At 35.6% G+C, this 122,180-nt stretch overlaps 2 protein-coding genes across 12 annotated transcripts; one reads left to right on the top strand and one right to left on the bottom strand.

Annotated features, from left to right (window-relative positions):
* The first annotated feature begins 31,158 nt into the window (after positions 1 to 31,158).
* On the top strand, positions 31,159 to 81,952 carry UBQLN1 (ubiquilin 1). 9 transcript variants are annotated; one of them, XM_074280147.1, is made up of 12 exons: positions 33,984 to 34,061; positions 39,540 to 39,674; positions 58,441 to 58,592; positions 66,934 to 67,049; positions 68,937 to 69,199; positions 69,960 to 70,118; positions 70,304 to 70,550; positions 72,428 to 72,570; positions 75,401 to 75,484; positions 77,194 to 77,309; positions 78,006 to 78,174; positions 79,893 to 81,952. In XM_074280147.1, the coding sequence occupies exons 2-12, from the start codon at positions 39,546 to 39,548 to the stop codon at positions 80,046 to 80,048; spliced, it is 1,734 nt and encodes a 577-aa protein (XP_074136248.1). In that variant the 5' UTR covers positions 33,984 to 34,061; positions 39,540 to 39,545; the 3' UTR covers positions 80,049 to 81,952. The 9 variants fall into 9 exon arrangements, with proteins under 9 accessions (XP_074136250.1, XP_074136247.1, XP_074136246.1 ...); XM_074280146.1 differs by lacking the exons at positions 33,984 to 34,061; positions 39,540 to 39,674 and adding an exon at positions 31,164 to 31,656 and having other exon boundaries at positions 79,896 to 81,952; XM_074280145.1 differs by lacking the exons at positions 33,984 to 34,061; positions 39,540 to 39,674 and adding an exon at positions 31,167 to 31,656.
* A 12,208-nt stretch (positions 81,953 to 94,160) lies between these two features.
* Positions 94,161 to 108,858, bottom strand: IDNK (IDNK gluconokinase). 3 transcript variants are annotated; one of them, XM_074280142.1, is made up of 5 exons: positions 108,724 to 108,858; positions 105,116 to 105,146; positions 103,140 to 103,226; positions 97,899 to 97,942; positions 94,161 to 95,435 (listed from the first exon to the last, which is right to left on the bottom strand). In XM_074280142.1, exons 1-5 carry the CDS (start codon positions 108,771 to 108,773, stop codon positions 95,087 to 95,089), a joined length of 561 nt encoding a protein of 186 aa, XP_074136243.1. In that variant the 5' UTR covers positions 108,774 to 108,858; the 3' UTR covers positions 94,161 to 95,086. The 3 variants fall into 3 exon arrangements, with proteins under 3 accessions (XP_074136243.1, XP_074136245.1, XP_074136244.1); XM_074280144.1 differs by lacking the exon at positions 105,116 to 105,146; XM_074280143.1 differs by lacking the exons at positions 105,116 to 105,146; positions 108,724 to 108,858 and adding an exon at positions 104,861 to 105,089.
* Positions 108,859 to 122,180: the final 13,322 nt, after the last annotated feature.

Here is a 122,180-nt window from a genome sequence, read left to right as displayed (position 1 = left end):
GAGACTCAAGTGAGAGTGAGCTTGAGCTCCAGACTCCTTGAGAAAGCTAGCTGGGACATTACACATCCCCATTGTAACTATACTGTGACAGACTAATCAACTGGTAAAATTTGAGCAGGGGGTTGGGATAGTTGTGGCTTAGATAAATAATACTATTAATATGAATAGGAACTCTGAGAAGGTGGAGGGGAAGGTCACCAAGTCCTCTGTCCTTCTAGGTGAGCAGGGAACAACAAATGTATCCTTTCCCTTAGGAATTGTTGAGTAGGGCTCTTGAAATGTGGGGTTCATGATTGCCAGTCCACAAAAGAGCTAGCAAAACTGTAGAGAAAAATTGAACATCAATAGCTCAAATTAATTGAGCCTAGGTGTTAGGTTCTTACTAAGTGCTAATGAGATAATGAGATATTAGGTTCTTACTAAGTGCTAAATCGGTACTTAACAATTCTCTAGTTCCAGCCATGACTGGGAGTTTTACTTGTGAACTCCTGGGGAGGAGCAAGTTCATTGGTTGAAGTAATTTTTACCAGAAGCCCTTGCGTTATCCCACGCCCATTCTCTGGGAGGATAAAAGAGGGTGGCACTCGAGAGATGGAGAGTCTTGTTTGGGCCAGACTTGAGGCGGCTCTTTGGAGGAAGAAGTCTCTTCTCTAGACCAGAGAGTGATCGGCAGTTTCTGGAGACGACAGCACAATCCACTTATGCTCCTGCCTTATATATTCAGAAGACAGTACAGAGGACACATTATGGAGCATAGGGGTATCATGGGATGGATTTTGAGAGTATATAGGCTCTTCCAGTGATCTCTGCATGTTACTGTGGGTAGGGCCAAGTGGAAATCCTGAGAATTACCCAAACATTATTGGGTCCCCAGGTAAGGGGAGAGATGTGTACGACATTTCTTTATTGAAGAAACGAAGAAAGTTAAGTACTTCTTTATACCATGTCCCTTTACAACAATCCTGTTTCCTATAAGAAAGCATATGACATCTGGCAGCTCATAGTGAACTCCAGTCTGAACAAAGTCATTATACCTGTCATTGCAGCTGTTCCTGACCTTGTCAATGTTGTCAACCAAATAGCCCAGACCTAGGATGTGGGATTATTGACTTTACCAATGTTGCTTGTTTTTTCACTCAGGAAGAAGTCACCATCTTTTCCCAGATCTACCCGACCTCTCCCTCATTCAGATCAGATCAATCATTTTTCAGTCATGTCCAATTTTTTATGACTCTATTTGTGGTTTTCTCTGAAAAGATATTGCAGTAGTTTGTCAATTCCTTCTCCATTTCATATTACTTATAAGGAACTAAGACCAATTTAGGAACAGACAGTTCCTAAATTCCTAGAAACACAGCTGTAAATGTCTAAAACTGATTTTGAACTCAGATCTCCCTGACTCCTAGAAGCTTCTACCCTCCCTCAAGCAGCCACACGATGGTAGAGCCCCAAAAGAAGCCTGGGGATGTATATATTAAACTACTGCATCAATGACATAGTTGACCATCTAAATGAATCCACGATGAAGAAGCCCAACATTAAGTCAAAGAGTAGGAAACCAACCTTAAAAAAAAAAAAAAAAAAAAAAAAAAAAATCCAAGCTCCAGTAGGTCAGGAATATTTTAGGAAATACAAGGGCGGAGAAAACCCGGAGGCCTAAGGTTTGCACCACCTATATACCTCTAGATAAGACACTCCATCTCCTTTGTTAGGAATGTTCTAACTGAGGGAAGCTCAATGACTACTTACTAAAGTTATTATTAAGGGGATTATCCTGTTTCACCTAAAAGGTTTGATTCAGATCCCTTCCTATTCTGACAGTCTGATAATCCTATTTTTTTTTCTTTTAAGAAAGAAATGAGATTAATTTTTCAATAACATTAAGAGAAGCTCCTTTCAAGAATAAACTCTCCTACTATTTCTTCCATGCAAAGGGATTTCTGCTTAATCTTAAGAAAGATGCAGAAAACCAGAAGTGAAGAGATTATTTGTCTCTAGGGATCCCAAAGAACCAAAATTAAGGACTGAATATATGCAGGAAGCAAGGTTAGTTGACTAACAGAGTGACAACAGAGAAGCCAAACAAAAGACTTCTTTCTAAATGTACTCAAGGAGCCCCGGGTGAAGGCAGAAATCTGACAGAGATAACAACGTAATAGGATAAAATCTGACTACACCCTGGCTACAGGGGAATCAAATTCTTTCCTATTTTTTGTTGGAACTCTTTCACTACAAAACAGAGTTGTAATGGGAGGGGGAAAAGAGCAAGACTAGTGAATGACATGCCAGGGTTTAATGAAATGTCATCAAAAAGGAAAAAGGTAATTTCTGTGTCTCAGAAAGAGAGGAGCCTACTGGGGAATGGGTGAGGAAGAAGACTAAAACTGGCAGGTGGGAGAGCAGAGGTAATGGAGAGGAGGAAGGAAACCTTATTTTTGAGGTGGGCCACTAATGAATGTTTCTATGGGTGAAAAGAGATCACCATGAAAGAAGGTAAGGACTCTATCTACCATCATGTGGCCACATGAGGGAGAGTAGAAGCTGCTTTCGGCTCTGGCTCTGAAAAACATCTATTTGAATTATTTTGAGTTAGTGGTCGCTGTCCCATACATGGGATAAGAAAGGAATCAGTCAAAGAGGGAAAAATCTTTGTATCAAATTTCCCTGATAAAAGGTTTGATATCAAGAGACATTACTTATATACATACATTACCTATATACATATATATATATATTAATAGCTATTCAACAATACATGAATAGCCATAAAATATGGATAAATAATTCTCAAGAGAACTGCAAAGTACTCACAACCATATGAAATAAATTGTTCTAAATCATTAATAAGAGAAATGCAAGTCAAAATAGCCCTGAGGTTTCACCTTACATCCTGCAAATTGGCAAACCCCGCTAAAATGACAAGTCAATATCAGAAAAATTGTGGAAAAATAGACACTAAATCAATGTTATTGGAGCTATGAAATGTATAAGCATTTTGGAAATCATTTAGGAATTATGCAAATAAATTGACTAAAATGGTCATAATCTTTGAACCAGAGATTCCATTACAGAGCCACTAATAAGAAAAAAGTAAGAAAGCTAAGAATCAGAACAAATTAAGTGCCCATCAGCTAAAAATGGCTAAACACATTGTGGTACATGAATGTAATTGGGCTGTTTAAAAAAAAAAATTAATGTGTGTAATGAATACAGAGAAGCATGGAAAAATCTAGATGAACTAATTAATAAACAGTGAAGTAAACAGCTAAGAAAACAATATATAGTAACTACAACAATATAAATGAAATAAACATTCTCATCCAAAAAATAAAAAATAAAATATAACAAAATTATAAAGACCAAGTGGGATGAGAACCTATACCTTTGTGGTGGTGGCAGGTCCAAAGGTGTTATACAATCTGTTTTCAGATTTTTGCATATGGGATGGCTCTTTGGGACCAGGAGGGAAAAGAAAACATGAGATACTATGGTAATGTAAAAATAGAAAATATCAATAAAAACATTTAAAATCTTAAAAAGAAGTAAAGGAACTCAAAAAATTTAAAGGAAGATACAAATATTTTTCACAAATCTAACTTTTCTCCCTATGACAAATCATATGTTAAATCTTGTATTTACATTGCATCATTTTTTGAGATCCTTAAAGTATGAGTAAAAGTTATGAGACATTAAAATTTACTATTAAGGTATTTTATGGACTATTTAATTGTAATTCTGCATAAAACCTGGGAAAGGGAGAAAATAAAATCTTAAGGTCATTTCTAGAGCTGTGACTACTTGATTCTCTGGAATATCATTTGCTCTTTAGTGAAGAAGGCAAAGTGTATTGGTGGTGGTGGTGGTAGTACTAGTAGAAGTAATAGCATTTATATATGATTGTAAGGTTTGCAAAATGCTTTATCTCATTTGATTGTCACAACAATCCTGGGAGGTGGTTATTGTTATTAGCTTCAGAGTATATAGTTCACATGGCTTGTAAGTGTTTGAGGCAAGATTTGATTATGGTACTTGACTCCAGGTCAAATGTTCTATACCACTCACTTGTCTATCTACCTACATTACACACCATGTCTTCAGGAAGATGTCACAACCTGCAAGTGAATTGGAACTAAGTGAGGGAGGGCCCTGCAAAAAGTCAAGATCCTCTTTGAAAATAAAAGGCAAACAACAACCTGTGTACTGTACCTGTCTCACTGGAGACCCAATTGTCCAGTTCCAGTTGAGCAATTCAGCTCCTTCCTTCCTTCCTTCCTTCCTTCCTTCCTTCCTTCCTTCCTTCCTTCCTTCCTTCCTTCCTTCCTTCCTTCCTTCCTTCCTTCCTTCCTTCCTTCCTTCCTTCCTTCCTTCCTTCCTTCCTTCCTTCCTTCCTTCCTTCCTTCCTTCCTTCCTTCCTTCCTTCCTTCCTTCCTTCCTTCCTTCCTCCCTCCCTCCCCCCTCCCTCCCTCCCCCCTCCCTCCCTCCCTCCCTCCCTCCCTCCTTCCTCCCTCCCTTCCTCCCTCCCTTCTTCCTTCCTTCTTTTCTTCCTTCCTTCTTTTCTTCCTTCCTTCCTTCCTTCCTTCCTTCCTTCCTTCCTTCTTTTCTTCCTTCTTCCTTCCTTCCTTCCTTCTTCCTTCCTTCTTCCTTCCTTCCTTCCTTCCTCCTTCCTTCCTTCCTTCTCCCTCCCTCCCTTCCTTCCTTCCTTCCTTCCTCCTTCCTTCCTTCCTTCTCCCTCCCTCCCTTCCTTCCTTCCTTCCTTCCTTCCTTCCTTCCTTCCTTCCTTCCTTCCTCCCTCCCTCCCTCCCTCCTTCTTTCCTTCCTTCCTCCCTCCCTCCTTCCTTCCTTCCTTCCTTCCTTCCTTCCTTCCTTCCTTCCTTCCTTCCTTCCTTCCTCCCTTCCTCCCTCCCTCCCTCCCTCCCTCCCTCCTTCCCTTCCTTCCTTCCTTCCTTCTTTCCTTCCTCCCTCCCTCCCTCCCTCCCTCCCTCCCTTCCTTCCTTCCTTCCTTCCTTCCTTCCTTCCTTCCTTCCTCCCTTCCTTCCTTCCTTCCTTCTTTCCTTCCTTCCTCCCTCCCTCCCTCCCTCCCTTCCTTCTTTCCTTCCTCCCTCCCTTCCTTCCTTCCTTCTTTCCTTCCTTCCTTCCTTCCTTCCTTCCTTCCTTCCTTCCTTCCTTCCTTCCTTCCTTCTTTCCTTCCTTCCTCCCTCCCTCCCTCCCTCCCTTCCTTCTTTCCTTCCTCCCTCCCTTCCTTCCTTCCTTCTTTCCTTCCTTCCTTCCTTCCTTCCTTCCTTCCTTCCTTCCTTCCTTCCTTCCTTCCTTCCTTCCTTCCTTCCTTCCTTCCTTCCTTCCTCCCTCCCTCCCTCCCTCCCTTCCTTCTTTCCTTCCTCCCTCCCTTCCTTCCTTCCTTCCCTCCTTCCCTCCTTCCTTCCTTCCTTCCTTCCTTTCTTCCTTCCTTCCTTCCTTCCTTCCTTCCTTCCTTCCTTCCTTCCTTCCTTCCTTCCTTCCTTCCTTCCTTCCTTCCTTCCTTCCTTCCTTCCTTCCTTCCTTCCTTCCTTCCTTCCTTCCTTCCTTCCTTCCTTCCTTCCTTCCTTCCTTCGTCCACATAGGGAACTTTGGGTAAATTTTGATTGCTGAAATCTAGCAAAATATCCTGGGGTTTGTGGACTAAATTTGTTTTTTATGAATCATGCCTTAAACCCAAAACATTCTGGCTTTCATTAATTGACCAACATTAGTGCAAGCCTCACTTGGTTATTGTTTGGATTCTAATTCAGAGTGAGTATAAATAGCAACTGTTTCTGTTTTAGCCAGAAATTCCTGCCTTCTTCCCCTCCCAGATTAATTTTATTTTTTTGACTAGGTAAAAGAGGCATTCTGTTAGAAATATGCTACAAAGATTAAAAAAGGACTCAGGAATGTATGAAGTAAGTTAGTTTATTTACTGTTTTTGCAAGAAAGGAGAGGTCCTCCCAGAGGCAGTGCCTGGGTAGATCAGTGCTTATAGAATGAGCCTTTTATTTCCTACTCTGAAACTCAAGGACCCTCCCCTCTCTGTTGCCCAGTTGACTGGGGATGATGAAATGAACAGACTTTTTGGTCCTCCCACTGCATAGTCCTCTTTGTCATGTTTCTCCTCCTTTGTCACACAATCCATGTTCAAAAATGGCAGAAAATTCCTTTGTGGAGAAGTTAATATTAATTAATTCATTATGCATAAACGGTCAGTGCTTGTAGTTACCTTTTACCCTTTCTTATTTTGTTGTGATTTTCATCAGTTTATCAGTTCAGCTGCTCAATATCTTGTTTTGTACAAGTAACTTGATCAGCTGATGTGACCTTTCTCTAATTCTTTGTCCCTGTGTGAAAATACATCTCTATGGATTGCTTACAATTCTTTGTCTCATTTTTACCTAGCCTTTATTATTAAATGGATGCTTACCTCAGACGAACTGAGACCTATTAAAGACCAAGACCTCCCACTTTATCCAGGGTTTTCCCTAGTCATCTTGATCTATATCTTTTTTTTCCCCCTGATGCAATTGGGGTTAAGTGACTTGCCCAGAGTCTCATAGCCAGGAAGTGTTAAATGTCTGAGGTCAAATTTGAACTCAGGTCCTCCGGACTTCAGGGCTTGTATTCTATCACTGCATTACCTGGCTGCCCCCAGCTTGATCTATATCTTGTCACTGGACCCAGATGGCTCTGGAGAGGCAAGTGAGGTTAGTGACTGAACAGCCCTCCCTCACTTAAATCCAACTCACTTGCAAGACGTGATCCTCTTTGAGCATAAAGGAGAAATAACAACACACACATACACACATACCATAGATCCTTGTCAGTGTACACACATATACCTAATAATACTATTAATTATAGTAGAAACATCTGACATTTTCCAGGCTATGAAACAAACCGTCTATAATAGTTTAGAAAGGAAATATGCCACTTGAATAATTGATGCTATTTTTAAGTAGTCATATGACTGATGCCAATTGTATGATCCATAATTTGAGGGCTATCCAGAATCAGATCTTCCTGACTCCAAATCCAAGATTTTACCCACTGGGCCATGCAGTAGGAAGCAAAAGCACTATGGCAAATAGTTGACTGGGGACGATATTAATTTGGATTTAATAGATCAAATCATTAGCAGTTGTATGTAGCATTTACAGTAATAATTTCATTTATTTTGGGAGGTAATTGAGGTTAAATGACTAGTCAATACCTGAGGCTGCATTTGAACTCATGTCCATCCAACTGATTCTAGGACCAGTGCTCTACCCACTATGCAACCTAGCTGTCCCAAATTTATAACAAATTTCCAGTCCTACAATCTATCAGAATTAAGAGATCACATACAATTAGGGAAAAGGATTCTCCATCGCTGTTTTCCAAGATTCAATTCTCTTTTAAGATTTACAGATGTGATAACCATCTAATTCCTCAGAGTTTAATGAACTGTTCACTCAGGCACCCAGTACAGAGTGTCCTATTTTATCCTTCTTGAGAACTATCCCATCTGTATCTCTGGTGGTGCCTGGAGAGTGATATCACATGGTAGTCATACTAAAAGCTTAACTTTAACCACTCACAGATTTACAATCTCATTTATTTGGATGTTCACCCCACCAGATGCAGATTGCAACCTATCTATACCTGTCTGTCCTGTGTGACCCATTGTGGTTTAATATAGTTGACAGATCACTGGTCTTGGAGGCTGTGAAGCTTGGGGTCAAATTCCTAGCTATATGACCCTGGATAAGCCCCTTAACCTTTCTATACCTAGGTTTCCTCATGTGTTTAACAAGGGGGTTGTACTCAGTGGTCTCTAATGTCCCTTATAATTCTGGTCTAGGATGTTACGATCTTGTCTAGGTCCTCCCATAAGTTTGCCATAAGGGGTTCATTCAACATACTAAAAAGTCTTTGAAATTCCCTTGACATGAGAGAAGAAAGAGGGCTTAGTTTTTCTGTGGTTCTTGGCAGATACAGGTAACTATCCTAATTCACTCAGTTTCTACTTTCTTGTCTCTACAAAAAAGGGCTGCTGCAAACATTTTGCATAAGTAGGTCCTTTTCCCTCCTTTAAAATCTCTTTGGGAGATAGGCCTAGTAGAAACACTGTTGGATCAAAGGGTATGCACAGTTTGATAGTCCTTTGGACATGGTTCCAAATTGCTCTCCAGAATGGTTGGATCCATTCATAGTTCCACCAACAATGCTTCAGTGTCCCAGTTTTCCCACATCACCTCTAACATTCGCCATTATCTTTTCCTGTCATTTTAGCAAATCTCAGAGGTGTGTAGTAATAGCCCAGAATTGTCTTAGTCTGCATTTCTCTGATCAATAGTGTTTTAGAGCATTTTTTATATAACTAGAAATAGTTTTAATTTCTTTATCTGAGAATTGTTAAGAAGAGAATTTTCCAATGAAAATGACATTTTATGTTTGGTTGTGGCTGATGATACTAATAAGCAGGTGAGCAGCATTGATTCATCTTTGTGTTATAGAATCCATGACTTTTGCACCCTTATGGAATCACCAGCAGCTGGTTATAAGTCTTTGCCCTATATTATAAAGAGGTTCTAGAGACCCAAGTGGAATTCCTACTCTAGGCCTGGGCAGTCTTCCTGACTGGCAACCGCTTAGATGGCAAGTTGGTTTGAAAATAGTAAACAGGGAAAATTATTTCAACCCAGAAGGAGCAAAATTTCTGTTTGGGAATGAAGGGAATTTTTACTTTAATTACAGCTTAATTCACTTTATCACAATGAAGATCATGACATTGAGAGGTAGATTCTAAATAGGTCAGTAACACTCACTTTATCTACACAATTTTGGAGACAGGGAATTAATGTAAATAATTTTTATAACATACTTCCTTATAAAGAGTTATTAAAACATGGCATTACTATGAATTGTCATTATTGAGAACTTGGTTAAAATTAGCCTAGGTTTCACACAACAGGGGATACAGACCTTTCAGAAAGTCTTATTTTATCATTTTGCATTTCTCTCTTTTAAAAAAGTTTTTTCAAAAAGCTTTATAGACATATTGATGAGGTTGAATATAGGCGTGCACCAATTAATAAGGTTTGACCACCAAATGAGGGAATTCTGAGCAATTCATATGTGAAGAATTCACAAGGGCCTTTTCCTTGTCAAAAAGTGCATTTATTTAAGAAAAGAAATAAAAGAAATTATTTAAGAAAAGAGGTAAGTGAAGATCTAAAATAGACACCAGGAGTAGTAAATATGTATAGATTTGGGAGAACATATAGTTAGTAAAGAAAGGGATTTTTAACAATTAACAAGAGAAAAGACAAGTTCCTTATCGAACTCACAATTAACCAGGAGAAAGGGAATACCCATAAAGGGGGAATATGCTATTAACTGGCAGGCTAAATCCACAGAGAAGTTTAGTGTCCTAAAAGAGTCATTTAGCTATAGCAGGAGAAAAACAATATGAGGCATGGAAGGGGTGGGAGTGGAGGTGAGAAGAAAAATACCAAAGAAGCAGAATGCCTTGGTGGGCTAAGCCAAATGGGTTTCAACAGAGATTTATAAGGGAAATTTAACCTTGGGAGTTTAACATCATAACTTGGCTTTCTGATAGGATATAGTAAGGGGGGAAGGTTCCCAAGACCTCCATAGGGGGTGGGACTGCAAGGTTGAGCTGATTCCCTCAGTGCCCTTGCCTGTTTGCCTCAGGGAGTAATCTTATCAGTATTTCAGGATTTCTCTGACAACCCCATCTAGTTACCTAGGACCTCATCATATCTTATTTTATTTGATCCTCATAACCCTGAGATGGAGTCTATATATGTAAAGTATAAATGTAAAGATATAAATATAATTATCTCATTCATTTGGCTGTTTTATTAAACAGTATTTTTAGAAATTCTTTTATTTTACTGTTTAAAAACATTCATTTTGTTGGGATATGGGGCCTGAAAGAATTCAGTCTTGACAGTCTCCAACACAAAGTTTGAGTTTATTTGGGCAATTACTTGAGATAAGAGGTGAGGTACCTTAAGGAAGGCAGCAGCAGTCCAGCAGAGTAAAGCTAGTGTTTATTTAGAGGAGAGGGGGGTGGGAAATGGATAATTGGGCAAAGCAGGAAAATTCGATTATCTCAGAAGTTTGGACAATCTTGAATAAGGTACGCATGAGAAAAGCCCTTTTGTTCTACTGAGAGGAGGGATATATCACATAACATTTCAAAACCTAGCCTCATTATGCTTAATTTTTCTTCCCATACCCGCCTTCCGGTCACTCTTCACATATTACATGGCACCTCCCGTTTTTGTGCCTCTTCCCTGAGAGGACCCCTCTGTGGGGATCTCTCTCCCCCTTTACCTTAGAGAGCTCTTCCTTCAAAACCCAGAACAAGGACTACCTTGAAAGCTTTCCTGATACCTAATACTATTCTCCTCCCTTAAACTTCCTTATATTGACCTTGTATTGATTCCATACTGTACTTACTAGGGTTTGGCACCTGTCTAGACCACCTAAAATGAAGTTGCTTATGTGAAGATGCTTGCTATCTGTTCCTGGGAGAGAGAAGAACTGGCGTTTGTGTGGACATTCTGCATTGGATTACCATGTGATTGGTAGCAGATTTTTCCCCTTTGTCTCTGAAACCAGAATGGTTTTCCCCTACTCCTTCCTTCCCTTAGGTCATTTGGCCCTGAGAGAAAAAGATTTTGCTCTTGTTTCTTTGCCCTTGTTCTAAATGAGAGTAGTAGAGTACTGACCATGAGTTCCTGAGATCTGGGGATCTTGAGCCCTGGATTTCAGCCTGCTGTTTCCAGCAGCTACCTGGGAAAGCCTGATCTCAGAACTCTTCAGATACAAAATAGTATGAGGAGGAATTATTTCTCCCTCTCTCTCCTCCCAGGGAGGTGAAATGTTTGAATGTTTGTTCTTGCTTTATTTTTGAAACAAATAATCTTTTGTAAAAGCTTATCTGACAGTTGTTAAATGAAACTGAGGTGCTAATCATTGGCCCTTTAAAATGGGTAGAACACAATCAGTAGCATTTCAAGCAAATGACTGAGAACAGAGAGCCTACTCCAAACTCCCTCAGAATACCAGAAAACCCTGAGGGTCTGGGGAGAGGGAAAAGGATGAAACAAACCTGGTTCTCAGACTGTGGGGATAAAGCAAATCCACACATTACTACACGGGATTATGTAATGTAAGCTATCTGAAAGAAAAGATGTTTAATTTTAATTTTTGTTTCTCCAGGCTCTAACACAATGCCTGGCACATAGTAGATATTGATTATTGATTAATTCATAAGATCAGGAAATTGGAACAAGGGTAGCACAGCTATTGCCACAGTGAGGTATCTATCTTTTTTTTTTTTTTTTTTTTTTTTTTTCTTTTCCAGGCAGTACAGATTCTACTTTGGGGAAAAATGCAAAATGTAATGTGTTTTAACTGAATGAAATGACTCATACTGGAATTAATTATATTTGATGGGGGTTGAGGTCCCTTTAAAATTCCTTTCTGATTGCCCAACCCCCATGGCTGACCTTGATTCACAAATCCTGGTCAAAGGCATTCTTTGAATATCAGGGCCCAGCCCTCACTATCTGCTCAGCTTCCCCCAGCCCCCACTAGATCTGAGCTAATTGAAAAGCCCGCCAGAACTTGGAACTGCCCACAATCTCCTTTTAGGTATAAAAGGGCCAAACTGGAGCTCTCTCTTTGCAGGAGCCCTCCCCCCAACACATGGTATCCTTCCAGCCATGTAAGGGTTCCTGCCCACCCAGAGGCCACCCCTGGCCCTGGAGTCTTTCTAACTGAACTTTACTTCCAAATTTCTACAATAAACCTTTTATTTATCAATCTACGTTTTCAGGCCTGTAAATTCATTTACAGGGGACACTGCGCCTCATGGGATCTTTGCGCCGACCAACGGGGTTCCCCCTTTCCTTTCTCTCGTCATATTTATTCTCTTATGTAACTTGCATACAAGAGTGTTGTATATAAGATCACAATTATTAGGCCATCTTAAAAAATTCTTTCCCTCAATTTTTATTACCTTCCTGTGTATTTAATGTTGGCACACTTAATTTTTCTTTGGCTTCTCAGTTAACTAGATTAAGTATTGGTACAATTAGTGACAGATAAACAGAGGCCTGAGAGAAAGTCTTATGTTTATTGCAGTAATATAACTCAACTTTGCTGGGATCATAGATAATTTGTGAGAAAATATTTTCCTAGTTTGAATCTAGCTTAATTTCAACCTTAGGAGATTATAGTCTTGCAAATACAACCTTTATAGATACTTTAAGTGATAATATAAAGCAATTTTATTTGGAATCTGCTTCAAATATATTGTCATGCCCAGAGAAACTGCTGTCATGCAAAAGGGGCTTGCCATTTCCTTCTTCAGCTCATTTTACAGATGCAGAAATTGAGACACACACAATGACTTACCTAGAGTCATACAGCTAGGAAGTGTCTATCCCCTGAACCACCCCGTGAGTATATAGATGATTCAATTAAGAGACAGCTAGTGGTGAAGTGGATAGAGTGCTAAGTTCAAATCTGTCTTCAAAGTAACTTCCTAGCTGTGTGACCCTGGGCAAACCCACTGTCATCTGCCTCAGTTTCCTCCCTTGTAACATGGGGATAGTAATAAAACCCACCTTTCACACATTGTTGTGAGAGTAAAATGGGATAATATTTGTTGACTTCAAACTGTCATATAAATGTTACCCATTATTATGATGAGTATTAGCTACCTTGAAAGAAAAACTTCTAAAATACAGTTCTTGAAAGAAGCCTATTGAGATATTATATGATGCTGTTGAAATATTGATGAAATGCTGAATGAATTAATGATCACTTGGGCCTTTGCTTCATGATGCAGACAAATTTATAGATAAATTCCTAAAGTTAGTTTTTTTTTTTTTTTTTTTAAAGCAAATGGAGATTTTCTTTGAATTTAAGTATAAAATGATAGGAATGCCCTTCATTTTATATTTGTATGCCTTAGTGCCAAGGTGACTTTTTTCCTGTGGCTAGAAACTCTCATAAGTCTTGTATATCAAAGAGCAGAAAAGGACCCACCCAATTTAGTACTTTAAAAATCAAAATCCTTCATGAAAAAAAGGGAAAATTTTTAAAATTTTGGATGTTCCCTACCTGCATTTTGTTCAACTTATGAGAACATTGTTCTTTGCTGTTTTGCTTCAATTATGCTGAAGGTTTAATTATTTCTGCTGCTCTAAATACTTTGAGGCATATAGATTTTTTTTTAAAAATTGATGCTACTTGTTAAATGATTCTTAGCTTTTTGAGGATGTTGGTATTGCTCACATAATATATCACTGGGACAAAGCTGAGATAAATATCTGATGTTTAGGACTCATGTTAATTTCTCTTAAGGTGACAACAGTCATGAAATCCTAACTTAAATTTTCTGTAACTTCTCCATTTACCCCCAAAATCAGGTCATTGGGGTCATTAACAAGCTCAATATAACCAGAAAGAAAAATGGTGTAGACCAGGGCTTCTTAAATGTTTTCCACTAATGACCCCTTTTCATCTGAGAAATTTTTACATGACCCTGGATATATAGGTATATTTATTTATTTACACAAATCAAACATTTAATGATAATAAATCATAATTTTGTGATCCTTACATTTAGTTGCCCTCTATGGAATCTCAAATACAATTTAGGAAACTTTACTGTAGACAATTGAACTAGCTACTTGCCAATGCTTGGGTCTAGTAATTTATATTTATTATATCATATAGTAAGCCTATATTTAATTTTTTTAAAACAAGTAATGAGCAGATCTTTGGTGGCTATTGTTTTATAGACTTCCAGGTCATTTTTCTTCCTCAATGAGAGTTGGGTATCTGGTTCACAATGTTTCTCTCTTTCCCAACTTCTGCTTTTATACTATGTACTTTTATATAGATATATTGATTCTCTCTCACATATACCTTAACTATTCACTTCCTCAACCTTCTATCTTCCTTCTCCTCTACTTCAGTCACATACAAAAAGGATCATATCCTTGAGTATCACCCACAAGTATACCACCCCATTTTAACTTTGTTAAATCAGTTTAACTCTTCTCTTAAGTTCCTGACCCCTTTATCATCTTATCAATTGTGCACTGCCAGTCCTTAATTTTGGATGACTCTCACCATCCACTTCACATCCTCCATCAGCTTTTACTCCTATACATACGCTGTTGAACTTAGGTGAAGAAAACCATGCAATTGCTCTAAGTCCACTACAAATTTATGCTACATAACCTTAACTGGGCCTTCACTTTGGTTAGGCAAGCCTTTTATATCTTTCTTTATTAACTTATTATCTCATTCTCTACATCAGCTTTTCTAAATCTTTTCATCCTTCCTCACCCCTCCCCATTGCTCCTTCTTCCCTCAACCTTTCAGCTGAGAGTCTTGCCTTTTATTTACAGAAAAAATTGAGGCCATTTGCTATGAGCTTTCTCTTATTTCTTTTTTCATCTCTCAACATTCAGATGCCTTCTGTTACTCTTTCTCTCTTCACCTGTCTCATATGAAAAAGTGCCCTTACCCCTTAGAAAGGTTCACTTCTCCATCTGCAAAAACTATCCCATTTCATTCTATTTCTTCCATCAGATTGTCTTTTCTGTCATCCTTACACTATTGTTTTGTTTTGTTTGTTTTTTAATTTTCTCCAGTTATATGTAAAACATTTTTGGGGGGTTATACATGTACATTCATTTTTTTTTTTTTTTTTTTTTTTTTTACGAATTTCCATATGAATCATGTTGGAAGAGAAAAATTAGAACAAAAAGAAAAAAAAAAAAAACAGAAGAAAAAAAGTGAACATAGCATGTGCTGATTTACATTCAGTCTCCATAGTTCTCTTCCTGGATGTGGATGGTATTTTAAACCCAGTTTATTGGGATTGCCTAGGATCACTGAACCGCTGAGAAGAAACAAGTATATTAAAGTTGATCGTTGCACAATCTTGCTGTTGTGTACAATGTTTTCCCGGTTTTGTTTGTTTCACTCAGCATTAGTTCATGTAAATCTTTCCAGGCCTTTCTAAAATTATCATTTTTTATAGAACAATAAATAATATATTACTTTTGTATACCATAACTTGTTCAGCCATTCCCCAATTGATGGGCATCTACTCATTTTCCAATTCTTTTTTTTTTTTTTTTTTTTTACCACAAAAAGAGCAGCTACAAACATTTTTGCATACCATTTCCCCTCTTTTATGGTTTCTTTTGGATATAGAAGTGGCACTGCTGAATGAAGTATACTATTGTTTATTTTCAGTCTCTTTTTTAAAAAAATTAATAATTTTTATTTTCAAAATACATGCAAAGATAATTTTCAATATCCACCCCTGTAAAACCTTGTGTTTCAAATTTTTCTTCCTCCCTTTCCTCCATCCCCTCCTCTAGACAGCAAGTAATCCAATACAGATTAAACTTGTGCAATTCTTTTAAACATATTTCTACATTTATCATGCTGAACAAAAAAAAAAAAAAAAAAAAGGGAAAAAAGTGAGTCTCCCTTTTTCTTATTGGCTCTTCATGTCTGTGTCCCCATCCTCAACTCTGCTCCTTCCTTTACTGCTATCTATTGTCCTATATGTCTCCTTTACTCTTTGTGTCCACTTTACAATGTCCTTCTACAATAAGTACTTCATGTTCTCTCTGACTCACTTCTTAATCTCTTACAACACATCTTCTGACATCATTTCACCAATACTACTCTTTCCAAAGTTATCAGTGATCTCTTATTGCCAAATCTCAAATTGCCAATTCTCAATCCTCATTCTTCTTGACCTCTAGCTTTTGCATTGTTTATCACCCTCTTCTCTTTGATTTTTCTTCTCTCTTGATTTTTGGAATACTAACTCTCTGGGTCTTTTTCCTCTTTATAAGACCATATTAATCATGTTGTAAGAAAAAAAAAGAAACAGTTTGCAAAAAAATTGCAGTTTGCAAAAAGGAGAAAAAATTTTTAAAAGTAAAAATAATATACTTCAATCTGCATTCATATTCCATCAGTTCTTTTTCTGGATGTGGATAGAATTTTCCTTTTTTTTTTTTTTAATAATAGTTTTTTATTTTCAAAATATATGCTAAGATAATTTTCAACATTCACTCTTGCAAAACCTTTTGTTCCAAATTTTTCTCCCTCCCTTTCTCCCATCCCCTGCCCTAGATGGCAAGTAATCCAAATATATGTTAAACACTTGCAATTCTTTGATGCATACTTCCACATTTATCATACTGCACAAGAAAAATCAGATCAAAAAGGGAAAAAATGAGAAAAAAAACAAGCAAACAACATTAAAAAGAGTGAAAATACTATGTTGTGATCCACATTCAGTCCCCACAGTCCTTTCTGGCTCTCTCCATCACAAGTCTATTGGTATTGGCCTGAATGGATAGCATTTCCTGTCATGATAGACCAGGAAAGTTCTTCTCAATTGCTTTTGATGGATTCTCATCCAGATCATGTCAACTAATCATAGTTATTCCACAGGTATTCTGTCCTGAACCCTCTTCTCTTCTTCCCTTATATTTTTTCACATGGTGATCTCATCAGATCACAGCTGATAATTTTCAAATCTACCTATCCCTCCCTCATCTTTCTGCTGACACATTTCCAACTGACTTAACATGATATCTCAAACTGGTTGTTCAGTAGACATCTTTAATTCAACATTTCCAAAACAAAACTTATTATCTTTTCCCCTAAACCCTCCCTATCTCCTATCTTCTTCCTTACTATAGAAGGTAGGAGATGGGGACAGTTTAGGGGAAAAGATAAGTGAATAGTAGGAATTAAACTTTTTTCCTCTTGGGATCCTGAGGTTCCCCGAGAAATTTTTATATGACTCCAGATACATACATATGTAAGAAAGGTATACAAATGAAACACTTACTGATAATAAGTCATAATTTTATCATCCCCACATTCAGTCACAAGATGGGAATTTGAACCACAGTTTAAGAAACTGGGCTATAGAGAACACAATTCTCTCAAATCCCTCAGGCTTGCAACATAGTGCACTATCATATGAAGTATGATAATGTTATGAAATGCACTGGAAATACCTGTATTGGTAGTCAAACATCAGGTTTTTTTTTTTTCCTCTCTAAGTAATGCTAATATTTTGAAAGTACTTAGCTTTGACTCTTGTTATATCCAAAGCCATTTATAATAAAACACAGAGTTGCCATATAGCAATAAGCAAGAGAGAAGCAGCATAGTATAGTAGATATGGGGGCCAGTCTTAGAGTCAGGAAAATGTGGGTTCAAGTCTCACCTCTGACACAAACTGGTTAAGTCATTTAATCTCTCCACAATGCTTCAGACAGATCACTAAAACCATAATTTGCTGAACAGTTACAGAGATGCATTTGTAGAAGGACTTTGCTTATCTGGAGCTCCCTATACTCATAAGATTACAAGTTCAAATTTGGAGAAAATTTTGCCTATGAGTTCTATTACATAAGCATGAATGGATTAAAAAGTAGAAAGCAAAATAAAATATAAATAACTTCTCACATTTACTTAAATTATTTCTGAGATTTTTTTTTTTTACCTTGTGAATAGAAGATGACTATGAAGCAGAAGGGGGCACCAAATTTGGATTATGATCAGATTCAATTTTACCATTTACTAGCTATGAAAGTTTGGTGTCACTTTATTTCTCGGAGCCTCAGTTTTCTTATCTGTAAAATGGTTTTTGTGATTTATCACACTTTTGCTATTTGATTAAATTGATTTTTTTTTGTGCTCTTATTTTTTCATTGTATTGGCTAAAAGTTTATCAAGTTATGAAATTTTTTTTTTTAAATCATTTTTGGTTTAGTGTTCCAATGGGTTTTTTGGTTGCCACCTTATCTATTTCTCCTCTAATTTTAAATATTTTTTCTTTTCTGCTTAATTTGTCTATTAATTGGCTAATTTTAAAAATATATATTCAGCTCATTATTTCTTTTTAAAATTTTTTATATTTTGGGGCATCTAGGTGGTGCAGTGGATAGAGCACCAGCTCTGAAGTCAGGAGGACTTGAGTTAAATTTGGTCTTAGACACAACACTTCCTAGCTGTGTGACCCTGTGCAAATCACTTAACCCCAATTGCCTCAACAAGAAAAAAAAAATTAAAAAAATTATATTATATACATGTTTTAAGAATGTTATTTACAAACACATGCACACACACACACAACCCCCTACCTGAGGATAGCTTTAGCCACATCCTGGAAATGTTGGGTTTTTTGCTGTTTGCCATTTTTATTTTCTTTCACACAATTATTGTTTCTATGACTTATTCTTTGATTCACTCATTAGTTAAGATTTCATTCTTAAGTCTTCATTTGGATGTATCATTTATTTATGCTCTTTGAACTAATTTTTATTGTTTTATGAGCTATACAGGATAAATTTACTATTTCTGCTTTTTTATATTTGTTTGCAGTATCTCTGTATCCTGATACATGTCAGTTTTTGTAAAGGTTTCAAGTGGTGATGAGAAATACATTTATTCTTAAGAGTCCCAATTTAGAAGACACTAAGTCTTTTAGCTTTATCTTCTTTAAGATTTTTGTTTACTTCATATTTTCTCTTTATTTTTCTGTTAGATTTATCTAACAGCTGAAAGGACATTGAAATATTCTGCCAAATTGTCTTACGTCTATGTCTTATTGTTCAGTTAATGTTTCCTTTATGAATTTAGATGCTAAGGCATTTGAAGCATATAAGTAAATATTGATACTTGTGTGTTTCCTTTTAGCAAAATATAGTTTCTGCTTACATTCAGTCTTTAACTGAGTTTTCTATCTCCCTAGACTTTTGATAAATTGTCTTTTTCCCTTATATTCCCTACTCTTCACTTTTTGACTCCTTTCCTTCAATGACAGTTTTTTTGGGGGATAAATCTCAAATCTGTTTCAACCTCCTTCCATACTAGGCAATTCTGTTTTATTAGTCTCATTCTCTTCCTTAAATGATTTCTGGGAGGACAGAACTGTTTGTTTTTTCTCTTTCAGGCTTATTGGAGTGTTATACAGCCACAGTCATGTGTACAATCCTAGTTTTTTTCTGTTCCTCAGTTTTCTGGCTGAGCTCCTTTGTGCTCCAGGACAAGCTTCACTCTTTTGGTTTGTTTTTTCTTGGCATTGAGAGAGCAGTTTATTTTATTCCAAATATGTGGGTTGGATTATGCAGCCCTGCTGGAATATGGTGGACAGTTGGGGAGAAGGTGCTGAATGAGCTTGTTAGGAATTAGGGATTAAACCTTTGCTGTTCATTAACTGAATTATTACTTTATTAGGGTTTTCATTGTCCTGGGTCATGGAGACAAAATAAATTGCTTTATCTCTTGCATAAAATTCCTATTTTAGAGAGATCATGAGGTTTGGATGAAATGTTTAGTCTTCATCTTGTTGGTCACATGACCTGAAAGTTTCCTCTTTTGCAAAACTGGGACAATAATACTTTCATTGCTTCTCCCATAGGATGTTGTGAGAATCAAATATAAAATTAAGGCCCTTTCTATACCATAAAGTACTATATAAAAATAAACTACTACTGTTCTTTTTCTGATTGATCTTCACTTGCCAGTGGGGTATGACATGACTATTCAGACTTGGATGAAGAGGTTGGGAGAATATATAACGTAGCTCTCTGCTGGGCTCAGAGGAATGATGTTATAGTCCATGGCCAACACTTCTCTCTGCCACAAAGGCCACACAGCCATGAATCGGGTCTCTTCGAGTGACTGTTGCTCTGCATTTATTTGTGCCAGTGTCTCTCCACTTGTTTGGGCTTCTTCTGTCTCCAGCTGCTGCCAAATTGACACTGCTGTGGCTGATATTTAGCTCCAGTTATTGATAGAAACATCTGTATCTCCTGAACTCACAAGCTTACCTAGATACTTCCAATCCAGAATATATACTTGCCTAGAATAAGAAAACACAAAGAGGGAGAGATGGCTATGTGCTCACAGCAACCAAAGCCACGTGGGTGAGGAGGTGACTTGCTTGGTTCTTTGGAAGGCAGCCCAAGGCAGCTTCTTCTTCTTTACTTTAATTCAAATCAAAGTAAAAAGAGGGCAAGCAGGACAGATGGGAAGGTTACCTCTTTTGTATGTACACTGTATCCCGGTTCACCTGTCAATTGGGAAATCGTCCAGTCATCACAGAGTACACATGCCAGATTCATCATGGGCAAGAAGTAGGTTTAGTTTAAGCTTTCATGTAGTAGATTGGATTGGGACTATGCAGGAGATAGCTATGAATGCTATAAGGACCAACCCCATAGGTCAGTCCACTTGTACTACATAGGAGAGGACTTCACACTGCTTTTTTTTGTTAATGGTATCCTCAGCATCAAGTCACACAATAATATATTACCTATCTCTCCAGGCCAATTTTTAGAAAAAAATTTACCCCATATCCTACGTTAGATGAAATTAGAGATGAAATCAAGGATTTGCTAGAGTCTTAAGAGGGAAAAGTTGAGGCATACTAGGCCATAAAGCACTAAGTAAAAAAGTTTCACTTAATATAAATTGCAACAATTTTACCAGCACACTAAAATAATCCTAAAACAAAATGGCTAACAGCAAGAAGGTCTTTCTCATTAGACCTTGATGTACTTAGAAAAGAATAAGATATAAGAAGACTGGGAAGATGGGAGGGATGGAAGTGGAATAGGTGATAACGGTATATAAGAAGACTGGGAAGATGGGAGGGATGGAAGTGGAATAGGTGATAATGGTCTCTGAATCCCAAACAGATGATTTTGTAATTGATCTTGAAGGTAAATAGGGAGTTAGTAGAGTGAAATGGATAGACCAATGCTTCTCTCCCCTCTTCCCCTCTTTTCCCCTTCATAAATGAATGAATGAAAGACTGAATGAAGAGATTATTAAGTGCTTCCTAAGTGTTAGGGACTCCGATAAAGAATGGGGAGACAAATAGAAGAAAGCTCTGGTTCACAGGAAACTCATACTCTAAGAAAAACAACACAAAGGGGAAGAGTTAGTGGCAGTGCAGATCAAAAAAGCCTGTGTCCAAGTTGATATTTTCTGCCTCCTGTACAATAGCATGTTATCTTTAGGCAAATACTATAATATACCCATTTTTCTCAATTCTTAATTTACCATGTTATAAAATTCTAAAAGAATACTTTTCACCTGATCAACCTCAGAAATAGCATAATTAGTTTGTAATTATTTTTGTCCACTGTCCCTAGAAGTCCTCCTAAAGTGAGAATAGTTTGCCTTATCCTATTTGCTTATCTGGTTATAATATATGACCTGGAATATATTAAGGATGCAACATTCATTTATATGTACAATTGATGTACAATTATTTGTACCAAAATAAGGATGAAAATATGATTCATTTTCCAAAATTTTTAAAATGAAGGATTCCAGATGCAGACATATTTATAGTTTATGATATTCTCAGGTAAAGGTGGCTTGATCAAAACACTGATGAAGGAATGTTCAAGAAATCAATAGAATAATGTAATCTTAAAATAAAAAATATCTTGAGAGGATTGGCAAAAGTGATTCCAACACATATATAAATATAAAGGCAAAGGCAATTAGGTAATAATCTATCTCAGGGTAACTTTAGAACAATGTTATATAGAGAATTAGTGATATATTTTAAGAAATGTTAAGAACGGCTACTAAAGAATAATTCCTATAAGTGGGAAACAGTTGGAAATTTTTGAGTAGGCAGATGCATAAATATTGTAAAATACTGGTTCTTGTCATGACATTTAACACTTAACAAGTGATGTCAATACATCACCATGTATTATAACGGCCTATGTAGGCATGTTCTCTTTTTATATGGATTGTAAGGCCCAAGAGAAGAGACTATATTCTATATTTTACTATATCCCTGTCCCACCCCCAACAATAAATTGGTCTTGCTCAATAAATACTTGACTGATTCAGTTCTTTTGTGATTTGTTCATTTCTTGGTTAATTTGTTTTGACAGGGTGAACTTTATCACATTAGGTTTCATAAAATTGGATATGGTTATATTTATTTCCATAAAATACCCAAATAAATATAATCTGTGTAGTAACAAAATCTATGCATCAGTACAGTATAGACCCTCATTTGTTGAGAATTGTTAAAGTAATTGTCTTTTGGAAAGATGAATGACAGAATCATGAACTAGATGAGCTTTTGAAAAGATAGCACAGCTTCTTGTTACTACTGTGCAAGGGGTCTTACTTGTAGTGTGGTAGATGAGTAATGAATGCTTGCTGAGTTGAATTAAAATGGCCTTGTTTTGGATATGTATATGCAATAGCATCTTCTTCTTTAAGGCCCTTTAAACATATTTCTAACCTCACAAAACTCTTGCATGCTGCACTATTGACTTTTTTTGTAAATTGAAAACCAGAAAGAGAAAAATAGAAAAAGTTTAAATGTAATACATTTTTTAAGAGAATGATAGGGAAAACAGTTGTAAAAGAAAAAAAAACCCACAAATCGATTAACTCTGAATTGTTATTGCCTTTGTGGCCATTCTATTTTGAGTTGGCAATGGTAGAATTTTTTTTTTGCATCCACAATGCTTAGTAAAAGGAATTAGTAATGTAGAAAAAAAATTTGTTTTGATATGCAAGTATTTAGAAAATCTTGGTTCTAGTCTAGTTTTGCAATAATGTGTGATCTTGGGCAAATTATTTAACATCCAAGGACTTTTAATTTCTATACCTGCAGAGTAGGGATAGTGATCTTTAAGGTTCTCTCCAGCTCTGTGATTCTATAATATGTTTGAAACTCTAGAAGTTCAATAATGGTAACAAACATCACTATATTCTGATTCTATATTTTGTTTTGATTTAAAGTGAATTAGACAAATAGACTAATGAAAAGTGATCAGTCCCTAGTTTGTGCTTTTTATTTGATTCAAAATCTAGATCATTGCTACAGTACATATTATGATAGCTATTTGAGTCAATCCTTGTAGCCAGTGACTGTTGGAAAGGAATGCCATAAGATGATATAGCCAAAATATTTTCCATATTTATATTGAAGATTTGTTGATCTGTATTTGCAGAAATCCCAATCTAATTCCTGTAGCTTTCCAACTTTATTACAATTCAACAAACATTTATTGAGTATGTAGTCTGTGCAGAGCACTATGCCTGGTGCTAAGAAATACACAGAGATCAATAAAACATGATTTAGTGTCTTGGATGTAGAAAGGCATTCAATGAATCTTGAGCAATTGATTTCCTCATAGGACTGGACTTCTGATGAGTCAGAAACTTAGCTTAAGTCAGTAGGAGAATAAATCACAGTTTATACTTTACAATACATTGCTATAATTTTTTTATATCTTCCTATTGCTTATTCTCATATTTAAAGGGTTTCTGCAGTACTTTTATGATATTGCTATAGTGATGGACATAATAGTCTTCAGCAGGCATGGATAACTCAGGAATAGAAATGTATAAATATATACATATATGTGCTTGGGGTTAAATATGGAGTCTTTATTTTGGAATTATTTATTCATTGTAAATTACACTAAAATTTTTCTGTCAAACATACTGGAGGCAAATTGACTCATCCTTATGGAGCACATGAGGGAGCCTGCAACACTTAAGAGACCCAGGACTGAATTCAAAGGTCTTATTACCGCAGAACCTATTGCCATGAATAGAAGTTGTACCTTTCTTGTTCAGCATAACCAAACCAGCTATGAAGATGCCGCCATCTTTGCCTCAGCCTCTGTTACCATGAAACATCACTCAGTTTTTTTCTTGTTGTCCTGGAGTCAGTTCAGTTATGCCTGACTTTTTGACCATATTTGAGATTTACAGACCAGTAACTGAGGCAAACAGGATTAAGTGACTTGTCTAGGGTCACAAAGGCCAGATTTGAACTCATGAAGACAAATTTTCGGGATTCCAAGAGCAGTACTCTGCCACTGCGCCACCTCGCTGCCATCACCCGAGGAGGCTGGACTAGGTAATCCTCCAGAAAGAGTGTGAGGGCCAGCTACATGACAGCAAATTACCACAGGTGACAGATGAAGCTACTCGCCCTGGTGCCTCCCAGGACAGACTTAAAGAAAACAGATTTTCTTTTTCCTCCCAGGGGCCAGACTAGGCAGCCTGCCACTGACAAGGATACCCCTCCTCTCAAACCTTTTCCTTTCTTCACCATTTCTGGACCAGCCTTCTGTAGGACTAAATTTGAAAACCTCCTCACCTTGAAACCTAGTATTCTACTGTCATGTGTCCAAATAGTATTTACTTTTCCTTCACCAAACTGCCTGAGAAAAACACCTTCTATAATCATTAAATATTCAGATACCAGGGTACCAAGAAACAAGGTCCAAGGGGGACATACTGCACATATGGGTATAAGTTCAGACTATCTTCTGCATATGTATTATCTTCTACCATCTTGGAATAAGGTTAAAAATGAAAGGTTAGTTCCCTGAGGACTTAATTACCTGTTATTTATAATGTCTAGTTGACTGATCTTTTCTTCCCCCCATCTCACTAACCTGCCCATTGATGTTTAGCTAGAGAAAAAGTTGGTCCCACCCTGTGATAAGGGGAACTTGGAAGGTGAGAGCTCCAATCCATATCTAGGGAAACTTGCCCTATGGATAGCAAAATCCCATTACCCAGGGAGTCTGAGTTTCCTTTTGCTGAGGTGAAAGTCCCCTTCTCCTCCAATGATACAGCTCTTTCTCAATTCTAATCTCTAACTACCTTTCTCTTCCTCTCCTCTTCCATTATATACTCTTTGATCCATGTCATATTATTATTTTTTAAAATTCAAATTATTATTATTTTTTATTTTAATAATTTTTATTTACTAGATATATGCATGGGTAATTTTACAACATTGACAATTGCCAAACCTTTTGTTCTAATTTTTCCCCTCCTTCCCCCCCGCCCCAAGATGGCAGGTTGACCAAATACATGTTAAATATGTTAAAGTATAAATTAAATACAATATATGTATACATGTCCAAACAGTTCTTTTGCTGTACAAAAAGAATCGGACTTTGAAATAGTGTACAATTAGCCTGTGAAGGAAATCCAAAATGCAGGTGGACAAAATTAGAGGGATTGGGAATTCTATGTAGTGGTTCATAGTCATCTCCCAGAGTTCTTTCGCTAGGTGTAGATGGTTCAGTTTATTACAGCTCTATTGGAACTGATTAGGTTCATCTCATTGTTGAAAATGGCCACATCCATCAGAATTGATCATCATACAGTATTGTTGTTGAAGTGTATAATGATCTGGTCCTGCTCATTTCACTCAGCATCAGTTCATGTAAGTCTCTCCAGGCCTTTCTGAAATCATCCTGCTGGTCATTTCTTACAGAACAATAATATTCCATAATATTCATATACCACAATTTATTCAGCCAATCTCCAATTGATGGGCATCCATGTCCATGTGGTATTATTAAGGAATTGTTCTACATCCTTCATCTTAAGACTATTTTCTCTAAATGCTTTCCATTTTCCTGGATCTCTTTGAAAGATACCATTTTCTGGCCACCCTTTCTAGTACTGAAAAAGATGACCAAAAACCTCAAATAATTTAGCAGTACTAATCAATTAAATATAGTGGTATATGAATTGTTCTACAATCCTCATCACTGTGTATTTAAAAAAAAAAAAAAAAGGAAGATGCATTCTTACATCTCTTGTTTGGTGTTAAACTTTCTTATTATAAAAATACATCATAGTTTTAATTTTTGCTATTTTTCTTTCCATTTACATTGTTGTAGTTATTATGTATATTGTTTTGATGGTTCAACTTACTTCATGTTAGTTCAAATAAGTCTTCTATGCCTAACATATTCATTATTTCTTACGGAACAGTAGGATTTTAGAATAAAATATTTTTCAAAAATTTAAAACTGAAAGGAACCTTTAGCGTTCAACCTTCTTGTTTTACATCTGAGGGAATTGAGATCCATAGAGATAAAATTATTTGTCCATAGCCACACAATTAGTAAGCATTTGAAGTGAGATTTTAATTCAGGTCTTCCTGATTCCAAGGCCAGCATTATATCCATTATACCATTTTTATTGCCTTGAAGCAATCTTATTATTAGGTAATTTCAAAGATTGGACAAATTGACACATCTACCAAATAGTGCCCTAGTGTGTTTCTATTTCCATAGCTCAATCACTGACTATTCATATCTTTCTTCTATGCTCTATGGATCCTCATTCCAACTTTCACTTTTACAGATGAATTTCAAGTCCCAAAGCAAGTGCTCAACTCTACCTGGTGTCTCTATACCTGAGGAATCAAGAATTATTCTGTAATATCTAGCTCTTCATTTAATGTGCTTTACCCTTCAATTACCAGTTGAGAATCAGTCAGTTTGAAGTAGCATTTTAGGAAGGGATTTTTTACTTAGGTGATACACTAAAAATAGCTGGCACAAATATCTCCCTGAAAGTTCACCCTCCCATAAGTACATATAGAGTCCAGGACAAAGTGAAGTCAAGCATATATGGCAAAAGCTAACTCAGTAATTGGTTGCTACATGCTCTTTTCTCCCTTTTCTGGGATGCTCAAGAAGTTCCCCTAAGCATGGTGAATCCCCAAGCATCTATGTTAGATTCCTGATGCAGATGCAGTTAAGACCAAAGGGAAGATGAGAAGTACAAAATCTTCTAAACTTTTTGAAGCTCACAAGGTACTCCTCTGGTCAAATTCTGAGGGGATGCTTAGGTTAAAATTGCAGCCAAGACTTCTTCCATTCTCCCCCTTTCTCCATAAGAAGTTCTTTTCAATGGGGTTTAACTAAATATATTTGTTTTAAGCTTCAGAATTTATCTGTTCTTAACTAGCTTGATAATATAATAAACAACCTTTAGGGTGTGACCAAGATTCTTCAGCTTATCCAAATAACAATTCTTGTGCAGCCTCATTCCAGTTTAAAGATCTATGACAGAACTTGATTGGACTTTTTGCCATTTACTTTAAATGGAATGAGGTTGGGTTAATAATCTTCCCATCCTAACATTTGATAATTTGCTAGATGAGCTGAAAGCTTAAGCTTGTTTTAATTTATATATATCTTATTAGACATTTACATCAATCTTTCATATAGTGGTAAATAATCTTTTGTTACTCTTTTTAAGAAGTGTGTTCTTATCCTTTGACCATTTGTATATATATATATATATATATATATATATATATATATATATATATATATATATTCCCCCCCACACCCTGAGGCTGGGGTTAAATGACTTGCCCAGGGTCACACAGCTAGGAAGTCTGAGACCAGATTTGCTCGGGTCCTCCTGAATTCAGGGCTGGTGTTCTATCCACTGCACCACCTAGCTGCCCCTTGACCATATATATTAATTGAGAAATGGCTTTTGGTCATATTGATGAGGAGAAAAGCAGACAGCTCAGTATGTAAATGACCAACAAAACCTTACATCCTATGGAGAAAAATTCCTTTCTTATACAAACTTCAAAGGACTTACAGTCTCTGGAGAAACTTCTTTGTTATACAAACTTCTCCATATCCTCTGGAAGCAGAAAAGTCTTATCAGATACAAATCCTGTTCTATTATTCTGCTGTGTATAAAATAAAGATCTCTAGCTATGCCTCTTGCAATATGGCTTTTCTCTGAAAGCAGATATTGCCCTCCAAGACATCTTTTCCTAATCAATAAAGCCTTTCTTGTCACAGCTTTGAGTAGGCGAATTCTTTCACCACGGACCTGTCCTTAGCAATTTGGAGAGAGGAGAGAGGAGAGAGGAGAGAGAGAGAGAGAGAGAGAGAGAGAGAGAGAGAGAGAGAGAGAGAGAGAGAGAGAGAGAGAGAGAGAGAGAGAGAGAGAGAGAGAGAAGAGAGAGAGAGAGAGAGAGAGAGAGAGAGAGAGAGACAGAGAGACAGACAGAGAGAGAAAGAGACAGAGACAGAGACAGAGAGAAAGACAGAGAGACAGAGAGACAGAGACAGAGAGAGACAGAGAGACAGACAGAGAGACAGACAGAGAGAGAGAGAGAGAGAGAGAGAGAAACAGAGAGAGGGAGAGAGAACCACAGACCCATCTTTGCCTCGTATCGCACCCTCTTCAATATGTTTTAGTTACTTGCCTGTAATATTGGATATTACAGATACTTATTAGGGGTATTTGATGAAAATATTTTTTTTCCCTCATTAAACTACTTTATTATGCTAGATGGGTTATTCAGTTCAATACACTCCCCTTTCTTAGGTGGCTCCAATGTGCTAGGCACTGTGCTGGTCCATGGGGGCTATAAATGAGAAAAAGAAAGGTAAATGCCTGTGCTTAAAGACTTTATAATACACCGGAGAAAGACAATACACACAGAAGGAAGCTGTAGGTGTATGTGTGTGTGTGTGTGAGACACCAGAGAATATCCCATGAAGCTAAAACTAAATACAATTGCAGGTAAAAAGTGGAGTTCATCTCTACCTAGATGTTCCAATAGCATCTTGAACTGCACCATAAGGCATGCGATCCTGGCTCTAAGGCCACCATGGCTTGGGCTCTTTGTGGGATGCTATGAGGATCTCTTGCACATAAAACTGAGAATACAGAACAGAAACATCTTCCCCATCCTCCATCATAACCTCCCTTTCTTAGAGAAGAGATAAAAGAGGGAGAAGTGAGAGTTCTTCCTCTCACCAGGTCAACTCATTGGCCTGTGAGCAGCAAACAAGAGCTGCCAAAAGGAGAATGGCAGAAAAGAACATAGTCAAAGAAAAGAAGCCAATGGCTCAGGCCACCAGGTTTAAAGAAGAACCCTCACATCCTGATGGTAGGGGAGGCAAAGCTCTAAGGAAGCAGCCCACATATGTTGCAAGGGCCCTTCTGGGTCACCTCCACATTGTAGGAACTGGACAGGCCCAGACCTGCGTGGGTTATACTATCTTTCCAGACTTTTATAGTTTGCACAAAGCTGCAGCCAAGCTAGCCTACTAAATGTTCCCAGTAATCCTCTGTGCTTTCACTCTGTCCCACATGCCTGGAATGTACACCCCCTCCACACCTCTGCCTATTATTTTCTCTAAGACTCAGCTCAGATGCCACTTTTTAAAGGAAGCCTTTCCTCCTGACTGTAGTTGTCAGAACTCGTTCTCAAATTCTGTTTCATTTATTTATCTGTATATATTTTGCATTCCATGTAAAGTATATAAACTAGAGGCATGGACAGTTTAAATTTTATTTTTATTGTTCTTAGCTCTTTGCACAGTATCATACACAGTATAGAGCTTAATGTCTGCTGAATACAGCTCAGTTGAATAGAATTGAGACATAAAGATGAATAGGATGTGATTCGATGCCTTGCAACTGATGAGAGTTATGGAAGGGGAACCCCTTTTGGGTCAGCGCAAAGATAGTTGCATGATGGTGCAGGGTCCCCTGTAAAAGGAATTTACAGGCTGAAAACCTAGATTGATAAAAAGGTTTATTGTAGGGATTTGGAAGTAAAGTTAAAGGTAGAAAGACACCAGGGCCTGCCAGGGCCAAAGGGGGAGACTAGGATTTGTGAACCAAAAGATCCTAGCTTAAAGGGACCTCAACCCCCATCTTAAGTAGAAAGACACGTTACTGATCAATGGATCTCTTTATCCTACTTGAAGCAGAAACTTAAGTTTAAATTAGTAAGACTAAATAACAATTCATGTCTTTCCAGGGCACTGCTATTGTTCTCCTTCATGACTGGTTAGTCTCATATTCCAAAGGAACTCTGCAGCATTTTTATTGAATTGCTCTAGCAGCATTTTTATGGCAAGGTACAATAACTTGCAGCTACCTTCAGCTACAGTGCAAAGGTGCGGTACACGGAGCATGCTTGGCCGTAGATTGTGGTTTTTTTCCCCTTATTTTGTTTACTTAAGTTTTTGGAATGGCATTTTCATATTAACAACTCCTAAAATTGAGGAAATAGTTAAAAAAAAAAAAGTCAAGCTATTAGAATGTCAATTATGGTTTCCCAGAAGGAAAAAAAAATCCCATTATAAAGTCGCTCGACTATTTTAATATCCACTCTTAAATTTTTCATGAAAATAATCATTTGGACATTAACCCTATCTTCAGCACCGCTGAATGCAGCAGCAAGCTTCTAGCCATAAAACTAAAGAATGAAAACAGCACTAGCCTGAACTGATCCAAGCGGCTGGCCAAAGGATGGGCCATCTCGCTCCCCCTCCCATCCCAAACTAATGTTGGAGACCAGTGCGACCAGTGGAAACAGCGAGAATAAAGCCGCAGGAGACTCAGGCTGATGAACTGGGGCGAGCAGAGGGCACTTTTTCACACAAGTGGTCTGATCTGCTTGACCAACCGGGGTGGAGGGATAAGAAAAGTCCTATCAGCTGAAAAAGACAAGGAGGTTACGTAATATTGGACAGCAGGCGTTCGTGGCGTCTTCCTCCACGATCGCCTTGGAACCTTTCTGCTCTTTCTCACACTGGGGTGGAAGGGTGTCAGACACTTTAAAGAGTTTGCATTTCACCCTGGACACCCCCCCCCCCCCAGGCGTCCGTCTTGTGACGTCGCAAGCAGACAAGGAAACCGTTCGATTCTTCTATAGGGAATACGTGAAAAAGCGGCAGGACGGATATCCCCAGGTTTGGGTGGAAAAAGAAAAGGAACAGGGCTGGAGAAGAAGAGGAGTAAGGGGCATGAGATCGAAGTTACGGAGATCGGTGGGGAAAATCTCAGGGAAAATTTATGCGCAGGCGCACATTAACCTGCCGTTTCCCCCCTCCTTCCCTCCTCCCCCACCCGCCGGGAAGAGTCTCCTTTCTAGTAACTTCCCTGGCCCGTGACGTCACCTCCGTGCGACGCTACGGCGGCTGGTATTTTCATTTTTTTTTTTTACGATTGCTTATCTAAAGAAAAACAGCACATAGACACGCGCAAAAACAAATCCCAGATATCACCCTGTGTCCAGGGAAATTACTAGAAAGTTCTCAGCTCCAGTGATGGAGGAATTAGTGTGTCTAGTAGCATAGGAGGAGACAGGAAGGGAAGACAGGGTAGCAATATGTTGTTGACTAAAGTCCGTGACGGCCCAGAGTGACTCGGCGACGCCGGCTTCGTTTCCCAGCATGCCTCGCGCGGCTCCGCCGAGGGCAGAGGGGAGGGGGCAGAAGGGGGAGGAGGAGGGGAGGGAGGGGGCGGGGGATGAGGAAGCGGCGGCGACGGCGGCTGGTGTCGCGCAGCGAGTGAGTGTGTGAGCGGGATCGGAGCACCGAGCAGTGGCCGCGGCAGCAGGAGCAGCCGCCGAGGGCCGGGCCCGCGCCAGCGCCCCCACAGCACCTCATCCCGCGGGGGGGGGCTTCCTACCGCTCCCCCCTCCCCCCTTGGTCGTCGTCCCTCCCCTCCCCCCCACCCCCCCCCTCAGCCTCCGGGCCCGGCAGCCGCCGCCGCCGCAGCGAGGCCTCGCTCCTCGCCTGAGTCACCGCCGCCGCCATGGCTGAAAGCGGCGAGAGCAGCGGCCCTTCGGGCCCCGCCGCAGTAGACGGCGCCGCGACCCCCGTCGGTGACCCTAAGATCATCAAAGTCACTGTGAAGACCCCGAAGGAGAAGGAGGAGTTTGCGGTGCCCGAGACCAGCTCTGTCCAGCAGGTGAGGCCCCTTTCCCAGGCCTGTAACCTCCGCCTCCTGGCCCACCGACACGCTCGCCTGCGGAGGAGCCGGTGAGGCTCTCTTGAGGCCGGACACTACATAGGAGAACGCCCGAGTGAGACGGGGGTGTGGGGGACCCAACCTGGGCGTAATGGGGACGGCACGGAGAGTGGGGAAGACGGCGGCCTTGGTCTCCAGGCCCGCGGCCGAGCCTTGGGGCCGGGTTAAGGTAATGGCCTCGGAGCGTCCGCCCGCCTGCCGGCCTTTCCATTCTCGAGTTGCTTAGACCGCCTGGGGCCTCCCTCTCTAAGTCGGGAAAGAAGAAGGGGGTCCGCTTCTTCCCCACTCCCCGGCCATCCTCTTCACAAAGGAATCGGCCGGACTGACTTGGGGCTCGGCGCTGGGCTCGGCGGAGGTGGGGGAAGGCGAGGCGGGGGTGGAGGTTTGCTGCGCTCTTGACTCCCCGGGGTAGCTGCGGAGCAGAAAAGTTTCATTGTTAGGGATGAGTGTTAAACCTCCTGGGTTCAAGTAGGCTTTGGGGTGAGGAACACGTGTGCAGTTCTGCCTTTTTTTGACTGCTGAAATTGTTTCCACCTCCCCCCTTAACATTTTTTTTTTGTTCGATGACGTAGAAATTGTACCCGGCCAAATTTGAGGAATAAATACTACCGGGCTATTAGAAAAAGGTGAATAATTTTCTTTCACCGGTGTTTTGTTTTTTAAAAACATTTTTTGAGCTTAGATGCTGATCAGAAGGATGACTTTTTATTATTTTATATTATTTAGAGGTATGAAATCAGTATAGACTGAATAGGATTGGATAAACAATTTAAAATCTGATCTTCTATCTCTTGGTGTTGGGAATAACCTAAATTGTTTGGGCCCCACCAATTTGCTTCCGGTCACTTTTTACTGAAACTTAAAAAAAACTATTGAAAAAACAAATCTTAACTTTAATTTTGGTATATAACCCCAAAGCTATACTCCTTTCATTTACTGATAAAGGAATTAGTTGACTGCTTTTGAAAATATCTTTGTATACATATAGCGGAAAGTGTTAGGATCTCATAACCAGAGGTTTATGAGGTATTGATTTAGGCTCCCAACTGTATTCTTTACTTTGGACCGGACAGAATCAATATGAACTTTAGTGCAAAGTGTGCCACCTATTGAATCTCCAAATTACTGTTTGAAGCCCCAGGATTCTCTTTCAGTATTCTAGCTTCACTTCCCTAAGTTTTGGCACTCTTCAGGTAATCAAAAAGGAAAATTCTTTTACTACAGTATTATTTGACAGCTAAAATTATATAAACAGGAAAATCCATGTTAGTCAACTTTTTGAAAATTGAGCTATGAGGTTCTTTCCTTTTCAGTGTTAGGGCATACATTAAATTAAAACTTTAAAATTTGTGAACCTTTATATTTTTTTCTTGTACTGGAAAGCCAGTGTTAGCATGGATGAATATCCACTGATCTTTTGATAGTTGTCTAGACTACAAATGACATTCCTTTTTAGATTTAAGAATTTTAAAGACAGTAGAATTCTTTTGAAGGTAAAATTATTGTACAAGTCATATACTTTAATATACTTGTTCAATGAAAACATCCTTTTTTGGTAGAGCACATAAGAGTATAATTTGCAGCTACATAATGTAGCAAAGTTTTCTCTTGGGCCATCTTGAAATTTACATTTAATTATTTTAAAATATATGTCCTCAGTTTGATATAAATTGAGCTTAATCTTTTTAGGCTTTAATGCCTTTTTGTGTATTGGACTCTAGGAGTCAGTGTAGTGTAATTTAAGTTGTACTGGATTTGGAATCAAGATCTGAGTTCCAGTCTTTATTCAGTTTGAAAAATTTGCATGTTCACCTGTATCTCTGTACACAGCCCATCATTAATTGTTATACCCATTTTACTAATGAGGCAACAAGAAGTCAATGACAGATTTGATTATCATTAGGCAAAGAAACTGAGGCCTAGGGGGGTTGTGACTTGGCAAGATCTCATAGATAGTAAGTTTCCTAGTTGGGGTTCAGACTTGTCTGTCCTTTGACCTTAAAGCCAGTACTCTTTCCAGTTATTTACAATAAATGGTGCGTTAGGCAGTTTAATTATTGGAGTGAAGTAAACATTATCAAAAACATTGTTTGGCTACTTCGAACAATTAGAATATAAATTGCAGCAAAGTGGAAATGGCTATCTGCCACAGGTTTTTCTATCGTTTTTTGTTTTTTGTTTTTGACATTAGGGAGACAATCCAAAAATGAGATTAAGAAAGAAGTTAGGATCATTGCAATTCAGCAAATATTTATTAACCACCTACAATTTACAAGGCAACTGGGGATTCAAAGACAAATAAGACACTTCTCTTTCCCACAAGGAGCTTACATCTAGTAGAAAAGGTAAGACAGGGACACAAATGACTTTAATACAAAGTATCATATGATATGTTCATGGGAGAGGGACAAAAGTGCAATTACAGATCAAAGAAATTGAAAGAAATGATGCCTTATAATTTCTAGGTTTAGATATGATATTTTTGGGTGTTGTCTCCTATACATCAATTTTTATCATGAAAATTTCTTATTTTGGGGTGGGAAAAAGCTCCCATAAAAGGAACCTTTAAAACTTTTCACTTTTATTAAAAATGATTATATCTAACTTATAATTCGCTTGACATTAATGGTTCTACATAATCCTTAATGTGTTTAGTAATTTATTTTGCATTTATAAAATAGTGTTATCTCTACATAATCTTTAATTTAATAGTTTATCTTGTATTTATAAAATAGTGTGTTGGCCAAGCTGCTCTTTTCCTTTAAAAGGTAGCAAAGGCCAGAAACTATTTAACTTTCTATGTGATGCTATTTATTGGATAGTGTGAGTACTTAATGTTTTTTTTTTTTTTTTTTTTTTTTTTGGATGATGGCTTTTACTTTTTGTGTTCATTAATATGGATGTTAATTTTCACTAAAAAGACAAGTGTGTTTTTCAGTGAGTCTGGTGGAATCCGAAATCATTAGTTTTTTGAATGTCAATTCTCAGTATTCAATAGTTTTATATTCCACAAACCTTAAGATGTTTTGAGTGCTTTGCAAAGACAAATTTAATAAGATAAATGTAGTCTGTTTTTGAGTATGACTTCCTATTAATTGTAATGATTTGGGAGATGAAGTAGTTTCAGAAAAATTTTTCATCCCAGTTCCTAATACAGTATGTTGTACATGGTAGGTGTTGATAAATATTTGTTAAATGTCTTGTGAAAATGTTGACAAATTTTCTTACTTCAGTAAAAATAGATACTATATTTTAATTCCTAGATATAGAGCCAGAAGCTTAAAAGACCATTTTCTCATTTTACAGGCAAGGAAACTGAAGCCTAAGGAGATTAAGTGACTTACCCAAGGTCTCACAGATATTTCCTACTTGGGGTTCAGACAGGCAACAGACTTAACTATGAAATGTTTATGACCTAGAATTCAAACTTGTGCCTTAAATTTAAAAAAAAAAATGCCTTTGATAATTTGAGATGTCAGTTAATAATGGTATCATCTTTGAAACACCTTCTACCAAGATTGTTTTTTTAAATCTTTGGGTATAATTGGAAAATAGTTTTGTGTTTGCTTGGGAGTATTTTACCATTAACTGCTTAACTTTACTTATTAACTGCTTATAGTATCTTTGAAAAGATACTATTTTTGGCCTTATCCAAGAATCATGTCTAAACTAAAACAGTTTTTAATTTAGTTTAGCTTTGTCAAACCTAGCAGCTTTCAATTTAAAAGAATCCACTAAGATGAACTATTTTATAACAAGTTAACTGGACTGTTTTGCAAAAAATTGTTGGAACAAATTAAAGTCATTAGTGGTGAAAAAACTTTATTCTTTAGATGGGCTGTATTCATAGTTGCTAAAATTAGATTATTTTAGTTCATTTTTTTCAACTTTTACAGAAAAATCCCAATATATAGACTGCTAAACTTTTTTTCCCCCCCAGGTTAAAAAAAACCCTTTATCAAGTAAATTTAATATTTATGGTTCTATTCTAATCTTGAAGTATTTTGTGTCATAAGTCCTATTGTAGGACTTTTGCCCTGACTTTTGGGACACCTTATACATAGGAGGAAATCAGCTTTGAATGCTGGGTAGACTAGTGCTGGAATTGAAAAGACACTTTTGTGACCCCAGGCAAGTTAACTTTACTCTTTATACACTAGGGTACTCCTTCATATTGTAAGTTAAAAATGATGTTGTATTGAAAAGAATTTTCACTTTACAAATTACAAATCCAGATTTTTTTAAAAATTAAAAACAAGTGAGAAGTATTCTATGTTTTGATTAAAATGATGTAGTATTTTTTGTAATGTTTGATATTTTGCATCTCTATGATTTTTAAGAATATTTTGTGAGGAAAACTAGTAGCATTTTGGTTAGAAATTCAAATATATTGAAACATGGCTTTAGATCATTTTTAAATTCATAAGGCAAAAGTATCCTTGAATGTATGGTGAAAAACTATCAATTCTTAGTTAGCATTTATAAAAGTTAGTCTTAGAACCAGAAATATTTGCATACTACTGCTTGTTTCTTAACATTCAAATATTTATAAATATGTTGTGCCATAATAGATAAGAGAGTAGTTAGGTTTAAAAGATGAGTTTCCAAGTGAATTTTTCTGGTTTTTTTTAGCATATTTTTTTCTTGTTCTTGGTCAAGGTAATTTGTGCTTTGTTAAGGAATTGATGGTTGTTGACTGACAGTATGTTTCCTTCTAGACATTTCTATCTGGATGTATCATAGGCATTTCAAACTCAGCGTGTTGCTAAACAGCAGAACTCATTTTCCCCAGCCCCTTTAGCAGTCTGGTGAAATCTGTGGACATCTCAGAATGTTTTTAAATAACTAAAATAAAATACATAATATCACAAAGGAAACCAATTACATTGAAATGTATTTTATCAAAATATTTTTTAAAAAATTTCACACCATTCATTAAGAACCATTGGCTCTTGGATAAAATTCAAATTCTTGGTTTGGCATTTGATCTTTAATACTTCAGGCACATTATACCTTACTATTCTTCTTCCCTCTTTCCCGCTCCATTTTGTGTTCTAGCTGAGCTAAACCATTTGTACACATAGTTCCATTTCTGCCTCTACTCCTTGCTTTTGCTTAGACTGTTCTCTGTGATTAGAGTCACAGCTTCAGCATCTGCACTTCTTAAAAAGTCCCTAGCTCCCTTTAAACTACGGCTGAGACCTTTTCTGACCTCACCTCATATCCAGTAATCTCCCTATCCTCATTATTTGCAAGGTATCTTGGTAAACAGCACAGTGCCTGGTACATTTGGTATAGTTAAATGTTTGTTGATTATTGGAATTTCATGTAATTGAGAGGAATCTTAGCTGGGGGATGAGGAATGAGGATGGGGAGAATATTTTGTGCATATGGAAGGTTTATGGTACATTAAAATTAATTTAGAAGAAAAAAGTTTGCTTTCAAACCCAGAACTTAAATTCTTAAATAGCATACTAATAAAATAGGAAACATTTTAAAAATGCTTCATACTTGACTTTCTTAGCAAGTGGAGAGCCACAGGCAATGCAGTTTTTTCAGCCAGTGGTGGAAGGTTATGAACATTTTTTGCTTCACAAAAACAAAAAGTTGTGAAGGGGAAAACATCTGCAGAAAACTTCTTTGAGAGACTTAATTAAGCCAAATCATCACAAGAACAATTATAGATGAATTAAGAAAAGAATAGAACAAGCAAAGTAGAACTGGTTTTCTAGTATTTCCATCCTATTTTATTAAAAGCATTGATGAATATGGAACTTTCACATTTGGACTTTTGGTATCTAGTGTCATTCAATAAGCATTTATTTAAGTACTTAATATGGCTCAAATACAAAAGAGACAATTAAGCAAATACATACAAGCAATATATGAAGGATAATAGAAAGTAACCGAGAAAGCACTAGAATTAAGAGGACTTGGGAGATTTTCTCTTGGAGGAGGGATTTTTGTTTGGGCTTGAAGAAAATGAGTGAAGGCAGGTAGTGTGGAGAATATGGAGGCGTTAGCGTGTTCCAGGCATGGAGACAGTGAGCTTAGAGCAGGGGTTCTCAAACTGCGGCGCTGAGGACCTTTTTGCAGCCCGCCAGGTTTTGGCAAATGGGCTGAGGGGCAGAGACAGTGTGAGCTTTTGTTTTTACTATAGTCTGGCCCTCCCACAGTCTGAGGGACAAGGAACCGGCCCCCTATTTAAAAAATTTGAGGACCACTGGCTTAGAGTCTAGAGATGGAATATGGAGATATGGAGCATCTTGTTCATGGAAATGCCAGGAGGTCAGAGAAAATAGTCAATCCAGAGACATACTGGATTGAAGAGGCAGGTAAGAGAAATGTAAAAACTGAAGAGAGGGAGGGAACTTAGTTATGAGGGACTTTGAATGTCAAAAATTTTTATATTTTTCTTGGAGTACAAGGAGCCAATGACCCATATTAAGAAAGGGTGTTTTATGTATAGTTGGGCCTGTGCTTTAGGAAAATTACTTTTAGCTAATGGGGGATGGATTGGATTGTGGAGAGACCTGAGGCAGGCAGACTTACAGCTCTGGATGTGATATTTGCACTAGAGTGCAAAAAAGTGGGAGGCGTTAGTATTGGAGAGAAGTGACAAAATTGTTAGCAAGATTTAAAAAAAATTGTTGGAGGACCAGACAATACACAACAAGAAATCTGAGATATTACACAGATTTGAAGGTACTCAAAAAATTTAGAAATTTTTAAAATAGTATTTTATTTTTCCATATACATACATGGATAATTTTCAACATTTAACTTTGAAGTTCCAAAATTTTTCTCCCTCTCTTCTTCCAAGATAGCAAGCAATCTGATATAGATTAAACATGTGTAGTTTTTCTAAACATATTTCCATATTCTTCATGCTGGGCAAGAAAAATCATATACAAAAGCAAAAAATCGGGGAAAAAAAAGCAAACAAGATATAATTTTTAAAAAAGGTGAAAATACTATGCTTTGATATACATTCAGTCTCCATAGTTTGTCTCTGGATGGCACTTACCATCCCAAATCTATTAAAATTGCCTTTGAATCACCTCATTGTTGAAAAGAGCCAAGCCCATCACAGTTCATGATAGAATCTTATTCTTACTGTGTACAATGTTTTCTTGATTCTGCTCACTTCATCTGGCATCATTTCATTTAAACTTTTCCAGGCTCTTCAAGAAACTTTAAGATAACTGAGAAGATGCCAAAATCAGTCAGTAAGCATTTAAATGTCTACTATGTTCCAGACACTGTGCTAAGTAAAAATTAAAAAAAAAATTATGAATGGCATTACAAAAAAGTGAACAAGTACAATTGAAATTTATATAGTGGTTTAAGGTTTTATAAAGCTTATGAGTCTTATAAAGATTATCTCATTTGACTCATAACAAAACTGGAATAAATTTTAGTAGTAATATCCCCATTTTCCAATTGAGGAAATAGAAATCATTCATTCATTCCATCCTTTTTATCTGTGCTTTCATCCCAGTTATTATTCCCTCTAGTCTGAATTCTCATCTTTACCATTCTGAGTCCTTAGTTACCTTTAACGTTCAACTTTGGTGGCATCTTTTGGAAATTTGATTCACCTACTTATTCGTATTCTTTTGGTCCTCAAATTTTCTTATATTTAGCAGTTTTGTATTGTATTATGGCTATCCCTTCTTTTCCCCCCAATAAAATAAGCACTTTGAGAGCAAAGGTGATCTTGTATTGGATATTAAGTATATTACCTTTTACTTAAGCGCTTAATGTGTTTTTTGAGTTGATTTGCATTTTCTGCCATCTTGTGATTTTTTTTTTTTTTTTAGCAAGGAATGGAGAGAAGTATAAGGAAAAAAACTTTATGGGTGGACAAAGATAAGCTTGACCACATCATAATTTGTCCCATGAACCTTAGCACTATCTTCATTTTCAGGTTACAAAGAGAACCAAATGGGACACAGGTATATTTTATTTTACTTTTGAACATTTTACTGATGCATTTTGTATTTTTATATCATCATCACATCTTAATATCCTGCAATCCTCATCTCAGCTTTCCCATAAGACATTCTTTAGCTTAAAATAAATAAAAACCAAAGCAAGTAAAGTTTAAAACATCAACTGTAACTAACAGATTATGTGCAAAACTTACCTGAGTGAACATATGTTTTAACAACAGTTTCTGGACCCTACTGAGAATTTGATCTCAATTCTGTCATTGACAATTTTATGATTGTAGAATTTGTATATGTTTTCCTAGTATTCTCTTGTTTCTGAGTCCTTTTATATTCATCATTTCTATTGTACATCAACATTGTATTATGTTTATTTATGGAATTTATTCAGCCATTCTTTAATCTCACTATTTCATTTCCAATTTTTGCTAATTGTTGCTTTATGAATACATGGGACTGTCATTGACATTTTTGAGGTATTCTCAAGGAATAGAATCATTAGGCCACAAAATATGAACTAGTGATTAAATTTATTTACATATCATTAGCAGCATATTATTGTATCTGTCTTCCCATAACTTTTTTGGGGGTTGTTTCTGTCTTTTATTTTTGTGACATATTAGATGTGATATAAAAACCTCAGAGGAGTTTGAATTTTAATTTCTCTTTTTATGAGTGTTTTTCATATGGGTTAGTTTGCTTTTTTACTTTTTATTTTATTGTTCTGACCATTTATATTTAGATCACTTATGCTTTTGGAACTGATTGTATGATAATCATCTAAGCATGGATTCCTTTCTACTTTTCATAGCATTTTTTTATTTAATAGCAAATCTTTCTCTTAGTATTCTAGAATTTATCAAAATTTGGAGTACTATTTGTCTGTAGGTCTTGTTTACTGAGTTTGCTTTTCTATTTTTAAATTAGTATCAAATACTAACAATAGGTTAGTTAAACATTCAAACTGATAGTCCTTAACCTCTCAGTTTCTCTTTAAATGATTTCTCTTTAAAGATTAAAGTGGATTTTACCATTTTAAAATTGGAGGTATGGTAATGTGATTATGCTTCCTTTATTCCTAGTCTTTATTTCCTTTTAAATTCTTAACTTTGCCCAAATGATTTTTAAAAATTATTTCATCCAAATGTATAAAGTAGAGTTAGTATATTCTATTAAATCTGTAGTTTAAGGTAGTGCCAATTTTATTATTGCCATGGCTCAGCCTTGGAGAATGAACATTCTTTATTTCTATGAAGAATATTCTGTAACTGAAAATCTAAAATGCCAGTATAGTTTGGTCACTTAACTCTCAGATATTTCTACCCTTTATTCCTGATTTTTGTTGGTACTTTTTTTGTTGGTAGAAGTTTCTGGTGATTTTGTTGATTTTTTTTTTTTTTTTTTTAAAGAAATTTCACCTTATATAGACCTCAGTGGATGCCATATAGTCATATGTCATAGTACTTCATTGTCCTCTTCAACTCACATTCATCTTGATAGTCCCTAACCTCCCAATTTCATAGGCTCTTCAAATCCTTCATTTCGTCTCAGAAATAGGCATTCAGAGAGGATCGCACCCTGTGTCGGACCATTACCCACGAGTGATTCATTTCCTTGATCAAAATTTCTGGCATTTTTCTTAGTGGGAAATCTTGGCAATTTCCTGTTCTAATGAGATCACAGATACGGTTCCAATCACTATATAATATGGTTTAAATTCAAATCTTTTTTCATCTCAGTTGCATTTGACCACCCACATCTACTAAATATTCTCCACTCTCTGGGTTTTTATAACTCCTGGGTAATCTCTTACCCTTTTGATCATTCATGTCTTTTCTTTTTAACTGCATTATTTCTGCCAAAGGCACTACTAGTCTTCTAGTCTGTTGGCTTCATAAACTCAACATTATCCTTAACAACCCTGCACTTTTTTCACCCTAAAGATTAGTCTGCTGCCCAATCTTTCTTACTGTTCCTACTAACTGGAATATTTCTTCCATCTGGCTCCCTTTTGCTTTTTCATACAGCCAGTATTTCTCTGATTGCCTGTGATTTCCCAATTTACCTCTCTTCCAAGTTGTTCCTGTACCCTGCTCCATTCATTCACAAATTGGCAAAATGTATTTTTTTTTTTTAAGCATGACAATTTCATTCTCTAATCAGTAAATTTTAGTGACTGACTTCGTACTGCCTCTAGGATAAAATAAAAATTTTTGTTTAGTTCCAACCTATCTTTTCACCTTCATATTTACAATTCTGCTACACTGTTATCTAATTTCTTAAAACTATGGTTCACAAATTCATATGAGGTCTTGTAATCAATTACATGTGGAAGTTTTGAAATTATGATTTATTATTGATTGATTTGCATACCCATTTTTTACCTACATATTCGGGATTGCATAAAAATTTTTCAGGTAAAAAGGGGTTGTGAATAGAAAAAATTTAAGAAGCCCTGGTCTAGTTAGACTAATTCTTCCCCCTTTTGCTCAAACCTAGCCTTCCTACCTCCTTCTCTGCCTCATAGAAATTCTTTCTGCTTACAGGGATATAGCTTGAGCATTCCCTTCTTCAATGAATCCTTGTCTGAACTATCTGGTATTCTAGAAATACTCTCATTATTTATTTTGTATATATGTATTTATATTTACCTTGATACAATGTAAGCTCCTTAAGAGTAGGAATTGATTCATTTTTTTGTATCTCTTTCCTATGCTTATCAGTAGTAGTAGTAGTAGAAGAAGGTGCTTAGTAAATGTTTTATGTTCTGCTACTTTGTTTAAGGTATCAAACATTTGTTTTCTGAAAATCTAGACTTTTCTAAGTATATCACCTTCCCCTCCCCCATATAATTTAACCTTTTCTAATGATGAAGTTAGCTTTTTTTAAGTACTAAATTTTTTAGATATTTATAAATACATCTAATAGTAATAGGTTAGTGGCATTAACATATCCTATAATTTTAAAAATATGGATTTATTACATTCTTCAATCCCTATTTTTGAACACCTCATAAACACAAGATAATACCTAGAGATTGTGTCTGCCTGCTTCCCTCCTGTGCTTTTCTTTCCCTCTCTCCCTCCAGGATTCTAGAGATATAAAAACTCTTCTGTCCTCCAAAAAGAGCACCACATCATTTAAAAATATGAATCCAAACCATATATGCATAGAAGCAGTAGTTTAAGCTATGGAAAATCACTGAGGATCATAATATATTTGGAGCCACAAAAGTTATCTAGTCCAACCCCTTCATTTTACAAGGTGAAAAGATTAAAACTTGCTCAGGATTACACAGATAATAAAGGCAGCATTCAAATCCAGATCCTCTGATGCAGGTTCAACAACAAAGTCATTGGTGCCTCTTAGCAGTTTTTAGTAGAAAGTGTAGGGATGGAATTAGTATTGCTCTTAGTCAAAAATAGTTGGTGGGTGGTAAGGAAGTGTAGGTTACAATTCTCTAGACTCTTTTTTTCTAGAAGCTTTGTAATGAAAGGGACTTGAATTGGAAATAATTTGTTTCTGAGGCTTTGGAATTCAGAGCCAAATGCTTTCTCAATTAATGTAGAACAATTTAGGATATAAAATGACTTGTATAGGTGTTGTTTAATATAGGGGAGACCTGACCATGCTGGGGGGGAAAGAATCAATAGAAAAAGATATTGAAGAAAAGAAAGAGATAATTGACTTAAATAAGTTTCTCAAGATAATCTCTACATTTGAATAAGAGAAGTCTCCTCTTACCCGTAGCACCCCTCATCTGACATCTTTACATATATATTATTATTATAAGAGAAAATACTTATCCAGGTTATTCAGTGCCCCCTACATGGGGTGACAAAAGGGCATTTGGCTCTAGATTCCTGCATCCTTGATGTATATCTATAAACACCTCAAATAAATCAGGAGATTCTAAGTTCAAGAAGGCTTATTTTATAAAGTAAAGGAAGTTACTAATTTTTCTTTTGGGTTTAATATCTTTATTGTGTCAAGCAGTACAGAAAGCACTCATTTAGAAAAAATAATGTAGAACTTTAATAAATCTCTTTGGAAATATTTATGTCATTGGTAGTTTAATTCCTTTGTTTTTTCTAAGAATAACTTGTAGTATTCAAATGTTTATGCTAGACTTCAGATTTGCTAAGGAGTTTTAAAAAATTAAAGCTTTTTTGGGGGGGAGAATAAAGTTTTTTTTTTTTTTTTTTTTTTTTTTTTTTTTTTTTTTTTTTAAACAACGTCCCCCCTTTTTCAGTCTTGCTACAATTTTACTCAGGGACAGGTGGGACAATGGCTAGAGTGCCATCCCTGGAGTCAGAAAGGCATCTTTCTGTGTTCAAATTTAATCTCAGATACTTAACTTGCTAGCAAGTCACTTAATCCTATTTCCTCAGTTTTCCTCATTTGGAAAATAAGCTGGAAAATAAAATGACAAATCACTTCAGAATCTTTGCCAAGAAAATGCCAAATGGGGTCACGAACAATCAGACATAACTGAACGTTTTAACTTAACCATGTATTCTACAGCAAAGCTTCCTAAACTTTTTCCACTCATGACTCCTTTTCACCTGATGAAAATTTTTTACATGACCCCGGATATATAGGTATATAAAATAGGTTACTGAAAGTAACTCATAAAGAAATTTATTTTAAACAATTTTTTGGTGTACATAAAATTTTATGATTAAAAGTGAAAGGAAATTTGCATATTGATGAGTTGGATGTATTTTATTTTTATATAAAGATTTAAATCTTGACAGAATTTTTTTTTTTTTTGGTTATTGCAAAGGAAGGATTGTATTCAGAAGGTAAAAATAATCTGGGAAGAAAAACAAAACAAAACAAAACAGTGCTCACAGTTTACACTCATTTCCCAGTGTTCCTTTTCTGGATGTAGCTGATTCTGTCCATCATTGATCAATTGGAATTAGATTAGCTCTTCTCTATGTTGAAGATATCCACTTCCATCAGAATACAACCTCATACAGTATCATTGTTGAAGTGTATAATGATCCCCTAGTTCTGCTCGTTTCACTCAGCATCAGTTGATGTAAATCTCTCCAACCCTCTCTGTATTCCTCCTTTTGGTCATTTCTTACAGAACAATAATATTCCATAACATTCATGTACCATAATTTACCCAACCATTCTCCAATTGATGGACATCCATTCATTTTCCAGTTTCTAGCCACTATGAAAAGGGCTGCCACAAACATTTTGGCACATACAGGTCCCTTTCCCTTTTTTAGTATTTCCTTGGGATATAAGCCCAGTAGTAGCACTGCTGGGTCAAATGGTATGCACATTTTGATAACTTTTGGGGCATAATTAATTCCAGATTGCTCTCCAGAATGGTTGGATTCTTTCACAACTCCACCAACAATGCATCAGTGTCCCAGTTTTCCACCGCCCTTCCAACATTCATCTTGACAGAATATTTGATACTTTTTACTGTTGCCAAATTTTTTGTGACCTCTACATTAGTTGCATGACCCCATATGGGGTTGCAACTCACAAGCTTTGTAACATTTGACTTTGCTGTTGCACTTCACATACAACAGTCCATCTCCCCAATCCATTATTGCCTTTTACTGGTGTTTGAACTCTCTGATCTTCCTTCTAACCCCAGGAAGAAGGGGATAAAAATGTGTAAAGTTGGAGACAATGGCCTGCTCTGTGTTCTCTGTTTGGAGGGCACCCTTCTCTCATTTTACCTCTTAGAATCCTTCATTTATCTTAAGACTCAGCTTAAATGACATCTGCTTAAGGTCTTCATTGGGTCCTCTAATTACTAGTGGTTTATGTGAATACAAACATTAACTTATATCCTGTATAAATGTATGTAGTAATTGCACCTCAGATTAAACTGGAAACAACAGGACAGGAAGAAGGATAGATACTATCTTCCACATTTGTGAGGTAGATGAGCATAGAATTGTAACTGAATGTGAGTTCTAAACAGGAAACATTAAGTACCTGCTATGTGACAGCATTTTGTTAAGCTCTGGGGACAAAATGCTCTTTTGTCATCCCATTTATATCATAAGGGTTAAGTACTTAAAGCTCTCAAAAAGTTCATATTCTAGTGGGGGAGATAATATATAATGTCTATACAGGATAAACTAAAATTAATCAACAGAGAAAGCACTAAGACTAAGGGAATCAGAAAAAGTTGGGACATCAGGAAGAAGAGATGAAGGAGAGCATTATAGATGTGGTGGACAGTCAGTAAATGCCTAGGATTTGGTAAGTGGGGTGTCTAGTTTGGGAAACAGTGAATAAGTACATGTCACTGGATTGCAAAGTATTAGGGAGTTGGATAAATTGTAAGAAGACTGGGAAGATTGAAGGAGTGTCCTCCCTTCTCACTCATCCCCTTTTTTTATATAAGTATAAAATTACTTACCTGATTTTTCAATCCCATTGATAATATATCTGATAGCCAGATTTTTTCCTAAAGGTGAACATCATGATTAGCAAATTCATTTTTGAGGTGTTTTTTTTTTTAACTGGACTTCTAAGAAACACAAGTTTAGGTTCTTTGAATACAAAGTTGCTGCCCTTCAGGATCTTATATTCTGGTACTGCTCCTCTGCTTGTGATAAATAACTAAAGCATATTCTGGCCTAAAACTTTTTTTTTTTTTTTTTTTTTTTGGCCTAAACTTTTGAATATTTGACATAATTTTTTCATTTGTCTCAAGGAGTATTAGAACTCCTTTGTATGTGTGCGTGCTTTTTTTTTTTTTTTTTTTTTTTTTGCCTCCTTTGTCTTTTGCTATTAGATTCCAGTCCAGTATCTCCTTGTACAAGAGGTATGCTAAAAACACTGCTATAGAGAATGGAATTGGTCTATGAAACTGAAAAGATAAGCATCCATTTATTATATTACTTTGTAGACTTTGGGAGAAAAGGGCATTACAAGTTTGAGGATGAACTTTTAATTTGGCTGGATTTTTCAATCAATAAGTAAAATATTCATTATGCCCACTTACACTTGTTTTATTATTTTTTCATTTATTTTATTTCTAAGTTTGCATTTTCCCCACCCTATTCTCCACCTTCAATTGAGAAAGTTAAAAAAAATAAAATCAGTAGGCAAGTATGTTCAGTGAAGAAAAACATTCTTGCATTATTTTTGTTAAAACAACAAAAACAACTCGCTTTCCATTGAATCGTTCATCTGGAGATGGGTAGCATGTTTTCTCATGAGTTATCTGGATCTCTAGTTACTTATTGTTCATCAGAGTTCTTCAAGTTTTTCAAAGTTGTTTGTCTTTATAATATGTTATTATGTAAATTCTTTTTCCTGTTCTACTCACTTGAGTTTTTATCAGTTCATGCAAGTTTTTCCAGGTTTCTGAAACCATCTTCCATTTTTTTTAAAAATTTTTTTAAAAATTAATTTTATAATTATAACATTTTTTTTTTTGGATAGTACATATGTATGGGTAATTTTACAACATTATCTCTTTTTTTTTTTTTGAGGCTGGGGTTAAGTGACTTGCTCAGAGTCACACAACTAGGAAGTGTTAAGTGAGATCAGATTTGAACTTGGGTGCTCCTGAATTCAAGGCTGGTGCTCTATCCACTGCGCCACCTAGCTGCCCCGAAACTCATTTATTCTGATGTAAGAAAAAAATTTTTTCTCACCATTCTAGATATCAGAAAGTGGGATGGTACTGCTTTTCCCTTTATTGGTAATTGTCATTCACAGACCATTTGTCAGGAATGTTGTAAAATGGGTTCTTTTTTTTAAAATATTAAGCAACTGCTTTATGCTAGGCACTGTGATAAGCATTGAGGATAAAGCAAAAGACATTCCCTGCCTTCAAGGAGTTTATAACTTTAATAGCAGAGACAAAACATGCAAACAACTGTGAGCAAGCAAGCTATGCAGAGCATATGTAAGCAAGCATGCAGAACATATACGAAATAATCAGTGGAAGAAAGATACTAGAAGTAAGAGCGATTGGGATTTTGGAGAAGAGGCAATGGAAATGCCCAATGTTGGTAGAAGGGGGGGGGGTTAGCAATCCTTGTTACAGGATTGGAGAATACTGGGATTTCCTTGGCAAAGATACTGGGGTGATTTGCCACTTCTTTGGTGCAGTTTATAGATGACTAACTGAGATAAACAGGGGTGAGTGATTTGCCCAGGGTCACACAGGTATTAAGTGTCTTGAGGGTGGATTTGAACTCAAGAAGCTGAGTCTTCTTGATTTCTGACCCAGCAATGTATTCTGTCCTCTGTAATTTCGAGGTAATAGGAAACCACCAGAGTTAATTGGATGTATCAGATCTGTGCTTTAAGCAAATCACTTTGGTGGTTGAAGGAAGGGGAGATCTGTGGCAGGTAGATCAATCAGTAGCTATTACAATAATCCAGATTAACAGCGTGGTAGCATTGTTAGGAGATGGAAGGGGGTGTATTTGACAGATTTTGTAAAAGTGAAATGGATGGTCTTTGGCAACAGATTGGATATAGTGGGTGAGATTTTGTGAGATGACCACTGTGTTATGCATGTGGGGGACTAGAAGAATGATGCTACTGCACTCAATGGTATTAGGGAAGTTTGGAAATGTTGAAGGATTTAGAGGGAAAAATAATGAGTTCACTTTTGGACACAGTGAGTTTAAGATACATATGGGAATCATCAGCATGGAGATCATAATTGGATCCATGGGAGCTGAGATCACCAAGTGAAGTAGCATAGAGAGAGAATAGTAGATAGCCTAGAACAAAGCTCTGTGGGTGTGATCGGGATGGAGATCCAGCAAAGGAGATGTCGAGGTGTGCCATTTGATGGAACTGAGAGAGATGATGATGTTTGATATGTCAAGAGAGATGAGCATTTGAAAAAAGGCCCTTGGATTTAGAGAAACAAGTGTAATACTTGTGCACTATCGCAGGAAGATAGATTTAGAGCTGGAAAAGAATCTTCAAGGTTACAGTCAACACCCCCACCCCCACCCCCCCAATCTCATCATTTTATAGTTGAGCAAACTAACTTCCAAGGTCACAATGTCCTAGTAAGGGACAGAGCCAGAATTTTAATACAAGTTTTTTTGCCTTCAAATATTTGCTTATGACTCATTGAGTAACCAACTTTTTCAACTACGTGTTTAGTAGATAGTATAATTTTTCTCTTTTATATTTCTAATGTATCTTTGGATTTTATTGAAATGACCTTTCAGTATTCTATCTAGGATTTAGTGAAATAATCACAATGTTACTTATTACCTACATTATTAACTATAATAGAGACTATTGAAAATTTCATTCCTGATAAGATCATTTTTCATTTGGATTTTGCTTTAGAATATCCTCTGTGATTGCTCCATGATCCTGATAAATATATACCTTAGATAAAAAACAACAGCTTGTTGAAAAATTATTTTGGTCATTGAATCTGTTCGTATTTTTGCATGGTATTCAAATATGTGGAAGGCATTTGGAGGAAAAACTTTAAAATCACATTCTAGACTGAAATACTTTAATCAAGAAAAAGTGCAGTGGAATCTTTTTAAAAAATTTGTTTTTAACATTATATAATTTTATTGCTATTTTTCTCCTCCCTGCCCTCCCTCTTCCCCAAGATGACAATTTGATAGGGTTTATATATGCAGTCATATTAAATATATTTCCACATGAAGAATCAGAACAAAAGGGAAAAATAATGGGAAAAGAAACAACAAAAAAGTGAAAACACTATGTTTCAATCTGCATTCAGACCGCATAGTTCTTTTTTTGGATATGGATAGCATTTTCTCTCATGAGTCTTTTGGAATTAGTTCATTGTATACCTGAGAGTCTGTCAAAGTTGATCATCCCCACAATGCTGCTTGTTAATGGAGTACAGTAGGATCTGTGATCCAGATCACAATCTAGGGTTAAAATTTGCATTGGGTAATCAAGAAAATAGTAAGTAGTTCATCTACTGACTTTGAAAATTCTTCTCCCCCTCCCCTCCAGGCTGGGGTTAAGTGACTTGCCCAGGGTCTCACAGCTAGGAAGTGTTAAGTGTCTGAAACCAGATTTGAACTTGGGTCCTCCTGAATTCAAGGCTGGTGCTCTATTCACTGGGCTACCTAGCTGCCCTAACTTTGAGAAATCAACTGTTAAGACCACTAACTTTACTTGTTAGGGAGGATTTATCTGAAATCACACCAATAATAAGAATAGGGACTTTAGATAAATAAGAATTTGGGACATGCACATCCCTTGAGTTTAGGAAAATTTCTGATTTTGGACATGATTTTTATTTTTTGTTTTTACACCATTCATTTCTGAATTTTCTTCCCCTCACTCAGTTAACTATATCTTAAAACAGTGGTCCTCAAACTTTTTAACTAGGGAGCGCTCAGACTTTTGGAGGCCGAACTATAGTAAAAACAAAACCTCACACTGTCTCCATCCTTCAGCCCATTTGCCATAACCTAGCATGCTGCATAAACGTCCTCAGCAGGCTGCATCTGGCCTGCAGGCCATAGTTTGAGAACCTCTTCCTTAAAACAAAAAGAGAAGAAAATAACAGTTCACAGAAATGATCATCCTATCAGCTGAGTGACAGAATTTGAAGTATTCCACTTACAGAATCCTTCACACTTCTAATGAGGGGAAGAAGGTGTATTTTTTCAACTTTGGGGCCAAAATAGGTAATGGGTCATTATAATTATAACATTCAATTATAGTATTTTTTTGTTCTTTCCATTTTCTGTTCTTGTATGTATTATATTCCTGGTTCTTGGAGAAAGTTTTTAAAGAAATGAATTTTAGGAACAAAACAGTACCTAGAACTGGGGAAACTAGGCCTGTTTTGGTTTTATTTTTGCTTTCAAATAGAGGTCTTTAGAGTTATTGCCCTGACATACATAAGGATAGGATAATTGATATATATGTGTGTGTGTGTGTGTGTGTGTGTGTGTGTGTGTGTGTGTGTGTGTGTGTGTGTATTATTATATAGAACTTAGATGGAAAGGATTTCATAGATCCTGTATAAACTTTTTTTTTTTTTTTAAAGACAAATGGAAGAAACTGGGGCCTGGAAAGAAAATTAAATTCACTTGGGTAGTCATTCATAGAACTGGCATTCAAACTTGGGTCTATTTATCTTCAAATCCTTTTTTTTTTTTTTTTAAACATTGTACCACACTGAAGAGTCCAGTGTTTAATTTAGTCAATTTGCCTATCTGATCTAATTAAAGGAAAATATCCTGGGTAAATAATTCAAACATTAACTGGCAGTTTTTCTTAGGAAAATATGTATGTTTTAAAAATGAACTGTGAAGCAGGACACCTGCCTTCCTATTAAAAACCCATGGTCTTTGTAAAAAATATTTTAAAACTGCAATAAGTTAATTAACTGAATACATACCTTCTCCTGCCATTCAGTAAGTATTTATCGAGTATCAACTGCAGAGCTCCCTAAATCCCAGGTGTCAGGTCACTAGGGCAATCCTGTAGCATAACTAGAAAATAAAGGAGCATGTTTAATTTTTCTCCACTATGTTATGATGCTAAGGTAGAGTAGAAAGGAGAGAATAAGTCAGGCAAACATATATCGGAATGAGAATAAGGAGCAGGGTAGTTAGGGACATAAGAGAATAAGAGAAAGCCACCATGCAAAAAAAGGGCATATTTCAGATGCCAAAAGCCACCAGATTTGTTAATAAAGTCATGGATGACCTTTTGAAGAATCATTTTTCTCTTGTTATGAGGACAGAAGCCATATTATAAGATTTCAAAAAGTAAAAAGGAGCCACGGTGGGGCAATTGAAAACAGAGGGGAGAAGGGACACTGTTGGAGCAAGTTCTTGGAAAAGAATAGGAGGGCATGAACTAAAATTGAATATTGGATAAAAATCATCTGCAAGTAAGGTTACAGCTTCTTTTATGGGTTGTCCTTCCCCAAATGAAAGCTCAAAGGGCAGGGACTAATTTCCTTGTTTCTGTATTCCCCTTAGAATAAGTGCTTAATAATTGCATTTTCATTCATTTACTGTGACTTAGAAGTATCTCCTCAATTGGAACAAAAGAGAATAGAATTACAGATGATACATGAAACATTTAATAAATGCTTATTATTTGCTGTCTTCCTTATATTGTAATAGAAGACAATACCATGAAAGGTATTTGGAAAGCGCGAGCATGTGGAGATGCCTTAGGAAGAGGAAGGGAAGCCTATCCTCCTGCAAGATAAGGTTAAAGGTCACCATCAGCCTGAGTATCCAGGGGTGAGGTGGAATGGGGAGGTGAGCATAGTGATGTTAGAAATGACTTGACTCAGAGATGGAGTAATCATCGGAAGGCTTTTATTTCATTTCTTGGAAGAAGCAAGGGTGCAATTCTTTAATGGGCTTATATTGATACAGAAGTGGGAACAAGTTCTTATATTTCAATATGTTTTTCTCCCTTCAGAGTCCTGGTTGGTCAGGGCTCCCAATGGTTACAATTCCTCCTTATTCACCCTCACCATATACAACATACACATCCCCCCCTCCCTGATCATGCTTTGCATATTATGTCAATGAAGTCTAAGCTTTTGGAGAGGGGAAGCTTATTCTAATAAGACTAATTAAGCATGCAAAGTAATTATCTAGAGCATTATGACTGAAGTTTGAATCCTGTAGGGTTTAGATGTGCCAAGTTACAGCATCCCTACCATTCCTCATAGTGACCATACAAATATAATGGTTTAGGTATGGTTGCTGAAGATTCATGTCATTAAGCTTTAATCACCTCATTGAAGTCTTGGACACTCCAGTAAGTGTGAACATTATTGGGCATGTAGTTAGGAGCTTCAGGAATGGAAAAGGTTTAGAACAATGGAATGAGAGGAAGTATATAAATAGAATAATGAAGGACCAGGTGAATTTATATACATTATAAACTGATTGGTGAAATAAGTTTGATTTTTATAGCTTTCTCATTTTATGTAATTATCAACGTAGTAGTTGGAGTGGAAAAACAAATATTGGACTAACTTAGGTACAAGAGTTAGCAAGCGAGAGAATTAATATAAAATTAAAAAATTTGTAAGGTAGTGTTTGAAGTAGCAGACTCTGCTAGAATTAGCATGGGGAGAATAAGGAGGAGGGTAATTAGAGACATAGGAGAGAGCCACCATGCAGAAAGAGGTGCTAAAGGCCACTAGATTTATTGATAAAGATAAAACCTATTGAGAGAGCCATTTTTTAGCCAGAGTTAGAATGGGGAGAATAAGAAATGGTTAAGAAACTGGAGACTAAAGAGAGAATAAAGAAACTAAGAAAGAAGACACTACCTGGTTGTTAGATGTTTGTGGTGGAAAGAAAAACTGCAATGTTTTTTTTTCAATGATCTTCTGAGGTGGTATTACTAGGATGACTAGTGCTGGTGGAACTTGTAGTTGAAATCACATGGCTCATGATTTTTGAAGTCATTCTGAAAATTACCAGGGGAAGTTCTGTAAAGATAAATAAAAGATAACAAAACTACATGGATAATGAATCAAAGATAAAAGGCAAGTCGAAATTGAGTGAAACTAGAAATTCAAGGATTGTCTAAGATTTAATTTCTTGTCTTCATAAAAAAAAAAAAACAGCTGACGGCAGGTGGTAGAAGTGATCTTTTTTTATTATAGTATTTTATTTTTTCAAATATATGCTAAGATAATTTTTGACATTCACCCCTGTAAATTGTTGTAAATTTTTCTCATTTTCTTCCCCCCATCCCCAAGACAGCAAGCTGTCTGATGATAGGCTAACCATTTTTAATTCTTCTAAACATTTCTTTTGTTATCATGGTGTGCAAGAAAAACCAGATCAAAAGGGGAAAACATACAAGGAAGAAAAAAGCAAGCAAATAATAACAACAAACAAAGATGAAAGTACTATGTTGAGCTCCATATTCAGTCCCCATATTCCTCCTCCTGTATGCAGATGGCTCTGCCCATCATAAAACTATTGGAATTGGCTTGAATTACCTCATTGTTGAAAAGAGCCAAGTCCATCACAATTTATCATTACATAATCTTGGTATTGCTCTGTACAGTGTTCTCTTGGTTCTATTCACTTCACTCAGCATCAGTTGGCCTTTCTAAAACCATCTTGCTGATCATTTCTTTAAAAACAATATTCCATTACATTCATATAGCATAACTTATTCAACTTATTAACTTATTCATAACTTATGCCCAAGTTTAGGATGGGCATTCCAAATTCCAGTTCCTTGCCACTATAAAAAGGGCTGCAACAAACATGTTCTTTTTCCCTTTTTTATAATCTTTTTGGAATATAGATCCAGTGGAGACACTGCTAGATCAAAGGAGTGCATGGTTGATAGACCTTTGGGCATAGTTCCAAATTGTTCTTCAGAATGATTGGATGGGTTCACAACTCCACCAACAGTGTATTAGTGTTACATTGTTGTAATAGTGTCCCAATCTTCACACATTCCCTCCAACATTTATCATGATCTTTTCCTGTCGTCTTAGCCAATCTGAGAAGTGTGTAGTGGTACCTCAGAATTGTCTTAATAATTTCTTTGTCTGAAAATTGTCTGTACATGTCTTTTGACCATTTCTCAATTGGAGAATAGTTTGTATTATAAACTCTTTTTTTTTCCCCCCCTGAGGCTGGGGTTAAGTGACTTGCCCAGGGTCACACAGCTAGGAAGTGTTAAGTGTCTGAGACCAGATTTGAACTCAGGTCCTCCTGAATTCAGGGCTGATGCTCTATCCACTGTGCCACCTAACTGCCCCTATTCTTATAAACTTGAGTCAGTTCTCTGTATATTTTAGAGATGAGGCTTTTATCAGAAATATTGTGGGTAAAAAAATTTCCACCTCAGTTTCTGCTTCCCTTATAATCTTTGCTGCATTGGTTTTTCTAACTTATATTTTTATAAACAAATGCACAGAGTATGTAAACAGGAACAGGTAACTATGGACAAAGCAAAATAATTATGACACTGTAAGAATAGTGTCTGGAGAGCTAAAGTGCAAGATCTGCCTAGACTGGTAGTGAATCCCAAAAGCTTAGGGAAGATAAAAGGAACGAGCTTGAAATTGAGTGGACCATTGCTAATCTGATAGAGAAAAGGAAGAACTACTCAACTGTAACCAAAGTGATTATTCTTTGGCCTGGGAATAATAAGTTGGATAGAGGTATTAGGGAATAAAACCATTTTATTTAGATAACCTCATTGAATTTATTTTTTATTATTTTCTTAGTGGGGTAATTGGGGTGAAGTGATTTGCTCAGGGTCACATAGCTAATAAATATCTGAGATTCCTGAGGTCCTCCTCAGGTCTAGGATTCTATCTACTGTGCCACTTAATTGTCTCTTGAGTTTACATTATTAGGGTCCTAAAAGAATTTAAGAATGTGATCACTGAATGGTAATATTAAAAAAAAATTAGTGACCAAATCCTTATGAAGTTCTGTATGTACAAAGGCAAAAATAAAAAATAATCTATGACTTTAAGTTACTGTTATAACCAACATTTCTAGAAATTACCCTGTTGGAATCTAATAATTTGAATCATGGTAATTTCGTTCACATGTAATATTGGAAGCTCACAAAATTGGAAGCTCCTTATGTTCTCCTGATTCTCAGCCTTTTCCTGCTTTACCTTGTGATTTTAACATTGACCCAGACAGTGACAACCAGATTCTGAAGGACCATTCTATCTTATCCAAGCCAAAAACATAAGCCCCCTAAGGAGTTTGTGAATCAGTCTTTCATGAGGTTTCTTTTGAACCTTGATATCTCTGAGTGGCCAACCAAGCACAATAGCTGTTGTGGGGGGAAAATACATACATACATATATACATATATATAAAATTTCCCTTTGGTCCCTAAAGAAGTTCAACTAAGTTTTTGAAGCTTAAAGATTTTTTTTTTTTTTTGAGTCTTGTAGTTATTTTTTTTCCTAGTAGGTAGGTATAGTATTATGCTCTAGTTTAGAAGGTCCTGATTTATCTTAACAGTAAGTACCAAGTATGCCAAAATAGTGACATTTGAATTTAACAGGATTAATGTTGAGATCCAAAGGGAAGCAGACATTATCTTCATTCAAAGGAGTTTAAATTATCCCTGTAGAAGTGGTGTTTTGAGGTCATACTTCTAACAGTTCCAAAGACCAGGTGCTTCTTTCAGTTTATAACTTAGTTTTTAACTGCCATTTTGAAGGTCTTAGTTGAGAAGAATCATCTCCTCTGATGTTCAAATGAAGTTGAAAAGGGAGATATTTGAAAGGGACTAAAAACCTTGGTAATATATTTACTCATTTCTTTATATATGTACATCCATTGTAGACTTACTTTTTGTGGAGGCTAACCCATCTCTCTTACTAAAGGAGCCATCCCATGTAAGCAGGAGGAAAAAAAAGAGAAAGTGAAAATAGTTTATTCATATTAACAGAATCTGACCATATTATTTCACATATATAATCCCTACCTTTGCAAATAAGGATGGGAGGTACATTTCTTATCTCTTACTTGTCCATATTTGTCATTTTATTTAAACAATATTCTGAGTGTTTTGTTACTGTCTTTGTGGGTATTTTTTTCTAATTCTACTTATTTTTACTTTGTACCAATTTGTATAAGTCTGTCTTTACTTCCCTGAATTATACAGAGAAGGGACTTGAGGCTATCCATTTAATCTTCTCCTCATGGTACACATGAGATCACTGAAATTCAGACAGGCTTGCCCAGAGATGGAATTTGAACATAGGTTCCCTAATTCTAGAGCCAGTAGTTATCTTTCCATTATATTATTCACGGAGTTATACTGTATAAAAGTCATTGAGATTCTGCCCCTGAGAAAAAAATTATCTGTTATGGGAACACTATTTGGGAGTACAAAAGTAAATTAAATAGTTATGATTTTACCTTATTGATGTAGATGAATAATCCCTCCCAATGTTAGATTGATTTTTACCTCCCCCCCCCCCCAATGGATGATTAGAAAATTTATGGGTTATTGAGTAAAAATAGAGCATGTAGACATTTAGGGAAAACGTTTTAATGAAAGATGCAGAATTTAAGTAGCTATTTGGAAGATAAAGTAAATACAAGGTGAATTTGGGGAAAAGTGCATTTTAATGTTAAGGAATTGTCTGAGAAAAAGCCAAGAGGCTAGCTTAGTGACAAATTATTAGAGAAAGGGTTAATTTAGAGGAGTGGAGATATGAAAGAAAAATTAAGCTGTCCTATAGGTAAACCAAGTGAAGGACATGTTTAGAAAAAGAGATGAGCATATTAGAACTGAGTTGAAAAACTTTTTCAGGACCAGGAGGAAGGAGTTGGCCAATGAGTTCAGTGTTATAAAATGTTGATTTTCATAGCTTATATATGTCAATTAGAGGGGTACACTGCTCTAGGTAGAAAATGATCTGAGAAGGATTTTAGTAGATATAGCATATGAGATAATCATGATTTTGTACTGCAGGTATGATGATCAAAGTTGAAATAACAAAGAATGTAATTGAAGAAGTGATGCAATTTTAGAATAGAAAAGACTTCAGTTGTCATCTAGTTTAAACTCTTTCCTGAAAAAGAAACCCCTCTACAGAATACTTGAACAAATGATCATTTATTACTTGCTTGAAGAGTTAGAACTGAGATAAGATGGTGGAGCATACTACCTTCTGATGAGTCATTGCTAATTTATTTTTAGGAAGTTTTATTGAATCCTGAGTCCTGCCCCTCTGTAACTATGCATTGTTACTTCTTTCCTGGGGACAACTAAAATAAGTCTCATCCCTCTACTCTGTGATAACTCTTCAAATACTTTAGGATGGCTAGTATATTCCTGCTGTCTTCCTTTTCCAAGCTAAACCTAAAAAAATTTTTATAGATTAGGGGATGGCGTGCAGACTTATAGTCAGGAAGATCTGGGTTCAAATCATGTCTGATACTTAATTTTCTTATCTGTAAAATAAAAATATTAAGCCTACCCTACAGGGTTTTTGTAAGGATCAAATAAAGTTTGTGATATGTTTTGCACATCCTAAATCTGGTTCATGTTATGGTATTATTAAGCATCCTCACTTCAGTCAGACTTCACAAAAGAAGTTTTCAGTCAGTTGTGAACTCACTCTTTACCATCTTGGTTACTATTTTCAAGATATTGTCTAGATCATGAAAATCTTAAAATATGGCATTTGGAACCAATCATTCCTGGTAAAGAGATTAAAAATTGAATGTAAAGGTCTATAATTAATTGGAGAATAATACAAAAGTTCCTTGCTTTTGAGAAATCAGAAAAATTGTTATAAACATTTTCCAAACTTCTTAAAAACATTAAATTATTTCCAAATTGACAAACCCCAGTAACATTATTTATAAAAAGAGGATTGCATGACACCATAAATTTCTGATGTCTATTTCATTTTAAAATATATATATTAAATTTACATTGTTGCAACACTGCCCTGCTTACTTGTTCTTTTTTGCTCTCGTCTGTTAAAAAATTTTTTTTTTATTTTCCATTCATTTCTCCCCTATTCCTATCCTACCTCAGAACTCTCCAATTTTTGCTTTTTAATAAGTATAATCAAGCAAAAAACATCCACTCATTAGCCATGTCTGAAAATGCACATCTCATTCAGCACCTTTCCATCTTATCTGTCAAGAAGTGGGAAGCAGGTGTCATCAGTCTTCTGGAATCATGATTGGTCATTACAGTGATCCTAGCTCTTGTTTTTTTTTTTTTTTCTATTACCTTGTTTAAAATCATATTAAATCTTATAATACATATTGATTTCACTCTTTATTTTATTTAGTTTAAGGAAAAAATCTCCAAACGATTCAAGTCCCATCCTGATCAACTTGTGTTAATATTTGCTGGAAAAATTTTAAAAGATCAAGATACTCTGAGCCAGCATGGAATACATGATGGACTTACTGTTCACCTTGTCATAAAAACACAAAACAGGTAAGCTTTGAATAAACATTATAGGAATATTTTTCTTTTAGTATCTCCTTATTCCTGATAATATAGCATTTCTCTATATAGAAATTATATGGGGAAATAAGGGACTTCATAAAGAAATTCAGTTCTTTTACTGCTGTTGATGTCATTAATGTGCTATAAGAACAAAGTTGTTTGAAATTATAAGTATTTAATTAGTGATTAAAGTTTTAATAACTTAGTTTTTAAAACTCCTAGTATTTTATTACACTGAATGTCTTGCATATATCTGAACTGTGAATTATAGAACTCATGCTATTTTAAACAAATTGAAACAGCAAAGGGAGACTGAAATTCTATCATTTTAAATCAATCAGCGACAAAAATATAATGGAACTAACCAGTTAATTGTCCACTATCCATAAGAAAATAGTACATTTCAAAGTTACTAAATAAACTAATAAATTCTAGTCTAGTCTAGAGAATTTTGTTTAATTCTTTCGATAGTTAGCAACTAAGACAAAAGCCCTTATTTGAGAAAAACGTCTTTATTAAGTTTATTGTTGTAGGGCAGTAATTGATTTGATCTGTAGTGTTGATTTATTTAGAATTTTTTTACAAGGCAGTTTCTGATAATGATAGCTACTATACTTTGGAACTGTGAAATTGTCTTAACTTAATTCTCAACAGTATACATAACATAAATTTAAAGTAGACTTATTTTTAATAGACTGAATTACTATTTTCCTCCAGAAGCATTAACAGTTCCTATTTGTTTGGATTGGTTTTCTCATCTAAATTGATAATTGATTTATCTTAATACTGTTCCCCTGTCTCTACATTTTTACTAGTATCATTACTCCCTTGTCCTTTTATCAGTCACTCACTCCTTGGCAAATTCCAACCCTAGATTTATGACCTTTGTTCCTACTCATGTCCTGCTGAAGAGTTGTGGAGAAAAATTGAACGACATTTAGTCCATTACAAATTTGTTATCTAACCTTAATGTTAACAATATGATCCTTAACTCGTTTGTAATATCAAGTAAGGTAAAACTTAAAAGTATTTAACATAGTGACTAGCACATATTAGGCATTTAATAAAACACTTCTGCCTTTTTTTTCCTTTTCTTTTCTTTTTTTTTTAAATACCCTACCCATTACTGTTCTAGACCCTTAAAGGCTTCAGCAAAAGCACCCCTTACTGAGGATTGCACCTCACAGGCCAGCTTAAAAAAAAAAAAATCAAGCTCATTTTTATGAGCCCTCACTACTCTTTTTCTTACCATTTCGCCACTTCAGACTTAATCCCTTCACTTTGATGCTGAACTTTCTTTTCTCTTTGACAAGGCCAACTGCTTTGTATATATCTTTGATCCTAAACTATCCTGTTGCTTCCAAAAGATTGACCGAGGATTATTCTTGTTCTCACTCTTTACTCTCTTCTTTCCTTTGGTTCTTTCTTATGCTGGCACAAATATCTCTCCGTCATCCTTTTAAAACAGATAATTAATATCTGCAATGTTTTGGATAATTCATTTAACTCTTTTTTTTTTTTTTTTAATTTTATTTTTTATTTTTTATTCATTTTTCCAAATTATCCCCTCCCTCCCTCCACTCCCTCCCCCCGATGGCAGGGAATCCCATACATTTTACATGTGTTACCATATAACCTAGATACAATATATGTGTGTAAATACCATTTTCTTGTTGCACATTAATTATTAGCTTCCGAAGGTATAAGTAACCTGGGTAGATAGACAGTAGTGCTAACAATTTACATTCGTTTCCCAGTGTTCCTTCTCTAGGTATAGTTATTTCTGTCCATCATTGATCAACTGGAAGTGAGTTGGATCTTCTTTATGTTGAAGATTTCCACTTCCATCAGAATACATCCTCATACAGTATTGTTGTTGAAGTGTACAGCGATCTTCTGGATTTCACTCAGCAACAGTTGATTTAAGTCTCTCCAAGCCTCTCTGTATTCCTCCTGCTGGTCATTTCTTACAGAGCAATATATTCCATAACCTTCATATACCACAATTTACCCAACCATTCTCCAATTGATGGACATCCATTCAACTTCCAGTTTCTAGCTACAACAAAAAGAGCTGCCACAAACATTTTGGCACATACAGGTCCCTTTCCACTCTTTAGTATTTCTTTGGGATATAATCCCAATAACAGCAATGCTGGGTCACAGGGTATGCACAATTTGACAACTTTTTGGGCATAGTTCTAAATTGCTCTCCAGAATGGCTGGATTCTTTCACAGCTCCACCAACAATGTATCAGTGTCCCAGCCCTCCCACATCCCCTCCAACACTCATCATTATTTGTTCCTGTCATCTTAGCCAATCTGACAGGTGTGTAGTGGTATCTCAGAGTTGTCTTAATTTGCATTTCTCTGATCAGTAGTGATTTGGAACACTCTTTCATATGAGTGGAAATAGTTTCAATTTCATCATCTGAGAATTGTCTGTTCATATCCCTTGACCATTTATCAATTGGAGAATGGTTTGGTTTCCTATAAATCAGGGTCAGTTCTCTATATATTTTGGAAATGAGACCTTTGTCAGAACCTTTCCTTTTAAAAATATTTTCCCAATTTGTTACTTCCCTTCTAATCTTGTTTGCATTAGTATTGTTTGTACAGAAACTTTTTAGTTTGATGTAATCAAAATCTTATATTTTGTGATCAATAATGATCTCTAATTCTCCTCTGGTCATAAATTCCTTTCTCCTCCACAAGTCTGATAGGTAGACTATTCTCTGTTCCTCTAATCTATTTATGATCTCATTCTTTATGCCTAAATCATGGACCCATTTTGATCTTATCTTGGTATATGGTGTTAAAAGGAAAGGTTAATTGAAGTTTTTTTTTTTTTTTTTTTTTTTTTGTGATGTAGGTCAGTGAATATTTGAAAGATGTCATAGACATAGGAGAAAACCAGATGCCAACAAATATCGCAACATGTTCATAGTTAAGATGGATTTGGAGATTCCACTTACCACTTTTCTGGGTCACTGACCTAGAATTATTATAGAAAAGGTTTTCATTATACAGTCAGTTCCTAATGATCCCATTAATGGATAGATATCTGTTTTTTTTTCCTCTTAACCTTAAGAAAACATTAGTGTGTTCTCTTGTCTATCCTGTCAGAAAAGGAAGAAAGCTAAATGATAAATCAGTTGAGGTGATAAATAAATACCTTTAACAGAAAAGTTTGTGAATAGAGTTGGCCTCAGAAGGAGGAAACCTGTCTCTAAAAAGAGGCTGAAGAGTTTTCCTCAGAGTCAGGAAGATCTCTGACAGGCTCTATATCTCTGGGCAAGTTACTTGATTTCATAGTGTCCCAGATAACTTTTTAGAACTATCATTTGCAAAAACAGTAGAGGGTGTTCCTTTTCCCATTGGTGTGTTTTGGAAAATGTTTAACAACGGTTTCTTGGGGTGGGAGGGTTATGTGCTTTTGAAACATTAATATGCATTATTAACATTTTCTCTGTTATGTATAAGTCTAGACATCAACGAACTGTAAATCAAGTCTTGAGTTTTAATATTTGCTGATTTCTGAGCTATAAAAACAATTGTTTTTTGTGAGCTGGTAGTAGCTGACTTTAGCACACACCATTGCCTATATAAGGATAATTACAGATCCATTCCAAAAAGGTACCATAACATTTGTTAACTTGAAAGGAATATTTTGTTTTAAATAGGCAAGTTTTGTTTGTAGCTCAACAGAATGAATGTAATTCCATATGTGCCCCAGCCCCTCTATAAATAGTAATATTTGATAGATAATATGATGAACTGATTGATAGCAAAAGACTGACTAGAGAAGACATCCCTTAGTCCCTAAACTAGGTAGGTTGACCCTATCTGGTAATGATCAGGTATTGATTGTGTAAATTGGTTTCTCAAAACTTGGGAACAATGGAATGATCATAAAATACAATACTGAGTTTTCTCCAGGATCATGAAAAAGCCTGAATGATGATTTATTGAGGATCTTGTTAACTTCTAACTTCTAGGTTGATACTAAATTTATTTGGAAGGAACTTCATTAAATTCAAAAACCGTATTTAAACATTTATTAATTTGCTACTTGAAGTGGAGAATTTTCATCAAGTCAGTATCAAATAATAGTAGGCTAACAAAAGTCCAAGAAGGAGATCAATTTATTTCCATGGTCGGTTTTTTTTAACTCTTTAAAATCATTATGATGAATTTTGCTTTTAAAAAATGAAATAATGTTTCAAAGAAAATTCTGGAATATCAGAATCAACAAAAAATCTGGGAGAAACAATTTTCTAGTCCAGACAGCATAGGATGGATGCTCAACAGGAGAAATCTGCACGCTAGCTGAGTAAATAACAACAACAAAAAAAACTTTGACCATAGAATGTTACTATAGTTACAGGAAAGATCAAAACAAACTCAAAAGAAGAAATAAAAATGGCTACATGTGAAACTGCAAAGAAAAATATGAGTTAATCACAGGCCAAAAGAGAATTCTTAGAAGAGTTTGAAAAGGATTTTATGTCACATAAGTGAGGAGAGAAAATTTTTTTTTTTTTAAATTGGCCAAATGGTAAAAGAGTCATAAAAATGGACTGGCAGAGAACAACTCTTTAAAGAGCAGAATTGTCTAAAAGGAAAAGGAAGTACAATAATGAAAATATTTTTTAAAAAATTAGAATTGGGCATATGGAAGCTATTGACATAAAAGATGAAGAAACAAAGTCAAATCAAAAGAATGAAAAAAAAAATAGAAGAAACTGAAATATCTTAAAAACAACTGACCTAAAAAATAGAATGGGGAGAGATAATTTAAGTAATATTGGATTACCTGAAAGCCATGATGTATGGTTTTTCTTTTTTTTAAAGGAGCATAGACATCAGATTTCAAGAAATTATCTGGAAAAACTGCCCTGATATCCTAGAACTAGAAGGTAAAGTAAAAATGGAGATCCATTGATTTTCTCTTATAAGAGATCCCAAAATAAAAATTTCCAGTAATATTATAGCCAGATTTCAAAGCTCCCAGGTCAAGGAGCAAATATTATGAGAAGCTGGAAAAAAACTATTTATACATATATTGTGGAATTACACTCAAGATCACATAAGAAGCCTTAGCAACTTCTATATTAAATTGGAGGATCAGATGGCAAAGAAAGTTAAGATTTCAACCCAATCAACTACTCAAGAGAAATTAAGTATAATCCTTCAAGGGAAAAAAATGGACATTTAATGAAATAACAGGACTTTCCAAGAATTCTTGATGAAAAGATTAGAACTGAAGAGAAAAAGTGACTTTCAAATGCAAGACTTAAGTATAAAAAACCATAAACATTAAAGAGATCATAAGGGATTTTAATTTAATAATAAACTTATTATATTACTACATGGAAAAATATGGTAATACCTAAGAACATTATTAGTAGAGAAGCTAAAAGGAATCTACATAGACAAAGGGTAATTGAAGAGTTGTGAAATGAAGGGTCTCATGAGAAGGAAGAAATAAGTAGGATGGGTAAATTATCACATAGAAGAAGTTCAAAAAGAAGAGCTTTTACAGTTGGAAGAGATGATAGAATGGTGGCAGTCTGTGCTTTACTCTTACTCTCATCAGAATTGGATCAGAGAGGGAATAATATACACAGACAGTTAGGGAAGTAGGAGAAAAGGGGTATAAGAAGTGTAGGATGAGAAGGGTGGTATGGATAGAAGGGGGAGGGTAGATAGGGGAGTTGTTCAGAAACAAAACAGACTTAAGCAAGGATAGGGTGAAAGGAGAGAGAGAAAATAGGATGAAGGGAAATTAAAAAGTAATCATAGCTGAAGGTGAATGGAATGAACTCTCCTATAAAACGGGAAGCAGGTAACCCAAAGGATTAAAAACAAGAATCCAGTAATTCGTTGTTTAGAAAAGACACACTTAGGGGCAGCTAGGTGGTGCAGAGATAGAGCCCCAGCCCTGAAGTCAGGAGGACCCAAATTCAAATCTGGCCTCATACAGTTAACTCTTTATAGCTGTATGATTGTGGGCAAATCACTTAACCCCAATTGCCTCAGCAAAAAGAAGAAGGGGTAGAAGAAAAAATACTTGAAGCAGAATAAACATAAGGATCTGGAGCAGAATCTATTATGTTTTGCCTACAATTTGAAAATATAGTACAAGAGTAGCAATTATGATTTCAGAGAAGCAAAACTAAAAATTGATCTAATTAAAAAGAGATAAATCAGGAAACTTATATTTTGCTAATGGTACCATAGACATGAAGTAATATCAGTCACTACTAAATAATATATGCACTTAATGATATAGTATCCTATTTTTTTAAAGGAAAAACTGTGAAATGAGTTAACAAGAAGAAATATAAAAACTATCACTGGGGGATATGAGTATTCTCATTTCAGATCAAGGTGAATTTAGCAATAAATTAGAGAAATTTAATAGGAAGATAATTCCTTTTTCTTAGCTGTACCAGGCAGTTTCACAAAAATTGATTGAGGACACAAAAAGCTCACAAACAAATGCAGAAAAGCCTAATTTCTTACACATAGAGAACTGCATCATATTCAGTGCATTCCCTGATTAAATAAATTGGTCAGAGGCTATGAATAATCAATTTTCAGAAGAAGAAATCAAATCTATAGTTTCATGAAAAAATTAAATAGCAGAATTGCAAATCTAAACAGTTCTGAGATACCAACTCCTACTGTCAGGTTGGCTAATAAGATTAAAAGGGAAAAAGACAAATTTTGGAAGGAATATGGAAAAATTGGGATGATAATGTCTTTTTGGTGGAGTTGTGAACTGATGTAACTATTCTGGAGAGCAATTTGGAACTGTGTCTAAAGGGCTTATAAAATTGTTGATGACCTTTGACTCACTACTAAGTCTGTATCCCATAGAGGTTAAAAAAGGTGTGGGGGGGAAACACCTATATGTACAAGAAATAGTTATAGCGCTCTTTTCATAGTGGCAAATATTTGGAAACTGAAGAAATGCCCCTGAATTCGGGAATGACTCACAAGTTGGTATGTGATTGTGATGGTAAACAGTCATTCTAGAAAAAATGATGAACCAGGATGATTTCAAAAACCTGGGAAGACTTAAATGAACCTTATACAAAGTAAAATGAGCAGAACCAGGAGAACATAATTGTTAATTATGATTGACATAGTTATTTTCAGCAATACTAAAATAACCCAAGAGAATTCTGATTTAGGAAAAATGCTGTGTAATGAAGATCAATGGATACTTAAAAAAAAAAAAACAAAACTAATATAGAAATAGATTTTGCATGACTATATATATGATGTTATTAACTTGCTTATTTCTCAAAGGGGAGGAGAAGGGAAAGAGTATTTGGGAATCAAAAATATTTTTTAAATAAATGTCTTAAATTGCTATTATGTATTAGAAAAAAATTTAAAGTGGGGGGAGATTTTTAAAAGTTTTATATTTTTTCCTCTTAAAGTATATTTATACTCAGTGACGTCAACTAATAGGGGTAACATGAACTAGCTTCTGTTTTCATGACTTAGAATATTTCTTAAGTTTGTCATCTCTTGAACAATCTGATTTGTTGACCATTTCAAAAGTAGGAAACTGGGAATATTGGAGTTGTGAAATAGTCCAACCATTTTGAGAACAATTTGGAACTATTCCAAAGGGCTATAAAATCTTACTCTAGGAGTACTACTACTGAATCCTCACCCAAAAGAGAATAAAGAAGTACAAGGAGAGATATATCCAAAAATATTTATGCCAGCTCTTTTTGTGGTCATGAAGAATTGGAAACAGAGAATGCCTGTGAATTGAGGAATGGCTGAACAAATTAAGGTGTTTTATTGTGGTTGGATATATAAGAAATTTCAAAGGGCATGGTTTCAGAAAAATATGGAAAGATTTATAAACTGATGAGTTAATAAGTGAAAAAAACCAGGAGAACCTTGTATTATAGAATAATAGCAATGTGGTAATGATAATTAATTGTAAAAGACTTTATCTACTCTGTTCAAACCATTATTATCCAATTCCAGAGGCCTTGTGATGAAAAATGTTATTCATATTCAGAAAGAGAATGCATTAATAACTGAATGTAGAACAAAGATTATTTTTTACACTTTTTTGTTTGTGTAACATCTCATGGAAATATTTTTTAATATGACTTCATGTCTAAAAGGTATCATTGCTTACTTTCTCAGTGGGTGTGGAGGGGTTGAAGGAAAATGAATTTAAAAAATAAATTGGAAATGTTTAATATAATAAAAATACCAAAAAAATTAATCCTTTAATACCTGGGATTTCTGAAAATAGTGATGAAGTTGTGGTCTAATTTTTTTCCTGTAGACCTCAGGATCATCCAGTTCAGCAAACAAACACCACTGGAAGTAATTCTACCACATCAGCATCTCCCAATAGTAACTCCACACCAGTTTCTACAAATAGTAATCCTTTTGGTTTAGGTAAGATCTTTTTTTTAAGTAAGCGTTAATAGGGGAAAGGGAAAAAAATTATTGGCAAATGCTACAAAAATGAGAATAAAATAAAGTTCCATCTATAATTATGAAATTATTATGAAAAATGTATTAAAATATGTTAGACTCATGTTGTGACCTTAGTCTTTATAATTTCAGAGTTAGCTTATTTAATTAAATTTAAAATATTGAAAAGATATAGAATACTTTTTATCTTGACCTATATAATTTATCTATGGCAGTTTGTCTTAAAATAACTTACTGCAAATTGCTTTTGGTACAGTTAATGCTGTTCAAAATTTTTATGCATATAAATGTGTATGAAATATGATACATAAATGATAGCATGTAACTATGTAAAAGAGTACATATTTGTATCTATACATCTAGAGATGATAGATCATTAGATAGTGTTGGCAGGTGTTTTATTCAGAATTTATGATTTCATGTTGCATTATTTTTTCTGGAAACTCCCTCTACCAGTTTCTTTAAAATACGAGGGTTGAGTAGATGATACATAAGACCTTTTTCAACTTGAAAATGACCTGGAAACTCCATTTAACACTTTTAATTGAAATTACTGGCAGAATTACGGTATAAAGGATAAGTTTTGAATGGATTTAGGTTCTCAATATAGAGACAATACTTGATTATTTACACTAACAGGTATTTTGTATTGTTTTTTGGTATTTATATCCAATCTTTTTGCACACTATCTGACAGGTAGCAATAGGTACTCAACAAATGCTTAGTAGATTGATCATGAAGTGATTGGAACTTAATCAGGGTCATGGGTCACTGTGGTTTATTTCTTTGTTCTATTCTTCCAAGAAAAGTTTCAGTATAATAGCATTCTAAATCTTGAATTTCTCAGGTTTATCTTAGAACAGTATGTGAGCAATAATATTCCAAATCATAGTTTCACATAGACAAGCCCTGCTTTTATTTTGTTTGGACTGTTTGAGAATTTTTGAACATTTTCAAAAAAGATCTTTTGTGAACATTTCCGTCACTAATCCATGGGAACTTAATGTATTCTAAGGATTGTGGTAACTTGGGATAATTGCATGTAATAATTCTGTCCTCTTTTTGATAGCTGATTGATAAAATTTCATTGTTTTAGACAGAATTCATTAGCCTATTTTTTTGAAAGAGCATCAAATTCCTATTGTGGTGTAGAAGGCAACTATTATTATATTCATATTTTTCATGTTTATGCCTCCTTTATAGTTTAGACTAGACTTTAACAAATATTCTGCAGTTTTCTTGCTAATAGATGAATTCATTATTTTGTGGAAGTCACACAAACTTCAAAGAAAAGTTTTTTTCCCTTTTGCTTTTATAAAAGGAATCCCTTTTGATTGTGTAAAAAAGTAGAATGCAGAATTAGAATAGAGACTTAAGGTAAATGTCAATGAACACATATGAAAATCATTTTGTAAATTTAGCATTTGGTTGTGTTACATATTCTATGTTTTGGATTATGTACAGAAAATAATTTAGGATCTTTAATTTATCACTTTTGGCCATACCAATCTCTTGTAGCAAACCAGTGAAATTAAAATTCCTTTTTATTTTATTTTTAATTTTTAAAATTAATTATAGTTTTTATTTACCCCCAGATATATTCATGGGTAATTTTACAGCATTGATAATTGCCAAAGCCTTTTGTTCCAATCCCCCTCCCCCCCCGATGGCAGGTTGACCAATACATGCTAAATATTAACATTCCTTTTAAGGGACTTAAAATACATTAGATCTTAGTATTTGAAAAACTTAAATATGAAAATGAGAAATAGCTTTAAAAATTATACATATCACTTTTAATATATAGTTATTAATACTGTGTTTATACTTTCCTTCCTTTGCTTTTAGGTGGCCTTGGAGGTCTTGCAGGTCTGAGTAGTTTGGGCTTGAATACATCTAACTTCTCTGAACTACAAAGTCAAATGCAGCGGCAACTCATGTCCAACCCAGAAATGATGGTCCAGATCATGGAAAATCCCTTTGTTCAGAGCATGCTTTCAAATCCTGACCTGATGAGACAGTTAATTATGGCCAATCCTCAAATGCAACAGTTAATACAACGAAATCCGGAGATTAGTCACATGATTAACAATCCAGATATAATGAGACAAGTATGTTGAAAATTCTTTTTGAAATAATTAATGCCATTTAAAATAGATATATGTGTGTATCATTAGAGCTATTTCTCACAGATAGATAATGTTGGCAGGTGAATTTTGTTTTGAATCTATGATTTTATCGATTTGCATTATTTCTTTTTGTGGAAATTTCATTCACCAATGTAGTTCTGCAACTTGTATGTAACTTAGAAGTCTGAGTTTTTAGGGATACTAAAAGGATAAGTGACTTGCTTTTGGTTATGCAACATTTAATCATTTCCAAGTGTTAAATTGTGTGTAAGTTATCCTGTGTATCTAAAGTAACTTTTCTAACCTAATCTGTGTGTGATATAGTCACATTGTTCATTTATTGCCATTCCCCCCCCGCCCCCCTCAGGCTGGGGTTAAGTGACTTGCCCAGGGTCACACAGCTAGGAAGTGTTAAGTGTCAGACCAGATTTGAACTCGGGTCCTCCTGAATTCAAGGCTGGTCCTATCCACTGTGCCACCTAGCTGCTCCCATTTATTGCCATTTGATATTCCAAATTGTTATTAGTTAATAGAATAGCATTGTAAATTAATTATGTCATTAATATAAGACCACTTGATTTTTCAAGTGTAGACTCAATGTGAATTTTAAAAAGTAAAACGCTAATGATTTTTCAAACATTATAATGGACTAAGAAACCTCTGAAATTTGATAGAAATAAAGTAGTTTATGTGTGCTTCAGTACATTTTTATTAGTGAGTTGGAACATTCTTTTTATTGAAGACATTAGAACTTGCAAGAAATCCAGCAATGATGCAGGAAATGATGAGAAATCAAGACAGAGCCTTGAGTAATCTTGAAAGTATACCAGGTGGATACAATGCTTTGAGGCGTATGTACACTGATATTCAAGAACCAATGTTGAATGCAGCACAAGAACAGGTGAGAAACAGATTTTCAATTTCATAAGTTTAGGGACTACTTAATCATTTCATATGTTGTGTGGCAGGTATATTTCATAATAGGATTGTTTTACAAAGGACCTTGAGATAGCATTTAAAGGAGAGGTTTAGCACTTGGCTTAAACCTGATGGTGTTTGCATTTTTCCCCTCTGTTCTTGCTGTAGTTTGGTGGTAACCCATTTGCGTCATTGGTGAGCAATTCACCCTCTGGCGAAGGAAGTCAGCCATCTCGTACTGAGAATAGAGATCCTTTACCTAACCCATGGGCTCCACAATCTGGGACCCAGAGTTCAACAACCAGCAGTAATACTACCACCAGTGTTGGTGGCACTGGTAGCAATGTGAGCAGTAGCACTACCAGCTCTACTGGACAAAGTAATACCATGCCAAATTTGGGACCTGGAGTGGGAGGTAAGTTCAATAGAAACTTGTGTTTTTTACTTTTCAACTTTAATTATCCAAATGGTGTAAGGATTTTTCCTCTCTTTTTCCCTTTATATTATTTTATTTGTATTTAGTGTCTTTAAAATTTTTTTTTTTTTGTATGAAAGCTCAGATTGTAAAATGAAATGATAATTACCTAAGTAGAACATGTTACAGTTATTTATTGATTGTTTCAGTAGTGCAGACCAATGAACACTGAAATTTTTGTGGCATCTTCACATTACTAAATTCTCCTACCATAATTTGATGTAAGGGGAAACATGTCATATATCACTTATGTGGAGATCCTAAAGGTGAAAGAAGTAACAAAATCTATGGTAGAGTTGTTAGGACCTTCAGTTACTGACTTGATCAGTTCTCTTTGTCTTTTTTGTCTATTTCCTGTAGAAGATGAGATTATCCTTTCATTTACCTAAAAATATTTAAATGCTACTCACTTAAATAGGAAGGTGATTTAGTGTTACCCACTGTTTCCTAATATCTAGAGGATGAGACTTTCAGTTTCATGTCTAGAATTTACGAAGGGAGGAGAACAAAACAAATACCCTTTTGTAGGTCTATGTAAATAGAGTTTGTTAGTGGAGGGCAGCATGCTCTAAAATGTTTATATGAAATGTTTCCTAGCAAGGAAGAAAATTTAGGGAGTTTAAAAAAAAAAGAAAGGAATTCTTAAAAATTTTAGATGTTAAAAGAGGTGCAAATTGTTTAGCCAAAGATTATTGAGTCAACAAACATTTATATAAGAATTATAAGAATAAAAAGAGAGAGAGGAAGGGGGAAGGGAGAGAGGTAGGTGTCCTAATTGGATAGGGAGTTGACTTTGTAGGAAGAATTGGTTTTAAGTACTAACACTGAATTATTTATAAGGTCATACAGCTCACTTGAGAAGTTGAAATCGAGGAAATTTAAGTGACTTCGGCTCAGGGTTACTATAAGAATGAGAGATTAGTTTTAAAATGAAGTCCTTTGACTGTAGGACTGGTTGCTCTGTTCTGTATCTTCCTCCTTAATGGCTAGGTGACTTTGGGGAAGTTATTTAATTTCTTATTATTCCAGGCAGTTCTTAACATTTCAGATTTTAGCACAGTTGATGGCATTGGTAGAATCATCCTCATTGTGTTTATTTATATCAGGGAAATTAATTACATTCTAGACTGAAAATAAAATAAGAATATGTAGTTATATATTAAGTTAAATATAAAGCTACATTTTGCATTAGGGATTGAATTGTACTTGATACATAAGATACAAAGACAAATAAGATTTGAATAAAGACACACATAAGCAACTTCAGTATGAGATTGATTGTGATAATTAGGTCTTTCCAAAGTTCACCACCTTCGTTTTGTAGAATCTTGTCTATATGACTCATTTGTCTATATAAATTATTTGACTGAAGAATTAAGCATTGATTTTAAGTGCTATTCAGTACAAAGCACTATTTTAAGCAAGGTGGCACAGAGGGAAAAAAAATACTATTCCTGCTTTTAGAGAGTGCATTTGCTTATGGGGAAGATAACACCTAGTAGATTTTAGCTGTGTAGGCCCAATGTAAAAATCCTATTTTTTTTTTTTTTTTTGTATTGATAAGATTTGAATCCATGTCCTCCGATTCTCCTGAGTCAGTAGTGTTTCCCCACTTTATAACTTCATAATTTTTCCTTCATAATGATTGCTGCATATTTTTTTTATTATCTATAGCAAACATTTACAGATGTATAATACTTTAAATATAGAAAATCTTTTTTGGGATAATAAAAGTTTACATATTTGGACAGTATTAATTGGTGGGTTTCCCTAAGGAAAATATCACATATGATTTATTTATTTTATTTTAATTAAAGCTGGCATGTTCAACACACCTGGAATGCAGAGCTTATTGCAACAGATAACTGAAAATCCACAGCTTATGCAGAACATGTTGTCTGCACCCTACATGAGAAGCATGATGCAGTCACTAAGCCAGAATCCTGATCTTGCTGCACAGGTATGTTCTAGAGATTCCATATTGTGTGAATTGATGATGTGTAGTCATTTTATTATAGGCATAAAGCATAGCTATATAGGAGGCATATTGTTATCTTCAGTGCTTTTACCAACAAGTAATTTATGTATGACTAAAGCAGGAAAATCCTTCTTGAAATGAGAACATGTACCATATAGGTTCTGCTAAAGTATTGAATTAGCAGTTTTGCTGGTTAGGTTGGAAATTGGAGTTTCACATATTTCAATGTAAATTATTTCGTGAGGTTATTAAATTGAAGTTATTGAATTTGAAATCTTGGTGTATTAAGTCATTTAGATTTAGAAGTAGATGAGACATTTTCTGATCTGGTAATTAAAAGGTAGAAAGGTAGTTTTAAACTTGTCTTTCTTAGCCTAGCAAAGAAAAAGTTGCTAGGAATCTTTTTGTTTAATTATTAACTTTACAAGTATGAGTAAGGCTAAGGCTTTTAACAACAGGTACCTGTTTTACCCTATTTTAGTGAGTCTTTGATTTCTGTAGTTGAATAAAATGGAATAGGAAAGAGAAAAAAATGCATACACTCATATATTGAATTGAATTGAAACATGTGTAAGCATGTGAGCCTATAAGAGCTCTTCAGATATTTCAGATTCCTAGTCTATTTCTTTTTATTTTTATCCCTAAAAATGTTTCCTCTCACCTTTTTTTCTTACTCAAAGACTATAACAATTAAAGACATAGGTTGATTTTAAATGTGTACTGCACCACTAGTAGTATCAAGCAGATTTTAAATTTTACCTGAAAGCTTCTATTTTATCCAAATAGATAATTTGAGTTCTATTTTATCCAAATTTTTCTTTATTCTGTAATGACCAAAGGCAAAGAAAGATCTCATTTTTAATAGAGAATTTCTGTATAACCTTCATCTTTGCCTGTCAAACATTTCTTTATTTTTAAAAAATTATCCTTTTCATTGTGATGTCAAGTAGTGGTGGCAATCACCAAATAGGAGTAACTAAAATCATGCCCATAGCATGATTGTAGCTATTTTTGACTATTTAAACTAGAATGTTTCAGTTTTATTAGAGGGAAGATGAAATTTTATATATATATATATATATATATATGTCTATTTGGTGATTTTAAAAAATTCTTTGTGATTTTTAAATCATGCCAGATAAAGTGTTGGAAAAATATTGTGATATTTTAAAATGGACTTTAGAATTAGAATATATAAAAACTAGCATTTAATATATGGAAAGACTTACATGTGCTCTGAAGCCGGTGTCAAGGAAAATAGATTGAAAATGTCTTTTCATCTAAAGTCATTTAGTGACTTTATAGTAATAGACAGTATTCTTTTTGTCCCTGTCCTTAACTACTAAGAGAGTTCTTTGTCCATTAATTTTTCTGATAACATTTGTTTACTTTTAATCTAGCAAGTTAATAATTGTGTTGAAATTGTTAATATTACAGAAAATTAGATAGAATTTTCTTGAATACCCTAAATATTAGGTTTATAAAATAGTTTTCCAGGTTGGATTTAATTTAAATGCAATATATCCTGAAATGTAAATGGGAGGAGAACCTCAACATTATAATATTAAATAAAATTGAATAATAAGTCTATAGGTTATGGAGTTTAAGGAGTTGAGCTGTAACCATAAGGCAAGTGGTTCTGTTGCTTAGTGAATATATGCTATCAGTGGGTGCTCTAATTTTGTTTTTTGATGAAAGGAGCGGGAAAGTGTTAGTATTTTGATTTTGGTGGTTGCTTTGATTCTAAATGTCTGCAGCAGGTACTGTGTAACAGGTGTATACCACATACCCACTGAGCATGCCTGAGCATGTTATGTTCTCTTTTAGTTTTGTGGTTAACAATTATGAAGGTAGTAAAGATGAAAGATTTTTCTCCCTTTAAGTCTTAAACTATAAGAGGACAACTAGTGAATTAGTCCTTTAGGAGTTGTTCCTGTAAATATTATTTTAAACATTCTTACAGGGCTAATAATGCCCTGGAAAAAAATCGCTGAACTAGGAGACAGAAGGTTAGAGCTCATATCTGTTCTTTGTGGAGTTTATTACCATAGTGACCTTAGACAAAGTCACTTAACCTCTTTGTCTATATTTCTTTATCTGTGAAACAAAGGAATTGGACTTACTGATCTTTAATGTCTTTTTCATCCTTATATCTTTAGTTTTATTTTTGTGGCAAGGATCAGGTCTTATTTTCCCCAAAGGGATAAGGCCTCAATTTGATTGGCTTGAAAACCACTTTTGTGACACTTTTCCACTAAAAAAACGATAAATGCTTGTGCTCTTTCTCGAAACTTTACATGTCTACTATTTCTTAGTTGTACATCCATGTATGTTAGTTGCCTAAAAATTATAGCAGTATTATATTTCTCATCTCTATTAGCAAGGCCTCTTCCAAACAAGAAGTAAAGCATCTTATCCTAGAGACCTGTTGCTAGCAGTGACCCGATATAACTCAGTGTCTAGATCTCCTCTTGGCATTTAATCAGGGTCATCTAGATTTAATTTCAACCCTTTTTAAACAACCTAATGAAACTAGTGGTCCCAAAGAAAGTTCTAAGGAATTGCCTAAAGGCATTATATTGCTATTATTATAGTCACCCAAAATACTATTCTCATTTTTTTTTTTTAACAAAATGCCATAATTGAGAGATAATGCTATAGTAATTATGAGATTTGTGGAAGCTATTGTCGGGCACAAACTTAACCTTCTTTTTAAGCCCCAGTGCAGACTTTTGGGGAATAAATTATACTAAAGGTGCATTACTGCTTTCAGATATTCCTAGTTAAAATTGTTTGCACACTTGCCCTTTAGATGATGCTGAATAATCCCCTATTTGCTGGAAATCCTCAGCTTCAAGAACAAATGAGACAACAGCTCCCAACTTTCCTCCAACAAGTGAGTAAGCTAGCTGTCTGCAATAACTGTCTCTAAAAAAATGATTTTCTGGAAAAAATTCATTTACAACTATTGTCAATGTTCTTGTCTGGCAGATAGCAAAACATTCTTTATAGCATTTGATCATTGCTATCAAGAGTCTGCATATGGTTTAGCTTAATGTAAATTTGAACTATTTCTCATTGCTGCAATCAGGTCTCTGCTTAATTTTCTTGAAATCTAAGTTCTGAAGAGATGGAGGCAATTTTTTTTGAGTACCTGGCATACTGGAGGTTTCACTAATACAAAACCTTTTCAATGTATTGCTTTCCTAACCCTTTTGTATAGTCTTCTATCTTTTTAAAGTTATTAACAATTAAAGTAATTAACAAATCTATATGGCATAGTAGAAAATAACTGTTCTTCTGTCATTGCTTTGTCATTTAATATAATGTGTAATGCCCATGTGACAAAGGAGTATATTTCCTCATAAACTTAGAATTAATTAAATCAAAGTTATTTTTGAAGTTTACTTCTCATCAGAAGATTGGCCACCAGATGAATTTTGGTTTCAGTATCTTACAAAGACTGCCATTTAAGGCAAAGAAAGGGGGCTGTTGTAGTTTTTATTGATAGAATACTGCCATCCTGATTTGTCCTTGGAAATCATAAAGTTAGTGATCAGTATATTAAAGCACAGTATATTAAAGTCTCAACTTAGACTGTCATTCTCCAAGTTTGACACACAGAGCCATAATGTGACCTGTAATCAGTGTTATTCTTTATTGTATACTTTTCTCTTTTCAAAGAGATTTCATAGAGATGTAGTCTGTTAAGGGACAGATTGTATTTGAACCAATATAGCAAAATTTTTAGCTGGTTATCATGATTTTTAAAAAAATGGCAAGTAGAAAAATAATAGCAGCTTGTTGGCTATTATGTTTAATCTACATTGAAAACTAGTTTTTGTGGGGGGACATTCTTAGTTTAATATTTCCATAGCATATAGGTATTAAGAAATTAACATTTTGGAGGGGAGTAGGTGTGGAACCTAATGTTTAATACTTGACTGTATTAAACATAAAGATAAAAGTATTATCTTGTGGAATTATGAAAGCTGTTTTTTGATAATATAATATATAACATACACAATTGGCCAAGAATGATGTGCTTATGTGGCATATTCATAAGATCTAAATGGTAGTATAATGAAAGCTGCTATTTTGTTGAATGATTTTAGATGAGTCACATAACTCTTGTGAACTTAGTTTTCCCATCTGTAATTCTCACTGGTAGATGAGTGGAGGTTTCTTTGTAATATTTCTTTACTGAAATTTGCTTCAAATTCAGAAATGTTTGTTAGGCAGTAGATTTGACAAAATACTATGTTAATGACAAAATTTTGAAGTTACTTTTATATTGCCATTTAATTTATTGCATAGCTGTCCTGCGTTTGTTTCTTTTGAAAGGTGGAACAGAACATCTCTTTTGCTTCTGGAACGGTCTGTTTATCTTCTGTAAAGGAATTTTCTCATTAGAAAGTGAATTAGTAACAATTTGATGAGTTGGGTTAAAGTTTATGGCCTAATAGATGTGTGCAGTAGAAAAAAAGATAGTTGTTCAGAGTTTAGAAATATCCACATAAATAAAGCAAAAAAGACTTTGAAATTTATCCTTCCTTGTTTTGACTCACAATCTTACTACTGGATTTCTTTCTCTTGTTTACTTAGATGCAGAATCCGGACACACTATCAGCAATGTCCAACCCTAGAGCTATGCAGGCCTTGTTACAGATTCAACAGGGTCTACAGACATTAGCAACTGAAGCACCGGGGCTTATACCAGGGTAAGATAATTAGGGAAGAATTAATGATCCTTGGATTATTATCAAAGTGCTATTTTTTTGGATTTAGAGGAATCTTTTTAAGCAGTCCTGTTATCCGTTGATGCTACATGCATTCATTCAAAGTACAGTAAAAGAAACCTGAAAGCTTAGTTTGAGTCAACAGGGGTGACATAACCTTTGTAGGCTATATTAAAGGAAACACAGTGTCCAAGTGGAGGAATAGTCCCTTTTTTCTGTTTTTTTTGCTTAATATATTTCAGGAGGGATAGTTTTAGATGGAAACATCCTGAGGAGATGATATTTGAAAACTATTCCATGTAAGGATTGTATTGAAGATCTTGAGTATGCCTAACTTAGGGAAGGCTTCAGGGAAGTTGTGGTGGTTATTATTACTAAGAATTGTTCTATATGAAAGTGGAATTATATAAGGCTTTCATGCCTCAATGGGCACAATGGGGAGTAGAGTTGCAGAGTAGTTGCAGAAGGGTATTCCTTATAAGAAATTTCATATAAGGAAAAACTAAACAAGTGAAACGGGCTATTTGTTATAAGCTATGTTGTTTGGTGAAACCGAATCTTGTTTAAAAAAAAAAAAAAAAAAAAAGCATGTGTTGCCAGTATTCCCATGTAAGAAGATGATGAATTATCAGATCTTTGTTAGCCTATGTGACTTATTTTTTAATATAATTTGCTCAGGTTTACTCCTGGCCTGGGGGGATTGGGAAACACTGGAAGCTCTACGGGAACCAATGTGTCTAGTTCAGCACCTAGCGAAAATACAAGTCCGTCATCAGGAACTACAGAACCTGGACACCAACAATTTATTCAACAGATGTTGCAGGCTCTTGCTGGGGCTAACCCTCAGGTAATGATGCCTTCCTATTTTTCAAAACCTCAATTGTATTGTTTCATATTTCAAAAGCTTTGAAATGGAATTCAGATAATTCTTTGAGAAATTTTTATAATGAAAGGTATTTGAAAAATAATTGACTTAATTACAGCTAGAACAATTCAGTTTGTATTTGGATCTAAAACACTTTCATAATCTTTATTATTACCATCATTAAAATTGATTAGTCTTAAACTAATTTTTAAATATCACACCAGGTTTTGACAAATATTTTAAAACAAACCAACTACAAATCTTAATTTAAGAACAATTTATGCCAAGCAATCTTATTTTTAAAAATGTGTAATCATAGTGAGATTATTTGTAAAAATTTAAAATATCCCATCAAAGGTCTGCTGATTTTCATAAAGATGAAAATGCTAATCTCCTAACTGCACAAAATTTACTTTTATTTTTTTTTCCATTTAGTGTCTAATATAATCTATATAGTCTATATAATAGTTGCAAGCAAGATTTCTTTGTAATAAAGGCGTTTTGAATGTTCACTTAAAGCATACCTTTTTTTTACATTTATCACATTTTCTATAGACAGAAATATCTGTATACAGAGTAGTCTTATTAAAATGTGAGTAGGCATTGTTTCTTTGTGTTTTATTTATTTATTTATTTATTCATTTATTCACTCATTTATTCATTTATTCACTCATTTATTCATCTATTTATTTATTTATTTATTCATTCATTTATTTATTCATCTATTTATTTATTTATTTATCTATCTATCTATCTATCTATCTATCTATCTATCTATCTATCTATCTATCTATTTATTTATTTATGTTTTGTTTTGTTTTGTTTTGTTTTGTTTTGTTTTGTTTTGTTTTGTTTTGTTTTTGTGAGACAGTTGAGGTTAAGTACCCAGAATCTCATTGCTAGGAAGTGTTAAGTGTCTAAGCCCTGATTTAAACTCAGGTTCTTCTGACTCCAGGGCCAGTGCTCTTATCTGCTCTACCATCTGGCTACCCACTCTTTTTTTATACATTGCCTAACATAGTGCCTGCTGAATAAAATAGGTGATTTCTAAATTATCTTTTTTTTTTTTTTTTTTTTTTTTTGACATTTATTTATTTTGACTTTGCAAGGCACTTTATTTTAATAATATACTGTTTTTTCTTTTTTTCAGTTACATGTAAAGATAGTGTTCAACCTTACTTTTTTGTAAGATTTTTGAATTTGAATTTTTTTTTTTCTTCCTCTCTTACCTTCCTTCTCCCATGCTAGGAAGTAATATGATAAAGGCTATATGTGTACATTCAATTTTAATAATTTTAACAATTAAACAATATGACAATGAGAGTCATATTGAAAAAGAAAAATTAGAACAACAGGGAAAAACCACCATATAGGAGAAAACAAAACCAGAAAAATAAAAGGTTCATTCCACAATCAGTCTCCATAGTTCTCTTTCTGCAATGCAGAAAGTTGATAGATACTTAAGATGCTCAACTTAAGAGTTAATGATCATATGGAATTCAGTATAATAGTGTTTTTCCTCCATCCCTGATGTGCGAGACGCTTGACCTAGTATTAAGTGTGTTCTTAGTGGTCTGTGATCATTAAATGGAATATTACAAAAACAAAGTGAAATGTTATTTGCTAGCAAATTTTAAAATAGTAACATTATTAAGTCAAAAATTTTTTTTCTTGATAAATTGGTAACTTTTTTCTCCTAGCAGTTACAAAATCCAGAAGTCAGATTTCAGCAGCAACTGGAACAGCTCAGCGCGATGGGTTTCTTGAACCGTGAAGCAAATTTACAGGCTCTGATAGCAACAGGAGGAGATATCAATGCAGCCATTGAAAGGCTACTGGGCTCCCAGCCATCATAGCAACATTTCTGTATCTTGAAAAAAATGTAATTTATTTTTGATAACGGCTCTTAAATCTTTAAAATACCTGCTTTATTTCATTTTGACTCTTGGAATTCTGTCCAGTTAAAAACTAAACCAATGCAATGCATTTTAAGGTGGAGTGCAGTAGGTTTTTTCTTTTTCTTTTCTTTTTTTTTTTTTTTTTTTTCCTTTTGTTTTGTTTTTTGTTTTTTTCCAACAGTGGGAATCAATGCTTTTTCACTCAAAGGTGTTGCATGCATCAAACACTTCTCTTTGTTCTGCATTTATTGTGATTTTTGGAAACAGATATCAGCTTTTACAGTTGGGTGAACAGGTTTTGGCCTGCAACTGTCCAATTTATTTGCTTTTTAAACATTAGCCTATGGTAGTAATTTATGTAGAATAAAACGTATTGAAAAGAAACAAATTATTTGATGCTATAATTTGTGGTACAATATTGCGTATTGTGACTTAGGCATGTATTTTTGCTAGCAGAGTGCTGTAAGATTTATACCACTTAACTGAACATTTTTGCTTCATTTGTATAAAATACAGTATGCACACCTGAAATTGTGCATTTTGGAAAAATATCCATTGCAAATAGAATAAGTGAGCAGAACACTTGTAACCAAAAAAAAAAAAAAAGAGAGAGAAAACAATTAAATATGAAAAACAAATACTTCCCTAGTTGTGTAGAATCTTACAGCAACTTTGATAAACATCTCTCAGCAAAAGTGCTGTTTAGGCAACTTCATTTAAAATATAGTAAAAATGCTGATTCTGATTAGCTCTTTAAGTATACATTTAATTGTACAGAAAACTCCATTGTAACATTGTCTCGACTTTCACAGATCGACTGTAAATTTACCTTTTAGTCTTGTGCAGACTGAAGAAGCACTATATTATTCCAGACAGTGCTTTTGCCTAAGGCTTTTCAGCTTTACCATAGCGATTCTAACATGCATTATGATTTGTAATTAGAAATGTTACTTTCACTGAAAGTGTCGTGATATTTCAATTACTTTTAACCACCATGTAAAAATAAAACTGTTTCTTTTGGGTTTATCAGCTATTCCTCTTGTGCACAGGTAATAAATGAATTTAAAAATGATTTGTGAGCCACTTGTTTCCGAAGTGTTTTGGTAGTCCTATAAGAATAGTTGAACATTATGCTTTTCAGAGGCTCAAAAAAAGGAGACATTTTGGAGGAAATCTGCCTCCAAATTAGACCGGGATTGTACCTGGTAACCAAGAATCTATTTGAATTGAAATGGATATTGGGTAGTATAGAAATACAATTTACAGATGAAAGATCAAGAGCTGTTCTAACTGTATAGAAAGAACATTTGGCTTTTCTTTATACAGCCTTTCTTCCAGAGAAATCCTATTTGCCTAATTCTCAAACTGTTAGGGTGGTACATTCCTTTAGGACCAATTCAAAGATGACCTAGAAGTTAGTCATATATTTGACTGACTGGTTCAGTATTCTCTTAGGTCAGGTTTTTTTTTTTTTTTTCCCTTGTGTATAGTTTTAAAAAACTGAAATATGTTCAAGTAACATGGGTGCAGACCAATAAAATCAAGGGAAATATTGAAGTTCAATTCTATTACTTCTGTAACTGCTTGCTACAAAAAAAGGTTGTGGAGGCCATATTGCCCCACTAATCTGTTCGGACACTTTTCCTTGGTGGGAATAATGTGCAGTACACAGGCACAAAGAGTGTAAGTTGAGTTACCAATGATATTCACATGTCTGCTCTTTCTGCCTTGTTTCCTCAGTCTGGTTAAGTACCAACTTCTGTACTGGTGAATGGTGGTATTTAGTTGTGGGAAAGTGTCATAGCCAATTTGACAATTTATTAATCACAAAATAACAATAAATCTCTAGCTTTTACACTTCATTTGTCTTGCTTCTTTATTTTGTGAGAAAAGATGAGTTTTAATCCCTTTCTCTTCTTTGCCTCAGTTCCCTTTAAAAAAAAAAAAGCCACAAGGAAAGTCAAGCTTTTAAAATTCCATTTTTTTCCACATAACTTTTTCTGTTTTTGAAAGTCTCCTTGGACATAAATTGATTCATATGTAGATGTGCATACATTGATTGGAACTTGATTGGTAAGGTCAAGAGACTTGGTTTAGGCAAACTGCCATTAATTAACTGCCTGTGGGTGAATTACAGCTTCCTTGGTGTACCATAATTTAATCTTTTGTTAAAACAAAGGGCCTGGATTAGTTGTTTTTTGTGTGTGTGGTTTTTTTTTTTTTTTTTTTTTTTTGGTTTGTTTGTTTGTTTGTTTTGGAAGGGCATCTTTTTTAGATTCTACATTTATTTCTATTAGATTTGTTACCTCAATACAGAAAATGCCACTTCTTTATATTGCTGTTGTATTGTGATGGATCTGTTAATGACAGTTGTTTAAAAATCCTTTATATTTAAAATGACATAATTCTTTAGCTTTGCGAAGTGGTAAGAATGCTTCTTCCCCAGTTTAAGGATTTTGATTTTGATTCCCATGTTAAATTTGTATGTCATTTCTCAATCTATATATTACAAAACATCAGTAACAAATAATTGACTTAATGTCAATAAATTTCTTATGTAGTTTGTTGTTCATTTATCCAGCTCTATGACTTTATGGGGTTTTCTTGGCAAAGATCCTGGAGTGCTTTGCCATTTCTTTCTCCAATGGATTAAGTAAATAGTTTTGCTCCAGGTTACATACTAATGAGAGTCTGAGATAGGTCTTCCAGACTCCAGACCTAGCCACTCAGATAGATGCCAAGCTTTGGCATTTATTTTACTATATTAGAATATAATAAAAGCAACGATTTTGGAACAGTTGGAATAGCCTTTTTTCCCCCCTCCTCGATAACCTAAGCTTAGTATGTTTATTAGACATCTGCCAAGACATAGGGGAGACTAAGAATGGTTGGGGAAGGATAAGCTGCAATTCCTCTTCCAAGCCACTGCCAGAAATCAAGATTTAGGGTATTGAAGTGATCAGATGTCTCAAAACTGCCAAAGCTATAGCAATAGTTTTAAGTGCTAGTATTTGCATTTCTCCACAATTGAGCTTTAAGTCAGCAAATGCTAACTAATATGGTCTGGGCACTGTGCTCATCACTTGGGATACAAAGAAAACAAAAATAGTCCCTTCAAAGAACTTTTAATAATCTAAAACCAACATTCAAACTTGAAATTGTGTAACAAACAAAACAGGATAAATTGGAGATAACCTCTGGGAGAAGATACATTAAGTAGGAATGGGACAGGCTTATTGCAGAAGACTGGGTTTTGGCTGGAACTTTAAGATATCCAGAGAGCTTGGAAGACAGGGTTAAAGGCCTGTGGGGGAAGGGAGGGAGAGAGCAATTCCAGCCATGGGGGACAGGCAGTGAAAACACATGGAGCTGGTGATGGAAAATCTTGTGAAAGGAACAACAAGGAGGATAGGGAAAAAAAGGAATAGGAAAAGGATAGGATAGGAAAAAGGCCATGTTATGAAGTCAAATGGTATTTTGTGCTTTATTGATATATAATAATATAGTTATATGTAATTATAATGTATATCATAATACATTTATAATTTTTAGTTGGTAAAATTGATTTTGAAGTTAACCATCACTGAAGTTTATTTGAAAATTTTTTGGGGGGGATTAAATATGGTCAGACTTAATTTCCATTTATTTTTAAAGTAAAGCTTTTTATTTACAAAACATATACATGGGTAATTTTTCAACATTGACCCTTGCAAAACTGTTCCAAATTTTTCCTTCCTTTCCTCCACCCCTTTCCCTAGATGACAGATAGTCCAATACATGTTAAAAATGTTAAAATATATTTTAAATCCAATATATGTATACATATTTAAGAAAAATCAGGTCTAGAAAGAAAAAACTAGAGAAGGAAAAAACACAAGCAAACATTAACAGAAAGCATGAAAATGTTATGTTGTAAAGCACACTCAGTTCCCACAGTCCTCTCTCTGGCTTTAGATGGCTCTCTTTATCACTCAACAATTGGAACTGGTTTGAATCATCTCAATGTTGAAGAGAGCCATGTCCATCAGACTTGATTGTTTTATAGTCTTCTTGCGGTGTATAATGATCTCCTGTTTCTGCTCATTTCACTTTGCATCAGTTCATATAAAGTCTCTCCAAGCCTCAAAAATCATCCTCCTGATGTTGGAGGGGATGTGGGAAAACTGGGACACTGATGCATTGTTAGTAGAACTGTGAACGGATACAACCATTCTGGAGAGCAATTTGGAACTATGCTCAAAAAGTTATCAAACTGTGCATACCCTTTGATCCAGCAGTGTTTTAAAGAAGGGAAAGGGACCTGTATGTGCAAAAATGTTGTGGCAGCCCTCTTTGTAGTGGCCAGAAACTGGAAACTGAATGATTGCCCCTCAATTGGAGAATGGCTGAATAAATTGTGGTATATAAATATTATGGAATATTATTGTTCTGCAAGAAATGACCAGCAGGATGATTTCAGAAAAGATCCTGGAGAGACTTACATGAACTGATGCTGAGTGAAATGAGCAGGACCAGGAGATCATTATATACTAAAACAATAATACTATATGATGATCAATTCTGATAGATGTGGCCCTCTTCAACAATGAGATGAACCAAATCAGTTCCAGTAGAGCAGTAATGAACTGAACCAGCTACACCCAGCGAAAGAACTCTGGGAGTTGACTATGAACCGCCACATAGAATTCCCAATCCTTCTATTTTTGTCGGCCTGCATTTATTTCCTTCACAAGCTGATTGTACACTGTTTCAAAGTCCGATTCTTTTTGTGCAGCAAAATAACCATATGGACACGTATACATATATTGTATTTAATTTATACTTTAACATATATAACATGTGTTGGTTAACCTGCCATTAGGGGGAAGGGGTGGGGGGAAAGAGGGGAAAAATTGGAACAAAAGGTTTTGAAATTGTCGATGCTAAAAAATTGCCCATGCAAATATCTTGTAAATAAAAAGCTATAATAAAAAAAATCATCCTCCTAATTGTTTCTTGTGGTCTAGTAATATTCCATAATAATCATACCATAACTTATTCAGCCATTCTACAAATGAAAGGCATCTACTCAGTTTCCAATTTATAGCTACTACAAAAAGGGCTGCCACAAACATTTTTGCACATGTGGGTCCTTTTTCCTGTTTTAAGATTTCTTTGGGATACAAGCCTAGTAGTAACACTGCTAGGTCAAAGGGTATATATGTATATAACTTTTTGAGCATAGTTCCAAACTGCTCTCCAGAATGGTTGGATCAGTTCACAGTTCCACCAACAATATATCAGTGCCCCCAGTATTCCCACATCCCCTCCAACATTAAGTCATTATCTTTTCCTTATATCTTTGCCAATCTGAGAGGTATGTAGTGGTATCTCAGAGTTGTCTTAATTTGCATTTCTCTGATCAGTAGTGATTTGAAGAACCTTTTCATATGACTAAAAATAGTTTCAATTTCTTCATCTGGAAATTGTTTATATCCTTTGACTACTTACCAATTGGAGGGAGGATGGCTTGAATTCTTTTTTTTTTTTTTTTTTAATTTTTATTTTATTTTATAATTATAACATTTTTTTGACAGTACATATGCATGGGTAATTTTTTACAACATTATCCCTTGCACTTACTTCTATTCAGATTTTTTCCCTTCCTCCCCCAACCCCCTCCCCCAGATGGCAAGCAGTCTTATATATGTTAAATATATTACAGTATATTCTAGATACAATATATGTGTGTAGAACCGAATTTTTTGTTGCACAGGAAGAATTGGATTCAGAAGGTAAAAATAACAGTTTACATTCATTTCCCAGTGTTCCTTTTCTGGATGTAGCTGGTTCTGTCCATCATTAATCAATTGGAATTGGATTAGCTCTTCTCTATGTTGAAGAAATCCACTTCCATCAGCATACATCCTTGTACAATATCATTGTTGAAGTGTATAATGATCTTCTGGTTCTGCTCGTTTCACTCAGCATCAGTTGATGTAAGTCTCTCCAAGCCTCTCTGTATTTCTCCTGTTGGTCATTTCTTATAGAACAATAATATTCCATAACATTCATATACCATAGTTTACCCAACCATTCTCCAATTGATGGACATCCATTCATCTTCCAGCTTCTAGCCACTATGAAAAGGGCTGCCACAAACATTTTGGCACATACAGGACCCTTTCCCTTCTCTAGTAGTTCCTTGGGGTATAAGCCCAGTAGTAGTATGGCTGGGTCAAAGGGTATGCACATTTTGATAACTTTTTGGGCATAATTCCAGATTGCTCTCCAGAATGGTTGGATTCTTTCACAACTCCACCAACAATGCATCAGTGTCCCAGTTTTCCCACAGCCCCTCCAACATTCATCGTTATTTGTTCCTGTCATCTTAGCCAATCTGACAGGTGTGTAATGATACCTCAGAGTTGTCTTAATTTGCATTTCTCTGATCAATAGTGATTTGGAACACTTTCATATGAGTGGAAATAGTTTCAATTTCATCATCTGAAAATTGTCTGTTCACATCCTTTGACCATTTACCAATTGGAGAATGGCTTGATTTCTTATAAATTAAAGTCAATTCTCTGTATATTTTGGAGATGAGGCCTTTATCAGAACCTTTAACTGTAAAAATTTTTTCCCAATTTGTTACTTCCCTTCTAATCTTGTTTGCATTAGTTTTGTTTGTGCAGAGACTTTTTAATTTGGTGTAATCAAAATGTTCTATTTTGTGATCAATAATGGTCTCTAGTTCTCCCTTGGACACAAACTCCTTCCTCCTCCAAAAGTCTGAGAGGTAAACCATCCTATGTTCCTCCAATTTATTTATGATTTCGTTCTTTATGCCTAAATCTTGGACCCATTTTGATCTAATCTTAGTATGTGGTGTTAAATGTGGGTCCATGTCTAGTTTCTGGATGGCTTGAATTCTTATAAATTTGAGTTAATTCTCTATATATTTTAGAACCTTTGAATGTAAAAATTTGCCCAGTGTTGCTTCCCTTCTAATCTCGTCTGGATTAGTTTTGTTTGTATAATTTTTTTTTCGCTTAATATAATCAAAATTATTTATTATGATCAATAATGATCTCTAGTTCTTTTTTGATTACAAATTCCTTCCTCCATAGATCTGAGAGGTAAACTATCCTATGTTCTTCTAATTTATTTATAATCTCATTCTTTATATCTAAATCATGAAGCCATTTGATCTTATTTTGGTATACGGTGTTAAGTATGGGTCGATGCCTATTTTCTGCCATGCTAGTTTCCAATTTTCCCAGTAGTTTTTGTCAAATAGTGAATTATAATCCCAATAGCTGGGGTCTTTGGGTTTGTCACACACTATATTGCTATAGTTATTGACTATTTTGTCCTGTGAATCTGACCTATTCCACTGATCAACTACTCTTGTTTCTTAGCCAATACCAAATGGTTTTGATGATCACTGCTTTATAATATAATTTTAGATCCGGTATAGCTAGGCTACCATCATTTGTTCCCCCTCTCCCCCCCCCCCCCATTAATTCCTTTGAAATTCTTGACCTTTTGTTCTTCCAGATAAATTTTGTTATTTATTTCCCATCTATATTTCAGTTTACTTAAATGCTTCTGCCAAGATATTCCCCAAATTTGATAGACTATTTAAATGCAAAGTAGTAGCTTATCATCCAATGTTGGAGTGTTCTTAGGTAGAGCTTTTGAAGTTCTTGATTTGCTTCTTGCATTCCCCTTTTCACATTTTCCTAGGGTATTTTAGATCTCTCCTTCTGAAACATCTTGCCTTTTATTCATTATAAATGTCATACAAAAAATGTAAAGACTTTAAAAGCATCCTTTTTTTCCCCCAATTTTATATCTCTGGTACTTAGTATAATGTTTTGTGCATAGTTGTTCAATACTTTTGTCATACATGAATAAGATAAATTGTATTAGAATAATGAAAAAATGCTATGAGATCAGGGTAAGTAAGTAGTTACCTATGTATGAGGTGTTAGCTTCATAGGATGAGCTGTCATTTTGAGTTGTTTTCAAAGATCAGTTTGAAATTTAGTAGATGATGAAAGAGGGAGAAAATTCTGGCAATGGGGAAGGAGCAGTGAGCCAGGCCACAAAGGCAGTAATGCTTAGGTCATGTTTGGAAGTTAGAGTAGAATTCCTTTCATACCATTAGTTATTTCTTGTTGCCTATAAGTTAAAGTCCAAACATCGTACTATTTTCAAAGCTGAGCAGTCTGATTCTCTTGCCTCATTCTACGGACTGTTTCAGGCAAACATATAATCAATTCTAACATGCTGTTTTCTTTTTTCGAGCATTTCTTTTCTTATAAAGTTTAATCTGTTTGAAGCTTAACTCAAATTTCATTTCATTTATGATGCCCACTCAATTGCTCCAGCTCTGTGATTTGTCTTTGCTTTCTACAAAACAATTAAACTGGCTTGTTTGTTAGTATATGCTCCTTTACACGATTAATTTCCAGTGTTTTCTGCTTCCTTAACTAGATTGTAAGCAGCTTTGTAGGACCTGGAACATAAGTCTCATTTCTACATCTTTTAAGCCATCTAGCACTGTTGTTTGCTCAGTAAGCTGATTTCATAGATACTCCTGAGTGTGATTTAAAATTCCTAGGGATTTGAGAGGAAGGAAAGACTTTGAACCTGTTGTTGAGTAAAATAACTAGAATATCAAAACTGGAAGGGATCCTAAGGATCATATAGTATAACCAATTTGTAACATAGATGAGACAACATTGGAGGGAGGGCATAGGCATAGTGACTTGTAAAAGTCAATAGTATCATAAATAGTGGAAGAATAGGAACAACTTTCAAAATAATTGAAATCTCAGCAATTGCGTCAGAACTCCAAATCACAATGTACAAGGTGAAATACAATATCAATTTTCAATGATTTTAATTAATATTGGAGGGGTTGTAAATGAACCCATTTTTCTGGAAAAAAGTTAATAAATATTATCATAGTGTCTGACTTCAAAGGAGCCCACATTTAAAAGGGGAAATAAGATTTTAACAAATAGTTACATAAAGATTTATCTATATATGTGTGTGTACACACAGAGAAACAAACTGTACAGGATAAATAGGAAGTAATGGAAGACAAATGTTGGGAAAGGCTTTCAGTAAAAGATGGGATTTTTGTTGAGAATTATTTTGAGAATACAGCTGAGAAAGGAGAGTGTTTTAGGTTGGGAGCCAGAAAATATGTCCTGGGCAAGAGAGATGGAACATCTTGTTTGGAACAGCCAGGAGGCCAGTGTCACCAATTTAGTGACTGATGAAAGGTCAGTGCTTGAAATGATTTTGAAAAGTTGTCATTTGGGAATTTGTAAAAGAAATTTGGAGCTAGTCTGGCCAAGTTAAGAGGAAATACATTGAAAGGCACTAATTGCTTACCGGTTGTAGTTGGCCGTTTGCTGTTTTTATGTTTTCTGAGCTTGATTCCTGCACATCGGTATCTTCCTTCTCTCTCCTAGGTTTTCAGTGATTTCTTTATTGTGAAATTTCATGGCCTACTCTCAGTTCTCAGCCTTTTGCTCTCCTTGGAAGCAGATGCAAGATTGTAAATTAGGGGCTAAATTGATGTGCCTAAAGTGTGAGTGGAAAGGGATACAAGAGATTAAAGAAAAAATAAATTAGTGTAAAATATCTGAGTAAAATACCTGAGGAGAAGGTTGATGCATAGCTTGCAAATTTGGGTAACTAAAAGAATTGTGGTTCCCTTGACTGGAAATACTGAGATTAAGAGAGGGTGTGGTTTAAGGAGAAAGATAAATTGCCTAATAATTGCCAATAGCCTTCTCATCTCTCCTTTATTCTCCCGTAAATGTTTAAATTATTATTCCTGAAGTGCAAGTCTTATCATGTTATACCTCTCTACTCAAGAATTGCCCTTAGGATAAAGCACAAATTCCTTTTAGCTGGGCTACTGCAATAATTTATTTCATGTTCCTCAAGTTTGTCATTATTCCAGTACACAGAGTTCCAGTTTGATGAGGTCACTCTTTTACTCCATCTAAGTACAATGGCACTTAACTCTAGGATCAATTATCAATTCTGATATGTAAAACACTTTATAACCTGACTCCACTTACTGCCCTCTGCTTTAGCCTGCTTTTTGTTCTTTTATACATGATGCTCCTTCTTCCATTTTCATTTCATTTTATACTAGTTATCTCTTAGAATGTCTGGAGTGTCCTACCTTGCCCTGTTTTTTCTCAAAACAGCTCAAATACCCCCTTTTATTGGAGACCTTTAGAGAATGGTCCATCCAAATATTATCATCTTTCTACTCAAGATTACTTTGTTTTGTTGTATGTCTCATATGCTTTCTCTCTCTCCTCTCCTTTCTCCCTCTCCTTCCTCATATGGCATCACAAAGACTCAGATATAACTGAAAGACAACTGAACAACATAGAATGTATTATAAGATGTCTTGATTGATTTTGTGTTCCTTTGGTACAATTGAGAGGTTATAACATTGGGGAGTGTGGAATCCTTTCAATTGTGTCCAACTCTCTTTGACCCAGTTTGGGATTTTCTTGGCAAAAAAAGAGTGGTTTGCCATTTTCTTCTTCAGCTCATTTTATAGATGAGGAAACTAAGGCAAATTTAGTGAAGGACACAGCTGGTAGGTGTGTGAGGCCAGATCTGAACTGAGGTCCTCCTAACTATAAGGCTGATATTCGATCCACTTTGCCATCTAACTGCCCTTATTGAGGAATGAGCAATGTTAAAATAAAACCCATAAAACATGCAACCAAAAAAAGGTAAAATCCATGAAAAAATTAGGGAGAATTGTAACTCCTTATTGCATCATAGCCTCTGACTCAGTGGAACATTTGAGGAACAAGATGTCAACTAGTATTAATAGAGATGTACACTTATAAATTCTCCCTCCATCATGAAGGGGAAATGGTAAGATTGATCTTCCCCATTTACCTAGGATCTTCAGTTACTTGTGGTACATGTCCTGGTACCTTTTTTTTTTTTAATTTTATTTATAATTTTTTTTGACAGTATATATGCATGAGTAATTTTTTAAAAACATTATCCCTTGTATTCATTTTTCCAAATTATCCCCTCCCTCCCTCCACTCCCTCCCCCTGATGACAGGCAATCCCATACATTTTACATATGTTACAGTATAACCTAGATACAATATATGTGTGTAAATCTGGTACCTATCTTTGTAGGCTTGTTCTGCCTGAGTTGATGGAAAGTGATGATAGCTCTTGGGATCTTCTCTCCCATTTTTGAGTACTCTCCCCACGTCTTTTCCTCACCCTTATATTTCTATCTTATTTCTAAGTTCCTTTCACATTTCCCCCCCTTCTATTTCTCATCTCCCCCCCAAAAGAGGCAAAAGATATGGGCAGAATGATTGGGTACTTTCAAGGAACTTCAAGCTATATATGAATATCTAAAGACTAAACCAAAGTGACAAGTGGTTTTTATTTATTTATTTTTTTTTTTAGTGGTTTTGAGAGATGGTTAAAATGGAATGGTTAAAAGGAAACCTAGAGAGGAACATGAAAGAAGTCATGAAGCATTTGAAGGGAGATTAGACTTTGCTTGGATAGATCTTGGTCCATTGGATGGATGTTAGGTAGGATAAGTTTGACAATTACAACTGTGTCAAAAAAATACACTGGGATGCTTTGGGAGATGTGAATTCCACTACACTAGGCATCTTCTGGGAAAGCCTAGAAGGCTTCTGGTAAGAAGGCCTGTCTGTTGAGATACTGGAGGATGAAATGGCCTCTGAAGTCTTGAGATTTATTTCAGAAATTTAGAAATTTAAGAAATTTACAAGTAAATCATCTACACCATAGGCCACCAGAGGGCAGAGTTTGCTCAATCTTCCTCTTGTCTCTGGAAAAATTTTTGTGTTTTTGTTCTCTTTTATGATGGTGATAGGGATAATGATTTTGCTTTGTGACTTTGGGAGATAAATTCTAGTTTCTCATTGATAGTGAGAGTAGCTTTTCCTGATCTTTCTTAATGCTGGTGCTTCTATTGATTATCTGTATCCTTCTATCTGTTGTACATACTTACTTGCATATTGTCTCCCCATTAGATCGGAAATTACTTGAGAAAAGGGACTTTTAATTTTCTTTATATTGCCTGTGCTTAGCAGGGTAGTATAAAATAGGCACCTAACAAATGATTGTTGACTGAATGGCTGACTTACCTAAAGCATTGTATTTTTGTGCTTGTTTCTTGTGATGAAAAAGAGCTGATGATGAGTTTGTGGTTGGGGTAGTGGTTGCCAGACTCTGTCCAGGTGCATATACAGGTAGCAAATCACTATACACTATACATTCTCTTGAAAAAGGACCAGAAATAGCTAAAAGCTTTCTCTTTCTCTTTTTTCCTTCCTTCCTCCCTCCCTCCCTTCCTCCCTTCCTCCCTTCCTTCTTTCCTTCCATCTAATAGATATTGATATTATCCACATTTTACAGTTGAGGAAAGAGATTAGATAACTTGCTCAGGATCCCATAACTACCATATTGTTCCTAGTATTTTCCCTTTCTGAATCAACAGAAACATTTTTCCCTTGACACCCTGATCATCATGGTATCAATGATTTAGCACTGGAAGGGACCTCATAGGCCAGCTGGTTTAACTTCATAATTTTATAAATGAAGAACCCTAATGCCAAAAGACTTAAATAACTTAAAACAGGTAAGTGAAAGAGATGGGATTTGAACCTAGCTCCTCAAATCCAAATTCATTACCTTTCTCCATTGTATGCTTCTGAATTTTCATTTCTGAAAATCAGAAATTAGCTTTATCAAAAATGTATGAGAGCTGATAAGCCCTGTCATAATGGTTCTTCTTTGCCTCTTAACAATTAAGTCTACATTTAGTCATTGGGCCAGGCTGTTAAGTAAGTCTCAGAAAAGTGGGTTTCTTAGTCAGGCCTTCCTGATGTCTAGTTCCAGCACTTTACTTGTTGAGTTGCACTGCCTCCCTGAAAGCTTAATGACTTGCCAAAAGTCACTGCATTAGTTATTGACTTCTGCCGAAATTGCTTCTTCACCATTGCCAAATTCAATAACTTTGTCAGTCTTTATCCTCTTTGTTCTTTATTCAGTATTTAAGGCCATTAACATCTTTCCTATAGTCTCTATGTGTAATTTTCCCTTTTGAGAATGTAAGCATGGAGTAGTGAGGTGGTACAGGGGATTGAAAAGATAGAGTGTCAAGCTTGGAGTCAGAAGATTCCTCTTTCTGGATTCAAATCTGGCCTCAGAAACAAGCTGTGTGACCTGGGCAAGTCACTTAATCTTGTTTGCCTCAGTTTCTTCACCTGTAAAATGAACTGGAGAAGGAATGGCAAATACTTTCTGTATTTCTGCCAAGAAAATCCCAAATGGGGTCACAGAGTTGGACATAACTGATAAATGACTTAACAGAAGGTAAACTAGAAGACAGGCTGTTTTTGCTTTTGTATCCCCAGTGAAATGTTTTCTCATTCATTTGTTCATTTATCTGTTCATTCAATTTTTCTTTGGCTCTCATGATAATACTCTCTATTTGTTCTCCATTTTGCTTGACCACTTCATGTTTTCCCTTTTTGGTACTTCTATTTCTTGGTCCCCAAAAGTAGTTATCCCTTCCAATTCTGTTCTTTGCTCTTTGTTCTTTTCTCCATATTCTTTTCCTCAGCAATCTCTCTTATTTACTTCTTTTTCAGGTAGTGTTTTCCAATATATTTAATGAAATTTACCTTATTCACTAGTTGTCATCCTGAATGGAATCAAAATCCCATTTAAAACTTTGATTTGAATTATTCTCAAATCCCACCAGTGCATCAGAGAATAGCTCCAAAATCACTGGAAATCTCTTAAACTATGCCAAGACAATAAATTGTTCCAAGTTTATTAAAGAGAAATCACTCAACTATTCGTACTCTTTGATCCAGCCATCTGTCTACTAGGTTTATACTCCAGCAATGTCAGCACCAATAAGAAGAATCCCATGTATAGCAAAATATTTACAACTATTTTTTGTGGTAGTAAAAAAACATTCTTATCCATTAATTGGAAAATGAATGAACAAGCTAAAAAGTTAAAGGTATTTAAGAGTATTTTATTGTGCCACAAGAAACAATGATTAGGAGGAATTTGGAGCAACATTAAAAGGTTTGCATGAACTCATACAGAGTAAAAAATATAAAACCAGAGAACAAAATGCACAATGAGTACAATGTCAATTAAAAATAAATGCCAATTAACAAATTTAAAAGTTACACTCATTTTGATACTAAAGAAGAAGGGGAAAATGCCTCCCTCTTTTTGGTAGAGATGTGGAGAGCTATGAGTATGTAATGTTGCACATATTTTCTGATGTTGATTGGGTTTCATCTGCTATGTTATAAGGGAGGATTCATTATCAGGTTTCAAGAGAAAGTACTTTGGGAAACAATTCTGATTGACATATATATATATATATATATATATATATATATATATATATATATATATATATATATTTTTTTTTTTTTTTTTTTTTTTTTTTTTTTTTTTTTGGAGTCCTACTTGCTTTATTCAGCTTATTTAATACACAATAACACCGTGGCCCCAAAGAGTGCAAAGTTAAAGCCTTCAGCTATAACCGGGGACAGAGAGGGCCATGGTCTGGAGCAGCAAGGAAATGAGATCAAATGGGTTTCTTCCCTCTCTGCAGTTCTGCTTCCTATCGATGCTGGGGAGGGTAGACTTAAGACCAAGTCCCTGTGGGCAGCTTGAAGGAGCAGGGTAAAGGGGCAGAGATCTACTGGCTGGTGGGCAAAGGGCAGTGGCATAGGAGGAAAGAAGTCCCCTTGCTGGAGACCCACAGCAGTCTGATATTTTGAAAGGGAAAATAACCAACTTCTGGGACATTCGAGAATGACATTCGGTAGAGAAAATGTTTTATAAGTAGGAATGTCTTAATGAAGATTTGACAAAATGCTTAAGTCTAATTCAGATCTGATGATTGCGCCAAAAGAGACCTCATTTAAATTTTATATTGTCCACAATAAAAGAAATCATTTCTGAGACACTTCTGTCCACATTAAGTGACAGAAAGTTTTCCGGTGCTGATGGGGGTTCCAGAGTGTCAAACTGGGACTGGAGTAACTCTGGTGGCATAAAATGTCCCTTTCTTTTGGCTAAACGCTCAGAAATCACTTCAAAAGATCCATTCAAATAGACCACTAGGGGCTTCAGCTCTGGGAATCCTTTTTCTCCTGGCTCATCATACTCCTGACTTGTAGTATCTTCTCCTCTCATTAAGATGTTTCTGTACATTTTCTTCAAAGCAGAACAGGCAAGGACCACACTTTGACCCGAGGAAACGTTTCTATTTAAAAAATAAAACACAAAAGTAGGTGTATGGAAAGGGGCATGAGGAGAAGCCAGTAGGATCTACAATATGTAAATGTTTGAATTTTATCATTGGATTAAAGCCAGATCCAAAGATATGATTTAAAATAATAAAAGCTAGTCTTTATATAGAATTTTAGTAGTTGCAAATCACTATACATATATCATTTCATTTGCCCTTCAAAAAAACCATGAAAAAGGTGCTATTATGATCTCTATTTTACAGATGAGGGAACTAATGCATAGGTCAAGTGACTTGCCCAGAGTCATATAGTAAGTACTTAAGGGAGATTTGAACTAGTTTTCCTGAATCCAAATTCAGTGTTCTACACGCTAAAACATCCAGATGGCAAGGAATTGATATGCCTGTATACCAACTTCGTCGACAATACAAAAATCGAATTGATTTTGCAGCGACTGCCCTCTACCACACTATTCATGAACAGCAATGTTTACTTGATTTTAATTTCTGAGCTTCTCTTTCTTTTTGTGTTTTGTGGTAATGATGGAAAGTACCAAAAAAATAGTCAGAAGCAGGCAACGGAAGGAAGGAGAGGAGAGACTTAATCTCTGAGTTTTTCTTGTTTGGACTTATGATTTCATCAGTCTGGGGAACTTCTTTGACTAATGCAGATGAATACAATGATACCTATTTTGTAACTTCTAGAACTGGTGACTTATCTAATTACTTAACCAATACTTTAGTAATTTTTTGAGGCAATCAGGGTTAGGTGATTGAAAAAGTTTTTCTAAGTGTTTACTATGTGTTAAGCTCTGGTAAATAATAGGGCTACAAACAAAAAGGGGATGCAGTCCCTGCTTTCAGGGACATTACATTCTAACTGGGGGGAACAACATATAAAGCAAAGTTCAGCTGTCAGGTAGATGAAAACACCTGGAAAATCAAAACATGCAATAATTGAGAGAAGAGGTAGCAGGGCATTATGGCATGTCATTTGAGTCAGTTCTCCAAGACTATGTAAGTTGAAGAGAAGGTAATAACTTGCATTAATAGAGGAAATGCCCCATAGTATTGAAATCACATTTTTATGACATTTCTGCTCTGATCCTAAAGACCAGCAGGCTATTTGCTAAATCCTGTGCAGTGTATTGTAACTGAATAAAACTAAGTTGACTTGGCATGTACTTAATAATTAGCACAATAGTTATCAAATTGCCTGGTAATTAGGCATAGAAAAATAAATACATCCTTACATAGCCAAATCAATATCTCAAGAACAATTTAATAAAATAACTAAATTTAAAAAAAATCCTCTACAAGTAGTTGTCCATCCTTTGTTTAAAGGTTTTCAATAGGAGAAGCCAATTAGTTCCCAAAGTGGTCCATGGCACTTTGTGAACAATGTTATTAGAAAGTTTGGCTTTTTTTTTTTTTTTTTTTTTTTTTTTTTTTGTTGTTGTTTGTTTTGTTTTGTTTTTTGTTTTAATTGGGCTTTTAATTGTACATATTTACCCTATATCATGTTGCTTGCTTTCTTTGGAGGTGTGGGTGGAGGTTAGAAAGGGAGGGAGAAAAATTTGGAATACACAAAATGTTACAAAAATGGATGTTGATGAATTTGGAAAAATAAGTGCTAAAAAAAAAGAAAAAATGAAAAGAGAATTTGGCTTTCTATGGGTCAAAACCTGCCTGTTGGTAATTTTTATTCATTTGTTCTTAGTTCTGCCCTCTAAGGCAATGAAGAACAAATTTAATTCCTCTTTCATATAATATTCCTTCAGTCACTTGAAAGCTTTTTTCAAATATTCCCATATTCCATATTCCCCAATCTTTTCCAGGCTTACATCTGTAGTCCCTCCTCCTTACATGGATAAATGATCTCCATATGCTATAATGTATCATGTCTAAACATTTGTATCAAGTATATTTGTTGTTTTTTAATTTGAGTTGGGAACAGAAAATAGTGTACAAGATGCTGATTGCTATTAGTACTACATAAAACCAGGGTCATTGATTTGTAGTCATAAAGGCAATAGGGATACACATGGACAGAATACTACATTCAAATCCAGCTTCAGATAACTGATAGGCAAATGACTCTAAGCAAGTTATTTGCACTCTGCCTCACTTTCCTTATCTGGAAAATGGGCATAACAACATTACCTCTTTAGGGTAGCTGTGATTAGTGATTCTCAGTTATTAGTCTAATTACTTATGGAGGGTACTTGAGACCTTTCTGCAAACCCATGAAAAACTTTTTATAATAATACTAAGATGTTATTTATATAACTCCATAATAAACAAAAATTCTTTGGTGTCTTAAATAACTTTTAAAAATGTAAAGGGGTCCTGAGGCCAAAAAGTTTGAGAATGAATGATCACTGGGATATTTTGTTAGTGATTCGTTAATCTTTTAATGTCTTTTTTTATACCTATGCTTTACAATGGGCATACATCATTGGCCAATCATTCTCTTACCTCAATAAAATGTCATGTAATTTGCAAAGCCATGGGATCCTATCCTGAAAGCAAAGCAAACAAACAATAATATCTCATTAAAAAGAGTTTGGTTTCATAGTTTGTATTTCACAAGATGATCTCAAAGCTCCTACTAAAGCTTAATTATGTCTCAGCTCCTTTGTAATTCCGGGAATTAGAAACACAAGTGGGTAAACAATTCATAAGGTTTAATTAGTCATTAAGATGCTTTACCTGAAGGGCTATATGACCCACTTAGAAGTGGCCCCATTTAAAAACAATATACTTATATTTACCAATATAGGTCAGGTACCACCTGAGATCCAACAAGCCTTGGAGTGCTATAAATTCCTAATGCAAATATTGTGCATATCATAACCCTTTTTGGGAGGCAAATTTACAAAATGAGAATCACATAGATAATAAATCAATATTTAATGGATTATAATTGTTTTGGAACATTTGCCTAGGCCAAACAAAAGGCATCCAGAGAAAGCCTTTGGAATCTATTAACTCAATTTCCTGGCTCTGGTGGGGCAGGGAGAGATACAAGATCTGCATCTGGCAGGGCACAAAAACTGATGCTTTCAGTGTTCCATAACATTCTACTGCCTCATATTAAGAGGAAAGAGAAGTAGCAGGGGATAACTAATAGACAAGATTAGCTCCAGGAGAATGAAGATCCTTGAACTCGAGTTAGGAAGACTTGAGTTCAAATGTGATTATGGACACTAGCTATATGACCCTATGCAAATCACATAAATTGTTTGCTTCAGTTTTCTTCTCTGTAAAATTGGAATAACCATAGCAATTACCTATCTACCTTCAGGGTTGTTGTAAAAATAAAATGAAATATTTATAAATTGCCTTTATAAAAGCTAGATCAGTGCTAGCTATTGTTATTAGAGGGCTAACTTTAGAATAAGGAAAAGACCTAAGTTTGAACCCTACTTCTGATACTTTTTAAATTTTTTTTTTTAATTCATTTTTTCAAATTATCCCCTCCCTCCCTCCACTCCCTCCCCCCATGGCAGGTAATCCCATACATTTTACATGTGTTACCATATAACTTAGATACAATATATGTGTGTAAATACCATTTTCTTGTTGCACATTAATTATTAGCTTCCGAAGGTATAAGTAACCTGGGTAGATAGACAGTAGTGCTAACAATTTACATTCACTTCCCAGTGTTCCTTCTCTGGGTGTAGTTATTTCTGTCCATCATTGATCAATTGGAAGTGAGTTGGATCTTCTTTATGTTGAAGATTTCCACTTCCATCAGAATACATCCTCATACAGTATTGTTGTTGAAGTGTATAGTGATCTTCTGGTTCTGCTCATTTCACTCAGCAACAGTTGATTTAAGTCTCTCCAGGCCTCTCTGTATTCCTCCTGCTGGTCATTTCTTACAGAGCAATAATATTCCATAACCTTCATATACCACAATTTACCCAACCATTCTCCAATTGATGGACATCCATTCAACTTCCAGTTTCTAGCTACAACAAAAAGAGCTGCCACAAACATTTTGGCACATACAGGTCCCTTTCCCCTCCTCAGTATTTCTTTGGGATATAATCCCAATAACAGCAATGCTGGGTCAAAGGGTATGTACAGTTTGACAACTTTTTGGGCATAGTTCCAAATTGCTCTCCAGAATGGCTGGATTCTTTCACAACTCCACCAACAATGTATCTGATACTTTTAAATGAATAAGCATTTCTTTTCTTTTCCTTCCACTTTCCTTGATTAAAAACCAACAAAACAAGGAGCAAACCCCTTACGTATGTATAGTCAAGCAAAAAGAAATTTGCACATTGGCAGTGTCAAAAATATGTTTCAATCTGTACCCCGAGTCCACTATTACTCATTTTGAGGAGGTGAGTAGCATGCTTCATCTTTGATCCCTTTGGATTCATGGCTGGTTATTGCATTGGTAAGAGTTCTTAGACCTTTCGAAGTTGTCCATCTTGCTCTAGTGTTATTGTATAAATTGTCTTCCTGGTTCTGCATACTTTAATCTGTATCAGTTCATATAACTTCCTACATTTCTCTGAAAACCATACTTTTCATTATTTTTTATATCACAATGCTATTTCATTGCATTCATATATTTACTAATTGATAAACATTACACACAAACCCTTTTTCAAACCAGAATGCCATTGTAGGTATTTGGCTTCAAATGTCAATAATTCTTATTTCATAAAAGTTGCTAAATTTTAGACAAGTGTGCCACAGTGGTAATTTCCTTTGCATCTTTTAACAAGTTTCTTATTTCTAATCTATTATTTTGCTACATGAACTACTTTGGAGCTTTTTCCCTCTCCAGTAAAAATTTTTTGACAAATATTAACTGCAGTGAGCACTTAACGTGTGTGTGTGTGTGTGTATGTGTATGTATGTATTAAAGAGGATGGAAGGATTATACATTAAATTATGGGTCTCATGTATGGTTTGCTTTTCTTTTAAAGTATTTAAGAAATTTGGCATTTCACTTTCAAAGCTTTCCTGGATCCTGTGATTTCTCTGGCCTTTTTTCTGTTCTCTTTTATGAATTTCAGATGTATTTGGATGATTCTTTTTCTTTTTTCCCTTTTTTGGGCAAATATTTCCCCATCTCTCCTCCTGATCCCTAGTCCTCTCCCTCCAAAAAAGAAAGGAAAAAAAAAAAGGAAAAGAAAATCTGTTAAAAACATAAAAGGGGGAGAGCATTGATCCTTACGACCTATAAATATAGTCAAATGAAACAAATTCTCATATTGGCCACTCTTAAAAATATATGTCCCATTTTGCAACATGATTCTATTCCTCTCTGTCAAAACATAGATACGATGCTTAGTGATAATCCTCTGGGATCATGATTGGTCTCTGGCTAAAAACATTTCAGGAACTATCTAACATCATAATTTTTAAAAATAAAGCTTTTTATTTTCAAAACATGCACAGATAATTTGACAACATTGACCCTTGCATAGCCTTGTGTTTCAGATTTTCTCTTTCCCCTCCATCTCCTCCCCTAGATGGCAGGCAATCTATATGTTAAACATAACATGTTAAATTTAATGCGAGGGACCATTTACATCTTACTTGACTTTCTGATATCAATGTGGGTATTCCCTCCAATGGTTACTACCCATCCATGCCTTGCCATTTTATACAACTCTTGGTCATGTTTTCCTATAAATTTTTCATAGTGCTTTTATCCAACATGGAGGTCTTCCTAGCTAGTAAACCCTAAGGCAGGGTTTAAACTCAGAAAAATATTAACATGATTTAGCAAGTTGGTGTTCTCTACTTGCTTTAGTTCTATTCTACTATAAAGAGCATATCTTTTGCTTAGAATGCTAATACTGCTAATACATTATCAGCAGGTACTGGAGTTGCTCTTTCTAGTAGTCATGATGGATTTGTATTTATCCAACCATATTCTTTTAGTTATCAATATAATAATCAACAATATACTGTGTGCAAATTCTGTGTGATACACTGGAGATATTCAAAGACACCTGGGACATGTTTGCTACTTTGAAGGAATCATACTAAAATCTAGTAGATAATCATAGCTTGAGAGGCAAGGGAACACAATGGCTAGAAAGTGGCTTCAGAGTTAGGAAGACTTTGGGTTTAATACCCTCTTTTGTTGGCTGTGCAGCCCTGGGTGGCCATTTAACTCCTGTGTTCTAGGTAACTCTAAATTGTGGACTAGATGCCGACCTACACTGGTAGGGGAAATGTCTTACTAAAAGCTTCCTACACCAATGAAATCACCAAATATAAATGCCTATTATAGTTTTATAAAGTACTTTCCCTCCCCACAACAACCCTCTAGTACCACTATTTCTATTGTACAAATGAATTCTCTGAGGGTTTCAGGCTCCTAGGTAACTTTGCCAATGTCATATGACTAGTAAACAATGAATCTGGTTCTTGATCCTGGGTTTTCTGATCCTACAACTTTACTGCTTTTAAGTTTTACTGCTCTGTGCCCACCCTCTTTTCATCAGGGGCTGAATAGTTCTGTAATTCTGGAATGAATTCATTAAGTCTGTTCAATTATAATAGATAATAATACTGGTTGGTTGCCTGATTACTGAGATTCTAGCCTCATCTGAACTGTGCTCTACCAAGGGAGCTAAAAGTGACAGCCCCTGATTCTGTTTCTGTACAAATTATTAACACAGTTACTCATATTTTGCTTGTAGTGATTTGTGACATATACTTGTGTCTAAAGAGGAGCTCATGAGCTCCATTATCCTATTTATCTTTCTTAACTTCAAGTATTGTGAATTCAGTTTTGACTGTCAAAAGATGCAGGCTGTAAAACATAAAACCTATATCTATGGGGGAATGGAAACCAGCTTGAATTGACTGCAAAAGCCAATTATTAAATTTTCAGGGTGAGCATTCACACTTAAGAAATTGGTAAAAACGGGACCTGATTTATTGTTCAATTCATTGTTGAAACTTAAGAAAGTAATGGAGAAAATGTTAATAATGCAATTGAACTTAAAAGTATATTATTATATCTACACTTCTTCCACCCCCACCCCCAAGAGCTGATTGTTAAATATTCATCAGCACTAGATTACAGTATAAAAATATAGTCTTGAGAACTACCCAACAATTCCTTATAATACCTGAGAGAGACCAATAATGTTGATTCAGTGTTACATGTAATGAAAGCATTGTCAATGGAGAATAGCCAAGAAAATGTAATAACTTGGCTTAAAACTACATTGGGGATGAGATGAGGATGGGTCAAACCTACAGAAAGGGAAAATAGTTCTATCTGTATCAGCTTACTTCCAGTTCCTTTTATACACTTCATGAATGTTCTAGCTCTCTGGCCTCCAAGTGATCTTTGATATCTGCCCTGGATATCCTAGAGCCTGACTTTTCCCCTCATGACTGGTGGAAATGGTAAGATAAGCATATTAATCTATCCTAGAATACACCCTCCTGATCTCAATGCTATGTGAAGGAAGACCTTTAGACTTATTTTTATTTGATCTTCACTAGAATCCAAGAGGAGGTAGCTCCAGTTTTATTCCCATTGAAAAGGAAATATGGCATTACTGCATAGAGAATGACCCTTGGCACCTTTTCCCCTTTCCCTCCCTGTAAAAACACAAAACGGAACTCCTAGGAATTAAATGATAGACCTGTACCCAGGTACCCTCTTTCTAATTTCAAATCTGGTGTTCTTTCCTATATATCACATTAGCATTAAGTTACCTGGTCATTCAATGGTATTCCTTTTCCCATTTTTTTTCGGTTTTCTTCAGGATGATAGTCATCTGCATCATAGAATTTCCACCCCAGCTTTAAAAAAAACAAAAATATCACAAATGGGTGGTTGAACAGTCCAAATTATAGTTATCAAAACGTTATTGATAATGATTGGTCAAGAATAGTGATAGCAATTTTCTCTCAATTATAATAATAACTAGCACTTAAGGTGATATATATATAATTTGATCCTTACAACAATCCATTGAGATAGATACAATACTAATATTATCCCCATTTTACAGATGAAAAAACTGAGATAGACACAGAAGTTAAACAACTTCCCCAGACTCATAAAATTAGACAATCTTGAACTTAATCTATACAGAAAATTACTGTTACTATTACAGAACTATTGCAAAATAAAGTAAGCAAAACCAGGAAAACAAAATACTTAAATACATCGACTTAAGTGCAAAGGAAAAAAAAAATTAATGAGCTCTGTATAATTGTAATGAACAAGCTTGGCATGAAGAAGAGATGTGAAAATTTACTGTTCTTTTTTATAGAAATGAAGACCTGTGAGTTTGGAAAACTGCACATAATGTCAGACTTTGTTGCTAAATCCCCATTTTACTGATGAGGAAACTGAGGTAGACAGAGTTTAAGTAACTTGCCCAGACTCACAAAGTTAGACAATGTCTAAAGCAAGATTTGAACTTAGGACTTCTTATACGCCGACTCCCACACTCCATTCACTGTGCTTCTGTCTCACATAGCAATAAACCCACCCCAAAAGTTGTTCATTCTTCACAGAAGGAAAAACTTCATTTCAAATAATACTTTCCATTTCTAGGCACCAGTTCATTCCTTTATAAATCATTATTTTAAAACACCAGGATAGAAAATGAAATAAATAAAAAAAGTTGCATTTTATACACAGTAAAAGCTGGTATTCTTAACCTTTTCTGTGTAATGGATCCCTCTGACACTGATGAAAATCAAGATCCTTTTCTCAGAATATTTTTTAAAAATTATTTTTATTTTCCCCAGTTACATGTAAAAACTTTTTTTGTTATATACATTCTTTTTTTATATACTTTCATGTGAATCATGTTGGGAGAGAAAAATCAGAACAAAAAAAAAGAGGGGGGAAAAAAGGTGAAAATAGTATGTGTTGATCTACATTCACTCTCCATAGCTCTCTCTCTGGGTGTAAATGGCATTTTCCATCCAAAGTTTATTGGATCACTGAAGTGCTGAGAAAAACCAAATCTATCATAGTCGATCATTGTGCAATCCTGTTGTTGCTGTGTACAATATTTTCCTGGTTCTACTTGATCCACTCAGCATCAGTTTATGTAAATCTTTCCAGGCCTTTCTGAAATCAACCCACTTATCATTTCTTATAGAGCAATAATATTCCATTATTTTCATATACTTATTCAACTATTTCCCAATTGATGGGCATCTACTCATTTTCCAGTTCTTTGCCACTGTAAACAGAACTGCTATAATTATTTTTATACATGTGGGTCCTTTTCCCTCACAGAATATTTTTAAATATGTAAGATAAAACACATAGGATTGTAAAGGAAACTAATATTGAAATACAGTCATCACAATATTTTGAAAAAAAACAAGTTCACAGATACCGATTTAAGAACCCTTGATATAGAGGGAATGAGGGAGGGCCCTCTCTATTTTCAGACTCTGGGAAGTCTTACCTTTGAGACAGTCTGGCATGTCATTCAACCTCCTAATGAGTGGGCTAGGCAGCCCTTGAAAAATTGGTACTGGTTTTCATTTGTCAGAGGTAATTATTCACTAGGAACCATGAACACCAATGAAATGATAGGTCTGGTTTAAAAATTAATAGAGGGAATTGAAGGTTCCTGGTTGTTTATTTGCCAGACAGAAGAGGGGTGACAGAAAAAAAGATAACTGAGCAGATCCAAACACCTTTGAGGACACAACAGTACCTCAGTTGCCAGGAGTGATCCCACTGTTGATCTGTAAAAGAATATATCAATATTCAGACTTTTGACATTTCATATTCTTCCCTATTGTTGAGATATGTGAGTGAAGGCCCAAGAAATAGCTTTCTCTGCTACTATCAATGTTATCAAAATGTGAAAAATATTATAAGCAGAAATAATGAATACCAACTGTTTGGCCTTAGCTAGTTAAGGGGCTAATGCACTCTTGCTTACTGTGTAAAGAAGAATAAAAGAGAATGGCTGAAATATATAGTGAAACCTTGTACATTATAAAATTTTAAATTTTAGCATTGAGGGGGGAAAATGACCATTGGGTTATATGATCAAATTTTGCATGACTGGAAAATGCAACATTTGAAAGGCTGATGGGTTTAGAGTCCAAGGATCATAGGTTTAGCGCTAGAAAGAATTTCAGGTGATTTAGTTCAATCCCCCCATTTTATAGATGAGGAAACAAAGGACTAAGGAGATTAAAAGGTTTGAAGTTATACAGGCATTTATAATTAAAGAAATGATTTGAACCCAGAGTCTCTAGCATGAACCTTCTTTCCTCCATATTACTGAGGATACAAATATCTTCCTACATACTCACTACCTATTTGACCTTAAACAAGTCACTGTTGAATGACTTAACGTGTTTTGTTTTGTTTTTTTAAATTAAATTTTTTTTTTTTAAAGGATGACCTTTCAAAATTTCCTCTTCTATAAAATGAGGTGATTAGATCATCTGATTCTCAGGTCCTTTAAAGCTCTAAATTTGTGACTCTATAATTCTGTGTATTTCTTCTCCTCTTCCTTTCCCCACCCCAGGTTCTTATTAAAATGCCTTCCTCTCTTTAAAAAGTAAGGTGATAGAATTTAAGTGAGGGAGGGTTTCAGTGGACACACAGCAGAGTAAATTCATGGAAATGAGTTTAGGTTATTTTTAACCTACCAAACTAGAAAGGCACAGAAAGTGGAAAAGTGACAGTATCTGCCCCCAAGGAGCCTACATTTAAATGGGAGACTAGAACACACAAAAAAACTGAAAGGGAGAATTAGAGCACCTAGATCTGATAATGGACCATAACCTTGATGTATTAGGCCCCAAACAGCAGAGTTTGGAAAGATTCATCACCATTTTGAGTAAAGGTTGAAGAATTTTTTTGGCTGGAGCAACTTTCAAAAGACCATATGTGAGGGGGGCCATGGCAACTCCTTTCTTTTATTGGTTAGTTTCTCCTCCCTCAATTTGGGAAGGATCTAAATCCTCCTTCCTTAACTACATTTCCTTCTGTTTTTGACTCTCCAGACCTTTTCTTCCTAATGACCAGGAGAGCCCCAAAACTCTTTCTCTTTCTCTCTCTCTGACTTCTGGGTAAACCATGAGGTGATGCACTTGGGAAGCTCCTTGAAGGAGAGATCCTCCATGAACCCTGCCTCTGTAAAAGACCCTGCCTGAGGGAAACAGGATAAACAGCTTCATTCTGTTATTCTGAGAGACCCTCATTGATAACACTACTGATTAAGCTTCCCATTGGATTAAAGATCAGTCTAGAGGCACTCATTCAAAAAGATTCTCTATTCCAATTCCAGCTCAAGCTGCGATGACCAGCCCCCATCAAGAGCAAATCCCAATTTTAGATAATATGAGCCAACTTGGGGCTCAGTCCTTGCAGAGGACCTAACATGCCAAGGAATCTCTCTTCCTAGCAGAGCAGCAACCTCTGCCCTATGAAATGATATTCTCTTTCAGGGTTACCCTCTCTTTATCTTCCTCACCTATTTCCCTAACAAGACTTTATACCTCTGTCGAGATTTCTCTGCTGGAAACTTTACTTCTCTGTCAGGACCTTGCCACCAAGGAATTCAGTCTTTCTATTCATGCATAGCAAAAGCTGACTTCCCAATGCCAATAATACATTTCTTTTTACTAGTAGTCTAGCTTTTCTGGTGGGTTCCCACAATTCCCTACCTTGCAAAGAATCCTAGGGGGATTTAGGGGAGCCAAAGCTCTTCCTTCATTTGGTTCCCGGAACCCGGAACCTGCCACTAACCTCATCATTTAACTTCCTGACCACCAGGAACCCTAATCTCATCACTCTCTTTCTCTTTCCTTCCAAACACATGCCAAAATAGTTTTCAACATTCATCCTAGCAAAACCTGTTGCAAATTTTCTTCCTCTCCCTACATTGCAAGCAATTCAATACAGGTTAAACATGCTACCCTATTTCTTTACCCTCTCCTCTACCCCCTTTTTTCTGATCCCTTTTTTGTGTAGAGTACTGTGTTAACATCCCCCACCCGACTACCACCCAGGTACTTGGTACATAAATGCTCAATAAATGCATCCCACCTTGCCTCGTTAAGGTTTGCAAAGTGTTTTCAGAAATAAGCATCTGGAGGTAGGAACTTTTAGCCCCTTATGGAGAGGAAACGGTAGATCAGAAATGTCCTGTGACTTTCCGGGTCACACAGCTAAGTATCGGAGCAGAAATTGAACCTTGTTTTCCTCACTGCAAGAACTGCTCTTTCTTTCCCTACCAACTGCCCCAGAAGCAGTCAGGGAGATTAGAGTATAAAGAGCCAATTCAGGGCAACTATTCATTAACCGAGTAAACGTGCCAGGCACTGGGGTGTTACACAAACAAAAACCACTCCGTGATCTCAAGTCTAATAAAGGCAAAACAATTTAACTAAACATTTTAAATAATAAATTGAAAACGAAGGCGTTATTTGATGATAAAGAAATTTCAGTTTCGAGATAAAATTACTTTTTTACTGTCACTTTATAAGTCAACAACAACATATATATCTTGCGCCAGTCACCAGCTGCAGTTTTTCTCTTACAACTGCACTGAAATTTCAGCCTGAACAACTCTTTCCAGTTCACGCCCCCAGCCACCTTTCCATTTACTAAGCCTTTTACAAGTCTTTAAAGAATTATTCAGTGTTAGCTAAGGATGGGGTGGGGTGAGACTAGCAGAAAGCAGGGGAGAGCCAACTCATCTCTTCAGGGGGCTAAAGCCCCTTTTAAAAATGGGGCTCATCCAGCGCGGGGAAGTGCCGGGGCGGGGCGAGGGGGAGGTCGGAGGGGTGGCGGGGCGGCTCAGCCCAATTAATTGTACAACTAATGTTGGTCAGCGGGTCCGGTGTAGCTAACTAAACCTAAGTGGAGTTCTAGTTTAGATTGGGGTGAGGGGCGGAGGCGGAGCATAGGGAATTGTGGCTCTTATTATTTCTGGCCCCTTTACAGGTCCGGAGCGGGCCAGCGCAGGGCAGCAGCGAATCCGATTCATGAATGGGGTGACCACGCGGGACGTGACAGTGCGTGGGCCTGGGCGGGGCGAGAGCCCAGTTCCGGGGCTACGCGGCTTCCCTGGCTGTGGGGGGCGAGCCATCCTAAAACCCACCCTTGCAGCTTGCTGCACTGTGGTGAGCTGGGGTGCACGGCCCGCAGGCCGCTGGGCCCCAGGAGCCCGGACATCCAGCCCGACCTCCTCTCCTCGGCTCTCAGGCCCCAGCCAGCCCCGGGCTGCAGACGCATCCCCGCTTCCTGCTTCCTCCCGCCCCGCGTGGGGACGCGCGCGACCCCTGCCAAAGCACCTACTTTCCCGAGCCGCTCACTCCCATCACCAGCACTACGCGGGGAGGCTCCATGGTCCGCCGGGAGTTCTCCGTGACTCCTCCCCAGCCCGGGGCACCAGCTCAGCCCGCTCGCCGGGCCGAAGTCCCTCCCAGGAGCCCGGGCTTCGGACCCTGGGGAGTGACGGCGGCTTTTGAACTCTGGGAGCGTGGCGGGCCCCACTGGAAACTTTCGAGGCTTCTAGCACGGGAGTCTGGGTTCGCTTCTAAATAATTGGGAACCTTTAGATTTTCCCTTGTTACTTAATGTTCTTGCCAATAGAGAGTTTTACTTTCTTATTTTTATCAGTATTCAAGAGCCACTTACTCAGGGCTTCTTTGGCAAGCTGAGGAAGGAGGCTCTTTGAACTATTAATATAATAACGCACTTTTATGAAAACGCCCATGGTGTGAAAAAGAGACGCTAGCAGACAGTCGAGTGGATGGAGAGCTGGCCTGGGAGGATGGCTTGACTCGGAGTGTGACTAGCTGGGTGACTATGGACTCCTCTTAGTACTCTAGGCAACTAAAAAAAAACCCAAACCAACAAACTACAGACTACAGAAGAGTGGCGGGTTGACCGGGAAGGAAACAAGCATTTATTAAGCCCGGCCCCGCGCTAGGTGCAGGGCGACATAAATATAATCAAAGGAAAGATAATAGTGCTCGCCTTCAAAGAGCTTGCATTCTAATGGGGCAAGACCATACAAAGAGGGGAGCTGAAAAATGAGGGGAATGGAGGCCCCTTCATAAAACGGAGGCTCCTGGAGTAATTTATCATGAGAGATCATAGCAGTCCTGGAGAGGGGGGTGATGGTAGAACGGGGAATATTCCATGGGGAGTTAGCCTGTAGGTGTGGATAATTCAGAGTGAGGAGCCTCTAGATTCTGAGGAAAGATCATGTATTTCCAGCTTGTTATAAGGCCAGAAAGTAGGGAAGATGCCTGAGAGGAATAAAGGTAGTTATCAAAACTGATGAAGTTTTGAGGAAGTCATAAGCTATAAATGCCTTGCTCTTTTAAAAAATATATTTTTTCTTTCTTTCTTTTTTTTTTTTTTTTTTTTTTTTTTTAAATTAGAGCTTTTTATTTACAAGACATATGCATGGGTAATTTTTCAACATTAACCCTTGCAAAACTTTCTGTTCCAAAATTTTCCCTCCTTCCCCTCACCCTCTTCCCTAGCTGTCAGGTAATCCAATACATGTTAAATATGTTGAAATACATGTTAAATCCAATATATGTCTACATATTTGTACAGTTATCTTGTTACAAGAAAAATCATATCTAGAAAGAAAAAGAAAACCCGAGAAGGAAAACAAAATGCAAGCAAACATCAACAGAAAGCGTGAAAATGCTATGTTGTGATCCACACACAGTTCCCACAGGCCTCTCTCTTGTGTGACTCTCTTCATCACTGAACAATTGGAACTGGTCTGAATCATCTCATTGTTGAAGAGAGGCACATCCATCAGAACTGATCATTGTATAATCTTGTTGCTGTGTATAATGATCTCCTGGTTCTGCTCATTTCACTCAGCATCAGCTCATGTCTCTCCGGTACTCTCTAAAATCATCCTCTTGATAGTTTCTTATAGAACAGCAATAACATTCATTTACCATAACTTATTCAGCCATTCTCCAACTGATAGGCATCCACTCAGTTTCCAGTTTCTGGCCACCACAAAGAGGGCTGCCACAAACATTCTTGCACATACAGGTCCCTTTCCCTTCTGTAAGATCTCTTTGGGATATAAGCCCAATAGTAGCACTGCTGCACCAAAGGGTATGCACAGTTTGAAAACTTTTTGAGCATAGTTCCAAATTGCTCTCCAGAATGGTTGGATTCTTTCACAACTTCACCAACAATGCACGTGTCCCAGTTTTCCCACATCCCTTCCAACATTCATTACATTTGCTGTCATTTTAGTCAATCTGACAGGTGTGTAGATGTTAGGATTACAAGGTGAGAACTCAGGTTGTCTGGACAGTGACAAGGTGAGAACTTGCTGTATACTCTCATGATTTAATCATAAAGAGAGTAGTCAGGACTCCTTTTCAGTCCACTCAACAGAATGAATTATTTGCTATCATGCTCGCTCTTACTTATTACCCAGGAGATGTAAATATAATTACTGATTCAGCCTATTCAGTAGGTGTAGTACAAAGAATTGCCACAGCCCAAATAAAATTTGCAGCCTCTAATGTTTATCAGCTCTTTAAGGAACTTCAAGAGCAAGTGAGAAAACATCCAGGCAAGATTTATATCTTGCATGTCCATTCACATAGTGGACTCCTGGGTCCTATTTTTGATGGAAATTCAAAGGCAGATAGCCTTTTAACTATGTTAGCCAGTACTCCTTTATTTCAGAAAGCACAAGGATCTCATTCTAAATATCATTAGGCTGCTCGAGCTTTACATTTACAATTTGGAATAACAAGAGAGGAAGCTAGGAGCATAGTAAAAAGCTGTACAGCTTGCCTTCCTTTCCACCCTCCTACACTCCCTTCAGGGAAGAATCCTCGTGGTTTAAGGCCCAATGAAATCTGGCAAATGGATGTGACCCATTATAAATCTTTTGGTTGTCTGCCTTTTATCCATGTTGTGTTAGATACCTTTTCAGGATTCACTTTTGCAGTGCCAACAGCAAAAAGGACAGCCCGAGTGGTCACTGAATTCCTTATCCAAGCATTTGCAATTATGGATGTGCCACAAGAAATAAAAACAGATAATGGACCTGCATATTCTTTTTTTTTTTTAAATTTATTTTTTAGTCTTTTTTTTATTAATTCTTATAATTATAACATTTTTTTGACAGTACATATGCATAAGTAATTTTTTTTTTTTTTTTTTTACAACATTATCCCTTGTACTCCCTTCTGTTCCAAATTTTTCCCCTCCTTCCCTCCACCCCCTCCCCTAGATGGCAGGCATTCCCATACATATTAAATATCTTATAGTATATCCTAGGTACAATATATATGTGCAGAACCGAATTTTGTTGTTGTTGTTGTTGTTGTTGCAAAGGAAGAATTGTATTCGGAAGGTAAAAGTAATCTGGGAAGAAAAACAAACAAACAAACAAACAAAAAAATGCTCACAGTTTACACTCATTTCCCAGTGTTCCTTTTCTGGGTGTAGCTGATTCTGTCCATCATTGATCAATTGGAATTGGATTAGCTCTTCTCTATGTTGAAGATATCCACTTCCATCAGAATACATCCTCATACAGTATCATTGTTGAAGTGTTTAATGATCTAGTTCTGCTCATTTCACTCAGCATCAGTTGATGTAAGTCTCTCCAACTCTCTCTGTATTCCTCCTGTTGGTCATTTCTTACAGAACAATAATATTCCATAACATTCATATACCATAATTTACCCAACCATTCTCCAATTGATGGATATCCATTCATTTTCCAGTTGCTAGCCACTACAAAAAGGGCTCCACAAACATTTTGGCACATACAGGTCCTTTTCCCTTCTTTAGTATTTCCTTGGGATATAAGCCCAGTAGTAGCACTGCTGGGTCAAAGGGTATGCACATTTTGATAACTTTTTGGGCATAATTCCAGATTGCTCTCCAGAATGGTTGGATTCTTTCACAACTCCACCAACAATGCATCAGTGTCCCGGTTTTCCCACAGCCCTTCCAACATTCATTGTTATTTGTTCCTGTCATCTTAGCCAATCTGGACAGGTGTATAATGATATCTCAGAGTTGTCTTAATTTGCATTTCTCTGATCAATAGTGATTTGGAACACTCTTTCATATGAGTGGAAATAGTTTTAATTTCATCATCTGTCTGTTCATATCCTTTGACCATTTATCAATTGGAGAATGGTTTGATTTCTTATAAATTAAAGTCAATTCTCTGTATATTTTGGAGATGAGGCCTTTATCAGAACCTTTAACTGTAAAAATGTTTTCCTAATTTGTTACTTCCCTTCTAATCTTGTTTGCATTAGTTTTGTTTGTGCAGAAACTTTTTAATTTGGTGTAATCAAAATTTTCTATTTTGTGATCAATAATGGTCTCTAGTTCTCCTTTGGACACAAATTCCTTCCTCCTCCACAAGTCTGAGAGGTAAACTATCCTATGTTCCTCTAATTTATTTGTGATCTCGTTCTTTATGCCTAAATCTTGGACCCATTTTGATCTTATCTTAGTATGTGGTGTTAAATGTGGGTCCACCTGCATATTCTTCTAAACATTTTGCACACTTTTGTGTGCAGTATAAGATTTTACATACCACTCGAATACCTTTTAATCCGGAAGGTCAGGCAATAGTAGAGAGAAGAAACAGAGACATTAAGACACTCCTCCAAAAACGAAAAAAAGGGGGAGCCACAGGTAACCCTAGAGAACTCCTAAATTTAGTTCTCTATACCATTAATTTTCTAATTTTTGACAAAGATGCCTTGGCTCCGACAGACAGGTTTTATAATCGCCAAGTAATGTGGAGAGACCCAGAAAATGGTGAATGGAAGGGACCAGATAGGTTAACTGCTTGGGGGAGAGGGTTTGCTTGTATTTCTTCAGATGAAGAAGGAATCAGATGGGTGCCAACGAGTCATATTTGCCTTGTCCATCAGAGAGAGACAGAAAAAGAGAAAAACCTCAAAACAAAGGAGAAGATCTAAGAAACATCTGACACTGAAAGAGCATGGCTAATAAGAATACTGTTAAAGAACTTTAAAACCAGCAGGAATCATTGGATTTCCTAACACAAGATGAGACTAATGGACAGTGGACTTATGGACATTTATAAATTCTCAATTTATGATTATTTGATCATGTTGTTACACACTTCTAGTATGTATTATGTTACTATGTTACTATGTGCTTATGTAATTTATGTAATTATGTGTAATACCTCCCATGTTGATGGATTTATGTTTCAAGGTCATGACTACCCTATGTTCTAAATCAAAAGAAAGGGAGAGATGTTAGCATTACAAGGTGAGAACTCAGGTTGTCTGGACAGTGACAAGGTGAGAACTCTGGTTGACTTGACAGTTCTCTGGCTCAGACCTTTGATTCGGGCCTTTAAAGGGAGTTTACACCTTAAGAATTCTAAGAGGAGCAAGTTCATTGGTGGAAGTATTTCCCCACGCCCCACTGAGTTCTCACATGCCTATTCTCTGGGAGGATAAAAGAAGGGCAGCATTGGGTCTGAGAGAAAATCTACTCTGGGATAGAGTTGTGACGCCAGGCAGGCTGAAAGGAGACCAGTGTGATTTGGGGAAGGACAAGAGCTAGAGGAGATTAAGAGCTCCCAAGAAACCTGCGCACAGAGGAAAAGATTTTACAGATCTCCTCCCAGAGAAGGATTATAATTGAGCAGACCACCGGACCTTCACAATTCAAGAACTTTACATATTGTGGTATCTCAGAGTTGTCTTAATTTGCAAATGCTCCACTTTCCCTTCCCAGACTATCCTGCCTTGAAATTTTGACAGTTCAGTTCTAATTAGGCCTTGCCCAGAAAAAAAAAAAAGATTCTGTCTTCAAAGAATTTACATTCAAATTCTCTCTGAGATGACTTGTATTCAAGTATTTGAAGGGTTATCATGTGGTAGAGAAATTAAATTTATTCCATTCAAACAATAGGGCAGAATTGGGGACCAATGGGAGGAAAGAATGGAAAGGAAGACTACTTTTTAAAAATGTGTATAAAACATTATTTTTTTAAAAAAGTAAGTAAACTACTGATATAGCCAAGTATAATAAACAGACCTCGAAATAACAAGAGAACTGGAGGAAGGTGCAAGGAAGAAGATTCTCCTAATCCCTATGATTATGGCAGAATTTAGATGTGAGTCTCAGGTAAGAGAAGGCATGAATGGGTTGCAATATGCTGGAGTGAAATGAGTGCCCACAAAGAGACAAGACATATCTTTTGAACTATCCAGGTATTGCATACAATTATCTGCATTAGATCTGAAAATATGCAACAAATGGAGGGTTAATACAAAACATAAAACCACCAAACTGATATAACAAGAAACTGATAACCAAGAACCACAATTCTTGGTGTATGTATGTGTGTGTTGGGAGGCATTCCTAAGGATCCTTGGGGGAGCCCTAAGATCCTTTAAGGGAGTCCATGAGGTTAACACTGTTTTCATAATAATTGCCTCTTAAAATTATGTTCCCTCTACCAACTACACGTGTGTTTGAGACCAATATTTCTGACATTTGTTGGATAAAATTTTATGTATTTTAACAAAAAAATCACATACATCAGGAATACATAAACAGATATGAAATCAGTTTGATGCCTATTAAGTCAGACATTAAAAAGATCTGCAAAAATATGTGAAGCAATGTCACTCTTCTCATTAAGTGTTTTTGTTTTGGAAAATGTAGTTGTTTTTTCTTTCTTTTTTTTTTTTTGGTTGAGGCAATTGGGGTTTAAGTGACTTATCCAGGGTCACACAGCTAGCAAGGGTTAAGTGTCTGAGGCCAGATTTGAACTTAGGTTCTCCTGATTTCAGGGCTGGTATTCTATCCACTACACCAACTAGTTGACCCTTATTTTTTCTTTAAAATATTAACATGTAATAGGTTTGAATTTTTGAATCAATTAATAGATATTTTTTAAAATGGATTGACCTAACCTATATAAAGAAAAGCTATTTGAGGCAGGGCAGCTAGATGGCAATGTGGATAGGGAAGGGCTATAGAGTCCAGAGTACTTGAGTTCAACTTTGGCCTCAGATACATAACACTTAGCTGTGTGACTGCTGGCAAGTTACTTAACCCAATTGCCTCACCAGAAATACAAAACAAAATAAAAAGCTATTTTTGGGGAGGACAGATTTTTCAATAATTTTTTAGTAATTTTTGTCCAAAGACCAAAATGTTTGAGAATTGGATCTAGAGTCTGGAGATAGCATAGGGATTATTAAGAGGTATATACCTCTTAATTTGTTGAAAAGATACATGAGATGGTATTTTAAGATTCTCTTGGTTAGCTTTTTTTCTGATGAGCAAAATTAACATTTGTTAATTTTATTATTAATAAATTGTACTTCCTTTTTCAGAAATTCTCTGTTCATATTTTTTGGTTTTTACTGAGGAATGTCAACAACTTACAACTATAGGACAATTCCTACAAATTCAATGACAGCATTATCTGATAAATTTATTATAATTATTTTTCCCAATCTTTTTTTTTAAAAAGATTGATTTATTTTGGCAAATTCTTTTTATCCTTGCATACTGAAAACCATGAATTTTTGTTTACAATATTTCTGACATTTGTTGGGTAAAATTTTTCTTCTCCATAATTGAAACAAACAAACAAAAAATCTTTCTTCCTGTTTTCATATCTAGATGACTTATCCACTAAAATTTATTGTATGGTGTGATGTCTAGGTCTAAATCCACCTTTTGCTATGCATTTTACTTTCTCCTATCATTTTGATTATCTAATGACTTATTTATTATTACTTATTATTTTAGTTAATAGTTTATCAGACACTTTATAGTGGACAAGCACTGGATTTTAATCAGAAAGATCTGAATTCAAATTCTTCCTTTGATACTAGATCTGTAGAATCTTGGGCAAATCATTTAATGTTTCTGTGCCTCAGTTTTCTCGTTTGAACAATAATAGCATCTATCTCATTTTATGAAGATGAAATGAGATAATAAACGATTACCATTTTGAAAACCATAAAGTTCTATTTTAAATACTTTAGGTTCTATTTCTCAATTCTCTATATTGTTTTATTAATTGATTTCATTGTATTTTCTCTGTTTTTCCCCATTTCCAGAACATTTTAAAAATTAATGTTTTGAAATGCATCTTAAATATGATAGGAAGAGTCCCTTAACTATCTCATGGCTTTTTGATAGTTTTTTTAAATTAATATACTATCTCTTTCCACATACTTTTTGTTATGGCTTTAATTCTCTTAGTTGGTATTACATTATATTCACAAATTAATTTTTAGAAATAGTGACACTAACTAGATTTTCCAGTCTAATCTAGTACACATTGCAATGACATATCTGTTTATTTCTTCCTTAATTTCAGTTGAAAACATTGTGAAATTATCTGTAACAGTCTAAAAATTTTTTTCTGTTTTTTGGGGGGTGCTCTTTGAACTTACCTATAGCATTCTGTATTTGCTATACACCTGCCTAATCCTTTACTGCCCTTCCTTTGATTTTTTTGGGGGGAACTTCCAGCTTGTACTTAACTAGTACGACATAACTAATAGTTTTTCCCAGCCAAAATCTAACTGGGACAGGAAACCAATCAGTTCTATCTGAGCAAGATTTTGACCCACTCTGATTAAAAACCATGGGCCTTTACTTCAGTGGTGCCTTTGCATGGAGGGCATCCTACCTGAATCATAGAAACTAGAAGGAATGATATAAATCTGGAGAATCTGGGGATGCTAAATTTAAGGGCAGCTCCTTCTAAGTCCTCAATCTCTTACATCATCTTAGGACCAGTGATTTTATATATCTCTCTTATATGTCTTGATATATTAATGCCCAAACATTTGATACATTCTATCTTTATAGCATTTTAAAGTAAGCTTGCTGTACAGTCTTATGTACTGTGTTTCCTTCTGCTGGATTTGCATATCCTGAACCTTAAAAACCTGTAACAAGATACAAGGAAAATGACATTTTTCTCTGTCAATTTTTCTTGATTTTCATCAGTCATTCAAAAAGAAATGCTGGGTACACTAGAGTAGCAGAGATAGGCGAGATCAGTTAATGAGAAACAGTAGGGAGGCTAGTTTGTCTGCACTGCAGTGTATATTGAGAGGTAATAATGTATAATAAGGGAAAAGTAGGACAGGGCCAGGTTATGAAGACCTTCTAATGCTGGGAGACTTCTCATACTAAATAACAGGGCCAGGAATCCAAGTCAGTTCAGCACTGGTCACGATTCAATCACTTGTCATTAGTGTGTAGCCGTGGAGAACTACTACCCAGAGGGCACCCTCAGAAGTCCAAAGGTGAATGTTAATGGGATTGTATACACTGGATTTAGGTAGATAGCTTCAAAGTCTGAATAAAGACTAATTTAACTTTATTAAATTATTTCCTGATAATATAAGGGAAGACTTTTTTTTTCCCTTTGCTTTTGCTCAAGCTTTGGTCTTTTTAAACTCAGAGAGTTCATACTCTGCCTCTGGGAATTGTTCTCTCTACTCCTTCCATTCTGGCTCATCTACGAAATAGATCAATTCTTAATTAAGCCTTCCTCTGTACTTGATGGGCCTTAAGTCAAAAAGCCTGGGCTCCCCTTGGACCTTATATTATCATGTAATTTATAGACTGTTCTCATACTCCAGGCAAATTTGCTTTCTGCTATTCTGTAGATTCTTTCCTCTCACTGCTTACTGGACATCTTGAACTGGATATCCCACAGACAGCTTAAATGTGTTCATAATTGATCCCATTATCTTTACCTCCCAATTCTCCCCCCCTTCCAGACTCTCTTATTTAATATCTAGGGAATCATCATCTTCCTAGTTACCCAGTCTTGCAACTAAGCGTCATTCTTTATTCTTCCCCCCCTCACTCTCCACATGCAATTGTCAATTTTACCTTCATAGTACTTCTCTCATTTATTCCCTTCTCTTCCCCAATGCTGACACCACTGTGTGCTAGTATAGATGGCCATCACCTCATACATGGACTGCTGACATACCCTGTTGGTTCATCTCCTGCTTCCTCTAACCAAAGTGATTTTCCTAAAGCACAGGTCTGGTCATATCAACCCTATCCCCCAACCCCTATCTCCCCATTCAATCAATTTCAGTGGCTCCCAATCACATCCAGGATTGTAGTGTTCTTCTCTAGAAATGTAATGCTCTCTGGGAGCAGGTTTCTTGGGGGGCTTCTGGAGGCAGCCTTAGTTTCAGTTCAGTTCAATAATCACCTCAAATTCAGCCAGGAGTCAAAGTCCAGATCCTTTATTTTTTCTTTCCAAGTCTTCTCTCCTTCCTTGGGCCCGGTTAGCTTTCTTAGAGGCCTATCTCTCTCCTTGGTTCCTGCTGCAAGTCCTTTGTCTCTGTCAGCTTCAGCCTCTTGTCTTCCCAATGTCTCCAGTCAGCACAAAGGTGGAAGTTGGAATGAATCTGACTCCGCCTCTGAGAGTGGGCTTGTGTTCTAGTGGGCTTGTCCTTTAGTGGGCTCCTCCTTATATATGCTCTCTTAAAAGTGTGAATCTTGTGGAATTCTAATAAGTACTAAATACATCTAGAGAACTGTTAAGCACCCTGCTACAATTCTACTGACTTAGCACCTTGTAAGAATTCTAACACAGGATCAAATGTAAAATCCTTCCTAACTTGTCCCCTTTCTACCTTTACAGTTTTCTTATACTTTACGTCCCTCCATATATTCCATGATCATGTGACACTGGTTTCCTTATTGTTTGTTAAATATGACACTCCATCTCCACCTCCAGGAATTTGTTAGGATTGTACCATCCCTATGGAATTCTCTTCTCTCTATTTCTGGCTTCTTTCAAGTTGTAACTCTAAGAATTATAAGTGCTACTGTGCTATTTTGGTTTATGTTGTCTGAATTACTCTTAAGAATTATTGCTTGGGGTCTTCTTTCTGAGATTATCACCATTTTTTTTTCTAACTATCTGGTTTTATGTAGTTTTTTAGGTTTTCTCTTGTTAGCTCCTTGAGGATAGGGACTGTTTTTTTTTTTTCCTTTAAAAAAAATATTGCCAATGTTTATAGGTACCTGGTACAATTATAGGAAACACTTAATAAATGCTAGTTGACTGACTTCATTATGGGGCCTCAAAGTGGCTTGTTTTAACAATTTTTTTTAAACCACATCCATTGTTCTGTTTCTGCTCACTTTATTTGGCTTCAGTTCACATAAATCTTCCCAGATTTCTCTGAAAAGGCAATATTAAAAATGGATCATGGAAAGAGGCTTGAGGGCTTTTCTTTTGGTTTGTAAATTATTTGTAAATTCTAGGTAATGATTTACATGTCTCTTGTTCAAACACTTTGTATCTTTTTTATTTATTTTTTAATTTTATAATTATAAAATTTTTTTGACAGTATATTTGCATGAGTAATTTTTTTTCATAACATTATCCCTTGTATTCATTTTTCCAAATTTTCCCCTCCCTCCCTCTACTCCTTCCCCTAGACGACAGGGAATCCCATACATTTTACATGTGTTACAGTATCACCTAGATACAATATATGTGTGTAAATCCAATTTTCTTGTTGCATGTTAAGTATTAGATTCCGAAGGTATAAGTAACCTGGGTAGATAGACAGTAGTGCTAACAATTTACATTCACTTCCCAGTGTTCCTTCTCTGGGTATACTTATTTCTGTCCATCATTGATCAACTGGAAGTGAGTTGGATCTTCTTTATGTTGAAGATTCCACTTCCATCAGAATACATCTTCATACAGTATTGTTGTTGAAGTGTATAGTGATCTTCTGGTTCTGCTCATTTCACTCAGCATCAGTTGATGTAAGTCTCTCCAGGCCTCTCTGTATTCCTCCTGCTGGTCATTTCTTACAGAGCAATAATATTCCATAACCTTCATATACCACAATTTACCCAACCATTCTCCAATTGATGGACATCCATTCATCTTCCAGTTTCTGGCCACTATGAAAAGGGCTGCCACAAACATTTTGGCACATACAGGTCCCTTTTCCTTCTTTAGTATTTCTTTGGGATATAAGCCCAATAGCAGCACTGCTGGATCAAAGGGTATGCACAGTTTGATAACTTTCTGGGCATAGTTCCAAATTGCTCTCCAGAATGGTTGGATTCTTTCACAACTCCACCAACAATGTATTAGTGTCCCAGTTTTCCCACATCCCCTCCAACATTCATCATTATTTGTTCCTGTCATCTTAGCCAATCTGACAGGCATGTTGTGGTATCTCAGAGTTGTCTTAGTTTGGATTTCTCTGATCAGTAGTGATTGGAACACTCTTTCCTATGAGTGGATATAATTTCAATTTCATCATCTGAGAATTGTCTGTTCATATCCCTTGACCATTTATCAATTGGAGAATGGTTTGGTTTTCTATAAATCAGGGTCAGTTATCTATATATTTTGGAAATGAGACCTTTGTCAGAACCTTTCCTTTTAAAAATATTTTCCCAATTTGTTACTTCCCTTCTAATCTTGTTTGCATTAGTTTTGTTTGCACAGAAACTTTTTAGTTTGATGTAATCAAAATCTTCTATTTTGTGATGAATAATGATCTCTAGTTCTCCTCTGGTCATAAATTCCTTCCTCCTCCACAGGTCTGAGAGGTAGACTATTCTCTGTTCCTTCAATCTATTTATGATCTCATTCTTTATGCCTAAATCATGGACCCATTTTGATCTTATCTTGGTATATGGTGTTAAGCAAACACTTTGTATCTTGATGTGGGCAGTCCATTTTTTGATTTTTGTTTTTGCAATTGCTTTATCACAGAATTTTAAACCTCCCATTTTATTCACTGTTACTTTTCCCCCCTACTGCTAATGTAAATGAAGCACAAAATTGGAGTTCATTATTGTATGTATTGAGGTTGGATGAATAAATCTCAACAGCCTTTGTTGTATGTGTATTCATTTAAAAATCATTTTGCATGGTACAATTATATTCATACACAGGATTTGCTTATCTGTCTCCACCTAAGGAAATGAAGAACCCTTGGTTTTTGTTTTTTGCTATATATTTTTCTCCCTCTGTTTTTTGGGGGGCCTCTAGGTCTTTTGGGGTTATCTCTTGATCGATGGATATGAATAGTTTAGTAATGTTTCAGGAATACAGTGCTAGATTGCTTTCTAGAAAAACTGGACCAATGCACTGGCATTTTTGTTTTTCTGCAGCATCTTTAACATTTTATTTTCCTTTTTGTCATTTTTGTCAATTAGGGGGAAAAAGGGTGGGGAGATGAACTTAAGCAATGCCTTAATATGCCTTGAAAAAAATGGCTTATTGATAGTTGGTAATTTTTTTTTTAAATGGCTTATTCATATACCTTGACCAATTATTTACTGGAAGGAATTGTTTTATATAATTTGGATCTTTTCCTTATAAATTTGGATCATTTTCTTATGGATCCTGGAAACAAAAACTTTTAGAAACTTCATACAAAGATTTCCTCTCCCCCCCCCCTCCCCAGTCAATGTCTTCCCTTCCAATTTTTCCTTCATGAATTTTTTTATATACATAAACAAACAAAACAAATCAAATCTTAATTTTATATAACCAAAACTTTATTTTATCTTCCATGATTTCTTCCTTTATCCATAATTCCTCTATCCCATTGCCTAGAAAGGCTATTTTATGTCTCTCACATTTCTTACCTTCTCAGCTGAAGACATTGTCTCCTATCATTTACCATGTTGACTCTTACAGTATTTTGTCAATGCCTTTTGACATCATCTCCTCCTCTCTTCTCCTTTTC

This window comes from Sminthopsis crassicaudata, chromosome 1 (genome assembly GCF_048593235.1).
Source record: "Sminthopsis crassicaudata isolate SCR6 chromosome 1, ASM4859323v1, whole genome shotgun sequence".
In the NCBI taxonomy this organism is placed as follows: Eukaryota; Metazoa; Chordata; class Mammalia; order Dasyuromorphia; family Dasyuridae; genus Sminthopsis; species Sminthopsis crassicaudata.
Note: the sequence above shows the minus strand (reverse complement) of the source record. Positions and strands in the feature narration are given on the sequence as shown.

Coding starts and splice junctions, on each gene's coding strand:
- UBQLN1 (XM_074280145.1), top strand. CDS start 31,501: ATGGCTGAAAGCGGCGAGAGCAGCGGCCCTTCGGGCCCCGCCGCAGTA. Junction 70,119..70,303: donor TGAATGCAGCACAAGAACAG/GTGAGAAACAGA, acceptor TTCTTGCTGTAG/TTTGGTGGTAACCCATTTGC. Junction 75,485..77,193: donor TCCCAACTTTCCTCCAACAA/GTGAGTAAGCTA, acceptor TTGTTTACTTAG/ATGCAGAATCCGGACACACT.
- IDNK (XM_074280142.1), bottom strand. CDS start 108,773: ATGGAGCCTCCCCGCGTAGTGCTGGTGATGGGAGTGAGCGGCTCGGGA. Junction 103,227..105,115: donor GATCACTCCTGGCAACTGAG/GTACTGTTGTGT, acceptor TTTTTTTTAAAG/CTGGGGTGGAAATTCTATGA. Junction 95,436..97,898: donor TTACATGACATTTTATTGAG/GTAAGAGAATGA, acceptor TTTTTTAAATAG/AAACGTTTCCTCGGGTCAAA.